Below are 144,179 nucleotides of genomic sequence, written 5' to 3'. Positions count from 1 at the left end.
TATATTGAACATCCTATACACAGTCATTTTCATTTTTGCTTCTTTGTCATTTTTTCCCAACAACATGGGACACCTGGCCAGTAACTAATAGAATTAAGGAATTTTTCCCCTGTTAAGAGCACCTCTGAAGCAGACTCTAGCAAAGGAAGAGCCAAGTACCAAGAATATCTAGAAGAAATGATATGTGCCTTTCCTGACACACATGTATTACTCATCCATGCCAGAAATCACAGCCCACCCACTCTGAAGAGTGTTTTCTGGTCGTATATGACCAAAAGGACTGGCAACAACCCATGGAAACTGTGTAGCACCACAGTACTTAAGCCAAGAAGCAGGTGGGCAGAGCTGATCATTCTTAGAGTAGAAAGCCATCACCAGGCACAGAACATTCCTGTGTTGTGCACATACAGGAGGGTTAACACTTAGCCAAGGCTGAGGGTAGCTCTTGGCCCCTCCCAACCAGACCCCCTGTTAGAGAAACACAGTAGCCTCCAGTGGCCTCATCTCATCCCATGCAAGCAAGGGAGCTGAGACATAGCCCCACCCACTATGGATACTGTCTTCCAACCCCACCTGACCACAAGGGCGGGAGACAACTCCTGGAAGCTGTAATCCAGTGGCACTCAAGCCAAAAGGCAGGCAGAGCCAATAGTTTGTGGAACAAAGCCAGTGGTCCTGTTTGGTCAGAGAATTTGGGGTGTGGGTCAGCTTGAGCTAAGATAATAAACAAGAAGCTTTAATGGCTTTAGAGCTCCTTTCTTTAAGCAGGGAATCTAATTTATAGCCCTAGTCATCCCTGAAGATGGCCTTTAGCCTGTCCTACTAGGGAACCTAACCAGAGAACACAGGAAGCTACAAAGCCCATTCAGCAGTCACATGTACAGTGGCATTTGAACAGAAAGCATGGGTCACGGCTTCCCCACCTGCAGAGCAAGACTAGTCACCTTACATGACCAGGGAATTCAGTGTACACTGGCCTAGTTCGGGTCCCCAAACTAGAGGCTATACCAGCCCTGGGCCCTGTCTTGCTGCCCTGTCAGAGGAAGAAAGCTAATTTCTAGCCTCATCTACTACTGAATATAGTACCTAGTCCTGACCATCTAGTAAATTTACCAGAGAATCCAGGTAATCATGGAGTCCATCCTACAGTTCAACTTGGGTAGAGAACAAAACCAACAGTCCTTTCAAACTGTTATAAGCCAGTGGCATACACTCTTATCCCCATCTTCAGAGCTCAAACAGTTGCTTCACCCCAAAATAGAGTATAAGAGCAAGCTCCACCTTCCCAAGGATATCGCCAGCAGACCACACCCAGAAACCCAAAATGAGCTGACTAGCAAATAACTGCCTTTGCCAAAGAAAAACTATGAAGTCTGAAAGAAGAGCCTGATTACTCAAAGCACAGATAACAACATATAAAAAGGAAGATCACAAAAAAATCAGGTAAATATGGTACCACCAAAGGAAACTAATAAAGCTCTAATAAAGGAAATAATCTATGAACTATGAACAAAGATTTCAGAACAATCTTCTTAAGGAAGTTTACCAAACTACAAAACAAACAAACAAAAAAACTCAGACAAATGAAATTCAGGAAACAATGAAAAAACAAAATAAGAAGCTCAACAAGGAAATAGCAACCATGAAAAAACAACAACAACAGGAATTCTTGCATTAAAAGATACAATAAACTGAACTGAAGAACTCAATAAAAGTTCAAAAGTAGACTGAAGAAGGAATGCTGGAGGATAAAATATTGGAAATTACTCAAAGTTGTAAAAAAAGAATAAGAAATGAAAAAGATGGAAGAAAGCATATGGGAATTATAGAACACAATGAAAAGAAACAATATGTACTTTATGGGGATTCCAGAAAAAGAGAAAGAGAAAGAGATAGAAAGTATATTTAAAGCAATAATGGCAGGGGTGCCTGGGTAGCTCAGTCATTAAGCATCTGCCTTTGGCCCAAGTCGTGATCCCAAGTCATGATCCCAAGGGATGAAAAAGGACATTTCAAGTCAGGGTCCTGGGATCGAGTCCTGCATCAGGCTCTCTGCTGGACAGGAAGTCTGCTTCTCCCTCTCCCCCTCACTCTGCTTGTGTTCCCTCTCTCACTATGTGTCTCTCTCTGTCAAATAAATAAATAAAATCCTAAAAAAAATAAATAAAGCAATAATGGCTGTAAATGTCCCAAACCTGCAGATCCAGATCCATAAAGCCCAAAGGAATCCAAATAGGTTGAATCTGAATACCACTATACTGACAGACATTATAATTAAATTAAATTGACCCAAAAGTCAAAGACAATTATATGAGCAGCAGAGAAAAAAGTAAGTTACATACACCTTAAGGGAACCTCCATAAGACTATCAGTACATTTCTCAACAGGAGAAACTTTTAAAGTCAGGAGAGAATGGGACAATATGTTCAAAACATTAAAAGAAAATAACAGTCAACTGAGAACACTATACCCAGTGAAGCTCTCCTTTGGAAATGAAGGAGGGATAAAGTCTTTCCTGAACAAATAAAAGACGAGGTAGTTCACTACCACCAGGCCTGTCTTACATAAAATGGTAAAGGGACTTCTTTGAGTGGAAGTAAAAGAATGCTAATTAACATCATAAAAACATAAAAGAGTGGTGTAAATCTTTACAGTAATGGTAAATATATACTTATAGGTAGACAGCAATATGGGAATAGTGGTACTTAATTCACTTACAATTCTAGTTTGAAAGTTAAAAAAAGTTGTAAAAAATAACCATAACTACAATAATCTGTTACTAGTTACACAATGAAAAAAACATTTAAATTGTAATAAAATGTGAGGGGGAGAAGTAAAAATGTCCAATTTACAAATTCTACTGAAGTTAAGCTGTTATCCGTTTAGAATAGGGTGTTATAAGTTTCAGACATTTTATGTTATCCTCATGGTAACCACAAGAGAAAGTCCTGTAGTAATTACACAGAAGAATACAATAAAGAAGTCAAAGCACTCTAACACCAAAAGACATCAAAGCATACACAAAAAAGAGCAGGATAAGAAACAAGGAACAACAGATCTATAGACCAGAAAATAAGCACAATTACTATAATAAGTCTTTACCTATCAATAATCATTTTAAATGTAAATAGATTAATTTTCCAATTAAAAGGCACAGAATGGCTGAAAGGATAAAAAACAAAACCCAACAATATGCTGCCTACTGGAGACTCACTTTGGCTTCAAAGACACACATAGATAGGACTGAGAGTGAAGGGATGAAAAAGGACATTTCAAGCAAAGGATAACAAAATAACAACAACAAGCAGGAGTAGTTCTATTTACATCAGATAAAACAGACTTTAGCAAAACATGGTAAAAGGAGACAAAAAGGGTAATTATATAATGAAAAAGGGTCAATACCTTAAAAAGATCAAAAAATTATAAATATTTATGGACCCAACACTGGAGCACCTAAATATTTAAAGCAAAAACTAATAAAGCTTTAAAAAAATAAATAGTAATACAATAGTTGAGAACTTTAATACCCAGCTCTCAACAATGAATGGATCATTGAGACACAGCATCAATAAGGACATAGAGGATATGGACAACACTATAGACCAAATGGACTTGACAGACATATACAGAACATTCTACCCAACAACAGCAGAATACACATTCTTCTCAAGTGCACATGGACCATTTTCTAGAAAAGATCGTATGTTAGGCCACAAAACAAGTCTTAGCAAATTCAAGAAGACTGACATCATACCAAGTATCTCCCCTGACGACAATGGCATGAAACTAGATATTAGTAACAAGAGGAAAACTGGAAAATTCCTGAACAAGTGAAAATTAGGCAACACTTTCCTGAACAACCAATGGATCAAAGAAAAATTTAAAGGGAAAATTTTAAAAAACAGAGTTTTTGGTGGCTCAGTGGGTTAAAGCCTCTGCCTTCGGCTCAGGTCATGGTCCCAGGGTTCTGGGATCGAGTCCCACATCGGGCTCTCTGTTTGGCGGGGAGCCTGCTTCCTCCCCTCTCTCTCTCTGCCTGCCTCTCTACCTACTTGTGATCTCTGTCTGTCAACTAAATAAATAAAATATTTAAAAAAAAAAAAAAAAAGACTTGTAGAAATAGAAACACATCACACCAGAACTTGTGGGATGCAGCAAAACCAGTTCCAATAGGAAACTTCATAACCATAAAAAACTACATTAAGAAGACAGAAAGATTCCAAATAGACAACCTAACTCTAGGCCTTAAGGAACTAGAAAAAGAACAAACTGAATCTTAAGTTAGCAGAAAAAAGGAAATAATAAAGGTTAGAGCAAAAATAAATTAGAAAACAGAGAAATAGAGAGGATGAACCAAACTAAGAGTTGATTCTTTGAAAAGACAAACAAAATTGACAAACGTTTAACTACAACAACCAAGGGGGACAAAGGACCCAAATCAAGAAAATTTATAAAGGAACAAAGGAGATATTACAACAGATACCACAGAAATTCAAGAGATCATTAAGAAGCTACTATAACCAACTATATACAACAAACTGCTCAATCTAGAAGGAATGGAAATATTCTTAGAAACATACAACTTAGCAAGACTAAGTAAAAAAAATAGAAAATATGAATAGACCAATTACTATTAAGGAGACTGATAGTAAACAAAAATTTCCTGGTAAAGAAAAACCCAGGACAAGAGAGCTTCATTGGTGAATTTTACCAAATATTTAGAGAAAAACTAACACCAATTCTTCTCAAACTCTTCCAAAAAATTGAAAAGGAGAAAATACCTCCAAACTCATTTTACAAAGCCACCATTTTCCAGATACCAAAACCATAAAAGGATATTACTAGAAAAAAAAGCTATAGGCCAATATCCCTGATTAATACAGATGCAAAAATTCTCAATAAAATACTATTTAAAATAAATAAATAAACAAAATAAAATACTATCAAACTAAATTTAGTATCACATTAAAAGGATCATTCGACATAAGCAACTGGGGTTTATCCCTGGGAGGCAAAGATGTCTCAATGTATGCAAATCAATTAATGTGATATACATTAATAGAATGAAAGAAAAGAATCATGATCATCTCAACAGATGTAGAAAAAACATTGTCCCTAACAAAAACTCTTAACAAATTAGGCATAGAAAAAACATATCTCAACATAATAAAGGCTATATATAATAAGCCCATAGTTAACATTACATTCAATGATGAAAGACTGAAAGCCTTTCCTCTAAGATTGGGAATAAGACAAGAGTGCCTATTTTCACCACTCATATTCAACAAAGGAATAGAATTCTTAACTAGAGCAATCAGGCAAGAAAAACAAAACAAACAAACAAACAAACAAACAAAAAACCCGACATCAGAATTGGAAAGGAAGAAGTAAAATTGTCTCTTTAGAGATGGTAAGGTTTTATATATAAAAAATCCTAAAGACTCATCCAAAAACTGTTCTAATTGATGTATTCGGTAAATTTGTAAGATACATATTAAGCATACAAAAAAATCTGTAGTATTTCTATATACTAATAATGCATTTTCCAAAAAAGAAATAAATTGATCCCATTTACAATAGCATCAAAAACAAGACTTAGAAATAAATATAACTAAGGAGGTTAAATACCTCTGCTATGAGAACTACAGACACAAATCACAATTTCACCTGCTATTGATGGGTCCCATAAGGACTTCTAGTCCTACAGGGGCCCACAGAATCCAGGGAGAAGGCAGAAACAATTTTTATTATTCTTTTATTTTTCTTATTATCCACAGTATTTTTTTCTTTTTTAGATTTACTGAACCTGAAATCTTAGGTTTACAGGCAGTCATGCCAGATAATCCACTTTATTTTTCCCCTAGTTTTGTTAAGAAATATTTGACATATATTACTCTATAAGTTTAAAATATTACAGCATAATGGTTTGATTTACATATATTATGAAATGATTACACAATAGGTTCAGCTAACATCCATCTTCTCATACAGATACAATAAAAAGAAAAGAGACAAGAAAAGAAAATAATTGTTCTCCTTGTGATGAGAACTCAGAGGGTTTATTGTCTTAACAACTTTCCTAGATTATGCAGCACCATTAACTTCAGTTATCATGTTGTATATTACATCCCTAGTACTTATTTATCTTATACCAGGAAATTTGCACCTTTTGACCACAATTTTCCCTCACCCCACTGCCACCTAACCACAAGTGTGATCTCTTTTCCTAGTTTATTGTTGTTTTATTTACTTTTTTAAAAGATTTTTTTTTATTTATTTGACAGCAGAGATCACAATTAGGCAGAGAGGCAGGCAGAGAGAGAAAGAGAGAGAAGGGGAAGCAGGCTCCCCGCTGAGTAGAGAGCCCAATGCGATGTGGGGCTCAATCCCAGGACCCTGGGATCATGACCTGAGCTGAAGGCAGAGGCTTTAACCCACTGAGCCACCCAGGCGCCCCTGTTTTTTTGTTGTTGTTGTTTTTTAATCATACATTATTTGTCTTTCTCTGTCAGATTTATTTCATTTAGCTCAATGCCTTCAAGGTCCATCCATGTTGTCACAAATGGTAGGATTGTCTCATTTTTTATGGCTTAATAACATTCGTGTGTGTGTGTGAGTGTGTGTGTGTGCATGTATGTGCATGCACACGTGCATATCACTTCTTTATTCATTCAGCCATCAGTGAACACTTAGGTTGTTTCCATGTCTTGGTTACTCTAAGTAATGTTGCTATGAATGTGGGGGATGCAGATATCTTTTTGAAGAGCTTTCACCTCCTTTGAATATATACCATAGAATATTACTCAGCCATAAAAAGGAATGAGCCCCAGGGGGTGCCTGGGTGGCTCAGGGGGTTAAAGCCTCTGCCTTCGGCTCAGGTCATGATCCCAGGGTTCTGGGATCAAGCCCCGCCTTGCACTCTCTGCTCAGCAGGGAGCCTCCTTCCCCCTCTCCCTCTCTCTGCCTCTCTGCCTACTTGTGATCTCTGTCTGCCAAATAAATAAATAAATAATCTTTTAAAAAAAAAAAAAAAAAAAGGAATGAGCCCTTGCCATTTGTAACAACACTGATGGACCTAGAGAGTATTATACTATGTGAAATAGGTCAGTCATAGGAAGATAAATACCAAAAATCTAAAAAGCAAAATAAAACAAACAAACAAAACACAAAAGAGACTCATAAATACAGAGAGCAAACTGATGGTTGCCAAAAGAGAGAATGTGAGACCATGGGCAAAACCAGTGAAGAAATTAAGAGGTACAAATTTCCATTATAAAATAAATAAGTGATGAAGATAAAAATTAAAGCAAAGGTGATATAGTCAATTATAACAACACTATGGTGATAGATGGTAACTATGCTTGTTGAGAGCATTGTATAATGTATAGAATGGTCCAATCACTATGCTGTGCATCTGAAACTAATACAATACTGTATATCAACAATACCTAAATAATAAAAACAATTTTTAAGTAATTAAACTGAAACAATAAAGAGAACAAATGATATACTTTTCTACTTTGCCTAATTGCCATCAGAGATGGCAATTATTAAGTTATCACTTCTCAACCAATTCTCTTCAAATTAAATAGAGCTATATCCTTATATAATTTTAATTTAATTTAAAAACAAATATATACTTTTAAAAATGTTTTCTTCTGGACTTATAAATCTCTTTATAGCCACCTTTTTTAATTTCTATAAAGTAAGACACATATAACTTGGAGTCTAATAGTTTCATAAGGCCTGTGGGCAGGGGGAGGGGGATTGTCTCTCCCCATTTCTTATCCCACATAAGCAGGTATTTTCAACTCTCTGTGATGATTCTACTTCTAAATATCAAGCATATTTTTATCTTTCTGTTTTAGATATTTTCCTATTGATTTATAAATAATTAATTGACAGTTGTACAATTCTGAAGAAAGGTTTTACCTAACATAGTAACTAGAATATAAGTTGTCTATTAGAAACTTTTCAAATATTCCCATTGTACAATTGAGTGGTATGGTATAATTCAATACTTTTCTCTCCATTGGATATTTATTTCCAACTGAGCAGAGGGATAGAACTATATAAGGTAGAAATTAAAATATAATCCTAATTTAGGAAGCCAGGCAGAAAGAGGACATTAACTTTCTCACAGAAGGATTTTTCAACCCTGGGGTGATATTTCTTTTTGGAGTCTTGCAAGATGGGCATTTGCTTCAAGAACAGGGTTCCACGGAGCTGTAAGATTTACTAATGTGTCCTTAAGAACTAACACCCAGAGTACCAGCTGCCTGGGAAATTTGACTCCTGGTGTCTTTCTGGAAAACAAAAGCAAAAATAACTAAAAATATGACCTATTGTTAAACAATACTTTGAATATATCTGATTCAAAATGCTTACCAAATTCAAGGTTGTGTGTCAGTAGGAAGACTGTAGAAGGTAATGAGTCATTTCAAAGACGGCAATTCCTCCTCATTGACAACAGAATGAAAGCCATCCAAAACTGCCAGGCAGCTGCCTTGCCTTGACATCCAAAACACAAGTGGCCTGCAGGCAGAAGAGATGAGTGATGTTGAAGATGAGAACCACTGACATCATAAGGCTTATTAAAAGTCAAAAAAGCCAGTCAAGAAGCTGTCACTTAAACACAGCCATCGGATGGCAGATTTTGAGTTCAATCATTTTTTAAAGTTTTTAAAAATTTTTTAGGTACAAGGACGTCTTGCCTCTTAAATTTTTAAGAAATAGTTAAAACTCCTATCACTATTGGAGTCAAACACATCCCTGAAAGTTTTCCCAGAGGACAAGGGAGCTGGGATATGTAGATACCAACTCTAGTCAGAAATTTACTTAAGGCTATGTGGGGAAGGGATGATGGTGTTATTATCATGGCACTCTAAGCCTTCCTCAGGAGACACAGAGATTGCAAGGTGGACTCTGAGGCAAGAGAGAAGGCCCTCGGGTGGTTGATTAGAGTCCTACTAAAGGTGTTACCCAGTAACTGAACAGGAGTCTCCTATATTCTAGCAGTGCCTCAAGTACACCAATTAAGTACTTTCAACTTCTTCATATCCGTTGATTTCTTTTATTTCATTTAACCTCCTTCTACATGGGATAACACTTCAGTCAGAGAGGAAGCTGAGTCTTAGACTCATGAATTTTTGAAGGAGTCAGAGGATCCTCTAGCAATAATTCAGACAAAAGGCAGTGATGGTCTGAACTACAGTAGTAATAAGTATAGTGACAAACAGATTTTAAAGATATTTAAGAAGTCGACTTTGTAGGCCCTGGTGATTATTTAGATGCCAGTAGAAAGGACAAGGAATAATTGGAACTTCTGGCTTGGGCAACTGAATGGGTGCTGTGCCACTTGCTGAAGACTGAAAACTGAGGAAAAAGATGCAGCTGTTACGTGTATCGGCCACTCCCTAGAAACTGGTATTTTCATAATAACTACTTATAATTGTTTTGAATTATCTCACGGTCCTTTACTTTGCCACCAATTACAATAATATACATTTTACAGGTGAAAAATTCAAGGCTTAAAGAAATTAAATGACTTTCCCATGATCTCATACATCATAAATGGTAACATCGGGACTGGTACAAGATCTTATGTTTCTAACCCCAATGCTTATTGCATTCTGCCTCTCCCTTCCCTGGAAGCTGCATTAACTCTTAAGAACCACAGGGATACTATCTTTAGCAGTATTATCAGTGATTACTAAATGATGTCCTGATGACCTGAAAGAGATGATATTGCCTTCCAAGCTATTCAACCCACTCATCCAGCAAGGCAATTTCAGTCTCCCAGAGCTTTATGTCTTTATGGGGATCTTATTTTTAAAAAGGACAACCTTGAAATAGTTTTCCTACCTTTCTCTTAAAAGTGTTCCACAATGACATTAGAAAGAGGTATTTATTTCAAAAGGAATAAACATTCAGAAGTAGGTCCTTATCAGATAATAAAATCATCATATTCTTATGATATTTACATGGCAAAATTATCATGGAGTCTATTTTCTGACTACAGGTATATTATTTACCATGGCTGTTTTAATGTATTATTTTGTTTTCTGTAACTATTTTCCCTGTATTACTGTCTTAGCTTCATAGAGATTTTCTGAGAAGAGTAACCCCTTTTAAAAAAATTACTACTAATAAGTAATGAAAAGAACACTCTCAATCTTTATTTTCTTCCATACATGTTTATTAAAATTTGGGACCTACTACAAATTATCTATACCAAAATCTAGCGTAAGAAGATTCTGGAAAGATGGGACAGCAACAAGCATGAATAAAAACAGACCGGAGAACCATACTAAATAAGCCATGAAAAACATTAGTTGACACACTTTCCTCATGAAGCTCAAAATATTAAGCAGAAGAAGACAAACTATAACCACAAGACTTGATGGCATTAACACTTGAGCAAGAAAAAGCAGAAGAAAGAGGCAGAGAATCTGATGGATCTAAGAATAAGAAAACCCCAAAAGAGCTAACAGCCTATCACTGGAAAGCATATGAAGCTGATTTGGAAACAAGAGTTAAAACCAGGAGAGGTTTTCCTCAATTCAATATTGGATGAATAAAAGGATTCCGTGAGGGGAACTAAAAGGATTGAGAGGTTTAGCTCCCAGAGCCTGGGTACTCTTGAAACCAACTTAATCATAGCTCTTTTTTAGGAGAGAGTCTACATTGAGGAGAAACTGCTGGAAGTAATATCAAAATCAAGCAGGGTATATGAAACACAGATGACGAAAACAGAAGGTCTAGGTAAAAGTGGGGAAGGGGAAGAGAGCCAGGACATCTCAAAAAGTAAGAGTCCATCCTTTGGAAAACTACGCAAAAATAAGAGATGAGAGAACACTGTGAAAGGAGAAAAGCTATTTGAGCAACGACCCCTTCAAAAATCACAGGGAGATAAATTTCACATTAAAATGTGAATGATGAGCCTGGAAAGCTTGTCCAACCATAGAGTGAAGAAGTTATCAAAAATTTGTAAGGTCATGACAAAAGGACTCAGGAGCCCACTTGATCATGGAGCATTGAGCACCTTCTAAGTCTAAAAAAAGACTAAAGTTGACATTACATGCCTTTTGAAGAAGGAACACACCAGGACCTAAAGTCTTGCCAAAGGGATTCAATCTGAGCTCAGTCAATGGATTGAACTCCAGGTACCAGTTACCATTTTACAAGGACAGAGGTATAGGATGATGTTGACCATGAAAAGGATATCAGCCAAATCCTGATAGCGGAAAATTTACTGTCAAATATCCTGAGTTTTTTTTTTTTACTACCTACGATGTAAGTGGGAGTTGGGAGGACACAAAATGAAAAAACTGCAAGTTAAAAGAGACTTTAAAGACATTTCAAATAAAATTTTAAAGAGGCAAGACTAAACTATACCTTTTAGGAATTCACACTTGGGTAAGAAAACTACAAAGAAAAGAAGGAAGTGGTCATTTTAGGAGTTGGGATAAATGTTTTCAAAGTCTTTTTTAATTTATAGTTTTTTCATTTTATTTCCCCCAAACTCCCACTTACACAGTATGTAGTAAAAGACTCAGGACATTTGACTAGTAAAGTTGCAATCACTTTTGAGGGACTGCATACATGAGGGAACTTCTGGGGAAGCTGACAAAGTTCCATTCCTTGACTTGCTACAGATTACACAGTGCTTGCCTTAAATACATCAATAAACTATCCATCTGTTTTTGAAGAGTTTCTATATCTGTGTTTTACTTTTAAACAAAATGGTCTTATAAATAACCAGTAGAACGTGTTACTGATGTAGGAGAAAATAACATATTTTGTTATTTTAAGGATTTAAATAACTTTCATAATGAAATGATGATTCATCTGCCCCACAGAGACCTCTGTGATTCGAGTTTTGAGATAATCATTATCTGACATTTGAGAAACACATTAATGAGCAAAAACTCCCCCCCACTGGTGATATCCTGCTTTGTGTTGACATTCCTAGAGCCTGGTATATAGTAAACAGTAATATTCACTGAAATAATCATGGCTGCTTTTCAAATTGCACATTTGGTTTTGAATTTTAAATCATCTTGAAATAGACGCTTGTTCATTTGCCAGCCTCCGTAAGACAACACAACTGTGGCATTAGAAATCTAGCTCATTCTTTGTAATCTCACCATTAATCTGGGGACAATTCTAACATTTGACAAAAATAAGTATGAATATTGTTTTCTTACATGAAAATTTTCATAGAAAACAACATTAATTTAAATATTTTAATCTTTTTAAAAGCATAAGTAAGTAAAGGAATGGTAGGTAGCATTATATAAATATAATGGGCATGATATTAGACATTTTAAAAATTTTTTTAGTTGGATAATTGGGTGTACAATAGGAGTAATCTTCCAATTATCACCAGAAAAATGCACATCAAGATTTTATAAAGTAGAAAAATGATAACCAATATGAAACTTGCAAGAAAAATAATGTCTACTTATGGCTAGTTTGTTGTTAAAACCTTAGACTCTGTTTCAGGTATAGATTTACTTTTAATTATGACCTGAGATCATCCTAGTAACTTTCATCATAGTTACTGAACTATTTTATATGCTTTTGTCTCTACTTTGTTCTTTCTCTTTAGAATTCTGATTTCATTTTTTAAAGTGCAAAATCCATCTCTACTTCCTGAATAGGAAAATTACATTTAGATCTTTTTTAAAGGAGAGCTATTCTGAGGTGTTGCATTTACTTTTCAAAATCATTACCTTTGTCATGGATAGAGTAACTTCAGAATAGTCAAAGTCTCTAAAAAGTAAGTGTCCTTGAGTTTTTTTCCTTAAGAATTCAAAGCCATTTTTATCCTATGTCCTAGATAATTCCTCCCTGATCAATTCTATTTTGCTCTTTCTGGCATTATTTGTTTCTGAGATTTGACAAATTTATACCATCCCTTCTAGAAACAGCTTGGCAAATTCCAAAAATTAAAAAAAAAATTGAAGTTTAACTTTATAATCACAGGCTTTTCTAGTCCTAAATGCTAATTTTGCCAGGCAAGAATTTTTTTCATACCCTTATATTTGTATGTACCACAGAGTATCATCCTAGCAGAACCCAGTAAATAGTGGTCAGTTCAGAATAGGCAATAAATTTACTAAATTTGTAATTATTAGTTTTAAAATTAAAGCTATTAATTTTACTCACTATTGAAAACTTTAGGTAAACCTGGAACTTAGGAACAGATAAATGGTATATGTAGATAATATATTTACTTTGTTTTATTACTTGGCATCATAAACACAGGTGATGGAAGGGAGATAATTCTATAGAGCATTAGAATATATTTCATGGAAAAATAATTCAGAAGGTCTAGTTTTCCCAATACAAATGGACATAATAGTCAGAGAGGCAGAGGCCTACAGCCAATATTCACTTAAGGAGAGCATTTAATACAATGGCATCCCTAACAATGACAGAGAAAGAACATTTTCAAGATGCTAAGACCCAGGGTTGCTTATTGGGGCCCTGCACAAATGTCTAAACAAAGAGGTAAAGAGGTTTGGGACTGTTTGCCCTAGTATGACTTCTGATAGATAAATCATGCCTCTAAGCAACAGCATCCTCGGGGTGGGGGAAGAAGGGGAGGGTGTCTTTCCCTACTGCCACAAAGGTAATGCACCTCCACCTAGGAACCACTAAGTTAAAATATATAGGAGTGGGTCCCCATCACAATTTTTTTAAATTTAAATTCAACTAGCCAATATATCATACATCTTTAGTTTCAGATGTAGAGTTCTGTAATTCATCAGTGTTGTATAACCCCAGTGCTCAACATATCACGTGTCCTCCTTAATGCCCATCACCCAGTTACCCCACCCCACCTCCACCTCCCCTCCAGCAACCCTTAGTTTTGTTCCTATAGTCAAGAGCCTCTCATGGTTTATCTCCCTCTCTGATTTCTTCAGTCCCTTCAATAGCTCAGCTGGTAGATCAGAAGACTATAGCTGACTCCCTCATCACTTTTTTTTTTAATCTCCTGAAGTTGGCACCTGTCTGTCTCAGTCAGTTAAGCAACTGACCCTTGATTTCAGCTCAGGTCATGATCTCAGGGTCGTGAGATTAAGCCCCACATCAGGCTCCAAACTCAGCATGGGGTCTGCTTTGAGTTTTTCTCCTTCTCCCTCTGCCCCTCCTCTCTCTCTCTCTCTTTCTCAAATAAATAAATTAATAAATAAATAGTATTTTCAAAAAAAATCTAATGATGCCTAAGGACATCCCACAGCTAAGAGAAATTTTAGAAACAATGCTACTTCTTATACCACATCCTTTCAATACTTTGGAGTTAGTGTAGGGTGGGTACGTAGAGGAATGAATGAGTATGTTCAGCTGAACCAGGAGTCTTATATTAAAGTGTTTTTTCTTCATAATACATGGGTTAAATCTAGGCAGCACAAAACTAACCCAATTACAGTATAAAAATTTAGTCAATCTACAGCATGCTAGATATACATATTATTTAACAGATAATTTGATTTTCCCTCCATGAATTACATAACAAATCGGTCATTCTGACATTGTATAGGAACAACTTGAATCACAATTTACAGAAATTATAACACTGAGAATAATATAATGTAAGAGAGAAGAAGGAAGACACATAAATTTGAATACTCTTAAGCAGAAGGTCTTGGGGGCACATTTTATTTATATAGTCTCAAAACAGATTGCTGGCGTGAGGAAGATAGACAAAAAGAGAAAAAAATTAAGGTTCAACTAATTTAATAAACTATGGCAAAATTAAGTAAGATTTATGTTCCAATGTCATTTAAGAGCAAGAATGGATCTCTCCTGGGAAGCATGTATAAATATCTCCTACAAAAGGTGGTAAAACAGGGTCCTGAACAAGGTAACAGCATGGAAAAATCAACAGTTTATAGTCAAACACTTTTTTTAAAATTCTAGCTCCATTACGTATACCTGTTTTACATTAATCCTGTTAATTTCCTTCTTCAAGCTTCAGTTTATTCACCTACATGTCCTAGGATTTTGTGTGAAAGACTCACAAAAACTGCCTAATAGTACAGAGTACAGAGCAAACACAAAATAAATACTAACACTAGGCCATTGTCTTACTAATTTGCAAATTGCTAGTCCATAACAGCTTCCGTCTCAGGAATACTGAGAGGGAAACCAATTTCCTCTATTCAGCAAAATCAGAGACAGAGAAGATGATGCGTGGAGGGTTCGGCATTGAAACTTTGGAATCAGACAGTCAGGAAAAGAGGGCAATGATTTTAATGTCAAAATTTCAGTTGTAAGCTTACAAACCTTAAAATATTCACTTGCTTCTCACTACTTTAAACTATAATTTCTGTTAGTGTATTTAAGAACTTTTTTTCATTCTCTCTCTTGAACCTACCTCCTCTCTCTTTAGTTTACTGCAGCATCCTTCACTCTACAAATTCATCCACCTTGTAAAAACCTTCTATCCACTGACTTTATTTACAACTGACTATAAACTCCTTTATGTTATCACTTCTCTCTTTATCCCACTGGGTATCAGGAATCCATCTCTGGTATCATTCTTTTATATGGGTCATTCATTTTCCTTGCTCCTTTCTCCCTTCATCCTTCTTTTTTGGAAAAATCTTAATTCTTTTTAATTCAACTCTTGCTTCCCTCTGCAGTGCTGAGCGTTTGTAAAGAGTTGAATACTGTTCTGTTCTGTGCAGTTGAACAGAGCAGGTTAAAGATACACAATTGTGGTCTCCCTTGAAGTCAGCACTACCCTGCAATCTAACTGCATTCTCCTAGTAAATTAACTTCCTTCTTCTCTTGGAAAACTAATTCACACCTTCTTTTCTATACTCAAATTTCCATTATCTCCTCCCTCCTTTCCCACTCTATCTTGATGACCTTGACATTTTATCATGCAGAAAATTAGAAGCAATAGCACAAAATCCTCTTCAGTGCCAAATAAGCTCAACTCCCTGCTTCTGGATCCATACACTCTGCCTTCTGTCCTGTTGCAATAGCATTCTTAACCTTGTGTGTGTGGGTACCTATGTGCGTGTGCACATGTATGTGCCATGAGACCCTTCGGCAGTCTGGTGATGCCGTGGATTCTTTTCAGAGTAATGTTATTAAATGCATAAAACACAATGTTTAGGAATACAAAGGAAACCAATTATATTAAAATTCAAATATTAAAATGTTAAAAAAAACCTATGGTACAATAACACATGTGTTTTCTTATTAATGCATTATACAAGATGACCTTATTAATGCATTATACAAGATGACCTAGTCTAATAACTACCATATCTTAATATAGTGAGGAGAAAAATATTTAAGGTATTTCCAACGGTTGTTTTGTGATTTGAAAATATCTATATTGGTAGTCAATTCTGAATTGCTAATTCAATATTGAAGGAAACATTAAATTTTAGTTAGAGGTCAATAAAAATAAAGATGTGGGGGGTTTTTTTGCCTATTTAAGCTCACAAATTTCCTGATTCTTATCTGTGGGCTTCTTGGAAATCAGTGGATACCAGATTTTAAATCCCAGACAAGCCAATTATTTCAACTATTTCACTTATACAAAAAAAAATGAGCATATATTGGGTAAAAAGCAATTTCAAGTGATTAAAATCGCTTAAGATTCCCTCACTAAATTTCAAGTGATTGAAATTTAGTGAAGCTAAACCATAGAAATCAATAATAAAAAGACAACTTGCAAATATCTCTATATTTGGAAATTTAAAAGTACTAAATAACTCATGTGTCAAATAATGAATTATAGTAAAAATTAGAGAAGTTTTAAATCTAAATTATAATAAAATTATAACAAAAAATGAAATATCCAAATTTTTGTGATGTACATAAAGAAACGTTAAAGGATATTTACAGCTTTTAATTTAAATGCAAAATCAGAAAGGAAGGGTTAAAAATTAATGAATCAAGTATACATCTCAAGAAGTAAGAAAAAGAAAAACAATATAAACTCAACGAAAGTAGAAGAATGGAAGAGCAGAAATTAATAAAATAAACAAATATACACTTAAAGCCACAACTGATTCTTTGAAAAGAGTAACCTGTTATGTAAAACTCTTGGAAGAATAATCGGGAAAAACTAGAGACAACACGTACCACCCAAGGAACATCACTATAGATCCTACAAACATTGAAAATATATATGAGCATGTTATAAGCAACTTTACACTGATAAAATATTGAAAATTTACGTGGTATGGACACAAATGTAATGAACGCTTACCAATAGTCTTGTGATTGTGAAGGAAATTAATCCATAATTAAAAACCTCCTAAAGAAAACTCCAGGCCAAGGTGACTTCCCTGGTGAATTTTTCCAAGAACTTAAGGAAGATTGTCCAACCCCGCCCATGCACATACACACAAAAATCCTAAAAAAGATATTAACTAATCATATTCAATAAACACAAAATAAATAAAATATAATAATTAAGGTCATAATAATCGGGGCTGTTTTAACACTTAAAAAATAGCATAATTCACCACATTAACAAAATGAAGAGAAAAAAATGTGATCTCAATGCAGGAAAAAAGTTTCATAAAATCGGACATCTGTTTTAATAATTTAAAAATAGCAAGTAGGAGCTTCTTTAATATGATTTTTTAAATGGGCAACAAAAATATCTAAAAAATATATAATTTGTCTAAGTTAATGAATATAAGATACTCATAAAAGAATTTTTTTCAGAATACTAGCAGCTACAATTTAAAAAATGACCTGTACAAAATAGCATCAACAAATATCAAATAGGCCCTTCTGGGTGAGGGGAAGCCTAAAGCTCCAGAGGAGAAATGAGTAGGAGCAGACAGGTGGAGCAGGGATGGCATTTAAGACAGCGGCGCAAGGGAAGCTGGAATTCTTTGATAAGAAAGTGCCACAGACTATCTAACCAAATGTGGGGAAGGGCTGCCGGTACTGCAAAGATGGTGGCAGCTCTGGTAGTGCTTCTACTGACGTTTTATGTTACATTTCAAACACTGGAAATAAAAATGAATTCAAGTTGAGGAAATCAATTTGCAGGATTAGAATTATACACAGCTGCATGTTCTACAAAATCTCCCAGATCAAAAGAAGCATTTTTTAAAATAAATGTCTGGTTTATTTAGCTACAACATAAATACAGTAAAATTGATTCCTTCCTTTATATATGAGCTTTGACAAACATATTCAGTCATGTAACCAAGACTACAGCCAAGATAGAGACTATGGTTATCACCCTCAAATTTCTCTTGTGCCACTTTGTGGTTGGTCTCTTCCTCTCCTCCCTAGCCTTTGGCGATGATTATTGATATGTTTCACAGTTTTGTCTTTTACAGAACAGTATGTCTTTACATGTCTCTTTGCTTCCAGAAATATCTTTTAAAAGAATACAGGTACTGAGGTGCCTAAGCGACACAGTTGGTTAAGCATCCAACTCTTTCAGCTCAGGTCATGATCTCAGGTTCATGAAATAAAGTCCAGAACCCATGCTGGGCTTGGAGTCTGCTTAAGATTCCCTCTCTTCCACACCCTCTGCCCCTCCTTCCACACTTCCAGCTCCCACAAGTGCACGCATGGGCTTTCTCAATATATTAAAAAAAATTTATTTAAGAATATAGCATTAAGGAGGTCACATGATGTGATGAGCACTGGCTGTTATAAGCAACTAATGAACACTACATCAAAAACTAATGATGTACTATATGTTGGCTAATCAAAATTTTTTAAAAAGAATATAAGTATTTATAAAACACTTGGAAATTTTCTCACTACGACAGCATTTTACTATAGAAATTTCTGATAACTTCATATTTGAAGCAAAATTTTAAGGAAAAATCCTGTGTACAGTATAGTCATATGTATTAAAACAGACAAAATATTAAATACGGATAAAAAAAAAAAGAAAATACAGTAGTCCCCTTTTATCTACAGAGAATATATTCCAAGACCCCAGCAGACATCTGAAACTGCAGATAGTACCAAACCCTATATATACTATATTTTTTTCCTATGCACACATACCTGTGATAAAGCTTGATTTATAAATTAGGTATAATGAGAGATGAACAGCAATAACTACTGACAAAAATAGAACAATTACAACAACACAGTATAATTAAAGTTATGTGACTAGGGTCTCTCTCTCTCTCAAAATATGTTAACTGTTCTGCACTCACCCTTCTTGTGATGATGTAAGCTATAAAATGCTGATGTGATGAGATAAAGAGAGGTGAATGATGCCGGCAGTGTGATGGAGCATTAGGTTACTACTGACCTTCTGATGATCTGATTCATCAGGAGGAACATATGCTTCCAGATCATTTTTGACTGCTGGTAACTGAAACTGCAGAAAACAAAACCACAGGTAAGTGGGGACCATTGTATATGAAAATAAGTGTAAGAGCATTTGTATAGTCTCTTCTGTGTGCCAGATACTTCACTAAATACTTGAGCATGTATTAAACCATTTCATCCCCAATTACTTTCTTAAAAGATTTATTTATTTATTTTAGAGAGAGAGAGCAAGGGGTGGGGGAGGAGCAGAGAAAGGAGAGAGAACCCCAAGCCGACTCCCCACTGAGTTCGAGGCAGAGCTCAACCTCAGGACTCTGAGATCATGACCTGAGCCGAGATCATGAGTCGAAATCAAAGGTAAGTTGCTTAACTGACTGAACCACCTATGTTCCTCCATCCCCAACTATTATAAGTATTTTTGCACATAAGAACTCATTTAATCCCACAACACTATAATCCATATAGTGTTATATAATCCATATTATATAATTATATATATTATTACATAATATATTATACATAAAGTATACATTTCATTTATATTTTATTATATAGTATATTTACTTTTATTTATATTTTATTATGTAATATATTATAAATAAAAGTATTATATATATTATATATACTTCTATAAATAAAAGTATATATATAATCCATATTATAACACCATAATCCAAATTATATGGATAAGGAAATTGGGGCTCAGACAGAGAAATTTACCAAGGCAAATTTATCAAATGACTGGTAAGTGGCAGAACTGCTTAGCAGACAAGTTGTTTCCATATCTAGTCTCTAAAAACAAAACAAAACAATACATCAACAACAACAAAAACTCAAAAACAGAAGAAAAGAGAATATAAAGTCCAAGCAAAATAGATTGGGTCCTAACACCCTGGAGACTGAGAATGATCTAGTCACGTGTCTATGTACACACACTAGCAAATTAAGATTAATCAAATCAAAGCACTGTATCTGGAAAGGATCTTGGCAGCTATCACATCAAATTCTCTTACTTTATCCCTGGAGAAATTGAGGTCCAGAGACAAGCAAAAAATTTGTCCAGTATAACTAGGCAAATTTATGGTTTACATGGCATTAAAATAAGGCATTCTCTTCTGCACTCTTTCAAAATATCCTTCATCACTTTCAAGTAGTTACTCCATGCTAGCTGCCTATCATGTACAGAGCACTCTTCTGAAAACCCTCATGTCTTCATGCTCACAGACCTCTTCTGAACAAAGCTGACGAGATGTGTCACACATAGGTGATTATGGCTTGTTCCACATGGCCTTGCTTGTAGTCCAGGATCTTTGCAGGACCAAAGTGGACTGTGAGGTGTTTATTATGAGAGCTGATCCCAGTGGGTTACTCTCTACTCAAGAGTGACTAGAATATCTCGGGGAGAATTTAAATGAGAGAAACAGACACAGCTGACAGGTATAAATGCAAAGGGAAACAGAAAAAGCAGAAGTGTGGAGGCACTAGATTCTCTTGCATAAGCCAAGGACTTAAGATCCAAATAAGAACTGGTATCAGAATAAAATGAATTAAGAATATAGGAAGCAAAGATGAAAGAACCAAGTCACTAGTCCTAGACTGCCCTGCGGTCAACACAATGACTTTTATGTTACAAGACCAGGGTGCTTAAAGTGCACACCTAGTCTAGCAGAATCAGAATCACTTGAGAACTGGTTAGAAGTACAAATTCTCAGGGCCCTCACAGATTTACTCAGTGGGGTCCAGCAAAATGTGTTTTTGGTTTTGTTTTTTTAAAGATTTTATTTATTTATTTATTTGAAACAGAGAGAGAGATCACAAGTAGGCAGAGAGGCAGGCAGAGAGGGAGAAGCAGGCTTCCCACTGAGTAGAGAGCCCGATGCGGGCCTCGATCCCAGGACCCTGAGATCATGACCTGAACTGAAAGCAGAGGCTTAACCCACTGAGCCACCCAGGTGCCCAGCAAACTGTGTTTTTAATAAGCACCCCAGATGATTCTGATGAACCATAAAGTTCAAGAACCATAGCACTAGGTCAGCGACTACACCCTAAATGCTGGTCTGAATGATGTTCCATTTCCTTACTTTCTTAATTTCCCTAAAACCTTTAAAATAAAGTCCCGTGTCCTGGAGTGACCCTGCAGTTTTTGTTCCTTGCAGCAATCTAATTAACACTCAGCTTCAAGTGTTGGAGGACTGTATATAATTAATTTTAATGAATTGTTTGAGCTTTAGTTATTCAAATTATGCTCTCTTCTGCATATTAATTTCTTCTTTCATTCATTAATTCAGTAAATATTTATCGATTGCTTGCCATGCGCTAGACAGTACACAGCAGTGAACATACAAAAATTCCTGCCTTTATAGAACTTAGACTATGAGGAGAAGAAACAAAATAAACAGATACATAAACCAAACAGATGAGATAAGTACGGAAAAAACGAAGCAGCAGGGAAGGTGATAAGGAGTGGAGAACAGGTTTTGTGATTTTAAAAGAGGTGGACAGGAGGGCATCTCTAAGGTGACATTTGAACAAACACCTGAGGGCTATACAGGAGTAAGCCTTGTGGATATTTGGGGGAGGGGAGATTTTAGAGGCTTGTAGGAAGAGCAAGGAGGCCAAGCATGGCTGGAGTTAAAGGAGTGATGAGAGATGTGGCAGACAAAGCCAGAGAGACTAACAGGAGACTAGATGATTTAAGAGTTTATAAGGGATTGTAAAGATCTGGGGTTCATTCACTAGTTTTGTAAGGCATGGGTATTCTATTTCTCCAGTCACACAAACTTTGGGGTTCTTTATTTGATAGGAATAAACCGCCTACCTTGTTAACCAATATGTGAAGTACGTTTGCACCATCTGGGAAGGCCAGAATGACTTAGCAGCTTCACGATCATAATTCCTGGCTGGCTCTGAAGAGAGTAATACCAACAAAGGAGTCTAAAAGGGAGAACCAAAAAATAACTCTCTGATGGTGTTCTGGAGATAGATGAATTCTGCACAGCATTTTGAATAAAGGGACCTTTCCTGAGGTGAAAATGACTCCACAGAAAAACAATTCCCTTTGGGATGGTTCATCTTCAGGCTGGGAGGATGCCTGTGGTACTTTCTGAAACCTTTTGTTGCCAAGCACACAGAAAGTTCTGTGAAAATGTTCAGCTTGACACATCTCTAAGACCTAAATCCATTTGACCAGATGTACCTAGAGACAGGAGTGATTCTAAATAGCACATTCCTCTGTTGTACATGTTCCGTTCATTAGGGGGTCAGCAATGAATACAACAAACAGCATTCCCAGCCACATGGAGCTCACACTACAGGATAGGAAAGCAGAAAATAACACATAAACCATAAGCAGGCAAATTTCAGCTAATCACAAGTGGTATGAAAAGGGAAGCCGGGCAAAGAGTGACCTGTAGAGGTTGTGGATTTCTACTTTGGATTAACTGGTCAGGGTAGCCCTTTCTGAAGAGATGACATCTAAGTTAAAAGCTAGCAAATGAGGAGCCAGCCTTGCAAAGATCTGAGAGCCAAGAATAATATTCGAATGGTTTATGATCCACAATAATCCTTAACATTTATATTTTGATCTGTGGCTTTCACTTCTGTTTCACCTACACTAATTTGATTTTTTTATCCTCACAATAATACTGTACACAATGTAGAGTTAATATTATTTGGCCTATTTTGCAGGTGAAGAAACTAGGTTTCAGAGAGGTCTAAGGGCTTGCCAAGGACAGGTCGGTAGATGGGCCTTGGCAGGCATTCCTTCCTGACCCAGTTTGTTGCTACTGTGATTCCAAAGAAAATGAATATTCTCACGTTGAATAACACCAATGTCACATAAAGGACAGAAAACAAGAACAAAATTACACTCAGGTTTCAGTCATTTGTACAAGATAAAAGATAAGTAATTCACCTGTAATTTTTTAGCTATATTTTTTAATTGCTCTTTATCTTTCACTTAAGAGTTTTAATTTTGGTCATCTAGGTTTGAGGGGTAATAGTGCTCTCTTAAACTGCCTTAATTTGGGGATCCCTGAGTGGCTCAGTCAATTAAGCATCTGCCTTCAGCTCAGGTTATGATCTCAGGGTCCTGGGATAGAGCCCCGCATCAGGATCCCTGCTCAGCAGGGAGACTGCTTCTCCCTCTCCTTCTCCCTCCATGTATGCTTTCTCACCCTCTCTCAAATGAATAAATCCTTAAGAAAAATTTTTTTAAACTTCTTTAATTTGCATTTCCTTCTAATTTAAACAATAGATACTTAAATATTGTGCACTGGATGCTGAAGGATTTAATAAGATTCAAAAAAAACAAAGCTATAACCTACACAAATTTCTGCTACATTTTGACCTTCCTTACATGCATGGATTTTCAGAATAAATCCATATACAGTTTCCAAATCTAGGGTTACCAGGGCAAGAATATATTTGACCAGAGGAGATCATTAAAGTTAAAAAGTTTTGAAAAGTATAAACTTTTATACTCTACTATTGATATTAGTATTAAGATCTGTACAATGGTAAGATTTTCTTCAATTCCTTGAGGTGTATATCACAGGAAGACTATATTTTTGTTCCCTGGCATTCTGACATCAACAGTATAAATAACAAGATTTTTTTTCTAGCTATTCTAGAAATGTATAGTTCTCTTTGTTATTTTACAATGATAAATTTCAGGAAATAAGTTTAAGAAATATTCTTGTCATCTTTTCATGAGAAGGGAAATTCTTTCTCTGTTTCATGGATTTCAGAGGACTACAATTGTAAGTTCAGCTACTATGTACCACAATTAAGTGAGAAATACTTCAAATTTACTGAAACATAGTATTTTGAAATTATAGGATAAAATGTTATCTCATTTAACATTAAAGCTGATTTTACCATAGTGCTCTGTATCAGTACATAACAATAGACTGTTTGAAAGTTGCAGCACATGGCAGGAAAACTCTAGAGGGGTAATGACAAACACTGGTACTGCTAAAGTCAAATAGTAGATGCAAGTTGTGATAGTAACAGTATTACTGTAAGAGAGAGTATGTGCCAGCAGTTGTAGTATACAAGGTACCAAGCTAAGCACTCTGTTTACTTTATCTTATTTAATCCTAACAACAATTCTATAACATAAGGATTTATAGAATTATTGTAGCAATTTTATATAGGAAGAAAATGACTAGCAAAAGATTAAGCAACTTGCCCGACATCACACAGCTTTGGGCCATAGAGCCAGATACTATGCAGGGGAACCTGGTACTGAAGCTGTCCTCTATTGTAATTGTATAGTAATTCTATTAACCATCTATGGCAGGTTTATATACTAGTGCAGCATTGATATTCTACAAAATACTAGTGAAGGTAAATGGTATTTCTTTATTATTATTATTATTTTATTTATTTGATAGAGAGAGCACAAGCAGAGGGAGTGGCAGGTGGAGGGAGAGGGAGAAGCAGGCTCCTGCTGATCAGGGAGCCCAATGCCAGACTCGATCCCAAGACCCTGGGATCATAACCTAAGCTAAATGCAGACACTTAACTGACTGACCCACTCAGACACTCAATGGTATTTTTTTTACTATTTTATTTATTTATTTGAAAGAGAGCAAGCATGAGGGGGGAAGGAAGCATGAGGGAGAAGCAGACCCCCCACTGAGCAGGGAGCCCGATGCAGGACTCCAGGATCATGACCTGAGTTGAACGCAGACGCTTAACCAACTGAGCCACCCAGGCGCCCCAATGGTATTTCTTATCTAAAAGATCCCATGGTCAAATGATCTGTAGAAACCCTGCATATTAAAATCTCTTCTTGAAGATATACTTGTACCTTATCATATGGAGGCCCAAAGAATTCCTGCAACAAACAATTCTGTTTAACCAGCATTTTCCAAATGTGTGTGAGTATGTGTGTGTGTGTGTGTGTGTGTGTGTATGCATTGTAACACTTCATGAATTTCTAGTGGAACATGTTTGGGAAACACAACACTCTTAGATTTTTTTTTTTTAACCAATATTCTAGTATGTCAGATAGACTCAGGATAGGTATTGAAATTCAATTCAAAACTTGCCATTAAAAAAAAAACTATGGAAAATTTCTAATAGCTTTTCACCTATAGCTATTGTCCCTATATGACCTCCTCACTTCCCATTTACCAACATGTCAGACATATGAACGTATAATACTCCATAGGATGTCTGCAAAATTGGAAAATGCAGGACAAACGTTGTTAAACAATGTTAGTTTGATTTTCAAATATCATGCTCAATATATTTTCAGATGGTGTACTTCTAAAATTAAAGATATGAGTCTAGTTGCTCATCTAGTATTCACAGACTTTGGATTCCCTATATAACTATTACGTATCAGATTACTCTAAACTGAGAATTACTGCTAATCAAGAAAACATGGAAAAACAAGTAGTTTTATCAAAGTAAAACTTCCCCCAGTTTATATTAAAAAGCTATCCATTGCAAGAAGTAGTCCAAAAAATGCTGATCTTCTTTGTTAGGCATGATTCAGAGCACATCTTTGTACCTCATTCTCTTTCTCGCCATTGCATCCACTCTGTATCTGCCAGGAGTGTCTTCATAGAATATCACTTCAGTTATATTCTTTCAGGTCCTGTGTAACCAAATCAACATCTCTCAAAGTGAACTGCACCGAGTTCAAGTCCTCAAAATGTACTTGCTATTTTAACAATGAAAAAGTTTCCACTCAAGAAAGTTAGAATTATCCTGGATTAAACAAAATTAAACTGGTTCCTTTACTGTAAGATCTGTGAATTATGAATCTATAAAAGGATATATTGTGCAGAGTTTCTGAAATTTGTCTGACTATGAAGATCAGTTATCAAAGAGTCTCTCGTAGTCCCAGAATTTTTTAGAAGTCATTTGAAGAATTGCTGATCCGAAATAAGAAAAGCAAGTTCTTGTGCCTAGCTTCAAGGTCATTATTATTTGGCTTCATCCTATTCTGTTCAACCTTATTTCCCAACACTCTCCTTAATAAATCCTTCATTAAACCTCTCTCTTTACTCTATCCCAAATGTGCTACACTTATTTCTACTTTATTTATTCACTAAATATTTATTGGGTATCTATTATATATTATGCAGTATGAAACACAATCCCTGCCTTCCAGGGAGAGAGACAGACAAACAGGTAGGATTTGCAGATAAAAATGAGCATAACAAATAACACGGAGGACATGGGGAGTTAGAGAGGAGAAGAGAGTTGAGGGAAATTGGAGGGGGAGATGAACCATGAGAGACTATGCACTCTGAAAAACAATCTGAGGATTTTGAAGAGGCGGGGGGTGGGAAGGTGGTGGAGCCTGGTAGTGAGTATTATGGAGAACACGTATTACATGGAGCACTGGGTGTGGTGCATAAACAATGAATTCTGTTACACTGAAGAGAAATTAAATTAAAAAAAAAAATGAGTGCTCTACCGTTGGTGGCAACTGCAAACTGTTGCAAACTCTGGAAAACAGTATGGAGGTTCCTCAAAAAGTTGAAAATAAAACTACCCTATGACCTGTACTACTAGGTATTTATCCAAATGACACAAAAGTGCTGATTTGGAGGGGCACATGCACCCCAATGTTTATAGCAGCATTATCAACAATAGCCAAATTATGGAAAGAACCCAAATATCTATTAACTGATGAATGGTAAAGAAGATGTGGTATATATGTATATACATACATACATACAGTGGAATATTACTCAGCAGCCATCAAAAAGAATGAAATCTTGCCAACTGCAACAACATGGATAGAACTAGAGTATATTAGGCTAAGCAAAATAAGTCAGTCAGAAAGATAAATATATAATTCCGCTCACATTTGGAATTTAAGAAACAAAACAGATGAACATGGAGGGAAGGGAAAATCAAATAAGATAAAATCAGAGAGGGAAGCAAAACATAAGAGACTCTATAGTTAAGAGAACAAACTGAGAGTTGCTGGAGAGGAGGGAAGAGGGGGATGGGCTAAATGGGTGGAAAAAGATGCCACTTGCTGGGATGAGCAATGGATGTTATATGTAAGTGATGAATCATTAAATTCTACTCCTGAAACCAATATTACACTATATGTTAACTAACTTGAAATTAAATTTTTAAAAAAAAGAATGTTCTGATGAAAGGAAATACTGGATTCAACAGCAAGCACAGACAAACATCTAGCCCAGCCTTGAGAAAGCTTCTCAGAAGACATGTCATCAGAAATGAAGAAAGATGAGTGAACGAGCAAGGTGGGGATAACAAGAAATACTGCAGGCAAAAAGCATATGCAGAGAAATGAGGTAGACCATGTAGGACTGGGGAAATCAGCTATCACTGGGCTGGAAAATTCTCTAAAAAGTATACCTGTAAGCCATGAGTACTCTTAGATGCAAGAAGGCTGGGTCAGGGGAACTGTATGATTCAGAACAAATTCTTCAGAAGTTTTGGCAGGGGAAATCAACTCTGAACAAGGGCATCGTCTTTGGATATTTCTTTAACTCTCAAAAGTCTAATCTTCAGAAATCAGAAATTTCTGATCTTCAGAAATATCCATTTTGATGGATATCAAAATTTTGTTTCATCATATCAAGAGAACTGTGTAATTCCAAATCAAGGTCTTAGAGTGTGGTTGTATTCACTAGAGGCATTTATGGAAATTGTTATAATCTTGTTATCATCAATCAGAGGTATCCAGAATTTCAGCATCATCTCATTTTCTCATGGTTGGTAAACAGGTGTTGGGGGCTAAGTTGACCCAGAAGACCTCATTCATAAAACCTTGGGTCTTTCAGGGCAACTGAGTGGCTCAGTGGGTTAGACCTCTGCCTTCGGCTTGGGTCATTATCTCAGGGTCTTGGGATCAAGCCCTGCATAGGGCTCTCTCCTTGCCGGGGAGCCTGCTTCCCCCCCACTCTCTGCCTGCCTCTCTGCCTACTTGTGATCTCTGTCTGTCAAATAAATAAATAAAATCTTTAAAACAAACAAACAAACAAAAAACTTGGGCCTCTCTACTTAAAAACAAACATGAACTTTTAGTTCTTCAGGAAGCCTCTATACTGGAATACTCAAGAATTAGGGCACTTACTAACTCCTTATCTCTAGACATGTAAGATTACCTGCTAAGGTAATTTACCAGAACCAAGGTTCTAGAGGCCAGGACTAGGGATGGAGTAGAATAATGCTGCTCCATGGGCTGTAGAACATAGAAACCAAGATGAAAAACTCAAAGAGAGATTATCCAAAGGTAAAACCAGAATCAGAACAACTCTCCTATCCAGTAAAAAAAAAAAAAAAAAATCTGGATAGTTACAGAAGAAGAGTTCTGGAACCATAGAGCAGAGCAAACATATGACTAAGGAAAAGTGGAAGGCACAGCCAGGAGTGATTCCCAGAGGTATGTAATATAACTACAAGACTTTATGGGGTGCCAGAAACCTTTCTTGTGGAAGAGAAGCTATTAAAAACACATAGCATTTTGGAACAATAGGAGTTTGGTCTAAGTTGAATATAGTTCATCTAGTAGAACTAGAAGATGGAGAAGAGGATAAATGTCACTGTATTTAATCCCATCGTATCCTCTACATAATGAATATCACAGTATTTTTTAAAACTTTTCATGAATCATCTTGGAAGATTTTGATTCATTAACTTTTAAAAGAAAACAGCTTTATAATCCCTTTTCTGGCCAACTAAGACCTTCCTCATGCTCATCTAGAATGAGGCCTGGCACATGGAGAAATCCCATCAGAATTGAGAACTGGCAGCCACAGTTCAATTTAATGACTAAATATTATCAGGTTTTCTTCAAAGAAATGCCATTAGGGAGGCATTAGAAAAGCAATGGTTTAGCATTTCAGAAACTGTCTATGAAGATGATATCATAAATTATAGTAATGGAATAAAAATTAACTTTGAGCACTTATAATATACTAAACCTCAGCACTCCATACAGATGATATCATTGTTTTCTCACAGAACCCTTTTAAGTGACAATGTACTCCCCATTTAGATGAGGAAACTGAGGTACCAAGTGGCAGGTTCACACAGAACCACTCTGACTCTCTGCTTTTAGCCAACACATAGAATGGCCCCCACCATGCTGTGTACTCAACAGCCTATAGAATCCTGTCTTCTTCTTTTTTTTTTAAAAGATTTTATTTATTTATTTGACAGAAATCACAAGTAAGCAGAGAGGCAGAGAGAGAGAGAGAGAGGAGGGAGCAGGCTCCCTGCTAAGCAGAGAGCCCGATGCAGGACTCGATCCCAGGACCCCGAGATCATGACCTGAGCCGAAGGCAGCAGCTTAACCCACTGAGCCACCCAGGCACCCAGAATCCTGTCTTCTTAAATGATCATTTGTTCAATATAAAAGAACATCATCAACAGTACAAAAGACTATTTGAGACATTCCCATTTTTTACTGAAATAAAATGCTTTTAGCTAAATTTACAAACTTTCCAAAAATCAGTGAGCATTTTCCTCACAAAATCACACTTAGTTCTGAAACTTACAAGTTGGTTTATTTTTGTGTTTATAATGCAGATAGGCCTAAATGTTTCTCTAAATATAACATTTCCATCAATTATCTTTAGATATCTTCCTGGAAAAAAGAAGCTAAAAGAGTCTAATAATACTGAATTTAATTAGCATGTAATGATTTACAGAACATTTCAGCATTTTAGCCCACAGTTTCTATGTGAATGTTTAAGACTGGAATATGACAAACCTCAATGAAAAATAAAAATGAATGTACTGAAAATATAGCAACTAACTGATATAGACATGGCAAATATTAACTAAAGAAGCTAATTTTGAACAAAATGAAAATCTTTTATTTGCTATATAAATCTACAGGGAAAATGGTTGAGAAAATATATTATTTATTAGAGAAAGTGATTATTTTTAATTAATTTAATTTTTTTAGATGGGGTGTGGGGTGGGCAGAGAAAAAGAGAATCACGGCAGCTCCATGCCCAACAGAGAGCCTGACACAGGTTCAAATCTCACAATCCTGAAATCATGATCAGAGCCAAAATCAAGAGTCTGAGGCTTACCCAACTTGAGCCACCCAGGGACCCCAGAAAGTGATCTTTTTTAGTAGTATACAAAAGTTTACTTAAGTTATCCTTAAGAAACATGGAAACTACAAAATTCTGTGTACCTATTCAGATTTACAGATCTTGCTTGGAATGAAAAAAAAAAGAAGGCCCTACTTAAGAACATCTCATTGTCTTATTCCTTTCAAATCACTCTCCTTAATTGTATAATACATCTTTTACAAACTGTTTTATTTCCATAAACTCTGGATATAATAGACAAATGAATTATTTAATAAAGATTTTATTATAAGTATGTTTACAAGGTTCTTGGAATATTCTGAGCTTTCAAAATGAATAAACTAATTTATTGAGTATAAATTATATCACTGACATTTGTTCTCTTACATAAATTATCCAAGAAACTATGTAATGCATATTGCTATCTCCATTTTATAGATGAGAAAGCCAAGCGATTTACTCGAGGTCACACAATTAGTAAATAAAACTCACTATTTGATTATTCTTCTTCATATCCCAAATATATCTGCATTCTTACTGACATCAAGAAGAAATCTTATATCAAATAGATCTACAAGAATCTAGAGTAAAATGAGAATGAAGTCAGAAGAAATGGTAATGATTATAATGATATTGATGTTAATTTAAAAGCTTAATTATGTCCCAGTCATCAGGTTAAGCATTTTATATGCACCTTCTCATTACCCAGAATTAGAATTGGAGCCTGGACAAAACCTTGATGATACCCTTCTGAGACATGAACAGAGAGCAGCTAAACTGTCCCCAGACCCAAAACTGTACAGTTTTCTTCATCTGTAAATGGGGTTTAAAATGGTGTCCAATGCGTAGTGTTGTAAGGATTAATTAATTAATTAATTAATGTGAATTGCTTGAAACAATGGGTTTGAATTACATATTGTTGCATAGCAAAATACACCCAAACTTAGTAGCTTAAAACAACAACTATCATCTCACAGTTTCCAGGTGAGGAATCCATATATAAAGTTATGAGGATCCTTTAGCTCAGATTCTATTCAAAGGCTGCAATCACTGTGTTGGCCGGCGCTGGAGTAAAGGTTGACTGGGGAAGAATTACTGGGGAAGTTCACTCGTGTGGTGGTTGGCAAGATTCACTTCCTCTCAGATTGTGGAACTGAAGAACTTAGTTCATTCTGCCTGTTGGCTGGAGGGTACCTATAGTTCCCTGTCACATGAGGCTTTCCACAGAGGAGCTCACAATATGGCAGCTTGCTTCCTCAGAGAGAAGCAACAGAGTATGAACACAATGGAAGTCACATTCTCTTTGTAACCTACTCTGAGAAGTGAGAACCAAACACATTTGTTGTATTCTATTCATTAAAGCATGTTAAGAAGTCCAACCCAGAGTTAATGGGGGGATTACACAAGGACATGGATGCCAGCAGGCCAGAAACATTAAAAGTCCTCTTAGAAAGCTGATGCCTGACATAGTAGTTCTCCGTAAATATTAACAATTTTGGTATCATTAAGTGCTTTTTAAGAATAAGCTAAACACAAAAATAATAATTATAAGGTGTTTATGAATATTTACTGAGTACTTATGATAGACACTACTTTTTTAAAGGTTTTATTTATTTGTTTGACAGACAGAGATCACAAGTAGGCAGGGAGGCAGGCAGAGAGAGAGGGGAAGGAAGCTCCCTGCTGGAGCAGAGAGCCCGATGTGGGGCTCAATCCCAGGTCCTTAAGATCATGACCTGAGCCGAAGGCAGTGGCTTTAACCCACTGAGCCACCCAGGCGCCCCTGTTAGACACTATTTTAAAAAGTAAGATACAAAGATGAAAGAAGCATAGACACCTATTTTTCAGGGAGTTCATAGTCTAATGGGGGAGAAAAACTTCCGTTTAATGTGATGGAAACAGGTATAAAATTCTGTGGGGTTACAATGTAAAGAGTAAACAGTCATCTTGATGCTTGACATAAGTCTTGAAAAATAGGTAGGTGTCGACAAAATTGGGAAAGAGCATTCTAAGCAAGACAAAGATATGGATAAAGACAAGAAGGGGCAAAAGAGTATGACACATTTGGGGAAATACTGGTTGCCAATATGACTGGAGAGTAACAATAAGTATGCCTACAAGGAAAACATAGATTTCCAGATGACATTTCCTTCCAGATGAAAGAATTATGGTTTAGCTTTGAATGTGAAATATGAAGACTTAGAGGTGGGATGTCTAAGCATAGAAGCCAAGGAGGCACTCATACAGGTTTTTAGCTGAAGGGGGTATATCTGACCTGGAGAGGTAGACTTCAGCATCATCAGAGAGCAGGCATTAATTGAAAACCTAGGAACAGATTAAGTCACTCGGAGAAAGTTTATAGCATGATTAAAGAGTAAGCCTGTACTAAGAACCTTAGGAAATCAATATTTAAGTTGGCTGATAAGAGCACAAGAAAGAAAAAGAGTAGTCAGGGGGGTAGAGAACAATCAGGAAAGCATGATATCTCAGAGGTTAACAAAGTAAATATATTCAAGAAATGGAAAGAGGTCGGGGCACCTGGGTGGCTCAGTCATTGAACATCTGTCTTTGGCTCAGGTCATAATCCCATGGTTCTGGGATCAAGCCCTGCATTGGGCTCTCTGCTCAGCTGGAAGCTTGCTTCTTCCTCTTCCACTCCCCCTGCTTGTGTTCCCTCGCTCACTATGTCGCTCTATGTCAAATAAATAAATAAAAACTTTTTTTTTAGGGGGCGGTGCCTGGGTGGTTCAATTGGTTAAGCAGCTGCCTATGGTTCAGGTCATGATCCCGGAGTCGCAGAATAGAGACCTGCATTAGGCTCCCTACTCAGCAGGGAGTCTGCTTCTCCCTCTGACCCTCCCCCTCCTCATGCTCTCTCTCTCATTCTCTCTAAATACAATCTTAAAAAAATAAATAAATAAAAAGTGGTCAATAATGTCAAATAACACAGAGGGGTCAAATAAGAGTGACCAAGTAAAATGTGGATGGTCAAAAGAAATCCACTCAATAAACAAGAAGAAAAAGGTCAATCCCATTTTCATTAATTTTACATCCATCAATCATCTATGCTAACTTTTTTAAAAGACTTATTTATTTTAGAGAGAGTGGAGGGAGTGGGGGAGGGAAAGAAAGAAGGAAAGAAGCAGACTTCCTGCTGAGCATGGGGCCCAACACAAGGCTCTATCTCACAACCCTGAGATCATGACCTGAGCCAAAATCAAAAGTCAGACGCTTAACCTACTGAGCTATCCAAACGCCCCTATGATCACTATTTTTAACCTTAGTTTCCAAATGTATGCACTAAACTAGTAACTTGTCAAATATCATACAGCTAGTGGGTGGTAGAGCCAACACTTAATTCCAGTTTACAGATCCCAAAGTCTGTTTTTGAACTATAGACATTAAGTTTGGGTAAAGTTATTACAGTGGTGATGATGGCTCCCAAAGGTCTACATCCTCATCATTGGGACCTGTGAATATCACCTTATTTGGAAAAAGCATTTTGCAGATGTACTTAAGAATCTCAAAATGAGAACATTCTGGATTATCTAGTAGGCCTCAAATCAAATGACAACCATTCTTAAAAGAAACACAGAGGAGAGAGACACAAGGTGTAAAGGCAGCCATGGGAAGACAGAGACAGAAACTGGAGTGATGCAGTGACAAGCCAAGGGATGTCTAGGGACACAAGCATCTGGGAAGAGACAAGGAAGGATTCTCTCCTGGAAACTTTAGCAGAGAGCACAGCCCAGCCTACATTTTGATTTCATATTTCTAGCCTCCAGAACTGTAAGAATAAATCTCTGTTGTTTTAAACTACCAAGTTTGTGGCAATTTGTTATCACAGCTTTAGGAAACTAATGTAGTTGGTATCTTAGCTTGGGCTGCTATAAAAAATACCAAGAACTAGGTGGCTTATCAACAAGAGAAACTTACTATCTCACAGTTCTGAAGGGTGAAAGTTTAAGATCATAATGCCATCAGTCAGATTCTGGTGACATCCCTTTCTGAGGAAGTAAACAGCCAATGTCACTTTGTATCCTCACAGAGCAGAAACAGTGAAGAGCTCATTGAGCACTGTTTTACAAGGGCACTAATTCCATTGATTGAGCCTCTAACCTCATGACCTTATCACTTCCCAAAGGCCCTCCCTCCTAATACTATCATACTTGGGGTGGTATTTCAACATACATACATTGTGGAGACATAAACATTCAGTTCAAAACAGCTGGTAATGGTGTTTTTCCTTTAGTTTTTGCTTGTGTTGCTTTGTTTCAGCCACATTTTAGAAGAATCATACCCAGGAAAAAAGAATTCCACTGATCAAACGAACCATTTTAAAAATAAAAACTTTTTGATTATTGTTATTTAAAAGACCATTACTATGCACATTCTTTAGAGAATCAAAGGTGCTTTTAACATCTGAACTTAATCTATCACTGGTGTAGCAAAACTTCATAATAAATCATCAAAACAATGGCTTTCAGTTAAACCTTTTGATTATAATAAATAACAAACGCTTCCAGAAAAGCAGAACATTTTAAAAAATGTTTTAGTACTTTACAGGAATTAATCAACTGTGTCTTCTTAAATCAGATGTAATCAAAATTTTTCCAGAAAAATTATTTTATTCAGCAATATTGGGATAGTCTAGCATCATGCAAAACTGACTTAGCTTGACTATTAGAAAATATGTTAGTGATCTAATTAAAGAAGTAGTAAGTGGGGACACCTGGGTGGCTCAGTGGGTTAAAGCCTCTGCCTTCAGCTCAGGTCATGATCTCAGGGTCCTGGGATCAAGCCCCATATCAGGCTCTCTGCTCAGCAGGGAGTCTTCTTCCTCCCCCACCCCTCTCTCTCTCCCTGCCTCTCTGCCTACTTGTGATCTCTGTCTGTCAAATAAATAAATAAAATCTTAAAAAAAAAAAAAAGTAGTAGTAAGTGGTGATCCCCAACCAAAATTTTCACAATGACTCAAATTTAAGATTTCTAGCTTTTAATTTTTCAAGTTTATCACAACTTCTTTTTTCTGTGTCAATATATTTTCATTGGTGGGGCAGCAAAGATACTACATTATCTTCTCCAAAGGTATTTTAAGAATATCTCATTAGTACTTGTTTCACCAGATTCATAAAAGATAAATGATTTGCATCATATATGTGGCTTCATTCCCTTTTGCTATTTGACATTATGACACATCTTGATATTAAATACCATAATGCACTCAACATAATTATGCCTTATTTTATCGTTTACTATACTATATTTAAAGAATACATTATTCATTGTAGTCTGAAACTTTCATGGGATAAATGTGAATGTGTAAATTTGGTTAACAATGCTTTAAGCAAAGTAAAGATAATATTAAAATTGATGTTTCCTCTGACTGCTAGAACACACATAATGGACAACATAAATGAAATTACTTATTCTGAAGTTATTATACTAATTTTATTAGTCATTATATTTATATACTATGGCATATTAGCATATAATATATTAATATACTATATTAGTATATACACTAATTTTATTTAGTCATATTATATTAATATCCAACAAATATGACATAAATGTCAGAAATTAGATTTTATTTTATTACAATATAAAGTAAAAAAAGAATAGAAGATGGGGTTAGTGCATGAATATAAGTACAATTCTACCTCTTAAGGCAATTTCAAGATAGTGTAGTGTTAATGGAAAGACTGTGAACCTTCTGTTCAGACAACTATGATTTTCAATTTCTGTTCCATCACTAACTAGCTGAGTAAGACAACATTCTTATCTGCATAATGGGAGATTCCCTACCTTCTGAGTCACTGTGAAAGTTAAATGCAGTAAATGAATAAGGTATTAATAGTGACTGACAGATAATAAATAATCACTACATGATTGATATTGTTATTGTTGTCGAATCTACCTTTAGGATTTGAAGTGTTAAAACGGGCAAATGCATGATTTGTGAATCTTCCTAGATATAAAACCACTTCTTTTCTTAACATCTCTACTCAGATTCTGCTACCATTTCTTTGTAAATTCACCTCATTGCTTATATGTTCTTTCAGAGAATTAATCACAACTTTGAGATGTTTTATATGACTGTATCATTACCATGTGGATTCTTAATGTTTTTAGGCAACCAAGCTTACTGATGAAACATGAAGTGCATAATGAATGAAGAATAACATACTTAGGAAAGGCTTCCACAGATGTTTTCCTTTTACTTGATATGAGGCAATAATAAGTCTTCTGTACTTCCTTTTGTAAAGTACACAAACACTGGAATACAATTCAAAGTCTCAGTAGCAGAACCAGATATAGCACCTCTCCTTTAAAACAGATAAGTAAGTCAAAAGTTTTCAGTTTGGGATATTTCCTTCTTTTTTCTGTAGTAAAAATTATTCTTGGAGTGCCTGGGTGGCTCAGTTGGTCAAGCATCCAACTCTTGGTTTGGCTCAGGTCATGATCTCAAGGTTGTGGAATGGAGTCTGGTGCTGGGCTCTGCACTCAATGCAGAGTCTGCTTCAAATCCTCTCACCCTCTCCTCCCACTCACTTTTTCTCTCTCTCAAATAAATAAATAAAATCTCAAATATATATATATTTTTTTCTTTTAAAAAAAATTACAGACTTTTGGTCCAAGGTAGTATCTTTCTTTTCTAAAAACAAAAACAAAAACAAAAAACTGGAAAGTCATATAATATCATCTTTCCAGGTGTACTATCTATTGTCACATTATAATGTTGACAAATATTCAAATTCCTCCAGAAGAATAGAGAGAACTGATGTCTACCTAGGCTGGGGTTCTGAGAAGCCAGCTTAAATGAGGAATGAGGTGGGGCCATGCACATCCTAGTAGCAAGGAGCCTAGGCAGAGATGGAGGCAAGCTTCCAGGGAGGAGGGAAGCTCAAGAGCCAAATAAAATACCCCCAGAGATAATCAATCCCCAAGGATCAAAGCAGAGAAATGGGAGAAAAAAAAAAAAAGAGGTTTTAGGGTACTAGATCTGTAGACAGGGATAAATATATAAAAAGGACAGATAAGATAAATAGACCCAGTAGGTAAAAATTGACTTTTTTTCCCCAATTATCTGTGGTCTTATCTGTCCATGTGAATGAAGCCATTAAACGTGTCAAATCAGTCCAAAGAATACAAATAGGAATAACCATCACTCCCTCAAAAGCTCACTTCCCAGGGCCCCTGGGTGGCTCAGTGGGTTAAGGCCTCTGCCTTCACCTCAGGTCATGATCCCAGGGTCGTGGGATCGAGCCCCACATTGGGCTCTCTGCAAAGCAGGGAGCCTGCTACCCCCTCTCCTCTCTGCCTGCCTCTCTACCTACTTGTGATCTCTGTCTGTCAAATAAATAAATAAAATCTTAAAAAAAAAAACTCACTTCCCAAATGTTGGTTGGTTTAAAAGGGACCTTCAGTTCTATCTTAACCAAATATTCTTAGAGAACTTGTATGGCAGGATCATCTATTAAGTGACTTTCATTAGTCAATTCAAGTTGACACTAAAACTTTCCCTTATTAAAAAAATAGTAATATTATTCATTACTATATCTGGAGCAGAAAACACAAGATAAGCCTAGAATATTACTTCTTATCCATATACCAATATGCTAGGAAACCATGAGAGACTACTAGAGTTGTGCAAAAAGGATTCAAGGGCCAACTTTAAAATAAGAGGCTCTCACTAGACAACAATGGGAAAATTTAAGTAACAATAAAGAAAATTATAACTGATAGAAAAAATTAAAAATTTTATATCCATGAGTTCATAATAATATTTCAAACATAATAACAACTGGTCATCTTTTGAGGATCTTAGGATATTAATTCATTATTTTGAAAATTGGTAAACAAAGGGAAAGAATCCAGAATTTTTTCTGCTGTTTTAAAACATACTATACACCAGGATAATACAATAATTGGTGAGGGAGTTTCTGTTTATAATTATCACAACTAATAAATAAAAATGAACTGACATATTTTCATAACCTCTAGTGAATTAATGAATCTGAGAAGTGAGTATCAATGGCTAATGGCATCACAAAAAAAGAGATATCCAGATACTATGCATCTCCTAGTGGAAATACACATTAGTTATGTAGTATTAAAAAAAAAAAAAAAAGGTGAAACTGAATCTTAACCAAACCTCTAAATCTAACTACCAATTCACAGAGGACAGAAAATCTTGTTATTTGACAGCATATGAAACAATCTGATAAAAAAATTCTAGACTATGAAGATCTACAAGACAAAAGATGCATTTCTTCATCTTTTGATGAAGACTTCAAGGACAAAAAAAAAAAAAAGATGGAAGGAGAATTTAAGGTTTAAGAGTTATTTAAGAGACATAGCAAGTAACCTAAATGCATAAATCTTATTTCAATCCGGATCAAACAATATGTTAAAAAGAAAGAAAAAGAGAAAGGAAGCAAGATAGCAGAGGAATAGGAGACTGAAATATCATCAGGTCCCAGGAGTTCAGCTAGTTTTGAGACCATTCTGAACACCTGCAAACTCAACAGGTGATAGAAGAGAAGAAGAGCAGCAATTCTAGGGACAAAAAATTGATCACTTTGCCAAAGGTAGGATGTGCAGGAAGATAGACTGTGGGGGGAGGGGCCAGCTTCCAGCAAGTGAGAGAGCAGCAGAGCACAAAATCAGAACTTTTAGAAGTCTGCTCCACTGAAGGACATCACTCCAGAGGCTTAGCAGGGGCTGGAGCCCCAGCAAGGACAGTGTGGTCTCAGGACCCCTCGGGGTGGCAGAACTTCCAGGTATAAGAGAGGGGAAGCAAGCTGCAGAGACGGAGCTGAGAAGTGCGCTCTCAGCTCGGCATTACCTTAAAGCGTGATGGGACACACAGTCTGACCACTGCTCTTCGAGCAGGGACCCCACAAGTGGCAGATCCAGAGAGACCTCCTCCTTCCTCTAATGGAAGGAACAGTGCAGGAATGTGTGGCGGGAACCTACCGGGTTTGAAGACTCCAAACAGGGCCCTGCACCAGAGATAGAAACACTCAGTCACAGTCTGGGTGAGCATGGAGTGAAGCCAGAGATCAGGCAAACAGAAGGGATTGACTGCCCTATGAGGGCGCACTGAGGAGTGGGGCCCTGAACTCTTGGCTCCTACTGGCTGGAGACTGGGAGGCTGCCATTTTCATTCCCGTCCTCCAAAGCTGTACAGAAAGCATTCAGGAAACAAAAGCCACCAAGAACGAACTGAAGCAGATTGCTTAACCTGGCCCCTGGCAAAGGAGGTACAATTGCACCTGGGGCAAAGACATTTGAGAATCACTGCAACAGGCCCCTCCCCCAGAAGATCAGCAAGAACATCCAACCAAGACCAAGTTTACCAATCAATGAGAACTGTAGAACTCCAGAGCTCAGGGAAAGCAACACATAGAATTCACGGCTTTTTTCCCATGATCCTTTAGTCTTTCAAAGTTAAATTTTTTGAAATTTTATTTTTTTCTTATTCTATTTTTTAATTTTTCCTCTTTCCTATTTTAAAGTGTAAAGATTTATTTATTTATTTGACAGACAGAAATCACAGGAGGCAGAGAGGCAGGCAGAGAGAGAGGAGGAAGCAGGGTCCCTGCTGAGCAGAGAGCCCGATGGGGGGCATGATCCCAGGACCCTGGGACCATGGCCCGAACTGAAGGCAGAGGCTTTAACCCACTGAGCCACCCAGGCACCCCTGTATTTTAAAGTTTTTTTAATGATTTCATCTCATCAATGCCTTTTTAAAAAAATCTTTTGAAATTTTCATTGTTATAGTCACATTTTATCCCTTCATTATATTTAACCTTATTTTTTGTTTATATATAGGGCTTCTTCTTTAAAATTTTGGGATACAATTTCTTCTAATACATCAAAATATACCCTAAATCCAGCACATGACTTTGTACTAGTCTCTAGCCTGTTCACATTCTCTCTTTTTTTTTCTAACCGACTTATCAATTCCTTTTTAAAAATCTTCTTAATTTTCATCTTTACAGTCATATTCCATCCCTTCATTGTGTTTACCTTTATATATATATATATATAAGTTTTTCTTTCTTTAAAATTTTGGGAGGTAGTTTCTTCTTCTTTTTTAAATATTTATTTACTTATTTATTTATTGGGTGGGGAGAGAGAGAGAGAGAAAGGGAGAGAGCATGAGAGGGGTAAGGGTCAGAGGGAGAGGTGAGAGGCAGACTCCCTGCTGAGCAGGGAGCCTGATGTGGGACTCAATCCCTGGACGCCAGGATCATGACCTGAGCCGAAGGCAGATGCTCAACCAACTGAGCCACCCAGATGCCCCGGGAAGTAGTTTCTTCTAAAAGACCTGAATACACCCCAAATTAAGTGAATGGCTTTGTTCTATTCACCAGTCTAATACATATGTATATTTTTATTTATTTTTTCCCCCTTACTTCTCCCCTAGTTTCTGGTCTCTTCTGATTTGGTTAGCATATATTTTTCTGGGATCTTGGCCACACTTTTAGTATTCTACTCTCTCATTCATCTCTTCTTATCTGGAGAAAATGACAAGGCGGAAAAACTCACCGCCAAAAAAAAAAAAAAAAAAAAAGAAGAAAGAAAGAACAAGAGGCAGTACTGACAGCTAGGGAACTAACCAATATAGACATTGGTAATATGTAAGAACTAGAGTTCAGAATGATGATTCTCAAGGTGCTAGCTGGGCTCAGAAAAGCAAGGAAGATATTAGAGAATCCCTTTCTGGAGAAATAAATTCTCTTTCTGGAGAACTAAAAGAACTAAAATCTAACCAAGTTGAAATTTAAAAAGAGCTATTAATGAAATGCAATAAAAAATGGAGGCTCTTACTACTAGGATAAATGAGGCAGCAGAGAGAATTAGTGATATAGAAGACCAAATGATGGATTTGGATTGGAAGAACAAATACTGTGAAAATGTCTATGCTACCTAAAGCAATCTACACATTTAATGCAATCCCTATCAAAATACCATCAATTTTTTTCAAAGAAATGGAACAAGTAATCTTAAAATTTATACGGAAACAAAAAAGACCCCCAATACTCAGGAATGTTGAAAAAGAAAGCCAAAGTTGGTGGCAGCACAATTCCAGACTTTAAGCTCTATTAAAAAGCTGTAATCATTAAGACAGTATAGTACTGGCACAAAAATAGACACATAGATCAATGGAACAGAATAGAGTCCAGAAATAGACCCGCAACTCCATGGTCAACTAATCTTCGACAAAGCAGGAAAGAATGTCCGATGGAAAAGACAGTCTCTTCAACAAATAGAGTTGGGAAAATTGAACAGCCACATTCAGAAAAATGAAACTGGACCATTTCCTTACAACACACACAAAATAGACTAAAAATGGATGAAAGACTCAATGTGAGACAGGAATCCATCAAAATACTTGGGGAGAATACAGGCAGCAACCTCTTCGACCTCAGCTGCAGCAAATTCTTCCTAGAAACATCAACAAAGGCAAGGGAAACAAGGGCAAAAATGAACTATTGGGACTTCATCAAGATCAAAAGCTTTTGCACACCAAAGGAAACAGTCAACAAAACCAAAGGCAACTGACAGAATGGGAGAAGATATTCACAAATGACATATCAGATAAAGGGCTAGTTCCCAAAATCTAGAAAGAACTTATCAAACTCAACACCCAAAGAACAAGTAATCCAATCAAGAAATGGGCAGAGGACATGAACAGACATTTCTGCAAAGAACACCTCCAGATGGCCAACAAACACATGAAAAAATGCTCAACATCACTCGGCATCAGAAAAATGCAAATCAAAACCCACGATGAGATATCACCTCACACCAGTCAGAATAGCTAAAATCAAAATTATTAAGTCAGGAAATGACAGATGTTGGAGAAGATGCAGAAAAGGGTTGATGGGAATGAAGGCTGGTGCAGCCACTTTGGAAAACAGCATGGAGGTTCCTCAGAAAATTGAAAACAGAGCTACCCTATGACCCAACAATTGCACTACTGGGTATTTACCCTAAAGATACAAATGCAGTGATCTGAAGGGGCATGTGCACCTGAATGTTTATAGCAGCAATGTCCACAATAGCCAAACTATGGAAAGAACCTAGATGTCCATCAACAGATGAATGGATAAAGAAGAGATGGTATATATATACAATGGAATACTATGCAGCCATCAAAAGAGGTGAAATCTTTGCAACAATGTGGATGGAACTAGAGGGTATGCTTAGCGAAATAAGTCAATCAGAGAAAGACAATTATCATATGATCTCTCTGATATGAGGAATTTGAGAGGCAGAGTACGGGGTTGTGTGGGGTAGGGAAGGAAAAAATTTAAACAAGATGGGATCGGGAAGGAGACAAACCATAAGAGACTCTTAATCTCACAAAACAAACTGAGGGTTGCTGGGGGCTGGGGTTTAGGCATAGGGTGGTTGGGTTATGGACACTGGGAAGTGTTTGGGCTATGGTTAGTGCTGTGAAATGTGTAAGCCTGATGATTCACAGACCATACCTGTAGGGCAAATAATACATTAAATGTTAATAAAAATAATTTTAAAAAATAAAAGTGCTTCAAACTAAACAAAAAACAAAAACCAAAAACCTAATGATGTACTGTATGGTGAGACTAACATAATATAATTTTAAAAATCCTTGATATACAATGATGAATAACATACAATACTTTCCCCAGTTATTACACAGTGAAGAAGGGAAGACTTCTGTCTAAATAATCACTGTATGACATATGAATACTATGACAGAGGTACAGATTCAACACTGTACAAGATAGAAAAGAGATGCTAAGTTTTTCCTGGGGGTCAGGAAAGAACCAAGAAAGTTGGCTAGAATATGGAATAACTGATAGAAATACAGTGGACTATAAAAGAGTCATTGGATTTCACATTTCGAACAATTCAAACCTGTGGAGTCATGGTCACATAATACACATGCTTTTAGAAAGATTATTCTGGCAGCAATGAGGAAATTAATTTGAATGGGTAAGATTGAAAACAGGAACCCAGGAAGAAAGCTATTTTAAGAGGGGAGAATTAGGCCAGAGACAATGAATGGAGAGGAAAGCTGGGTTATGTAGAAGGTAGAATTTAAAAGACTTTGTGGGTGATCGGAAAGGGAGTTATGGAGTAAGAGACATGGTTAGGCCAGTTGTTCTAAAAGCAGGGTACCTGGAATAGAAGCATAAGCATCTCCTAGGATCTTTGTAGAAACGTAAATTCTCTGACCTCACTTCAGACCTTCTAAAGGAGAAGCTCTGGATATGGGGCCCAGCAATCCATGTTTAATAAGCCCTCTAGGGGATTCCAATGCATGCTAAAGTTTGAAAAGCACTTGAAGCTATTGGTTCCCAAACATAGCTGCACATTGGAATTGCCTGGGAAACTTAGAAAAAGAAAATTCCCACCCCAGAGATTTTGGTTTAATTGGGCCAGACTCTGACCCACATACCAGGATTTTTTTAAAGTTTCCCACAGGTGACTTCAATGAGTCCCAATGTTAGACTGTTGGTTGTGGTTAGGGAGGCTGAGTGGATAGTGCTGATACTCACCAAGGAAAGGGGGAAAGTTTAAAGGAAAATCTGATGCCATTTTCCCAGGCTAACTGTTTTCTGTTGGATCTCAAAATAAGTACACCAGACCTTTACCTAACGAGCTTTTCTAGAGTTTACTGTAGGCAAACAGACCAGCACATCAATTCTTCAAAAGTTCTCATAGCATCCTTTTCATTTTATGAATCTTAAACTAATTTCCAGAAGCTCTCATGTCCTTCTGTTCTCCTCCCTTTTTTATTACAAAAAATGGAATTAGTCTACACCCTTAATGTGATGGTTAAGTACACAGACTACCTGGGTTCAAATCCTAATTTTACCATTTACTGGCTTTGTGGCTTTAGACAATTTACTTAACTTTTCTGTGCCTGTTTCCTCATCTTTAAGTGGGAATAACCATAGAACCTACCTCTTAGGGTTAACTGAAGATTGAATGAATTACCAATTGTAAAGTTATTGAAATAGCACCTGGCACATGGTGCTGTGCTTGTTAAATAAAAATTTTAAAAATTGGTACAGAATATTTGGTGTGAACCATGATGCATTCAAGGGCTCCCTGGTAGGAGAGAGGCAATTTTTTTAAAAAGATTTTATTTATTTATTTGACAAACAGAGATCACAAGTAGGCAGAGAGGCAGGCAGAGAGAGAGAGGAGGAAGCAGGCTCCCCACTTGAGCAGAGAGCCCAATGTGGGGCTCGATCCCCGGACCCTGGGATCATGACCTGAGCCAAAGACAGAGGCTTTAATCCACTGAGCCAACCAGGCACCCCGAGAGAGGTAATTTGCATCAGTTGAGCTTCACCTGGGCCTCCAGGAGACACATATAACATTATAACCCCTGTAACTAGACTGCCAAGTCCTTGAAGACATGTATCATGGATTATTCATTTCTGTATCCCCACTTCCTAGCACAATGTCTGGTCCACAGTGATTGCTCAATAAGTATTTGTTGAATAAGTAAACCAATGATAGATTATCCATTCCATCATTGATTTTTACTCCAAATAGAAAATAAGATGTCAAATGATATCTTCTAAGAACAATAAACAGTTCTGGGATGGAAGTTTAAGCCAAAGTGTCCCTAGCTGGAGGCAGAAGATCAATAGGACTGACTACATTATACATCTTAACTCATTCAGATCTAGCCAGAAAATCAGGTGGGTCTGGGCCTGCAGAAAAATCTATTAGAGATGTTTGGAGGAGTAGACGAAGGGAAATGAAGTTGGACAGACACTAGGAGTGGAAGAAAAAGAAAAAGAAAAAAAAGACTTAGAGCACCAGAAAGTCATTTCTGAAGTAGTTTCCACCAGCCTAGCAGAAGAACTAGGAGATTTCATAATCTTGAAAATGCTCTCAAAGAAATTAAAGCATTATTTAATTCTTGATGGACTTAGAATCAGGACCAGCTCTACCATTAGCTAGCTCCTGACCTTGGATGAGTCACTTGCCTCTCTGAGCCTCAGTTTCCAACTCTCCAAAATAAGGCATTGACTAATGATCCTAAAGGTCCTTTGCAGCTCTATAGTTCTTTATAACAGCAGATTGAGAATTTAAGCTCTTCCAAGGAAAAATAAAATACTTTCTTTTTAATTCATGAGGCTACTGCAGAGATCCTGCACCTCTTTTCTGGGTATAATACTGTTTACTCTTAAAATCCATTCATTCTGTGTTTTAGGCTTTTATTTATAATGATATGGACTGACACCCAGTTTAAGATAATTACCAAGAAATAGAGCTAATGCACTAGACCAAATTTATTTTTAACTTTGAGTCACCCACCACAACTCTGTAATAGCAAAATGCTATGAAAATCCTAACAGTCTCTAAAGAGTCTTTATAAAAACTAGCTTGAAAATATCATGATACCAATTTAGTTCTTGAACAATTTATTGGTAAAACCTAAAAGGCTGCACCCATCATCTGGGTTATAGTTGCTCTCTAGACTTAGAGAAAAACAATTCAACCACTAACTCTGGATAGGTAAGAAGAATGAGTCATAATTCTATGACTTTTATGCTTAGATGCTAATTGCACATAGCACATCTAGGGATTTGTGTCAAACTCAGGTTTAAATGGTAGACATTGATTTATCTGTTTACTTGGATTACAAAGTCTCAGTGCCTCTAGGCAATCAATCAAACTCTTTGCAGAAAGACATCAGTTATTTGAGATTTTTACCACAAAACCTACTATGTCCCCAATGTGCTACCTCTGATTATTCTTAAATGAAATCTTGGTTGCCAAAAAAGTTCACCATACTAGGAATCTTGATAGCTTCAGAGAAACACTTCATTAAATTCTAAAGCACTCAAGCCATATTTCCAAAGTACAGACAAACCTCCAGAGTCTCCTTCAAAATTACTCACAACCCAGCTACTACTGGGGCCATAAAATGCAGGGCCTTGGAACCACAGAGTTAAGGAAGAAACCCATTCTTTATTCTGCTAACTTCACAAGGAATATTTTCCACGTTATCAAGATCTCTAAAGCCCCATAAAATATCATGTTCCTGTCAACATCAACTTCAGATAACCACTCCAAACATGAAAGCAGTTTCCAGCAACTGAAAGTCAGTTCTTTCTTTGACACAGAGCTGGGCCATCTCATTCCCAACGCAACATTCATCATGTTGAGTACTTCTAAGCATCCAAAAGGTTCATGCCATGTATTAATTTATCAATAGTTTTGCCCAATTTATGCATGACAAGTCTTTTGTGTAAGAGTGAAACATTGAGCTATTGTGTAAATCTAGCTGAACACACAGCATCTCAAACTCTACAAATTTTGTTGAAATTGATTTGTAATCACAGAAACATTGTTCTTTATTTAAAATGTTCTCTGAAAATGAAATTTAGGATGGTGAATGACATGCAGAGAATCAAAAGGTTCCTCAAAAAGAGATTGTTCTTGACCAGAAAAAGAAAAAAAATCCATGAGAGAAATTATATGACATAGTAATTTCTTGTACACACTGAAAAGTTTGAAATGTAAAATGAAAAGTGTACACATGCAAAAGGCAAAAGATAATGATCGCTGGTAAATATTTGTTAAATCAGCTATACTGTAGTGGGAGTAAAGATGATCACAAGGTAGGTGAAATTGCTTAGTAAACTGTAAATCACTTTATAAGTAAAAAATACTAAAAGTAATATAAAGAAAAGTATTAAGATATATCATCATTTAAGGATGCTAGAGTATAATAAAAGATGAGTCCATTTCTGTAATCCTTCTGAGAAAACCAAAAATTTTAATCATACTTGGCCTTTATGCCATTTCTGTTCTACAAGTTCCTAAAAGGAAATTCTGTGATTGGAAGAATAACAGGAGAAACAAGAAGAGAGACAGAAAGAGACTGAGAGGAGGGAGGGAAAGAGAGAGGAAAAATCTAAAGAGCTAGATTTATTTATTGCATGTATTTAATTGTTGATAAGTGGAACTATAAAAAGAATATTTTATAGTCTCATAGCATGCTTGCTGTCTTTTCAATAAACTAACAGGAGTTGTATTTGGTTATTGGCTATGTTAAAAGTAGAGTAAAACTCTCTTCTAGGGCTATGTTTTAGAGACAAGTGTGTTTTACTAGTTTTATTCATCTAATACTAACTAGCCTGCAATTTACTATTTTACTGTGTCCCAAAATCTAAGAGAAGTTTGAATTTGCTGTAATTTCAACATTTTAATATAAAAAGTTTGTATTTTTATTTCTAAAAATGCATTACTTTCCTTAAAGAGATCCAAGAAATGGATCCTGGAATCACAGATTTTCAGAATTGGAATAGGCTTTCTATGTCACTCAGTCTAACCTTCAACTGGAATTGTGAATTATCTCTAAAATGTCCCAGGCCAGCAAGAGAACCGGTGTGCCCTTTGGACACTTCCCATGACACGGAATCTCACTACTTTGGGAGATCTTCATTTCAATTGCAAAGAGTTCTGGTGGGTTCCTTTTAAAAAGCATATATTCACTTTAAATCTGCCTCTCTCAAATTTCCATAGTATGGTCCTAATTGCTTCAGATGGAGAATTAAAGAATAAGTCTAATCTCACTTCCATACGAAAACCCTATAAAATGTGCAGTTATGGCTAACGTAAAGCATTTGGAAGAGACCCCAGCATGTAATATCCACTCAATAAATGCAAGATATTATCACTTTTACCATCAAAACTCTAAAAATGCTTCTTTCTCAGACTTTTCTGTACCCAATTTCTTTAAGAGCCTCTTATTTGGAATATTTTAAAGGCTCCTCTTAACGTTAAGTCATATTCAGGACACCCCAATTTTTTTTTAAAGATTTTATTTATTTATTTGACAGAGAGAGGTCACAGTAGACAGAGAGGCAGGCAGAGAGAGAGAGAGGGAAGCAGGCTCCCCGCTGAGCAGACAGCCCGATGCGGGACTCGATCCCAGGACCCTGAGATCATGACCTGAGCCGAAGGCAGCGGCCTAACCCACTGAGCCACCCAGGTGCCCCAGGACACCCAAATTTTTTTCAGAGGTTGAGAACCTGCTCTAAAATGATAGGGTGCTATGACTCTACCTTCATCTTGATTCTTCACCATTGTTTGTTTGTTTACAAAGGCCATTCAGTTCAACTCAATAAAACAAATACTCAGTGCTTGTTCTGTGTGTGACACAATACAATTTAAAGTCTTCCTAGAAGGTGATTTTGAAAGAAGAGAAAATCTTCATGCAGGGTTTTTTTTCCTCTCTCATTATTATTATTTATATAACTGTTTATCCATTACCAATATATATTAAAATCCATTTTTATTTATTTTTAAGATTTTATTTATTTGTCGGGGTGGGAGGAGAGAAAGTGCACAAGCAGGGGGAGCAGCTGGCACGCTCCCTGCTCATGAGCAAGGAGCCTGATCTGGGAGTTAATCCCAGGTCCTGGAGATAATGACCTGATCGGAAGACATGAGCCACTCAGGTGTCACTAAAATCCATTTTTATACTTAAGATGCATCAGTTCTCTTACCAATTGAGAATATTCATTGACTTTATTTAAGAAACTTGACTATAATATTAACATTATATTATAAATATTTTTAAAATGCAAATGTTGTTTTTTTAATTGGTCAAATCCCATTATAACCAAACTCTATAAAAATAAATAAATAAGACATCGGCTTCACTCTAACAATCCTCTAAGGAGATTCTAGGAATCAGAATCTACAATCATATAATTTTTAAAATGGTGATAATGAAAGTAATATGAATCCCTACATACTCCTTCATCTCCTTTCCTGTGTTGCTCATTCTATCTAAATCTGCTACCCATTCTATGAGGAGGCATTGAAGAAGACTCTAGTATTCACCACTGCCAGGGCAAAGCCCAAGGAAACAATCAAAACCCAAAACAGAAAGCTATTCATTTTCAAGCAGCAGATAAATCCTATTGTGATTAGTAGGGCTTTTCACTGAAATTAGAATAAGAGTTTAATTTGGTAGTCATTCAATGAAATAAACATATCCAGGAGGTTGGAAAAAAGAAACAAGATTTATTTGAGCTCAAAAGAGAAGATGCTACTTTACTCCAGAATTACTCTTCCATAGACAACAAAATATTCACAATTGGAAAATACCATCTGGTTCAAGTACATACAGACTAATACTTCTGTTCTCACTCCAAATCAGAAAATATGAGATTTAGCTATAACAAAGTATAGATTTTAAAAAATAACTTTACAAATGTATAACTTTCATTTAAAAAAATTTTTAAAGATTTTATTTATTTGTTTGACAAAGAGAGATCACAAGTAGGCAGAAGGCAGGCAGAGGGGGATGGGAAGTAGGCTCCCCGCTGAGCAGAGAGCCCAATGTAGGGCTCGATCCTAGGACCCTGAGATCATGACCTGACCTGAAGGCAGAGGCTTAACCCACTGAGCCACCCAGGCACCCCACAAATGTATAACGTAAGCATTCACATTGCTAAGCAAAAACAAATAGCATTAACTAATTATTCAATCCAAGAAGTTAAAAAATAAAAATAAAGTGATTTTTTAAAAATTTACTGATTAAAAGAAAACAATGAGTTAGTAAATAAATTCAGAAGCTGTTGGTTTAAATAAAGCAATAAAATAGATTACCTACTACAATCTAATCAAGAAAGTAAAGCGACAAAACAAAAAAATATTAAAAATGAAATTAAGGAGACAAATAGCCAAGATAGGGGAATATCATAAAAATCACTGGAGAATGATTTGCTCGACTCATGAAAATATATTTGAAAACCCAAATGAAATAAATTCTTTTTCTTTTTGTCTTTTATTTCTATACCCTAATCCCATTTCCCGTACTCCTTAGGGATGCAATGTGTTTATTATTTACAATACAGTACTGTTAGCCATTTCAAAGAGATATCTGCACTTCCATATTCATTGAAGCGACATTCACGGCAGCCAAGATGTAGAAACAACCTAAATGTGCCTTTGTAGATGAATAAACAACATGATCTAGGACACCTGGATGGTTCAGTCAGTTAAGCATCTGACTTTGGGTTAGGTCACGATGTCTGGGTCCTGGGATGAGCCCTGCAGCTGGCTCCTGGCTCAGGCAGGAGTCTGCTTCTCCCTCTGCCTCTCTCCCACCCCCTACCCCACCACTCCTGTTCTCTCTTTCTCTCTCTCTCACATAGGTAAATAAAATCTTTTTTTAAAAATGTGATCTATACATATAAGGGGATATTAATTCAGCCTTAAAAAAGAAGAAAACTGGGACGCCTGGGTGGCTCAGTTGGTTGGACGACTGCCTTCGGCTCAGGGCGTGATCCTGGAGTCCCGGGATCGAGTCCCGCATCAGGCTCCCAGCTCCATGGGGAGTCTGCTTCGCTCTCTGACCTTCTCCTCGCTCGTGCTCTCTCTCACTGCCTCTCTCTCTCAAATAAATAAATAAAATCTTTAAAAAAAAAAAAAGAAGAAAACTCACCAATATGTGACATTATCAATGAATCTTAAGGACATTATGCTACATGAAATTAGCCAGTTACACATAAAGCTACTACTTCTAATAGATATTAATAATCTTTTGTTTTTCTTTGGTTTTAGCAATTATAAAAATATTCTTTCCTTTTATAATTTCTCTACAAATCTTGTCCATGATATTTGTTTGTTTTTCTTTAGCAAAAACATTTAATTCTTAATTTTAATGTAAAAAGCTTCATCGAACTTTTCGCCTTTTGATTTGTATGTGTTCAATTTTAATTAGTAAGACCTTCATTGCTCTGGATTACAAACGATCTTAATAATTTGTCTTTTACATTTAACCCTTTCATTTATTCCAAATCACCTTTAAATGTGGTACATTGTCAGGATCCATTTTTTATTTTTCTCCATAAAGTAAGCCATCATCTACTCTGTAGGTCATCCTTCATGGGGACCTGTTTGTCATATATGTTGTCAGATATGCACAGACCCATCTCAACTCCCTGTTTTCCTGCATTGGTAGTTCATGTGTTCCTATCCTAACATCACACCACCTTTAGAGTAATGACTTCAATGTATAGGTTATCTCTCTTTTATAACACTGACTTGGCTATTTATGGACCTCTACTCTTCCCAATAAATTTTAAGCTGTTTATTGAGTTTGGGTTTTTTTTTTCTTAATTCCCTACAATTGTGACTGGAAATGCATTGTACAGATAAATTTAGAAAGAATTTTTATTGTTCTAATACTCTGTCACTTTTTCCAGAATCATGGAATATATCTCCATTTATTTAAATCATCTTTTTCAGACTTCTGTTAAAGTTTTAAAGTTTTTCCTAAGTAGGATTTGAGTTTTGTTGTTAAATTAATTGCTCAGATATTTCATGATTTTTAGTGCTTCAAGGGCTGAAATTATGAAAATAAGTATTTTATTACATTTTTTAGTTGGTAAGTGCTGCTACTGATTTTTAAAAATTAATCTTTTGCCCAACAGATGAATTTCCTTTTTAGTTGTGATAATTCATCAGTAAGTTCTTTTGCTTCCTAGGTTTATGATTGTATCATTTGCACATAATACTAATCTTAACTTCCATGTCTTCCAAACTCTTGTTTGTATTCCTTTCCTCATAACATTGGTTAGGACCCCCAGAAGTATGTTCAACAGTAATGGTAATAGTGGGTATATGGGTTCTGTTCTTATTGGGAAACAATTAACCATGCATATCTCATGTTTCTGCATGTCTTATAAGAAGAGAACTGACTGCCTTTCTATATTCTCTTTTCAATGACGTTTGTATCCAAAGTAAGAGGCAGGTTTGCTTACAGCCTTGGAAGAAAAAATAGTGTCTCCCTCCAGAGTAAAGGGCAGGGCATACTTACTGACCATGATAAACTATTTGTATTTCCTAAGCTAGTTCAGCATTTCTCCCTTGTAACACAATCTCTATTGTATGAACAGGTAGTCATTTGGCCTTCTGTGTGTTACTCTGTGGAAAGCTGGGCTTGGGAAGCTGACACAAGAAAATACTGATATTCTACTGCTCTTGCTGTAATAAAGTTATTTCTGATCCAGGAATCCCCTGTATTTTGTCACAAAACTGTAGCAAGCTAACTTACTAGCTTGCAAGTAGAGTAAAATCTACGAGTTTTTGTTCAATTTATTTTGAAAAAAAGGGGAGTACGACAATGTTGAACTTCATTTGAGCCCTTTGCTCCAAAAAAATAGTAATGGTTGAGAGATTCCCATCCTTTATGTTCTGGAAATGGCTAAATACAAAGGGCCACCATGTTCTGGCATTCTTCCAGAGAAGACCACCTCCACCTTTCTCAGTAGTTCCTTTGTTTACTTGCTGCCTTACAACCCAGGCCCTCTTCTTTTTCTTTGAGTTGTTTCTCTTTAATGAATGCTCTCCCAAGCTCATTAGCCTAAATAAAATAATCTTTTTAAAATATAAGAACTAATCATCAACAAGATCAAAATGTAATTGACAAATTCAGAACAAATATCTGAACATATAACCTTTTTATTTCCTTCACACACAACAGGCACTTGTAAATCCATATTTTTTTAACAGATGGACGAAAAAAATAAAAATTTTCATAATGCTCAGTACTGGTGAGAATGTGAGAAAAACAGGCAGCCTTAATAATATTTGGGTTTATGCTACCGTTATTGGTGTAACTTCTTGGGAGGAACAGAATCAAATCTGTCAAAATTTAAAGTGACTTTGGCCTAGAAAATTCCAATGTTAGGAATTTACCTTATATATGTACCTATAAAAAGATGCTTTGATATATGTACAAGGATGTTCATTCAATATTACTTTTAGAGCAAAACAATCAGAAAAAGAATCCACATGTTCTTCAATAAGGAACCAATTAATTATATCTCATATAATCAAATACAAAACAGTTATGTAATAAGAATGAAATGCTGATATGACATGATCTCCAAGGTGGTTTGATCCATGAAAAAAACAAAAGACGTAAGTATGATTACATGTGTGTATAGATTCCATATATGTGCACACATGAAACTGCTAATAAAAATTAACTCCTGAACAGTGAGAGCATAGTTTTCTTTTGTATTATTTGGGGTTTTTTCTGTCATCATTTTACAGTTATATCTAACCCATTTTCAAGCCTGATCTTGCTAGGCTGGTCAGATTCCTCCAACCCCAACACCTACCACCACCAGTACCAGAATGGATCGGTCTAGATATAATACCCACCCCACCCCCAACACACACTCCTTTTCTCTTTCTTCTTTTCATCACACATTTTAATTTGAGCATCAAATGGGGAATGGTAGAATGTGCACACTAACTTTGTGGTTCTGATTATGTATCGGGACTTAGAAGGAAAGGAGATAAATGCTTCATCACCACTGTTTTCCCTTCATTGTCATCTACCAGGGAACACAGAGCTGGTGATGTTTTGAAGATAGATTTCAGTTATGAAGATAAGCATACCAGAAACTCATCATTATTTATTCTAAGTTCTTACGATGCTTTTCACCTGAACTTTTAAAGTTCTTCAGGATAGGTATTATTATCATCTCTATGACGATAGAGGAGCTGAGGCACAGACAAGATTAAGTGGCTTGGTGAAGGATTCAAAGCAAGCCTGATGAGAGTTAGAAATCACATCCAGGTTTTTGGATTCCAGCTTCTCTACCACAGTGACCAGAGAATCAATATCACTTTTCATCTCTTTGGACTATTATTTCTAAGCCCATACCATGTCTCTCTTTCATTCAAGATTTTATATGTTCTTCATAAATAAATAAACTTTCCATTTCAAATACATCCAAAACATAGCTCTGTCCGTGTGAATAAATAACAAAAGAAAAAGAAGGAAGGTCAATTTTTACATTAGTCACCAAATTACAGTATCATCTAGAATACATGATTTTGCTTGCGTGCTCTAACTTCTCAGCTGTAGAGTTTGGATAAAACTTCACTACTCCTTAGGGAAGAAAGAGCTACTGAGATAATTTCTTTAAAACCCTTGGAGCTCGAGGATACTAAATGAAAAGAAACGACAGGCAGCCATCTGCATCATTCTATTACTGAGTTAGGACCTCAGAAAACTGTGTTGCCTCAGGACATTTTCTTCCCCAGCAATCCCTCTGATTTATTGAAGCTCTCAGGATCTTTGTACAGACAGGAAATCTAGAGAATAGGGCAGGAAAATAAAGCACATACAGTCCTGCCTCTATAAGTCAGGGTTCTGTCTCTGGATTTCCTGGGTTCAAAACCTAACGCCTTTGCTTACCAGCAGTGTGATTTTAGGTGGGTTATTTATTCTCAGTGCCTCAGTTCCATTGTCTGGAAAATAGGGCTAAAACTAATACATCAAAGAACTGTGAAATTAATTAATACATGTATATAAATTTGAAGAATGTCTTATAAGATCATAAGAATTAAATAAATGTTAGCCCTTGTTATTATTGCTATTGATATTATTACTAATTACATATAATTCACATATAAATACAATGTATAATTTATTATGTAATATATTATTATATATCTTAGAATACATAAGATATGGATGTGCTCTCACAATGACCCAAACATTTTACCAATTTGAGATTACTTTGCATCAAAATGCTCCTCTTCTAGGTAAACCATGAATCAACAAATTATTTTCTGTAAAGGGTCAGATAATACATCTTTTTGGCTTTGTGGATTGTATAATGTCTGTCACAACTACTTAGGGTTCAACTTTGTTGTTGTAGCTTAAAAGTAACCATTAAAAGACTTAAATGAATGGGTGTTGCTATGTTCCCTTAAAACTTTACTTATAAAGACAGATCATAGTCTGCCAACCACTAAAATAAACCAAGAAATTTTTTAAAGTCATTTTCTTTACTTATGAAGTAACCTACAAGCTCAAAAAGGAAAATACTTTTCCTGCCCAAAGATATGAGATAAAACATATTACCCATTTCCATGCCACAGTTAACATCTCAAGGCAAGACAATGACACTCCTATAGGGCAGAGTGTTCAGGTGAGAAAGTACAGCCACAACATGAGGTTCATAAGAGCCATTCCCTAGGGAAACGAGTGGTATTCCTTTCACAAAGGGCTAGAAAGATCAACCATCTTTGAGAACATGGCCAGTGAAGTTTAGGTATTTAAAGTAAACCTTGAGCATTTATAGAGGTAGAGACTGAAAAATTCATCTGAAAATACTAAAAAGGGCTTTACTTAGGGAAGCAAAGTCCCAGTACACACTGGTGTGGAACAGGAATAATGGTGGTAAGGAGAGTTAGGGGTGGTCACATAATAATTGAGGATCAGCCAGCGGGGAGCCTGCTTCCTCCTTTCTCTCTGCCTGCCTCTCTGCCTACTTGTGATCTCTGTCTAATAAATAAATAAATAAATCTTTTAAAAAATAATAATAATTAGGGGGGTAGGGTTATGGACATTGGGGAGGGTATGTGCTTTTGGGTAAATTGGAAGGGGAGGTGAACCATCAGAGACTATGGACTCTGAAAAACAATCTGAGGGGTTTGAAGTGGCGGGAGGGTGGGAGGTTGGGGTACCAGGTGGTGGGTATTATAGAGGGCACAGATTGCATGGAGCACTGGGTGTGGTGAAAAAATAATGAATACTGTTTTTCTGAAAATAAATAAATTGGAAAAAATAATAATAATAATAATTGAGGATCAGCATAACATTGACTAATTCAAGATGAAAAGAAATCTGAACTAGACCAGAACCAAGAACTAACCTCATAGTTACTTTTATGAGTTTTCATCAAGTCCCTAGTGAAAGAAATAAAAAATTAATATCAGATTCCTTTGTATATCACTTAAGTGATAGTACTTAGCTCAGGACATTATTCTATCCTGGAGATATTAAATGTTGAAATAATTTCCTTGAAACCTTGTAGTTCAAATGGACCTTGGGAAAATAAGGTACAAAAGTCCCCCTGTATTACCTCCTGCATTACCAATTTAATGCTTATTCACTTTGTTGTACCGGAGGACCTTATAATCCTAAGCATTAAATATTAATTGTATTGAATCACTTGGACTGAAAGGTTAATCAGAGGGGAATTTAAGGAAGAAAATAGTATGAAAAATGAGAGAGAGAGAGAGAGAGAGAGAACGAGCACAGAAGAAGCAGACTCCCCGCCGAGCAGGGAGCCCAATGTGGGGCTTGATCCCAGGATCCTGGGATCACCACCTGAGCCAAAGACAGATGCTTAATGACTGAGCCACCCAGGGGCCCCATGTCTGACCTTTAGATATCAAATAGATGTTGAACGAGTGGAAGTTTATAGTTGCCATTATGTTTAGGGTAGACAAATATTATTTGTATATATTTTTAAAGATTCATCTATTTATTAGAGAGAGACTGAGTGTGAATGAGTGGGGGAAGGGCAGAAGAAAGGAATTTCAAGAAAGTCTTCACTGAGTGCAGAGCCCAAGGCAGGGCTGGGACAGGATCCCAAACATCCCCACTCCTTCTCACGACCCATGAGATCATGACTTGAGGCAAAATCAAGACTCCAGTGCTTAACCAACCAAGGCACCCAGATGTCCCAGAATTTATACTTCTATTCTATAGAATGGGTTGTTATTCTCAATTCATTCAACAGCTTCACACAGTTTTAAAACTCTCCTCCAGGTATTATCTTTATTATATGGCTATTGGACCTTACATAACTATCATAGTCAAGGTCCTCATCCAAAATGAGTAAACACTGAGTAAGCATTAACCCTTAACAACAAACCTTGTTTCTTTCTGTAGCTAATCTACATTAAAATATTACATATAGTATCATTTGTCACTCATATACTAACACACATTAACAAATATACATACATACATACTATCAATTTTTTTTTTTAATCCAGGGAAAAAGTTTTAAAAAATCATGCAATTTTCCATTTGAGAGACCTTTGAAACAACCCTCACAAATATCAAGGGACATTTCTGGGTTGACAGTGTATTAAGCAGGTTTCTAAAGATTAGATTCATGAAGTTAGTGTCTAACTTATAGCCACATTAAATTATGCCCTTACTTATAAGTCTTAGATAATATTAAATATTGTAGGTTTCTGATGAGACATTGAAAGAGAAGAAAATAAATCACAGCATCCGGGTTCTCCTATGATGCCAAATTGCTACTTACTTTTCTGCAAAACCATCAGCTAAAGCAGAATATGCATTTTTAATAGAATTATATACATACACACACAGTAATAATATATTATAAATTTATATATTTATTATATTTATAAAATTTTGATTTTATTTAATATTATATATGTATATGCATATATATTGGATACATTATGAGATCTTTTGTTTATATTTTGATAAGTCAGTAAGAGCTTAAAGCTGGGCCAGTCCTCTAAAATGTTTTGTCTACATAACATTATATTTCTAGAAACAAAAATATACCTTCATGATTAACTTTATTTTTGATACTTCTTTAAAATTATCATGAAACAAAACTAAATGTTTCTATTTGGTCCTATGGTTACTTGTTTATTGCTAAAGCCCCATAGAATGAAGGATGTTACTCTGCCATATTCAATGAGAATTTGGTTTTTTTTTTCCATGTTTTTTTTTTTAATTTTTTTTAAAGATTTTATTTATTTATTTGACAGAGAGAGATCACAAGTAGACAGAGAGGCAGGCAGAGAGAGAGAGGGAAGCAGGCTCCCTGCTGAGCAGAGAGCCCAATGTGGGGCTCGATCCCAGGACCCTGAGATCATGACCTGGGCCGAAGGCAGCGGCTTAACCCACTGAGCCACCCAGGCGCCCTCAATGAGAATTTGTTATGTTGTTTTCTATTCTTTCAGGATTTTCAGATATAAATAATGTGGACATTTAGATAAATGAATTGTCTACAGTGCTTTGCAGAGGTATAATTACATCAAGGACTTCATAAACAAAAAGCCAATGAAACTATTGCCATCGATCTCTCTGTAGGCTGTTTTATAGATTGTAATGCTATATTCAGTATATGTTTTAAAGTAACCAAAACAGCAATGGGACTACAATAAGTCAGTCTTCACTTCAGCTATTATGGTATAATCATAATTTCCATGTAAATCAATATAAATTTATATTATTAAGTAATTTAGAAGTAGAATTTAATTACATTATTAAGTAATTTAAGTATATAAGGCTTTATTGTAAAGAGACAGAGGAAGGAGGCTCACTCACAGGAACTGAGCAAATTTTTTTAAGGTATAAAGGAACCTCTTAGAACTCTTTCTTCCTGGTCTACCAAAACTTATACTGGTTATTTGAAAGTATTGAGTGACTTTGAAATTTCTTTTAAACTCAAAAGAATATTGTAAAGAAAATGAGATTATGGCTAAGGGGAGGGCTTACAACTTCCAAGAAACTCATATATATAATATATATGTATTATATGTATAGGTGCATAACATATGCATGTATAATATATATGTATTATAAAATATAAAGCTTGGTAAGAGGTTGTTTATAAATTAACATTTTTTTTTGAAATTTGAATTATCTAGCTGTTTGTGGTATTGGGGCTTTTTTTTTTCCCAATTTATTTATTTTCAGAAAAACAGTATTCATTATTTTTTCACCAGTGCTCCATGCAAGCTGTGCCCTCTATAATACCCACCACCTGGTACCCCAACCTCCCACCCCCCCCACCACTTCTAACATTTTGAAAAATGAAACATTTCAAACGTTCCTTCTGAGGAACAACTCTATGATAATCAACATCCATTGGACATGTCCCCAAGCATGAGGTGCTAAGAGGGGATAATTAGAAAATGTATGTCTGTTGTGATTCAAAATGCAGAGTCAGATTATGATTTTTAAATCTGGGTAACAGTATACCTAACCATATTAGGATGATCTAGGTTACCACTCAGTAAAAATCAGCCCCCCAAATCAACTGACTTACACAATAACTTACCTCTAACTCATACAAAGGTTATATTCGCTCACTCAGATCTCCAGGGCAGCCATGATCCTTCAGTTGGCCCAACATCCCAGGCTACTTGAAGATTATACCATCTTCACACTGGTAAGGGCGTCCCTCCCATCATAGTGGGGCAGACTAAGCATGGTGAATCTAAGCATCAGGTTTTACAGGCTTCCCCCTTTCATTTTATGACAATATTGACTATTGTGAAGTAGGCAGAAAAGAAAATTAAGATAAAAATAACCTGATTTTGAAACTGTATCTAATTTTACAACTTGAAGGGGCCTAAAAATACTCCCATCAAGCCCCCTTATTTTATAGATGTGGAAACAGACACAGAAACAGAAGAGAAAGTATAATAATTTTTGCCTGAGATTACATAGCCAGCAATAGCAGGGTCTGAAGTTCCCATTCAGAAATCCTTCCTAACTCCCTACTAGCTGCCGTTCCACCACCAACCTTTGGAAATGTGCTAATATTCTTGCCTCTCCTGTCATACCCTAGAGACCAGGGCAACAAACTGGTTAGGTGTCTCTTTTCCAAATTTATATTGAATGGAGAACCCCAAACTGATGGTAATAATAGAGGAAATATCTCCAGGCCTCAAATGGTGTTTTAACAGCTACTATCAATTTCCATTCATTGTATTTTAAGAGTATCATATTTATTGTCCAATTCAACTGAAAATCCAGGATTAAATACCATATTGAAAAGAATTATTTTGCTTATAGGAGGAAAGGAAAGGTCTCAGAAAAGACACAGAAGAGCATACCACAGAACTTCGAAAATGATTTCAAAAAAAAGTCCTGTATATCATTTTGTGCTTTCTGAAGCAACTTTATTTTAACATGACTTTATCTCCAGACTCTTCTAACCCACATTCCATTGCAAGGTCTATTACTATCAGTAGGGAGAACTGGAGTGCTGAGCTAGCTGGAACAGGTAGGTTGGGTTTCCATTTGTTGAGCAAAGGGGAAATAAAACGTGTTAAGATAAGCAAAGTGCCTACTGTGTTTACTGATGGGTCTGGCTGGCAATGACTGACTAATATCATCACTTTCCACACGAGCAGAGTCAGGTTTAAAACGTAGCTTCCGTTACCTGTAAAATGAAAATAATGATCAGAGTTCTAGTACCCATTCCATTCACTTAGATACCTTATTGACTTCCTTCTTTACCTTCTTGTTTCCTTCGGACCCAGCACTGTATGGGAAAAGGCACCCTTCTGCTCCTGAGGCTGAGCTGAGGAGGAAGGCTACCCTAAAGCATCCTGGGAAATGTCTGACTAGAATGCAGACAGGGACCATGGGAACAAGCCCCAAGTGAAAAACATTATGCACTTCGGCGGCTTTCTGTTGGCTGTTATTGTTAGGCTGTTTCTTTTACGGAGCAAAACTGGGATGCGGCTCCATATACAAGCTGGCTTTAAAACCGAAGAGCCGGGCTCCTAAAAGCACGGAGGAGCTGCTTCCAGCCCATATCAACCAGTCAGGATGAGTCCCGTCCAACCAATCAGGAAGAGGCCCTTAGCTTTTGTTTTTGTTTTTGTTTCCTTTCCTTCATTAGTATATTGGTTGGGTGGGAACTTGAGAGGGAAATTTCTCTGAGCAGGGCCTCTCCTACACTGGGGAAACTAGACTTAATTATTCTCCGTTGGTGGTGTGTCATCCTTCAGCTGAAACCATGGCCCCAATTAAGCCTTGCCTCTGCCTTTGATTTTGGGGTGTGGCCTCGTTTCAGTTATCAGGCTCAAATACCTGACTCTGGTAACAGAACTACGGTTGTCTGTTATTTCTTTAAGTATCTCATCTTGCAAAACTGACAATTTTTAGTAAGTTCAGAGATTCAGTTATTGTATGCGCAGCACCCCAAATACTCTGGTTAAAAATGTTTTTGTGCGATAATCTCCCTTTTAGATCTTACATAATGTCATCTGACTTTAACAACTAGAAAACATTATTTATTCCAAAGGCAGCTTGCTTACTGGAGGACATTGGTAGGAAATAGTTATGTGCCTAAAGCTGGTATGGCTCTGCTTAAAGAGTCTGCAAAATTTTGTTTAGTGTAATGAAGACCATTATGACATACTTAGTAAGTACAATATATATTTAAAAAATAAATCTGGTACATCCTATTCTTTTAAAACTGGCACTGAGACTATTCTTCCTCTAAAGCATTATGAATCAGAGAGGTCTAGATAAGAATAAAAGCAATCTCTTAGTCGAGTAGCTTAGACCTCTCAAAGATGATATTTATCATTCACATCAAGTCTGAGCAAGTATCTGGGCTAGTTTTATATGTCAAAACCACAAAGGAAGGCTTACAAGGAAATTGTTTCTTGCTTTGCATGAGGCTGGCTGAGAAGATGTACATCATTTCGCTCATACACTGAACTCCCCTCCCTTTTGTTCCTGCTTCTCTCCTGCTTGGAGTTGACTCCTCCTTCCTGCAGCTCCGAGGATCACAGGCTGATTGAAGAACACAGCGGTTCGACGGGGAGCTGTGCTCAGTCTCTCTCTCTCTCTCTCTTTCTCTCTCTGTGTGTGTCTCTCTCTCCTTTTTGCCTGTGTGTCTCTCTCTCTGAACCCGCAAAGCTGAAACCTACCCGATAATCTCTCTGCCTTTGAATCCAGCTTTGGAACCAAATGCATCGCTTTACTGCTCTTAAAAAGTGAATAGAGTTTGATTACCTCAAGCTACAAGCTGCTTTGCTCCATAAGAAGGACATAAAAGGAGCCAGACATCATTGTTTTTCAATCTACCTGAGGAGCTTTTTGCTTTTATGCCAGAAACTTAATGGTTTCAGGAGGAAGTTTTGGTTTGTTTTTAACTTGGAATGTTGAAAAGTTTCTTATTGATGCTGTAAATGGAACCCAATTTTTAAATATGGGTTGAGTCAGATCTAAAGGAGACATGCCTGATCATTTTCTGCTGGACTGACGTGGGAACATCTAGAGGGAAACTTGGTGGGAGAGAATGAGATCTGACTTGCAACTAACAATCATGCTTTATTTTGAGAATATTTACAGACTCATTGAAAGGGAAATTAAATATTAACCAAAGACAATGTCTGGATTTTCCAGTAACTTATCAACAAATGACTCTAGCCTGTGGACAGAAAAAAATTCGACGAACCTTTTAAATCCGCCAAGAACTTCGAATATCTATCTTTTTTGCCTGACATGCTTAATGACTCTTGCAGCCCTGGCAGGCAGCGTTTATTCACTAGTTTCCCTGCTGAAAATGCAGAACAGAACCGTTGTGTCCATGCTTGTGGCTTCCTGGTCTGGGGATGATCTCATGAGCGTCCTGTCGGTGACCATCTTCATGTTTTTGCAGTGGCCAAACGAGGACCCTGATTACTTTCAGTCTCTGTGTACCACCTCTGCCTTACTGTATCTGTGCCAGGGGCTCTCAAGCAACTTGAAGGCGACTCTCCTAGTCTCCTACAACTTTTACTCGATGCACAGGGCTGTGGGGAGCCAGGCAGCCTCCAGAAAATCCGGCCAGGTATTCGGCGTGGTGCTGACCGTGTGGGCGGCCAGTCTCCTGCTCTCCGCGCTCCCGCTCTGCGGCTGGGGCGCCTTCGTGCGCACGCCGTGGGGCTGTCTGGCGGACTGCTCCAGCTCCTACGTGCTGCTCCTCTTCGTTGTGTACACTTCGGCCCTGGGACTCCTCGCCGGCCTCTCGGTCCCTCTCACTTACCAGTTATTGTGTTCAGAGGAGCCGCCGAGACTCCACGCCAACTACCAGGAAATTTCCCGCGGAGCTTCCACTCCTGGGACCCCTCCAAGCGGGGGGAAAGTGCTTTCCTTGTCCCCAGATGATGCTCCCGGCCCTGCGCTTCGGTGTTCTGGGGGACGCTCTCCGAGCTCCGACACCGTGTTTGGACCGGGTCCATCAGCGAGGGCACGGCCCGGGCAGGGGCCGGGACACGAAGCTGTCGCCGTGGTTGGAGCCTGCAGGCGTGAGAACCGGGGGACTCTCTATGGCACCAGAAGCTTCACTGTGAGCGTAGCGCAGAAGCGCTTCTCTTTGATCCTAGCGCTGACAAAAGTCATCCTTTGGCTGCCCATGATGGTAAAAGTGCAGTTGCTCAAGCGTGCGGGTGTGTGTACCAGGCAGTGTGAATGCGTGTGTTGGGACTAGCGTCCCTGGTTGGGAGAGTCCCCAAGAGACGCGCAGTTAAGTCCTCTTCCAACTGTGTCTCGCTCGGTTTTAGAGAGCTACTTGGAGCAAGGCAGCTCACCGGTAAAGCTGGTTGGCTGCGAAGCCTTTGCTCCTAAGTGCTTCTTGTTTCAAAATTGGGGGGGGGGGGCAGGGAGCGCTTTTGGGCGCAGGAGACAGTTTTCCTAGATCTATCATGGCCAAAGGGTGTTCTCGTCTCTTGTAGCAGTATCTGGGAATATTCAGAAAAGAAAGGAGGTAGTAAGGGGGTTTCCTCCCGCCCCCCCAAACGTCTGTCATCCCTTTCTCTCCACTCCATTTCTGCCGAGTAAGGACACCGCCCATCCTCAGCAGGGAGAGTGATTGGAGAGGCTTGATCTGAAGTAGAAAGATAAGAGTGGAGGGGAAACAGGATTTTTGTTCAAGCTTTCAGGAGGGAGGAGGGAGACCAGTTTTGACTTGGAAGGTGGTGCCCTGCTGTGACAAGCAAGGGGGGCCGGCGGTGGTCCAGAGATGTGACAAAGGCCATCTGGAGTACCAGGCACAGGTTTCCAGTTTGCCTGCCTGTATTCCTGATAGAGTCCCCAGCATTGTAATTGTTCTTCCTGAAAGAGACCTGACATGGCAGGGGGCACAGACCACAGAAATCACCCTGTGGTCTAAATCATCAGACCTCATCCCAAGGGATCCCAGTGGTCCAGCACCAAACAGAGGTTTTGGCTCTCAGGCAGGCAGGGAGTCTGGAGAAGGAGGGTGGGGCAGCATGCTTGGTGGAAAGGCTTAGCAAAGTGGAAAATTTTATCCTGGGATAGGTCTGAAGCTCTTTGCCTTTGCAGATCCACATGATGGTTCAGCACGTGGTGGGGTTTCAGAGTCCTCCCTTCGGGACACTCAGCTTTCTACTAACCCTCCTGGCCACCACTGTAACCCCAGTGTTTGTCTTGTCCAAACGCTGGACCCACTTGCCCTGTGGCTGCATTATCAACTGTAAGCAGAACGCATATACAGTGGCATCTGATGGGGAAAAACGTAAGTTCTTGACGGTGCAGAGATTGGGGGCAATAAGCATATAGTCAAACACAGAAAAGTGGTCTATTGAGAAGTTGTCTGAGTAGAGAATGTTGAATCCAAGGACAAATACAAATGGTAAATAAAGGGAAGAAATTATAATGTGCAACAATTCTTAGCACAGTGTTGGGTTAAGTTTTAAAGGAGGCAGGTTTAAAACAACTCTGTGAAGTGCTTGTACATTGTATAATTATTTTAGGGAAGAAAGGAATAGACAGAGTTTATTCAACACAGCATGAAGTCAAAAGGGCCCTTAGATGCTTAGATATCTGCCTTAGTTCTTAGCCCAAAGTAGAACATAAATTCCCTTCCCAAGTCTACATATAAGAAGCCTGAAAAGAGATGAACACTTAGAAGAGTCAAAAACACATTACATTATAGCCCATTATTATTTAATGGAACAGAATTTTTATTATTGTCCTTTTTGTATTCTTCCAGGGCTTTGGAACATTTTCAAAGTAGAGTGCCTGAAAATAGTTCAAAAACAAATTTTAAGGGGTGCCTGGGTGGCTCAGTTGGTAAAGCATGTGACTGTTGATCTCAGGGTTTTGAATTTGAATGCCACATGGTGTTTGAGATTACCTAAAAATAAAATCTTTAAAACAAAAAAAGGAAAACAAATTTTAAGTGTATGCCTCTACTTTCAGAAAACACACAAAAAAACTCTCAATTTCAGGAAGGGGAAAGGTGGCAGAATTTGTCCATCTATGTTCATGTTTGAATATAGCCATCCTAGTTACATTAAACAATCACCAATAAAAACAAAAAACTGTATTCTAAAGTGAATACCTAGAATGGGAGTGGGGTCAATTATCACTTTCTACAGTGTGACTGTTCCCATACCTAGACGGGAAAAGTTGAAGAATGACCTTTGTATTTTGATTCTGCCAGGAAGAAAAAGGATATTAGTTTGTCATTCCAGACAAAAGACAGGATGTTCTACCATTTAATATCTAAAAATGCTTAGTGTATGCTGAATTAACTATTTCATCAATTGTCCTTTGCTCAGAATAAGCAAGTATATTACTCTTTAACAGAGGAAAAAAGGTAAACAAAAACAGTTTCTCTCGGACTATTTCAGAGGTACAGAAACTGGAGAATATGAAAGTATATATTCTGCAATCAATTCTACAACAGGGTTATTTTATAAACATCAATTAATCATGAACTGGTCAGACACTTAAAATTTAATATGGCTAGATATTTTTCAAATGACCAGGACATTTCCTTAGTTTAAAGGATGCCATAAACTTTTATTGTTAATAGAGACTAAATTCATCTGTCTTTAAAATAAAATGACCAGGGAAATTATATAACAATTATCTGCTTCTAGAGATTAATGTCTAAAGCAACAGTGACACAGAAAATTAATAATAAATCCTTTTGAGCCACATAGAACATATATAAAAATCATTTACAAGCCTGCAAGTTCTAACATTCTATCAAATGTTAACATTTTGCCAGTGAATTAGTGAGCCAGAATTATTTTATAGTATTTAAGATTGAGAGAAAGGCAATGAAAGACCAATGTCAGAGAAAATAAAAAGTTTTACTGAAGTAGTGTAGGACAGTCATTTTTAAGAAGTAAAGGACACCTATATCAGAACAGAAAACAAAGCAATGCAACAGACCTATCACTGCAAATGGTCTAGGAAGTATTCTACCTATACTGCACAAGATAAAAGGGCCTACAACAGGCTGGCAGAATCAATAATTACATTAATATCTCATGTTTGAAATTAAAATCATGGCTTTCAAGATAAAAATAATATTTTTCCTCTAAAATCATCATCACTCTTATTTGTATTTAAAATTTCAGCAAGAAATTCCCTGAAATATGTAGGTTTATAAAGAGTCATGGCTAAATGGCTCCATTCACTTTTATGATCCCAGGTTCTGCTGTAGGGAAATTCTGAGAACAAGAATGATGTATTTTCACTGTCTGAGAACCCATCATATATTTTCCTATTACTAGGACAACATGAGAACAGGATTTCAAAATCCCAAAAATGGTCATCCTCAAGTAGGCAAGCGCCTGACCAAGTGCCTTGATTCTTTGGGAATATGGCTTCAGTTCTCATTAAGGCTTTTTCTCCTTAACAAACCAAGATTCCCCCTTTTACATTCTTTGTCAGGGAACTCCAAAAACAAGGAAGCTTCCTAACTCATATTTGCTATGGGTTCAGTTTGCAGATATAAGTATAATTCTACACCTCAGCCTTAGTGAATGGAAATGGGGAGACCTGCAATCTAAAAATGCATGTTAGTAATGGGAAATAATTTGCAGATTAATAATTCTCTCCTGTTTCCAACATTAGCCTGTATTACTAGAGTCTCAAAACAAAAGTGTTCAAAAAATGATTTTAACACAGAGGTCTCAGGTGGAAGACATATGGGATGGATATGGCTTTCACACTCACTTTGTTTGCATAAGATGACTTTTTCTTTTTAAACAATTAAATATTTTCTATAAAATCAGATACTGTTTTTATTTTAAATAAAATCAAAATATCTGCTAAGTGACATATTACTCTGAAGAACTATTTATTTTTATAAACTGGTATAATTACTTGTGTTTAAAATTGCAATTACGAGATGTGGTTAAAAGCAAAAGACTAAAGTTAATTCATGTTTTGTCCAGGGTTTAATTTTTCAGAACAAATACATAACATTTATTTTTTTTGTAAGAATAGTAATAGACTTCAAAATAACCTGACTGTATTCTGACGGTCTTTAGGCTTCTGGTAAGTTATTAGTCAAACATTGTCAATCTATTATCTCCATTAGTTACCTCAGTCAGAATTTACTTTTAGTTCTCTCATGGGTCTAATTATCAGTAAAGCAATTTCACATATAGGTTAGTAACTTGAATTCTGGAATCAGTTAACTTTTAATTCAAATCTCTTTACCAGTTAAGTAATCTTAAGTATTGGTTTCTTCTACCAGCCTCAGTTTTCTCAACTTTAAAATAGAATCAATAAGTCCTTTATTATTAGAGTTGCTGCTGTGTTAGGGTTGCTGCACATGACCTATGTGCATAACTGAGCCCTGGAGTTCTCCGGTTCTCCTTGGTGTCCAACGTAGTTGCACTTCCTTCTCAGAGGCTACATCAGCCCACCTCTTGCACTTCATGACATGGAGGCAGATTCTGCATTGACAGCTGTTCAAAAACATTACTGACTTTTGCTTTACATATTTCATAATTATAAAACACAGCTAATAAGATAGTCACAGACATCAATTTTATTGTCTTATATGATAAAATTTTATGAGTTTTTGTTTGCTTACTGTCTTTGAATTGACAATTTGCCACTTTGTATCTTTTTTTAGAGAAAAGGGAAACCCATCAATAATTAAAACATCCTTTTAGTTCCTTCAGCTTTCACACTATTGAAGTTAAAAACCCCAATTTAATTTTACTGGACCATATTACTAGAAAAAGCAAATAGAACTTTACCTAAGAGTATATAAATATTAACATATGTTTCTACTTTTCCATTTTCTTTGGACAGAAATTCTTGTTTGTGTTTTGGCTCAAACAATGAAACTTTTGGCTCAAATAATGAATGATATCTATAAATTCTATTTTCAGTCAGCAGAATTGCTTTGTAAATCTTCAGTTCTGGGAAAATTTCAGTAATAGAATCAGTATGTGAATGGCACTAGAGTATATTGTAAAATGAATCAAATTCTATCTGTTGTTCCCATAGAAATTTTATAACTTTCCACAAATTTTTCCACCAAGGATAGCTAAATGTCTGGTATACAACACACAGCTATCCAAGGAGAAAAATACTTTGAAATGAGCCATGTTTTCAAAGAAGAAAACCAAAACATTAAATTGCATTTTGTCTATCACCTTGCTGTAACTTCATTCTTAATACACAAAATGATCCAGTATTTAATGACATTCACACATAAGAATTGTATCATTTTCTTTCATTCTCACTTGTAATTCTACTAAGACTTTGTACCATATCTACCACCTAGTAGTACTACATTAGTATTACAGTAGCATTACATTTCGCTTGGCTTAAATCATCAAAAGTTTATGCATTCCTGCTAAATTCATCTTGTAATTAATCAGGTTTAGAGACACGCTGTAAAGTGCTTTAGATCATAGAAGTATAAATATATTCACAATTTTTTACAATTCATTCCAAATTTATTTGTATCAAAATGAATATGTTATTTTAAAAAGTTTAACAACTGCATTGCAATACTTTCTAATTTTTAATGTATGCATTTATAAACATAGAAATGTCAGGAGTGGCGTACATCAAAATATTTAATAGTCATATCTATTGGTGATATTATCAGCTGAATAACTTATATAATACAACCTTCTTAATAATTTCTAACAAAATAAAATTTATAAACAGTATCTTTTATACACAAATAAAGAAATGCACAGATAATTGATAGACTGAAAAAGCTAAAACTAAAATGAATATGCGTGAGAATTTTCAAATTTATGGTTAAATTTTTGTTCATCAAACTGCTTTAAAGATTGCAGTTTTCTTGGAATTGTACGTATTTTAAGTTCATTGTACAAGTGAGAAAAGTTAGGTCCAGAGTGATAAGACAACTTGAATTGATAAGGTATAATTGTTTTTGCATAATTGACAGGAAATTAAGGTAGCTTTTAAATTCTTAGTAATCAGTTTGCATTTTCCTATTTTTATTCACAATGTATATCCAATTGTTGTTTATATCTATTTTCCTAACCATGGAAATTTGTTTTTGCTTTTACTTAGCCAAGAGAAGACGCTTTGAATTCAATCTATCATTCCAACGGAGTTATGGGATTTATAAAATAGCACGTGAAGATTACTATGATGATGATGAAAATTCTACATCCTGTCACAATCTCATGAATTCTGAATGCAAAATGACAAAAGACTCTCAGAGAGATACTCATAATATCTTTAATGCCATAAAAGTGGAAATCAGCACCGCACCCTCTCAGGACAGTTCCATACTGAAAGGGATCAACAAATGCACGAATACTGATATTACAGAGGTTAAGCAGGATTGCCACAGTGAAAAGGGCGTTAATCCACAGCTTTCTGAAAAAACAGGAGATCCTATTAACTATGAAGAAACCACCTTTTTGGAAGAGCCAGAAAGAAGACTTTCTCATGAGGAGAGTCATAAACCAGACCTTTCAGACTGGGAATGGTGTAGGAGTAAATCAGAAAGAACCCCTCGTCAGGTACAGTAAAGGTTGTTCTTTCTGTGAAATTAAAAGTAAGATCAAGTATAGTAGAAATGAAAAAAATGATCAGTTATTTCATTCAATCAAGTCCAAGGTCAATTTCACTTGCTTTATTTCCATAATATTAAATTTCATTTCAAGTTGTTCTTTTGAGGGACTTTTAAATTTTTTTAATTATACATTTCACTCAAAATCTGTATGTTTGGGATTGGCAGAGCTAAACAGATTCTTCGAGAAGGCTAGAGCTTTCTAATTAAACCTTAAGTAATGTCTAAATTCAGACTAGACTCTCGGAACTTGTTTCAAATTAATTAATTCGTTTTATTCTTCCCTCTCCCACCCAAAAAGTATTATTCCACAAGTGCACAAGGGAAGTTTTCTTTTTTACCTAAAGGCAAATATTTATACAGCTTGTGGTGAGGAAGGTAGTCCAGTTGCAACTATACTAGACAGCTTGCCTATTAGTCTTGCTATAACTAGTCCCTCTAGTACTCAGGGCTGGGGGGGGGTTCTATTCCAGAATAGACCCAAGGGAGCCTCTGCAAGCTCTGCTAAATGTTCTATCCCTTTGAGGACAGAAGAATGGCTTTATGTTTTATAAAACTGAAAGAATTTGCACCTTAATTTCATCCCGTTTTCTCCTAGGTTCCAGCCTGCCTAGAATAATGAGGGATACTTCTTATTTTATTAAAACTGTAGTGTAATATTGGTATGAGATTGTTCTTTACTCCAAACTCTCATATCTGGTAATTAAAATTGCCCTTGCTTCCCACACTACTGATTTACTAGGGAGAGGAGGCTTTTTTTTTTTATAAGATTCAATGGAAATAAAAGCCCACTGTCAAAACAAAAACATAATTCCAGAAATATGTGCAAGGAATAATGCATTCATTGATCAAAATAAGACCACATAACACCAAATATGAATATAGGCAGAATACTCTGAGACTTCCTTTATTCTCTGTGATAATTAAAGCTACTAGTCTTATTCTAATATCACCATTTAAAAAGTAAGTTGGATAGGGGTGCTTGGGTGGATCAGTCAGTTAACTATCTGCCTTTGGCTCAGGTCATGATCCTAGGGTCCTAGGATCAAGTTCCGTCCAAAATGGTGCCCTAGTATAGAGGACAATCCCTAGAGTTTCATCATCAATTTGTTCCTGAATAATCCAAGCCTCCTCGTTTTCTTGCACTTAAAAATTGTTAAGTAATATTCATGACAAAATGTCTTGTGTGTGTATGTGTGTGTGTATCCCAATAATTTGCAGCTATCTTGTCTGTCTTATCCCCATGCTTACCCCTTAGGAATTGCGGCTATCTTTAATCTTGCTCATACTTTTTGTTTTATTGTTTTATCACAAGTAAGTACATTTCTAACACAAAATATTATTTAGTTTTGCTTATTTTGAACTATCTAAAGATGCTGTCATACTGTACCTAAGCTTCTGGTACTTGTTTTTTTCCCCACTCAAAATTACTTTAAATAACTTCATTTTTTTAATGTATTTTGTCAAAATATTGGAAATTATCATCTAAAATATCACAATTTATAGTCCTGGTTTGAAAGTCTTGATTATAGTTTGGAGTTTGATTAACTATCCTAGAAATTTATGAAAAGATCAGACACTTTATACATAATATACTGTACTATGAGCACAATGAAACACAAGCTACCCATAAGCCTCTAAAAATTAAGAAAATGATATATAGAAAGCACAAAATTTTGATCAATCCAGACCAAATACCAATCAATACCTTTCAACAACAAGGATTTGCGTAAGTAAGAATATTTTAATATCTGTGAAGAACAAGTAGTTTGGAAAATTGACCTAAAATGGTGGTTGTGAAAAAAGTGATTAGTGATAAAATAGAGAACATGCAGGAAAGATAAAATTTATATTTTCAGAGACTAACTGAAATTAAATGAAATACTATTATAAATTTTCAAACAGTAGTACGAAATCCTTAAATTATAGGCTGCTGTTATTGATATGACCTGCCTTTAGCAAGACTTCCTCTGACTTGAAAGTTAACACGTAACCCAAATACATTTAGGGTGGAAAAGATTACGAAAACTTCTCCATGACCAATAGGTTTTAACCCGCAACCTATTCTTCATCACCAGATATTTCATGGGAGTAGATGGTGACTTAGAAAGCACTTTCATTTCATCCTTTTCTCCCAAATACCTTCTTCGCTCTGAAACCAATGTTAACTTATGTATCCTAAAGTGATACATTAAACTGCAGTGGACACTGTAGTAAGTTTAGAAAAATACTATCTATTCTGATTGTTACAGTTGTACTTTCAAATATTTAGGCTCCATCTATCAGTTCATATTTAATTGCTCTACAATATGTAGTGTGTATTCTTTGTTCTTGGGATAAAAAAAAGCAGGCTTGATTTAAAATATATTTAGTGAGTCTTATTTTGACAATACATGTTGTTTAGAGTTTATGTTAGTAGACAAATTCTCAGTGTATTTTGTTGGAAATCCTAGAAGAAGTGAAAGCATCAGATCAAGGTTAAGGTGTAAAGAAGATGATAAAAGAATGGCTTCAGTAGGTTTAAATGTGATCTAGTAAAATTTATCAGAGTTGCAAATGCTTGTAAGACTGAAATTTAGTGTTAAACTTAACCACTCAATTACTTCTTTTTGGATTCCTAGTAGGTAGGATTCTAAGAAGTTCACTGTTAAAATATTCATAAAAAATAGAAATGTCAGAGCTCTTCAGTTACAAAGTTTTAATTTGGTAGCTGTGGTGTGACTGTTCCTCAAATGAAATAATGATTTTCCAGAACCTAAAAATTTTGTCATCTATGAATAAAGAAAATTGGACTTATAAAATAATTTGGCGGCTTGTGGGTGACCACTCTAATTTCTCTTCTAATGCAAAGCCCATCAATGCATTCCATTTTCTTTTCTTTTAATGTGTTATCTTAAAGCTCTAGAAACTCATTTAATATGATAAATCAGAAACAAAGATATGCTGTAACCATGCCTCTTAATCCCCTTTCTAATCCCATCAAAATATCTGAAAAGTGAAAGGTCCTCCATTGTGCCAGTAAAATATAGAAAAACAGAGTCTGAAACAATCCTCAAAGGAGAGACCAAACCAGGGGGAAGTGATTACATTTCATCAGCTATACAAATCATTTAGCGAAAGGATGAATAAACAAACAAGAACTAATTTTAAAGTCACCTGAGTGGGGTGCCTGGGTGGCTCAGTGGGTTAAAGCCTCTGCCTTCGGTTCAGGTCATGGTCCCAGGGTCCTGGGATTGAGCCCCACATCGGGCTCTCTGCTCAGCGGGGAGCCTGCTTCCTCCTCTCTCTCTGCCTGCCTCTCTGCCTACTTGTGATCTCTCTCTGTCAAAAAAATAAAATTCTTAAAAAAAAAATAAAAATAAAGTCACCTGAGCATCAAAGAAATTTTATTCTCATTTTAAGGAAAATATTATAACTATCTAAAAATAGTTTTACAAAGCAAAGTTGGGTTTGCTAACAGAGTGAAACAGCAGCATTGGCTTCTATAACTTTTAAATATTATTTCTTTAAATAATTTTCATTTAAAAAACTGCAGAAACCAAGTCAAACTAGATTATTTGGGTTCTTTGAACTAGCGCTTCCCAAATTTTACTGTACAAATAAGTCAAATGGAGAGCTTGTTAAAAGGCAGACTGTGACTGAGTAATTCTGAGGTGGGCTCCAGGATTCTGAATTTCTGACAAACCCCTAGTTGTCTCTAATGAAAATAACAAGTCCCATCCCAGACCTATAGAGTCAAAATCCCTAGCTGGTTCAAATGCACATTAAAATTTAAGAAGTACTGCATTAGCATCTCATTCCTGGAAGATAAATACTAGTTTAAAGGGCAGGGCAAAGTTAATTCCTTCCATTTAATATATGCCTCATAAAGTAAAATAAAACTAGAAGAAAATACTCCAATATAGTAGTCTTCCCTTACCTGTGGGGGATATATTCCAAGACCCCTAGTGGATGCCTGAAACTGCAGATAGCACAGAAACCCTACATATACCGTTTTTCCCCCCATACAAACATATTTAGATACGGTCTAATTTATAAATTATGCACAGTAAGAGTAATAATAACTACAACTACAATAATATACTGTAACAAAAGTTACGTGAAAGTGGTCACTCTCTCAATTTTTAAAATATCTTACTGTACTGTCCTCCCCCTGCTTGTGATGATGTGAGATGATAAAATGTTATATGATGAGAGGAAGTGAGGTGAGTGATTTGGCAGTGTGATGCAGCATTAGGCTACCACTGACCTTCTGATAATATCTCAGGAGGATTACCTGCTTCTGGACCATGATTGACTGTGGGTAACTGATACCACAGAAAGTGATACCTGGATGAGTGAGGGGGCTACCTGTACACATATCTCTTATCTGACCTAAAAACAGTGCTTCTTTTCATTAAAAAATATAGACTATTAAAAGTAAAGTCAGGCATAAAATATTAGTGGTTTTCTGTGATGCTGTTAACTTAGTAACTGCAAATGCTTAAACCTGTTCTCTTTTTGACATTTTTAACTGAAGTGATCATAGGGGAAAAATTCACTTACTACCTTCTATTTGTAGCCTGAGGGCAGTCATTCTAACACTAATGACTGTCAGAGTATACATATCTTATATTTAGCTACATCCAGTGTTATAGCAGTCAGTTCATTACTCACTGTTACACTGTTTTCTTTTTTTTTTTAATTTTATTTATTTATTTGACAGACTGAGATCACAAGTGGGCAGAGAAGCAGGCAGAGAGAGAGGGGGAGAAAGCAGGCTCCCCACCAAGCAGGGAGCCCAATGCAGGACTCGATACCAGGACCCTGGAATCATGACCTGAGCTGAAGGCAGGCCTTTAACCCACTGAGCCACCCAGGCGCCCCACTTTTTTTTATAAACACTTATAACTTTTATTGTCTTGTGATTATAAAATAATATAATTATTGTAGAAAATTTAGGAATTGCTATTAAACAAAGAGAGAACACCCAATTCAAACTACCAAAAGTTAACCACTATTTACGCTTATTATATAAAACTTCAGGCTCTTTCCCATGCATATATTCTTATTTTTGACAAAAACAGGATCACATTGCATATACTCTCTTGGAATCCCTTTTCTTTGTATAACAGTATAATTCCCATCTGCTTTAAATTGTTCAAGCACTTTTTGAGATTATCTGGTACAGTTTAGAATGGCTGTTTGGAGTATAGCTGAAAACTCATCTGTGAATGTAAATTCGTTCTCAAGTACTTAAAGTCTTGATAGTTGAAGGTAGGGTTTTCATTGTAAACTACTTCAAATATTTCATAACCTCCCAGCATATATCATTTGCTGAAATGAAGTAAAACTGAGCTGTTTAATTGCTGACTTTCTACAAATTCAAGGGGATTACCACCGGATCAAAGTTTGTGTGGAATTTTATAATTCATCCTTGAAGCTAAGAATTTTGTTAATATTCTCAAAAACACCTCCTGGTTTAAGGAGACCTTAGAAGGCTATGTACTGGAACTTCCCATATATGGGCTTGAATCTCTTCTATGACCTCCTATTAAGTGATTATCCCTTACTTGAACTCAAATGCCTGGAAATTCACTACACTTTTCAAACTTTTTATTGTGAACTAATTTTAGACTTACAAAACAGTTTCAAAAATGGTATAGAGAGTTCTAATATAGACTTCATTCAGCTTCTACTAATGTCATATGACAATAATGTAATTATCAGGAAATTAACAAATGATTTATAAACCTTATTTCAATTTTGCCAGTTGTCCTACTTATGTCCTCTTTTTGGTCCAGAATCTAAACCCAGATCCCATGTTGCATCTGTTGGTATTACTCCTCAGTCTCTTCCAATCTATAGCAGTTCTTCAGTCATGTCTTCTATGGCTTAGGCAACTTTTGAACTGGCTAGTTTTGTTTCTGGAATATCCTTCAATTGTGTTATGCTTTCTATTGCAACTGAAGTAACACATTTTTGGCAAGAATAACACAGAAGTGATGTTTGCCCTTCCCATATCATAAGATCAAGAGGTATATGATGTTGATAATGTCCTATGATGGTGATTTTCTAAAGGTGATGTATTCCAGATTTCTCCATGTAAAGTTACTATTTTTCCCCTTGTAATTTATAAGTATCTTATGGTAAGACACTATGAAACTATTCAAATATTCTGTTTCATGTCATACTTTTCCTCACTAATTTCAGCTTTAATTGATGAATCTTGCTTAAAATGATTATATGAAGGTAATTTTCTATTTCTATCATTTCTTTTCTATTTATTATTGGAATTCACCTGTAAGAAAAAGCTATCTCTCTTCTTCCACTTGCTTATTTATTTATATCAGTATGGGCTCAAAGATCTTGTTTTAATCTATAATTTATAAGTCACATTATTATTCTTATTTTGTTACTCCAGTTGTCGTAGATTGGCCACTGGAAGCTCTTTCAGGGTGTTTCTAGCAGCACAAGATATTCCAGCCTCATCTTATATTATTCCTGACCCATCCTTAGAATCAACCATTTTCCCAAGGAGTTCTGTTTCTTTTATTGGAAAATGGTATTTAGAAACCAACATTGGGTGCTAGGTATGCCCATTGCTACTGGGGTGTATTGCTTTTAGACCTTATCATTGGACAGATCTAGGAGACGGATGCATGTATAATCATGTACACATCTATATTTCTATAAAAGTTCCTCTGTATAAATAATTTAATACCATGGGTTTGCACTAATACCTCTAAGTCTGATCAAATACCAATGGATTCATTCATGCCTTTCCCTTTTCTTATTTGTTACTTCTTTTTCTGGCAGTGAGACAACTGGCTCTCTCACTCTCCATAAATATATTTACTTATTTGCTCAATCCTGGTGTACATATAAAGTAGATTTAGAATAGTGAACCTACACTCCTGTGAGAAAAAAAAGTACTAACTGAAGTATAGTAATTGTGTATAGTTCTCTTCATCTTTAACCTTATAGTTTACAGTCAAAATATGATCTTCCCAACTTAGTTAGGTTAGTTATTTTCATTTTCATTCCCTTCATTTTATATTACATTTTGAGTTCCTCCCACTTTCTTTTTGATTTTGATTATTTATGTTTGGGTATATGAAACATTACCATGATTCTAAGAGTCAAAACCACATAAGATATATGCTTTCCTCTCATTCCTTCTTCCCTTCCCATTTTCCCATTCTTTCCATCCTGTACCTACCTATCCTCTGTGCATAATAAATCTCATAGTTTCTGGTTTAACAAACCTGTATTTTTTTTTTGCAAGATGAGCAGATATATGCATACCTTCTTATATCTCCTTCTTCCTTGCAAATACTCTTTTGCACTTCACTTTTTCCACTAAACAGTGCATCATAGGGATGCCTGGGTGGCACAGTTGGTTAAGCAGGCTCAGGTCATGATCCCAGGATCCTGGGATTGAGACCCACATCAGACTCCTTACTCAAAGGGGAGACTTCTCTCCCTCTGCCTGCTGTTCCTCCTGCTTACGTGCATGCTCTCTCTCTCTCTTTCTCTCTCTCTCTGACAAACAAATAAAAATCTTTAAAAAAGCAAACAAACCAAAAAAAAAAAAAAACCCCAGCATATCATAGAAGTCACTCCCTATCAGTTCATAGAGATATTTCATTTTTATAGCCACATAATTATCCATAGTGTGGATATGCCATAGTTAGTTCAATCACTCTCTTATATGGGCTTTATGGTGTTTCTAATATTTTACAATCAAAAAATACTGCAGTAAACATCATGCATATGTATTTGCATGTTGCTGGAGGTGTATCTTCAAAATAAATTCTCAAAATTAGGATTTTTGTATCAAAAATAAGTGTAGTTTTGTTAGGAATTGCCAAATTTGCTCCCAGAAGGGTCATATCAATTTGCACTCCCATTAGCAATATGTAACAGAGGACTCCTTTCCTCACAACCTCAGTAACTATATTATGGTGTTTTTAAACTTTTGTCAGCCTGAGAGACAATCTCAGAATTGTTTTAAGTTATAGTTATGTAATTATAAATGGGTCTGAATAGTTTTCATATGTTTAAGAGCCCCTTTTTGTCTTTTTATTTTTTATAAATTGTTCTTATCTTTTCCTTATTTTTCTATCAGGTTTTTGTCCCTTTATCCTTTGATTTTTTTTTCTAAGATTTTATTTATTTATTTGACAGAGAGAGAGAGAGCGAGCACAAGTAGGCAGAGGGACCGGCAGAGGAAGAGGGAGAAGCAGGCTCCCCGCCGAGCAGAGAGCCTGATGCGGGGTTTGATTCCAGGACCCTGGGATCATGACCTGAGCCGAAGACAGAGGCTTTAACCCACTGAACCACCCAGGTGCCCCAAAAAGTTTAATTTCTTTAAAATGCCATCATTACTCACAGTATTTTGAGATATCATTTTTATCTTATACTACATTTCCAAACCTAGTTGGGTCTATTTCTGTGCCTTCTATTCTGTTCCACTACCTATTCATCTATTATCTCACTGTTTTAATTGGAGAGGCTATTATAGTGAGTTTTAATATCTGGTAGGGTTGGTTTCTACCCCCCCATCCCCAGTATTTTTTTCTTTTTCAGTATTTTTCATGCTATTCTTGAACTTCTGCTTCCTATCTAATTCACTTTCAACTTGTCCAATACCACAAAAAAGCTTTATCAAGGTGTGTTAAATTTATAAATTAGTTCAGAGAGAGCTGACATTCTAATAATGTTTTGTTGTCCTCTCCAAGAATATGGGATGTCTTTCCATTTCTTCTAGTCTACTCTTGTTATCTTTCTCCTGGAAGATTTTAAAACTTTCTTTCTACAAGTTTTATAACTTTTCATTCAGCTTATTCCAAAATACTCAATCTTCTTTGTTTTCATTGTAAATGAGGTTCTTCTACCATTATGTTCCCTAACTGGTTATTGCTTGTGTATATTAAGGATATTGATTTCTGCCTGTTACTTCTGCTACACTACCAAATTATTTTATTGTTTAAATAAAATTATTGATTATCTAGGGTTTTCTAAGTATACTATTATATCGTCATCAAATAGAGATAGTTTTTTGGTTTTATTTTTTTTTATCAATTCTTACACCTATTTTTAATTTCTCTTGTCTGGTTGCCTTGGCTAATACCTCCAGAACAATTTTGAATAGTGGAAGAGACAGGGCATCCTTGCTTTATTCTTGATCTTGGTGAAAGGTTTCTGATACTTTCTCATTAAAGAAGATATTGGCTCTCACTACTTTGCAAAGCAGGTAATTTAATATTTTGATCATGATAATGATAGTAATAATGATAATAATATGATGATAACTAATACTCACTGGGCACTTGCTCAGAACTGTGTAACACATACAGTTCTAAGCACTTTACATATATAATTACATATATAATTGCTCATTTAGTATTCACAAAGACTATCTGGTAGATATTATTATCCAATTTTACAGATGGAAAAACTGTAGCACAGAAACGTCTATCAGAGCCTAGGAGCAAACTCAGGCTATTTGATTCCAGAGCTAGTCTACATATGCACATCATAACTGCTTCAGAGAGATAATTTTCATAGTTAGCAGTCATTTCTTACACTAACTTCTATCCATTCTCCTCACACAGGCAGATTAGTATCACCTAGGGAACCTTTAAAAATGTCCCACCAACAGAAATTCTTATTTAATTGGTCTACAGCAAGATTTGAATAGTGTTTTTAAAAACTCTCTATGTGTAGATATTTGCAAAATATATCATCAACAAAGGACTTGCATTTAGAATATATATTTTAAAAAGAACACCAGTAAATGACTATGAAAATGACAGACAACCCAATAGTATATGACCAGAGATTTAAAGTCATACTTCAAATAAGAGGAAATAAAAATAACCATACACATATATAAAGGTATACCACATCATTAACAATCTGGAAATCTCAATTAAAATAGCAAAAGACACCATTGCACACCCACAAGAATAGCCAAAACTAAACCATCTAACAATGCCAAGAGTTGATGAGAAACAGTCTGGGAACATCTACAAAAGTTAAATATATACATGCCTCACATCCTAGCAATTCCACTCTTGGCCACACACCTTAGAATTGCACTGTTCAATATAGTTGCCACTTCTCACATGGATCTATTTAAATGTAAATTAATTAGGGGCACCTGGGTGGCTCAATCAGTCAGGTGTCCTACTTATATTTCAGCTCAGGTAATGATCGCATGGGTCATGAGATAGAGCCCTGCAGAGGGCTCCACACTCAGCAGGGAATCTGTTTGGGATTATCTCTCTCCCTCTCCCACTGCCCTTTTTCTAACCCTAAAATAAATAAATAAATCTTTTAAAAATTTAATTTATTTTTTATTTAAAATTCAGTTCCTCAGTTGCACTACTCACAGTTCCAGAGCTTAATATCCAAATATGACTAGTGGCTTCTACTGTGCTGGACAACAAAAATATAAAACCTTTCCATCAATGCAGTTCTATTGGACAGTGCCACCCTAGAACCTGATCTCTTCCAAGGCTGGGAGGGGCTTTAGCAATGTGTTCATATGGACATAGGTTTTTGTAAAATTAACAAAAACAATATTTGTTTTTGTATTTGAATATTTATGTATTCAAGCTACCAATGTAACATCACTGAATGCAGTTAGGAAGAAATGTGCAGCAGCACATTATTTTAGTATTTCCAATATATACATATAATAGGTGCAAATAATTTCAAGAGCATATATAATAACAAAATGTAATAAAGCAGAAAAAGGTGAATTTTGAATATTCATTATCATTCTAATGTAATTTAGTTTAAGTTTATATAATATACTTTTTATATTGGCTCTCAAGATTGCTGAAATTTTTATGGGTCAGTATAAGCCAGTTTCAGTATACCACTGGCACACTTCATTCAACATAAAACATGTGCAACAACAACCAGTGTCTGATCACATGAGCCATAGTGTCCAAGCTGTTCTGCACTCTTCCCTCCCTGCCTTTTTTTTTTTTTGCTATGTTTCACTCTATCTCTTCTTAGAATCTCATTCTTTCTCCATTTTACCATTTATGAGTCTGTCCTTTACCAACCGACAACTGATTTAGGCATTTGGTCTTCTTAGCTTGGCTTGACTCCCAATTTTTCCCAAACAGTAGGGATTGAATTTGCATCCATTTCAAATGCAGGGTCTAAAGTAGAAATACTTCCCCCCCCCCACCATTCTCAATAGACAACAAAACACTGGGAAATATGCAAACACCCACGTTATGTGGCTAGTGTTGTAAGCTTAAAACTCAAGGCTGTATCTTCTGGTTCAATAATTAATGATCTTTTTAAAAATTATATTCTTTGAGGGGTGCCTGGATGGCTTAGTCGTTAAGCGTCTGCCTTTGGCTCAGGTCATGATCCCAGGGTCCTGGGATCAAGCCCCATGTCAGGTTCCCTGCTCTGCGGGGAGCCTGCTTCTCCTTCTCCTTCTGCCTGCTGCTTCCCCTGCTTGTGTGTGCACCCAATCTCTCTGTCAAATAAATAAATGAAAATCTTTTTAAAAAATTATATTCTTTGAAATAAGAAGGACCTGACTAAAGAAATCATTCTCTCTCTCCCTCTCTCTCTTTTTTTAAACCTGTCTCCTTCCCTACCACAGACTGTTGGAAATGACTGATGAAGACTTAAAGGGTTAAAAAGACAAAGAGAAGAGAGAAAGAATCTCTATCCCCTACAAAGTCCTTACATATATAATAAAAATCTGATCTTAATATTTATATTCCTAAAAATATTTTATTAGTGTTAAGCTTTCTTTGAAATTATGTTTATAGAATCATGATATTTTATCCACCTTCAGACATAATTTAGATTTTAAACCATCTGAATATGACATCTTGTCAAATTACATAATGTTCATTTTAGATGGATAGTTCATATACTGAGTTGTAACAAGTTTTAGGTTTAGGGAGCCTTTCAAGCAAAAGAATAATAACATCAACTCATTATAGATAGAAACTTAAAAAAAAAAAAAAGAAACTTTAAAGCCTCCCATTACAATTAAGTTAAAAGTCACACATATACACACACAATATACACATATATATTGTATACATATATATATTTATATATTAAACATAATGTGTATATATACATATATATATTTTGTGTGTGCATTAGACATATAGTAGTGTGCATATAGTAGAGTATATATAATTAAGAATACTGTTTCTTTAACTATATCTTGTATCTTGAAAATATAAATTCCTAAATATAGAAACCAGTAATGTGGTATTCCTTGACAATTAATTAATTGCTTGACTTTATCCCTGTGTCTCAGTTATAAAATGGCAATAGTTATATTGATCCCATACTAAACAAAGATTCCCAAATAAGAGATGGAAGTTAATACGAAGGAAAAATTTAATTAATTTAATTTATAAGTTGAAGCTCATCTGGGCAACATTAAACATTTAAAAAAACAAAAACAAACAAACAAACAAACAAACAAACAAAAAACCTTGCCTGGAATTAAGTGTTCCAGTGAGACCCTTAGAAAATCCTAACCACTTCAGTACTACTTAGATTTAGGTTCAAAGCTAGACACACATCAGCACATTTATAATTCCCTACCTGAGCCTAAGGCATCAGGGAAAGTATAAACAGTCAAGAAACATACCACTTTCAAATATTAAATAAATATTCTGAATCCTCTAGCTGTGTTTTCCTATCAAGAAATTACTTTTACAGGATTTTCTAACTTCCCACATCTGGGTTTTTTGGCTGTACACATTAAGGTTTAGAAAACATCACCTTTTGGGGTGCCTGGGTGGCTCACTGGGATAAACCTCTGCCTTCGGCTCAGGTCATGATCTCAGGGTCCTGGGATCAAGTCCCGCATTGGGCTCTCTGCTTAGCAGGGAGCCTGCTTCCTCCTCTCTCTATCTCTCTCTCTGCTTGCCTCTCTGCCTACTTGTGATCTCTGTCTGTCAAATAAATAAATAAAATCTTAAAAAAAAAAAAGAAAACATCACCTTTTGGCAGAGTATATGATTTTTTTAGGCTTTGATGGTTTTAGTCTTGGTCTAGAAATTATTGAACAATCTGATTTAAAAGATATTTTCCAAATCTACCTCCTTACCTTTCTGTTCACATCCAAAGAATAAAAATACCTCTTAAGGGTATTATTTACATGCTTTTTTAGGTCATATCTCCAGGCCTATTTTAGCTTCCTATCAGGTGAGTATCCCTGCACTCACTTTTCCTTCTAAAACATTCCAATTTAAAAAAATTTCTTCCTCACTATAGTTTTGCATATACAAGAATTACAGACTTGCTGGATCTAAGACAATATATTTCAGACCTGTGGCCTATAAGAAAGCAATTACTTTTCTTATAAAGCAAGAAGGGAGGACTCAGCTTGAGTGATAACTGGTAGACAGAAACTAATCATTGGGGAGTTGTAATGCTAGTTAGAAAACAATTATCATGAGGCTTCTGACAACTGACTGGCTAATGCTAGTCAATGAACTTCTGCATATCTATATAATTGGAACGTTTAAAACACTTAGATTTGGGCTAAGTTTTATAGTATCCAAAACTTTCTCCCCATTGTATTTTAAAATAACTCATACTTGTTAATTCAGTTATTCTCAATTGGCTGCTCCATCTCGGTTTTCTGGGATCAGGTCTTCAGTGCTGTAAAGAGGCACTGGCCAGTAATGTAGCCACTACCCACATATGTCTAGACTTAAATTTATTTTATTTTATTTTTAAAGATTTCATTTATTTATTTGACAAAGAGAGACACAGAGAGAGAGGGAACACAAGCAGAAGGAGTGGGAGAGGGAGAAGCAGGCTTCCCACTGAGCAGGGAGAACAATGCAGTGTTCGATCCCAGAACCCTGGGATCATGCATCTGAGCCGAAAGCAGACGCTTAATGACCGAGCCACTCGGGTGCCCCTAGACTTAAATTTGAATTAAAATTAAATAAAATTTAAAAATTATTTCCTCAGTTTCTTTCCTCAGTATCTTTCCTCAGTATTACTGACCACATTTCAACTTGCTTGAAATATGACTAGTGGCATGTGTTTAGTGGCTACTTCATTGGAGTGTGAAATCATAGAACATTTCCATCATTGCAGGAAGTTGTTGGATGGAGCTGCTCTACAGCATCTATGTTCTAAAGCTTCTTTAAATAGCTGAAGTGCATTTTTTCCTTTGCATCCATTACTGCCAAAATCAGGTTATTATAAAGAAGAAATCAGAGACACTCAGGACTCAAATTCCATCCTCCTCAGTCCCAATTCAAGATTAGTGCCAACCAAACCCAGTAGGCTTTAGTCTGCCTAAAACATCTACAAAACATTTGCTTTCCTATATGATGATCCCAGCAGACCCACTGTTACCCCTGTGAGAAGGGAAGACTCATAGGAGATAAGGGCATTTCCAAAAATGATCTGGACCATTTCCCAGGTGACTTTAGTAAGTTTGGTTGGATGCACTCTACCCCTCCTATAAGGGATTGTTTTTTTCTTCTGTGCCTTTTTTTTTTTTTTTAAGATCTTATTTATTTAATAGGGTCTCGATCCCAGGACCCTGAGATCATGACCTGAGCCCAAGGCAGAGGCTTAACCCACTGAGCCACCCAGGCACCCTCCTCTGTGCCTTTTTAAATGCATTTCTCTCTTTCTACCCTGTCTTTAAGTATACGTTTTTGTAATTATGCATTTGCCATCTTTACAATTGAATCTTTGTGTCTCCCAGAGTCCTGTATGGTGCCTTCTGGGAACTTAGTGCTCCATAATGATGAATAAAAGAATACATGATCTGGGGCTGAACCACTCTCTCTCAGATATTCCTAGAGGCCTTTCTGGGGAAAGGGGCCATGGCTATGTTTTCTGAATATCACTTCCAAGGTAACAGAAAGTCATCCCTAAGTGAGTCCTCAGGTAAAAGCACAGTTGCAGACCCAAGTATTTAGAAACCCAGAGAACTGAGAAATAAAAGCTTGTAGTGTGGTGGAAAACTAAGGAGAGACAGAGCAGAAATAAGTTATTTGAATTCTCCTGATACACTCAGGAAAAACAAAAGGAAAATTGGGTTCCAAATTGATTCTTGCTCCACAAATTATAATTCAGAAGAATACATATATTTTGGAACATTGTTCTTTACACAGCAATTCACAATTATTTTGTGCCACAGTTCATTTTCATAGATGAGAAAAACTAAATGTAAATGTGTTTTCAGTGTAAGGTAACAGAGAATCATTGATATTTTCCAAATAATTTATTAACTGAAGCATGATTTTTCAAAACCATCTGAAAAACCAATGGTATTTTTTAATGCACTTTATTAGAAACTGTGTACAGTTCACATATCAGCATCCTTTCCTCCAACTCAAAGTGGGCCAAAAATTATTATTTCTTTATTTTAAATACTTCTGTACACGTTGAAGCAAGTTACAACAAACCAGTGGTCTTCCACAAAAATAATACTTGGGCTTATTTTTTTCCACATTTATCTTATCCTTTGCTTCATTCTTCTAGAATCATACCATAGGGGTTCACAGGATGTGTACTGTTTAATAATAGAAGACATCACTGGTAGAATGAAAATGTTTCCAGGTTGTTTTTTTCTTCTCAGAATAGATTTTTCAGCACTCTGGAGAGCTTGCTTGATGTGATAATAATAATGTACTCTCTAATAAGAAACCCTGGTTCTTTAGATGTGGTCTTATTTATTTTCCACCATTCCCATGAGGCAGGAGAAGGTACAGCTTTTTGCAGTTTAACAAGATGTCCAGAGATGGCAAATGACTGAACTAGGAAAATTATTTAGGCTCACTGACTCCTACTCTACCAAAATTAAAGGAGACATGAGATCTGACCTATGCTTTCATCCAGTCAGGTTTGAGTCACTGCATCTTGACCTTCGGTAGTGTGAGGAGAGTATAAGGGTACTGACTGTGCCTATATCATTCACTCAATAACTATTCATTGAGCCCAGGGCTTAGGTACTAATGTAAGATTCAAAGGCAATAAGATAACTTGCTCTCAAGTTATTCAGAGACCAAGAAGGGCGGAAGGGTACAGATAATGACAGTATTTCAAGAAAACTGATGACTGCAGTTTGTGAAAAGGTGCTACAGACACAGGTAATTCTGCCAAAGGGAGAGCAGAAATTATCACAACTTTCATTATGAGCCGTGAAAGGAGTAACAGTCCACCCTCCAGAAAGGGGTGGGATGACGAGAACACATTACAATACACAAAGGCATGAAAAGTCCAGGAACTTTCAACATTACATTTTGGTATAAAATTTTGGTTCAAAAATTGCAGTGATAAGTCTTGTTTATATATTTATTTAGTTACACGTTTTAAAATTTAACATGTGGTTAGCATAATCCTGAGATTCTCCTGGATATTTCCATGAGAAAAAGGAACAAAGAGAAAAATACACTTCAACTCCTTCTGAAAGAGAAAAGTTGAATTGATCCCAGGTGATTAGGAAGAAAATACATAGATTATTATACCATTTTAAAAACACTGAGTCTCTTATTCAGACATCTCCAACTTTATTAATTAGAAATGCCCTTGCAAGAAAAACTGTAAATTAATGCTTTTTTAAATAACCAAATCTTAGTGTCAGCTCCATGAGGATTAAGTTGGCAGTCGCCATATTTCTTTTTTGTCCCTAGTCCTGTATTTTCTTCAGCAACATCTTTCACAGGGATATCTTGCCCAGATAGAATGCACAGTCTCTCTGAGGCAAGCCCCAGTGGGCATCAAAGAATGAGAAGTGTTCTCTCCTGAGGAATGATGCACATTGTCTTAAGGAATTGGTGTACATTACAGAAGGTTTCTTAGGTAGTCAGAGAGGTGAGTACAGGCCCCACCAGAACTCTAACATCTTAAAACATCAATCAAGTAGCACTTTCCTATGATCATGGAGCTGCACCATGAGACAGCACCATCCTTCTCCCACAGCAGAGTAGATGAGGTCAGATGTGAATCATTTGGGTGGGAATTTGTCATGCTGAGGGTATACTTTTACAAACAAAGATGAACCGGTATTCTTGGGTCTTCAGAAATGACATCTAGCTCTTTGTAATTGTGTGGGTTGAACTGTGGATCTCTGGAGTCAGAGTCATGTGCTTCAAAGCTGGCAGTTTCTAGTTCTGATCCGTAACTATTGTTCAACCTTTTTGTGACCCTCAATACCCTCAACTGAAAGGGGAGATAAAAATACTCACTTCACAAGGTATTATGAAACAAGCTAAAAGTATGAAACATTAGGTGTTTGTTGTTAATTAAATATGCATGTATTCATGAATTCATTCAACTAATATTTGTTATGAGTCATTAGGCATTCTGCTTATCTGCACCAGGGTCAGAAAGTTACAGAAGTTTGTGACAGTTATTGCCTTGGATATGCACTGGAGGTCTTCAGATTTATGCCTGTCTCTCAACCAGTTCCTACAGGGAGAATCTATGTGTAGACTTTATGGTAAATAGACAAAGCAGGAGTTCCCCCCAAATCACACAGCTATAAAGAGCCTAGTCAAGACTCTACCCAGAGTGTCAGATTCTAGGACTCACTTTTATCTCCCCTCTTGCCTACTCACTACCCCCCCTCTCTGTGAGAAGACCAGGCAGTAATTCACAAAGAGGACACTGTTTCGTTCATTGAAATATTTACAAATAACTTCCTGCCTATGTAAGAGTTCCTCTTCTGAGTTTTAAGCTTCCTAGTACTCAGCACCATTATAAAAATGTGGATGCCTACTCTGGATTTTCCATCTCCAAAGGGTCCCCAAGGTTAGGGTACAAAAACCAAGTGAAATAACCTTCAAATTCATCATTCTTTCCCCGTTATATAGCAGACATACTACAAGTTTGTTTCCAGCGAATAACTTCTCAACTAACAACATCTAAACACCAAGTCCCCAGACACAGAATGACCCATATATAACCCATAGCTTAGATATGTACTACATGCTCATATCCCTTAAGAAATAGTATTTCTCTGGCACCCGGGTGGCTCGGTCAGTTAGGCGGTTGCCTTCGGATCAGGTCATGGTCCCAGGGTCCTGGGATTGGGTCCCACGTCAGGCTGTCTGCTCAGCAGAGAGCCTATTTCTCCCTCTCTATGCCTACTTGTGCTCTCTATCTCTCTCTCTGTCAAATAAATAAAAATCTTTATATTAAAAAAAAGAAATAGAATTTCTCAAAACACAAGCATGCACACAACCACACTCACAAAACAAGTAACATGCATTCAAAACTGTAGTCTATTTATTATGCCCATTTGGGGAGGTTCATAGAAGAAAGTTGGTAGGAGAGAAGGTGAAAAAGAGTCAATAATGGCTCATATATCACCCTTTCCTGCTTATGAGAAGCACTAAAAACTTTTCCATAGTTATTCTATTGCCAAAAATAGCCAACATTCTGATGATGGAGTTCCAATCGTGGATCCTACATGGCACGGAGTAATCATACATAAAGGCACATAAACCCAGAACCTTGGATATGTTTCTTGTTGCTGGGCAGAATTTGGACTCTAGCTCTGGTTCTATGACATTGGGAAGGTTCTTTGCCTTTGTTTTCTCACTTGAAGAATGAGAAATTTGAGGAAGAACTCAAGGTTGGAACTAGGTAACCTCAGGTCTTTTCCAGCCCTAAAATGCTGTGGCCTTTAATTCTTTCATATACTGCCCAGTCCCCAGATTTCACTTTAAAAAGTTTCTCTCTCCAAAATACTCAGGTTTTCCTTATTCCAGGTTTGTAAGCCCAACTTTTGGACTTCCATGGAAACTATATAATTGCCTCAGTTGTTATTTCTTTCTTTCTTTTTTTTTCTTTTTAAAAATATTTTAATTATTTATTTGAGAGAGAGAAAGAAAGCGAGAGACAGCACGAGTGGATGGGGAGAATCAGAGGGAAAGGAGAAAGGGCATAGGGAGATGGAAGGGCTGAGGAAGAGGGAGAAGCAGAAAAGGTGGGACTCCATTCCAGGACCCAAGGCAGATGCTTAACCCACTGAGCGCCATAGAGGCGCTCCCTGGGTTGTTATTTCTTATTGAAGTTGTTTATATCTACTATAAAGCTATGCACCTTGAGGCAGTATTGATAAGGCAAACAGATTTTGGTTTGAATAGTTTTTTTTTTTTTAAATGTTTGAGGTGTTCCTATAATTAGAGCCTGAAAATGTTTCTACATAAGAAAATGTCTATGCCTTTGCTTTACTGGTAAGAGTTATTTATAACTTTACTTCTTTCAAGTTTAGTTTATTAGAAATAACAACACACCTGAGGCTTTAGGGAAGTGCCTGGAGCTTTTTAATCTTCAAGAATTTCTGGGGTGCCTGGGTGGCTCAGTGGGTTAAGCCTCTGCTTTCGGCTCAGGTCATGATCTCTTGGTCCTGGGACTGAGCCACATATGGGGCTCTCTGCTCAGCAGGGAGCCTGCTTCCCTCTCTCTCTGCCTGCCTCTCTGCCTACTTGTAATCTCTGTCTGTCAAATAAATTGAAAAAAAAAAAAGAATTTCTAAACTTCCTTTGAAATTTCAGCACTCTGATGTAGAGGACATGTTTTCAATCAAGTATCTTGCAATTTAACTTTATTTCCTCCTCAAAGGTCAAAGTCTGACTGTACTATCTCTGTTTCTCAAGCATCTGCCTATGGAATATGGGATTCTGAGTACTGGGGAATTTGCCATACAAAGCATAAATCAGAACTTTACCATGGTAAAGCCTCAAATGATTGGAAAGAGTTTTCAAGAGTCCACATATTATATCAACAAGCATTTTTTTGAAACTACTTCAGTGTGCCCAGTACTGTGCCCCATATTCACTGCCAGGGACTGAAACAAAGTAACTGCAAATACTGGTTTCTTTCAAGGAAAGAAATCTATATAGAAGCAGGTGCTTGCAGCTTCAGCCAAATCGCATTGTCGCCTATCTTGGGATAACCCATGAGTTAGAAAAAGCAGAAATGATAGTGTGCAGTCTGAAATGGTTTAAATGTGGCCAGCTCAGTGGAATTTCTCAGCCCCATGCCTGTTTTCTGAGCTTCCACCTTCCCCAGTTCTCTCACAGCTGGGTCAACTCATTTCATCTTCAGCAAATCCAGCCTTGCTATTTATTTTCAGAGCAATTTGGGTTTTAGTAGGCTATAAATGCCTCCATTCATTCAGGCTTATTATAGTATCCCTTTTCCTGCAGGCTGGCCCCAGACATAGGGCCTGCGCACTGAGTCCTGAGATACCCTCACTACATTCTAAACTAGAGCCATTTTCTACTTTTTCCAGATCTTGACACTCCATTTCAGCCCTCATCCTATCTCCCAATTCCAGCTCACACAGAAGACAGAGCAAATTGCCAAAAGCCAATTCCCCGAAGGAGTTACTTTCTGAATGACTAATTTACTAAAATCAATAAATTTATCAATATATCAATAATTTAAGCTACATTCTTTTTGAATGCAGTAAATGAATTTGGAGATATTTTATTGAGAATATGTTCAAGAATATGTCTTACTTAAATATGATCAAGAATATATTCTTGAATATATTAAATTCTACCTACAAAAATATTCTTCAAGAATATACTCATAAGAAAACTTAAAGACCCATATGACCCTCAGCATTTAATGAATTGAATGTTATTTAAAATACAGCTAGAATAAAATTTCTTAATTGAATACATTCAAGAGGACTATTTCTCAGGATCAGCACTTGGTAATTGCTACTTTTGACAAATTGATCTTTTTTTTTTTTTTAAGATTTTATTTATCCATTTGACAGACAGAGATCACAAGTAGGCAGAGAGGCAGGCAGAGAGAGAGAGAGAGGGGAGGAAGCAGGCTCCCTGCAGAGCCGAGAGCCCGACGCGGGGCTCAATCCCAGGACCCCAGGATCATGACCTGAGCCGAAGGCAGAGGCCCTAACCCATTGAGCCACCCAGGCGCCCCGACAAATTGATCTTTTAATTGGCTTTCTGCAAAATGATTTTGGCAAAGGGATATGGAGCGTCCTGGTGCTATGTTGGTGTTTCCATAGGCAGATCTCCTGTTCCAATCATCAGCCTTCCTGGATTTCAGAGTATTTTCTACACCACCCACTCCTGGCTAAGCTCTGCTACATCTGGCTAAGCTCCCTAGAATTGCCCGGAGAATGTCGCTTATTGAAGTAGCTGGGCCTTACTCATGACTGAAAGGCCATTGTAACCATATCTTACCCAAATGAAGCTATATAGTAGAGACTCAATTATTCCTACTCTTGTTCAACCTTATTGACAAATCTCAAAGCATAAAGGGGCCAGAGGCCTGTCTTCCTTTTCTAATACCCAGTTTTTAAATATTTCCTTATCTCTCATAATACCATAGTTATAAGAAACCTTGAAAACCTGAAGGGAAATAGATTATCTCCTTATGTTGAAAAAATCTTACTAGCTTTTAGCAGAATAACTTTTATTGGAAGATTTCTTATTGTTTAGAGTATAATAGAAGTAGTTGGGCAGCAAAATGGGCAATGTTAACATCAATTTGATTCATTTAGGTTGAGAATAATATTTCCCCTTACTCTCTAGTAAAGACAAATGCATATTCTTAAAAAGTTCATGAAAAGAAGTAATCAAATCTTTTAAAAAAAGTATAATTAACTGGAATTCAAATAAAAACTTTAAAAAATAAATAAAAATGGTCATTCTCTTATCAAAATAAAACAGTGCATATCATCAAATTCAATTTTCAATGCTATGATTTAACATATGACTTCACTGCTTTTACATAAATGGACTTCAAATCATCACCTTTATTTCTCCAATCAGATCTTACTAAGTTGTTAGGTTAGTTCCACACCATATATCTTAAAGTCTGTTTTATTTTGCAGCTCCCTACTCCCACCACCACCAAATATAATGACTTTATATTTAATATCTTAAAGTAGTAGACACTTCTGGTATGGTAGGGGGCATTTCAAAATAATAATGGGTTATAAGAAAAATTAAACCCTAAGTATTTGGAGACCAACAGAACTGAATGAACTTGAAAATATAGCAATGTAAACAGTAAAACCTTATTTTGTTGGCACTCAAGAATAATGTTAGCTGGAAAAGCTCAGTTTCTCAAGTCTAAACGATATAGTGACTCCTGATCTGAAAGTCACGTGAAAAGCAAGTATGTGATGAGCAACATGAACACATCAATTTTTCAGATTTTTTTCTGTTAGGTCATGGCAGTGTGAATGAAAGAGATAAACTCACATGAATAGCCACAGGTATCAAAGTTCAGTAACTGCACCTTGATTCTGCAGTAACCTTCTCCCAATGGCTTCCATGTTGTACTGAATATATATTAACCCAACAAAAAAAAATCTCACTTATGTCAGTCATGATATCACACTCAGCTGCATTTTTGAGGTTTTATTTAGAGCAATGGTCCTTAAACTTGACTATACATTAGAATCACCTAGGGATGCCTGGGTGGCTCAGTTGGTTGAGTGGCTGCCTTCAGCTCTGGTCATGATCCCAGTGTCCTGGAATGGAGTCCCATATCGGGCTCCTTGCTTGGTGGGGAGCCTGCTTCTCCCTCTGCCTCTGCCTGCTGATCTACCTGTGCTTGCTCATTCTCTCTCTCTCTCTCTCTCTGACAAATAAATAAATAAAATCTTTAAAAAAAAATCACCTAATGATGCTCAGTCCCCAGCTAGACTAATTAAATCAAAATTTCTGAGTGTGGAATCCTGCTATTTATACTTTAAAAGTCTTCCTGAAGAGATTCTGGTGAATACCTAGACTTGAAAACTACTGGTTTAGGGCTAGTATCTGCTGGACCCCAAAAATACAACAACTGTAGAAATTTTCTTCCAAATTTTCCTGCTCCAGAGCTTAGACATTGACTTTAATGTTCCTACTTTAAAATCCTGTATCTGATATTGACCTAGCTCAGATGTTGGATTTGGGTTTGCTTGAGACTTATTTGGACATACAGTCTAATAGCAAGGTGGTTAAGCTAATGGACTTAAAAAATAAAACTCTATATGAATAATTTAACCCATAAATGCTTTTATAGACTTAGATATTGGCAGCCTGGACTTAATTTACTTAGGCACAGCAAATTTGAGCTTGAAATAATGAATTTATGTTAACTATTAGGAATATTAAATTTGAAACATGTTAATTTTTTTTTTTTACAATTTTATTTATTTATTTGACAGAGACACAGCGAGAGAGAGAACACAAGCAGGGGGAGTAGGAGAGGGAGAAGCAGGCTTCCCACTGAGCAGGAGTGCAATGCAAGACTTGATCCCAGAACTCTGGGATCATGACCTGAGCTAAAGGCAGAACGCTTAATGAATGAGCCACCCAGGTGCCCCAAAAACATGTTAATTTCTAAAAGAAGGATGGAAAAAGAGAAATTGATCTGGGGAGGCATTAAAAGGATATTTGCAGAATAAAAGAGCCTATTTACTGAAGAACATGATGAAAGAGTGACCTCTATTTTTCTCAGCCATAGTAGGATTCTCATCAGTATAAATGTTTATTTCTATTTTTAATCTTTAATGAGCTATTATTTCAACATTTTAGTTAAATTAAAGTTCAAAGAGAATCACAAAGTGCCTCAAGAAGATTCAGCAAATAGATTTGTCTTGGTTCTTTGAACAAACCTAATAATAATGAAGATAGTCTTCTAGATAATAAAATCACTTCATTTATGAGTTAACCGATTATTTGTACCTTAGTATTTCCATATTGTGAGAGAAGCACTGTGTTTTCATATTTGACCTCTTACCAGTAAACTGAACATGGCATATTGTATCTACATACTGGGGTGAGAATAGAGGAGAGCACAATAATTATGACAAAGAATGTATCATAATAATCTCTTAATGTTTTTTTCATGTAAAAGGGAATTTTAATGGAGCCTTAGATGAAATAATATTGGTTTTGTTTTTATTAATATACAGTGTTACATTAGTTTTAGGAGTACAGCACTATTAAACAATTCTATATATTTCTCAATGCTCATCAATCTACTTTATGTTTCATCCATCCTCCCACCCACCGTCCCCTCTGGTAACCACCAGTTTGTTCTCTGTGTTTAAGAGTATATTTTCTCATTTTTCTTTTTCTTGGTTTGTTCATTTGTTTCTTAAATTCCACCAATGAGTGAAATCATATGGTATCTGCTTTCTCTGACTTATTTCACTTAGCATTACACTCCCTAGGTCCATCCATGTTGTTGCAAATGGGAAGATTTCACTCATTTTTATGGCTGAGTAATATTCTATTGTGTGTGTTTGTGCATGTGTGTGTGTGTGTGTGTGTATATCTACTTTATCTTTTCATCTATGGATGATCAATTGGGTTGCTTCCATATTTTGGCTAATCTAAATAATGCTCCAAAAACATAGAGGTACAAATACCTTTTCGATATATGGTTTTATTAATATCAATATTAATTAATGTTTTTTACTTCAATAAATCACATAAATAATTTAATGTAATCACATAAATATATGAAGAATATAAAAGCAGTTCCCTTGAAAAAAGGACAACTTTCCTTTTTATTTAATTTAATTTTGATTTGTTCCCTATTTACATTAAATGACTATAACAACAGAGGGGTTTGGGGGGAAATGGGCATCAGTTCAAATAGTAGAAAAAATCTTCCCACCAAACAATAATTTAGCAATTAATTACTTGGGTTTCTTCAGTACAATTAAATGCATGCAGTTAACTCTCTGGAAGTAGACTGCTTGAATAAAAGTTCAATTCCCTAGGAACTACACACCACTGATGATTACACGTTTCACCAATAATAAAACATATACACTTTACCAGAGGTCTTAGTAAAAAAAAAAAAACCTAAACTAAACTAAATAGGGACACCTGGGTGGCTCACTCGGTTAAGTGGTTAAGGTTAAGGGTCTGCATTGGGCTCAGGTCATGATCTTTGGGTCCTGGAATCTAGCTCTGCGTTGGGCTTCCTGCTCAGCAGAGAGTCTGACTCTCTCTCTGTCTCTGTCTCTCCCTCCCCTTCTGCCCCTCCCCACCACTTGTTCTCTCTCTCTCTCAAATAAATAAATAGAATCTTTTCTTTTTTAAAAAAAAGAACTAACTAGTGTAAACTATATACCCAAACAAAAACATTTATATTCACTTGCCACTTGTGCCTAATCTTTATTTATTTGCCTTTTTTTTTAAATTTTATTTATTTATTTGGATAGAGAGAGACAGTGAGAAAGGGAATGTAAGTAGGGGGAGTGACAGAGGGAAATGCAGGCTTCCCAGCAGAGGAGGGAGCCCAATGTGGGGCTCGATCCCAGGACCCTGGGATCATGACCTGAGCCGAAGGCAGACGCTTAATGACTGAGCGACCCAGGCACCTTAATCTTTATTTTCTAAAAAATGTTAGAGGGTTAAAGAATGTTTTTCTTTTTGTCATTTTGTTGTTATTGTTGATTTTGTTGTTGGTAGATGGGGGTAGTAAATTGTGGTAGTAAACAGAAAACACACACACACACACACACACACACACACCCCAGGATTGATTTTGTGTTTAAATCTTGTACTTTTTAAATGTAAACAGTGCTAAAAATAGCAGCACAAAAGGGAGAACAAGTTGGAGGTCTTGCATGTTCTGATTTCAAAACTTCCTATAAAAAAAAAAAAAAAAAACTTCCTATAAAGACACAGTATTCAAGATAGCTTGGTACTGACATAATGACAGACGTACAGATAAATGAAACAGAATTAAGAGTCTAGGGGAAAAATTACATTAATGGGCAACTGATTTTTGATGAGAAGGTCAAATAAATCAATAGGTAAAGGATATAGACTATTCAAACAATGGTGCTCATAATTAGATATCCATATGCAAAAAATAAACTACACCTTACTTGAGATCATACATAAAAGTTAACTCAAAATAGATCAAAGGTATAAATATAAGAATTAAAGCCACAAAACTTGTAGAAAACACAAGATATAAATATTTATGACCTTGAGTTAATCAAAGAGTTCTTAGATATGACACCAAAACAGAATTCATAAAAGGATAGATTGATAAAACTGAACATCAAAGTAAATAAATAAATAACTTTAATTTATAAAAGTAGGTAAGTAAATAACTTTCATGCTTCAAAGGATACCATTAAGAAAATTAATAGATAGGCCACAGACTGGGAAAAAATATTTGCAAATCATACATCTGATAAAGGATTTGAATCCATAATATGTAAAGAATACTTACAATTATGAGAAGAAAAAAACTACCCAATTTTTATAAAGAAGATATAGAATGGTTAATAAGCCCATGAAAAGATCCTCAACATCATTAGAGAAATACAAGTCAAAACCATAACTAGCTATCACAACACCCCCAATAGAAAAACTACAATCAAAAAGATACACAGTAGTAAGTGCTGACAAGGATATAAAGAAACCTCCACATTCATACACTGCTAGTGGGAATGTAAAATTTTATGCACACTTTGGAAAAAAATTTGGTGGTCTCCAAAAAAGTTAAACATGAACTTATATAGCACAGCAATTCTGCTGCTAGGATGAAAACACATGTTCATACAAAGCCATGTACATGAATGTTTACAGCAGCACTATTCATAATAGCCAAAAGCTACAAGCAATCCAAATGTCCACTGAGCAAAGAACAGATAAAAGACGTGGTATACCCATACAGTGGGATTCTATTCAGCAATAAAAAGGAGTGAATTATCAATACATACTACCACATGGAAAAACTTCAGAAACACTACACAAAGGAAGAGAAGCCAGACTCAAAAGACTACATATTGTAAAATTCCACATGGAATGTCCATAAGATTTAAATCTATAGCAACACAAAGCAGAGTAATGGTTTCCAGGGGCTAGAAGCTGGAACAGGGATTAACTAACTATAAATGGACAAGAGGATATTTTTTCCAGGGGGATAGTTGGAAATGTTCTAAAACTGGATTGTGGCGATTGTTGTGCAACAATATAAATTGACTAGAAATCATTGTGCTGTATGTTTACAGTGAGTGAGTTAAGCAGTATGTACATTATATTTTAACAAAGCTGTAAAAATAAGAAAAACAATTGCAGAGCACAGCATGAACATACTCTAGCCCAAACCATACTGCTCATACTGGCCTACAGAAATGCTTTATAAGCATATGTTCCATTGCCAATTCACATCTTTACTTTTTTTTCAAAGGAGAGAGGACTAGAGAGAGAGAGGGAGCACAAGCAGGGGAAGTGGCAGACAGAAGCAGGCTCCCCACTGAGCAGAGAGTCTCTGGGGCTCAATCCCAGGACCCTGGGATCATGACCTGAGCAGAAGGCAGAAGCTTAACTGACTGAGCCACCCAGGCACCCCAGATCTTTTTACTTTCAAGATACCTGTCACAATTTACTACCCCTATCTATCCTATGTATTTTACTGTTATCTTCGATGTCTTTTTTTTTTTTTAATTTGGACTATCAATGTTTAGAGCTTACAATAATGTTTCTTGAAACATACATTCTTCTAAATACTTGTGTTTATTTCTGGCTTTATTTCATGTAATTCTCAAAAATCCCTATAAAACAGGCTTTTTTGTTATCCTTATATTAAAGGAAACTGAAGCAAGGAGAAATTGCCCAAGGTCCCCTATGTCTAAGGTGGTAGAGCCAAGTTATGATTTCTAAGCCCAACCTTCTAATCATTGAGTAGAACAGCTTCTCTGAAGCACTGCAAGAGAGTTTTGCATATTATCTTCCATTTTTTATTACAATAGCCTTGTTGCCTTGTGCATTTTTAGATACAGTTCCTTAAAACAGGAATGCCCTGTTCAATATACTGCTCTTTCCCTCCAGCTTTCCTAAGACAAACCATGAAATATGTGGACACATTATATGAATTTGCTCTCCATTTCTCCTAGATAACATTTTTTTGGTGTTAGTAATTGGGAAAAGTTATTAAAAACACATACAAACAATCTCAATGAACACATACATACACACATAGACATACACATACTTAAACACTGTTAGTTTTACTTCCTAATAGAACTTTGCATTTTTATCCCAATAACTAATCTCTATACACATGGCTTCCTCCTGACCTGTATAATATATATAAGGAGGAGCAATCTGAGGAGAAAGAATTGATTTATAAAAGCACAAAGCTACTATCAAAGCACTTTTAGAAACTTTGTAACAGAGGAAATGAGTCTCTAAGAAAACTGAAGCTTTAACTACACAACTTCTTTATAAACAATGAAAATACCATTATGGGTTTTGTGAACAAAGCCTCTTCTAGCAACTAAAGGTTGAATTAAAGAGTAAACAATAAAAAAAGAAAGGTTTTTACACTTTCCATAATCAGAGATATGAATATATACAAAATTCATAACTCATCTTTTACAATTTTTGTTTTGACTACCTGCCACTACAAGAGCAAATACAATTTGATTCATATTAACTTGCAGATTAAGATCTGTTCAGCATTTTAAAAATTAACATTCTGGCACATCTATTCCTCTGGTGAAAATAATGTCCTAGTTTCAAGTTGACAAAATAGCCTAAAGGTATTTTGTACAGGAATTTATACAGATTTAATACTGACAAAGATGTCCTGGGATGCGCTTTGATGATGGCATTAAGTAGAGTTCAATGAGGAGAAAAAAACTTTGAAAAAGATGAAAGTCATTTGAAAAAATACAATATTTACACAATGTCATATTTTGGCATGGGACTATTGAAGACAAATGTTCTCAAAATACTTAAGGTTTTTTGAGGTAATGTTTCCTACTTAACACAAGTAAAATTGCATATTAACACAGATAGTGTGCCCTTACTAGGGAAAGGAAAGGAAGCAAGCAATATTAAAAAGCGACTCTTGGGTGAACATTTGGATTAAAATTTCATATTCAATATTTCCTAAGGAGCACAGGATATTGGAATTTCTAGAAACAAACCTCTATCAGAAGCTGCTCTGCAGCTAGTTCTAACTATTTATCTTTAGACTGTATCACAACATGTAGACTTGGAAGGCTAGCCAGAGAAAACAAGGCTATTAAGTGGCTCTGCAAGAACATTCTGTTAGAAAGGATGGGCGGGTTGTTGGAAGTGCCAGTAAGTTTGCTCAGCCCATTCCAAGAGCGTGATGACTAAAACCTGCATCCCCAATGATGGTATCACAAAAGCAAGAGACCAGACCAACAGTCAGCCGCTTTTCAATCTTTTCCTACTTCCTAAGATTTGCCAAGAATAGTTTCACTTATTAAATCGTGCCCCTGAGGTATATAAACTAATTCAAACAAATTTGACATGTCTGTGTTCCTCTCCTTTGGTATTTGAACAGATCTGGTTTGAGTCAAAACAACTCTTCTATTTCTGAGTATTGTGAAGGCCTATAGTCCTTGCCCCAAACACTTGCCATCTGGGGACTCCTGGAGAACATTAAGACTTGTGTGAGCCACTTTAGATATGTGGTCAAGCTCTCAAAGAGCTCCTCTCATACTGTTTTTGCAGGGGGAAGCATAATTTTTTTTTCAATTTATTTATTTTCAGAAAAACAGTATTCATTATTTTTTTCACCACACCCAGTGCTCCATGCAATCCGTGCCCTCTACAATACCCACCACCTGGTACCCCCAACCTCCCACCCCCCCGCCACTTCAAACCTCTCAGATTGTTTTTCAGAGTCCATAGTCTCTCGTGGTTCACCTCCCCTTCCAATTTACCCCAACTCCCTTCTCCTAATACACCTTGTCCTCTATGCTATTTGTTATGCTCCACAAATAAGTGAAACCATATGATAATTGACTCTCTTTGCTTGACTTATTTCACTCAGCATAATCTCTTCCAGTCCCATCCATGTTGCTACAAAAGTTGGGTATTCATCCTTTCTGATGGAGGCATAATACTCCATAGTGTATATGGACCACATCTTCCTTATCCATTCATCCGTTGAAGGGCATCTTGATTCGTTCCATAGTTTGGCGACCGTAGCCATTGCTGCTATAAACATTGGGGTACAGATGGCCCTTCTTTTCACGACATCTGTATCTTTGGGGTAAATACCCAGGAGTGCAATTGCAGGGTTATAGGGAAGCTCTATTTTTAATTTCTTGAGGAATCTCCACACTGTTCTCCAAAGAGGCTGCACCAACATGCATTCCCACCAACAGTGTAAGAGGGTTCCCCTTTCTCCACATCCTCTCCAACACATATTGTTTCCTGTTTTGTTAATTTTGGTCATTCTAACTGGTGTAAGGTGATATATCAATGTGGTTTTAATTTGAATCTCCCTGAGGGCTAATGATGATGAACATTTTTTCTTGTGTCTGATAGCCATTTGTATGTCTTGATTGGAGAAGTGTCTGTTCATATCTTCTGCCCATTTTTTGATATGTTTGCCTGTTTCATGTGTGTTGAGTTTGAGGAGTTCATTATAGATCCTGGATATCAACCTTTTGTCTGTACTGTCATTTGCAAATATCTTCTCCCATTCCGTGGGTTGCCTCTTTGTTTTTTTGACTGTTTCCTTTGCTGTGCAGAAGCTTTTGATTTTGATGAAGTCCCAAAAGTTTATTTTCGCTTTTGTTTCCTTTGCCTTTGGAGACATATCTTGAAAGAAGTTGCTGTGGCTGATATCGAAGAGATTACTGCCTATGTTCTCCTCTAGGATTCTGATGGATTCCTGTCTCACGTTGAGGTCTTTTATCCATTTTGAGATTATCTTTGTGTACGGTGTAAGAGAATGGTCGAGTTTCATTCTTCTACATATAGCTGTCCAGTTTTCCCAGCACCATTTATTGAAGAAACTGTCTTTTTTCCACTGTATATTTTTTCCTGTTTTGTCGAAGATTAATTGACCATAGAGTTGGGGGTCCATATCTGGGCTCTCTACTCTGTTCCACTGGTCTATGTGTCTGTTTTTATGCCAGTACCAAGCTGTCTTGGTGATCACAGCTTTGTAATAAAGCTTGAAATCAGGTAAGGTGATGCCGCCAGCTTTATTTTTGTTTTTCAACATTTCCTTAGCGATTCGGGGTCTTTTCTGATTCCATACAAATTTTAGGATTATTTGCTCCAGCTCTTTGAAGAATGCCGGTGGAATTTTGATCAGAATGGCATTAAAAGTATAGATTGCTCTAGGCAGTATAGACATTTTAATGTTTATTCTTCCGATCCAAGAGCATGGAATGGTCTTCCATCTATTTGTGTCTTCTTCAGTTTCTTTCATGAGTGTTCTGTAGTTCCTCGAGTACAGATCCTTTACCTCTTTGGTTAGGTTTATTCCCAGGTATCTTATGGTTCTTGGTGCTATAGTAAATGGAATCGATTCTCCAATTTCCCTTTCTGTATTTTCATTGTTAGTGTATAAGAAAGCCACTGATTTCTGTACATTGGCTTTGTATCCTGCCACGGTGCTGAATTGCTGTATGAGTTCTAGTAGTTTGGGGGTGGAGTCTTTTGGGTTTTCCATATAAAGAATCATGTCATCTGTGAAGAGAGAGAGTTTGACTTCTTCATTACTAATTTGGATACCTTTTATTTCTCTTTGTTGTCTGATTGCTGTTGCTAGGACTTCTAATACTATGTTGAACAAGAGTGGTGAAAGTGGGCATCCTTGTCTTGTTCCTGATCTCAACGGGAAGGCTGCAAGCATTTTCCCATTTAGGATGATATTTGCTGTGGGTCTTTCATAGATAGATTTGATGAGGTTTAGGAATGTTCCCTCTATCCCTATACTTTGAAGCATTTTAATCAGGAATGGATGCTGGATTTTGTCAAATGCTTTTTCTGCATCAATTCAGAGGACCATGTGGTTCTTCTCTCTTCTCATATTAATTTGTTGTATCACATTGATTGATTTGCAAATGTTGAACCATCCTTGTAGCCCAGGGATGAATCCCACCTGATCATGGTGGATAATCTTTTTAATGTGCTGTTGGATCCTGTTGGCTAGGATCTTGTTGAGAATCTTAGCATCCATATTCATCAGTGATATTGGTCTGAAATTCTCCTTTTTGGTAGGGTCTTTGCCTGGTTTGGGGATCAGGGTAATGCTGGCTTCATAGAAAGAGTCTGGAAGTTTTCCTTCTGCTTCAATTTTTTGAAACAGCTTCAGGAGAATAGGTGTTATTTCTTCTTTGAAGGTTTGGTAGAATTCCCCAGGGAATCCGTCAGGTCCTGGGCTCTTGTTTTTTGGGAGGTTTTTGATCACTGCTTCAATCTCATTATTAGAAATCGGTCTATTCAGGTTGTCGATTTCTTCCTGGTTCAATGTTGGTAGTTTATATTTTTCCAGGAATGCATCCATTTCATCTAGGTTGCTAAGCGTATTGGCATATAACTGTTGATAATAACTTCTGATGATTGTTTCTACTTCCTTGGTGTTAGTTGTGATCTCTTCCTTTTCATTCATAATTTTATGAATTTGGGCTTTCTCTCTTTTCTTTTGGATTAGTGTGGCCAATGGTTTATCGATCTTATTGATTCTTTCAAAAAACCAGCTTCTAGTTTCATTGATACGTTCTACTGTATCTCTGGTTTCTACTTCATTGATCTCAGGTCTAATCTTGATGATTTCCCTTCTTATGTGTGGAGTTGGTTTGATTTGTTGTTGATTCTCCAGTTCTTTAAGGTGTAGAGACAGCTGTTGTGTTCTAGATTTTTCAATTTTTTTGAGGGAGGCTTGGATGGCTATGTATTTTCCCCTTAGGACCGCCTTTGCTGTATCCCATAGGTTTTGGACCGAAGTGTCTTCATTCTCATTGGTTTCCATGAATTGTTTCAGTTCTTCTTTGATCTCCTGGTTGATCCAAGCATTCTGAAGCAAGGTGGTCTTTAGCTTCCAGGTGTTTGAGTTCCTTCTGAACTTTTCCTTGTGATTGAGCTCCAGTTTCAAAGCACTGTGATCTGAGAATATGCAGGGAATAATCTCGGTCTTTTGGTATCGGTTGAGTCCTGATTTGTGACCCAGTATGTGGTCTATTCTGGAGAAGGTTCCGTGTGCACTTGAGAAGAATGAGTATTCTGTTGTTTTAGGGTGGAATGTTCTGTATATATCTATGAGGTCCATCTGGTCCAATGTGTCATTCAGTGCTCTTGTTTCTTTATTGATTTTCTGCTTTGATGATCTAATTCTGAAAGAGGCGTGTTAAGATCTCCTACAATTAGTGTATTCATATCAATATGACTCTTTATCTTGATTAACAGTTTTCTCAAGTAATTGGCTGCTCCCATATTGGGAGCATAGATATTTACAATTGTTAGATCATCTTGGTGGATAGTCCCTTTAAGGATTATGTAGTGTCCTTCTGTATCTCTGACTACAGTCTTTAGTTTGAAGTCTAATTTATCTGATATGAGAATCGCTACCCCAGCCTTCTTTTGAGGCCCATTGGCATGAAAGATGCTTCTCCATCCCTTCACTTTCAGTCTGCGTGTAACTTTAGGTTCAAAATGGGTCTCTTGTAGACAACATATGCATAGGTCCTGTCATTTTATCCAATCTGCAACCCTGTGCCATTTTATGGGTGCATTTAGGCCATTCACATTGAGAGTGATTATTGATACGTTTTTATTGACATTGAGTTACCTTTGAAGTCTTTCTTTCTGTAGACTGTCTCTATATTTCTGTTCAATGCTATTCTTGAGATTTTTCCTCTTTTATAGAACCCCCCTTAATATTTCCTACAGTGTTGGCTTGGTGGTTGCATAGTCTTTTAAGCCTTGCCGGTCTTGAAAACTCTTTATCTCTCCATCCATTTTGAATGTCAGTCTTGCTGGATAAAGTATTCTTGGCTGCATGTTCTTCTCATGTAGTGCCCTGAATATATCTTGCCAGCCTCTTCTGGCTTGCCAGGTCTCTGTGGACAGGTCTGACGTTATTCTGATGGGCTTCCCTCTGTAAGTAAGGAGCCTCTTTGCCCTGGCGGCTTTCAAGAGATTATACCTACAATTATAATTCCTCAATTTGACTATCAGGTGTCGTGATGTTTTTTTGGAATGTATAGTCTTGGGTGGAGACCGTTCAGCCTCTAGTACATGAACGCTGGTTCTATTCGCGAGATTGGGAAAATTTTCATGAAGGACTTGTTCCACTATATCTTCTAGACTTCTTTCTTTCTCCTCCCCTTCAGAGATTCCAATAATTCTGATGTTGGAATGCTTCATGGTATCATTTATTTCCCTGATTCTATTTTCGTGGTTTCTAAGCTGTTTGTTCCAGGCTTCCTCCTGATCCTTTCTCTCTATCTGTTTGTCTTCCAGATCACTAGTTCTATCTTCTGTCTCAGTTACCCTAGTTTTGAGAGAGTTTAGATTAGATTGGAACTCATTGAGAGCATTGTGAACCTCCTCCCTGGTAGCTTTAAGCTCCGCCCTAACATTGTGAACATCCTGTCTGGTCGCTTTCAGTTCGGCCCTAATCAATTCTGTTTGGTCATCCATGGCTTTCTCCAACCTAGCTATTGCCTGGATAATTGTTAGCCTGAATTATCTTTCTGACATATTGTCTATGTTGATAGCCGTTAACTCTGTTGCAGAAGGTCCATCCTCTGTATTTTTCTTCTGTTGGGCATTCCTCCTCCTAGTCATTTTGGTGGGAGATGACTGAACAGATGTAGCTGGATGTATCAACTCTGGTGCAGTCAAGGTGCACCCTGGAACACTTCTGCCCACTGGCATCTTCTGCCTCTGTAGAGATCCAGACGTGTATAATTCTGATCTCAGGCTGATTTCATGGGTGATCGGAGTTCTTTGGTAGGTAATCAGCTCACTTTGGGGTACCAGCTGAAAAGGCGCCTCCTCCTACCCCCCCGCCATCTTGCCCCCCCCCAGAAGCACAATTTTTTAAAACTGATCAGGTAAAAACTCTAATTAGGAGATTTTCTGTAGCAGCCCCCCCCCCGCACTCTTATATTAAACATAAATACTGAAACTGCTCCTTCCCTTTTCATTCATTCATTTTATAAATATTTGTTTAGGGCCAAATGCTAGACATTGTCTTAGGCACTGAGAATGCAGCAATGAATAGCATCTACCTCTTTTCATGGCATATTATTGTTACTTAAAGTCCACACATCATACTGGCACAGAAGAGTTAAAGTAGATGCCTGAAAAAAGGAGTCCCGAGGGAAGCAGGAAAGAATATGGAATTGTGGAACCAAGCTATGTATATTCTCTTTAGGCCTTTGGAATACAAGAAAGTAGAAGGCAGGATGAATTTTATCTCTTGTTCTCATCATATCTATTCCTAAAACATAAAGTAATCATATTTCCTTGAACAGCAACAACAACAACAAAAATCTGATTACCACTTCTGACAAAGAGACATTCATGGCAAGAAAGGCTTCTTCAAACTAAAGCTGTCAGATAAAACCCAGCTATTTGATCAAAGCATTTGGCAATCAGTGTTGAAAGCTCATGGGTTTCTTTTAAAATGTTCCAGGGGCTTTTCACTGTGGCTTTCATCCACCACTGTCCTTGTATTGGGCCCTGAGAGGAGAGAGCATATATGTTCATCTTTGCATTGAGCCATTTGTGATGGCTTGATTCTCCACCTTGTATTCCCCACCTCTCCAGGCATCAACAAATTTTTCAGTCCTTAGCCTGCCTGACATCTTAGTAACATGTGACACTGTTGTACCTCTCTTCTACTCTTTCCTTGATTTCCATTACATTTTACATTTCTGATTATTCTCCTACCACTTTGGCTTACTCCCTGGACTCCTTTATGATCTCCCCTAACTCTGTCCATTCCTTAAATGTTTGTGTTCCTCAGGATCCTCTTCTCATTTCACACACTCTCCTGATTCAATTTCATCTCCAATATATACCCAAATATATACTCAAATATATATTCCAGGTCAAATCTTTCCTAAGCCTATGCCCCAATATCCAAACTCCTGCTGAATTTCTCTAGTTGGACACACCACAGGCACCTCAATTTTATCTTTCTTAACATTAAACTCCTGATCTTCTCCCGATCCCCCTATCCCATTCCTCTAAACTTGCTTCTCCTTTGTGTTCCCTCTCTCTGGAAATAACACCATCACTCAGATACTTGGTCAACATTCCTGTCTCCTTTTTTCTGTCACAGTTCATATCAAATGAGTCACCCAATCCTATGTTCTAAATATGTCTTGCTATTCCCATGTCTCACCATTGCCACTGTCTTTCCCAATTTTAATCACCATTCTCTCTCAATGTCCTCTTTACTAGTTTTCCTGCCTCTGGGCTTGAACACTTCCAATCTACTTTACTCACTATAGTTTAGAAAAAATTTGCAAAAATGTAATTTTCATCATATGGGAACCTATTTAGAACACTTTGGTGGCTCCTTTTTTCATTCAAATCAGGGTTGAAAATCCTTAATGTGGCCTAAGTGGTTGGTTCCTGTGGCTTCATTTCCTCTCAACCTCCTCTTGAAATCTTTGCTCCAGTCTTCCAGGTATTAATAATTTTACTTCCTTAATGATGCCATGCTTTTTTGCCCCCATCAGACCTTTGCACTCTCTATTCAAGTCCCTCTTAGAGGATTTTTCAAAGATTCTCTAGTACTGTGTATTATTAAGTGGTCTCATGTCAACGCTTCTCCAGTGGAATGTCTCTAAATAAGGCTGTATTCCTGCTGTGATTTCTTAATACTGACTGACCCCTGAGACAAGCATTCATACAGGTTATGTGGAACTTGAATATTGTATCTTTTGGAGAACACATCTTTTTTTTTAGTATACAAATTATGAATATAAATTAGGTATAAAAATGAATTTATATTTAGAACAAGAAAAGAAATTACAATAAATGTACTAGTGCCTTGGAGATTGAGGTATCTGTCTTTCTTCTGAGATCTCTTTAGGCCACTTCCCAGATACACTTACCTAGAAACGCCTTCTGATGGCAGCTTGACTTACTCACCTCTCCAGAAGACTACAGCTTCCAACAATAATCAGCACTTAAATTAGTGCATGCTTGTGAGTGGCTCTGGAATTTTTAGCTTCATGATAAATTTGTGTCTTCCTGTCTCCTGTTTTAATATTTTTTTAAAAAGATTTTATTTATTTATTTGTCAGAGAGAGAGGGAGAGAGAGCAAGCACAGGCAGACAGAGAGGCAGGCAGAGGCAGAGGGAGAAGCAGGCTCCCTGCCGAGCAAGGAGCCTGATGTGGGACTCGATCCCAGGACGCTGGGATCATGACCTGAGCCAAAGGCAGCTGCTTAACCAACTGAGCCACCCAGGCATCCCTCCTGTTTTAATATTTTTAAGTGGTCTTTAGGTATTCCACTTAGTACAAATTTCCATTTGATTTTTTAGTTATAATTGGGAAATCAGAGAATATATGCATGTAGCAAGATATTTCTTAATGTCCTTTTCTGTTCTTTAAATTTTATTTATTTGTCAGAGAGAGAGAAGAGCAAGCAGGGGGAGTGGCGGCTGAGAGAGATATGTAAGCTCTCTCCTGAGCAAAGAGTCCAATGTGGGACTCAATTCCAGAACCCTGGGATCACGACCTGAGCCAAAGGCAGCCACTTAACCAACTGAGCCACCTAGGAATCCCCTTAATGTCCTTTTCTTAATATCTGTAAATTAACCAGGAAATTATTTATTCTGCATGACACCACAGCTTCTAGTATCTTCCTAAGTCAATGGTTCCTAAATCTGGTTATATAAAACCATCATCTGGAGAATCCTTTACAAATATAAATTCTTGGTTCCAGTTCTAAACTTACTGAATTAGAATCTCCCACGGAGAGGCCAAAAATCTGTATTTTTAACAAGCTCTTCTGGTGATTCTTATGTGATCAGTTCAGCACCAATCTCTGAGCGGCATTTGAGAACAGCTGGTCCAAAGAACTGAGCAAGCTAGGTTGTAGGACTGATTCATTTAAGTGCAAATAGTCTCAATCCATGGACTTAATTTTCTTCAAATATTTTTATAATATAAAGAATCACTGGATCTAAGAACCTGGATGGCCTATTGCAGATTCCTAGAACTGCCACATTAGGATAGGAACTTGTTCTGAAATGTTCGTAATTACTGACAGACTGATAGGAAAGAGGAAGTAAAACACTATTCACTGCCCCAAATTAAAACAAAACAAAACAAAACAAAAAAACGACTGGAGCATCAACAGTTTTCATCCTGTGAGGTTAAAACATCCATTTGTGTATGTTGCTGTCCCACCCACTACACAAATAACTAACGTGAATTAAAACCAGGGGCCCCCGGGTGGCTCAGTTAGTTGGATGTCTGCCCTCGGCTCAGGTCATGATCCCAGGGTCCAGGGATCGAGTCCCTCATCAGGGCTCTCTGCTCAGCAGGGAGTCTGCTTCTCCCTCTGTCTCTGCTGTTCCCCCTGCTTGTGTTCTCTAGTGCTCGCTCTCTCTCCCTTTCTCACATAAATAAAGTCTTTAAAAAAATTAAAATGAAAATCCAGAAAAAATTAAATGTAAACATCTTAGTAATTCCATCAATTAAAAACCACTATCTTGCATGTTACAAACATGTCATTCTTATTAGGACACGGACTTCTACCTATTCCTGATATTGTTTTACATATGTATATTACCCTCTCCCCAGAAACAAGAAAGACTAGCCAGATATGCTATTTTTACCTGCACTGGACTTACCTCCTCTGAAGGCAGGGGGTTAATTTCCAGAGTGTGCATATGGGTGATGTTCCATGCATAAATGCATCATTAACGTTTTCCTTTTTGGAGATCCAATGATATCACTAAGGTTTTTAGTTGATCTTTTCTAAAGAACCTTTGTAATAATGTTTTTAAAAAGAATTGCTTTAGTATTTGCTGTGTGGGATGGGAAGATTTTGGAGACCTTGCCTTCTAAATCAGTCTTAGAAAACAATTTCCACATGTCATGTTCTATTGCTTTGTAAGTAGTGAGAAGAAAGAAAATTTAAGTGTGAGAAGAAAGAATAGAGCAGTCTTTTTATACTCCTTTGAGTTTAAGGTTTGAAATTTTACTTTGCATTTCTTCAAAAGAGCAATGAGTTGCATTAGGTTTTGTCTTAAGAATAATGACTTTATTGTTTTTATAAAAATAACATGCTCACTATTTTTCAAATTCAAGCAAGTACAGAAAAGAAGAGAGAAGCAATTAACTTATAATCATACTACCCAGAAAGAACCACAGCTCTCTAGGCACATACACGGAGAGAAGTATAATGGATGGATACATGGATGGAAGGAAGGTTGGTCATTTTATATCCCCAGTCCCTGGAATAGTGTCTGGCTCGTATCAGGTACTCAATAAAAAATATAGTGAATAAATGGATTATATAATTTTTATTAGAGCCACACTGGCCAGATGAGAATCTCATATCTACTATTTAGTAACTGTTTGACCTTTAAAAAAGTACTGAGGGGCATCTGGGTGACTCAGTTGGTTGAGCGTCCGACTCAGGTCATGATTTCACGGTCATCTGACTCCTGATTTTGGCTCAGGTCATGATTTCACGGTCATGAGATCAAACCCCAAGTTGAGCTTCACTATGTGTGGAAACTGCTTGAGATCCCCTCTCTTCCGCTCCCTCTGCCCCTCCCCCATATGCATAGGCATGAGCTCTCACCCTCTAACATAAATCAATATTTTTAAAAAGATAAAGGTACTGAAGACTTCAGTCAACTCATCTATAAAGTCAGGATGATAATAATACTAACCTCCACCAAGAACATTAAATAAAACTGGACTGTATGTTTGTTTGTATACACACATATGCAATGAGACAACATACATGTCTAGTAGAATTTGATGTCACTGCCTTGATTCATGTTAAAGTGCCACCAGTTTTACCCATAATGCTTTTGCAACATCAGTGAACATGTCAAAACAGTGAAAATATCAAAGCTTTAGTATTAGTATTACAATGAAAAATATTTTGACTATATAGAATTCCTCATTTTGAGAACTTCTGCTTCAAACCACCTCTTGGCAAAATGGAGTCTACAGCTAGAATTCTCAGGATATTTTCAAGTCCTTTTCTTCCTTTACAGCTGCTTATAGAAGTGTGTCATCATTTGTTTCTGTTTGTGATCACTATCTTCAGAAGCTTACACATGAGGCTGAGTCTTTTATTTGGCTGCTGCTTCAATCTGTGGCTATTCTATGATATGAAGATTTTATTATTAAATGAGATTCCGTGATTGGACTACATGCATTCTACTACCTTTATCCATAAGTACATTTGGGTTTTTATAATTAATTAAAAACCACTGCTGTTTGTTGTTGTTGTTGTTTTTTACTATTAAGCTTGAGATTTCTCTTCCAGTGAATAGACTTTACCTCAATTGGGATTTAGTCAGGGGAGCAGAACCACTATGAGTGTTATGGAGTAAGAGACTTATTTAGAGTTGTGGGAAAGGTGGGTAAGTAAAGGTCTAGAAGAGAAGTTGGAGAGTCAGAGATGGGAGTTACCAATCAGTCATAGTTTGAGAAGCCAAGTATGTCTAGCCACCAATGTAGGAATAGGAAGGGGGAATCTGTGTAGAGGCCTATGAAAAACTGTTACCTATAAATAAACCACGACTTCAGTGAGTCCACAGCCAAGCACCTGGGGGTGAATGTGTGGCTCCTATTGGTCAACAGTGCCAGTAGTCAGGAAGAAAAGCTAGATGTGGAGCAGGGTGTGTATCTGCCTGTGAAAATAGCTCCAGGTGGTTATGTCCACTGCCTTGTTTCTACCTTACAAATACTGAGCAAGTTCCTATCTTGGCCAGTTCTAACCTGAAAGCATATAACGAAGGGGATTTTTGAAAAAGTAATTCTCAGCTTACTACACTCACAGAGCAAAAACCACCAGGGTCTAATGGCATGTATTGTCTTTTTTTAAAGGTATAAATATTAGCCTGACCAAATGATCTTCCACCTAAGATATATAAAAACTTTCCACAGAATTTTGCCCCTATTTTGCAAAAAAAAAAAAAAAAAAGTTGCAAAAATTAGAAGAAAATCCTTTTAATTTAGATAACTCATAATATTCATATAGGCTATATAGAGTCAAATGATTCTTTTTCAAAAGGATTAGAATTCTTAAAATTATAGGCATATGGAAGTCATCTTTTAGTTAATTTGCTATAACTTAGGGACTATTTGGTGCATATTCTTCAGATATCATTTCAATTTCAAAAATAAGCTCTAATGTATTATTTTATCATCAGAGAAAACTGTAAGTTACTATACATACACATGTAATACACACATACACAAACCCATATATTTATGTATATATAAACACACACACTCACACATACAAAATTCTATGTGGTCTTTTACCTGTCTATAAACATTCAATAATTGTTTCCCATGATTGGATATTTAAATCAGAATTATATAAGCATTGTTAAACCCTCCTTACAGGTTTCTTTCTAAACATTGGTAAATAAACATCTTCATTTTCTTTCTTGTTATTTTATCTTCCTATAACAGACATTTTTTTTCTTTTTTTTTTTTTTTACGTTGGAAACTTCTACCCCAAGTTCACGTTATTTTTTTTCCAATTTATTTATTTTCAGAAAAAGAGTATTCATTATTTTTTCACCACACCCAGTGCTCCATGCAAGCTGTGCCCCCTATAATACCCACCACCTGGTACCCCAACCTCCCACCCCCCCGCCACTTCAAACCCCTCAGATTGTTTTTCAGAGTCCATAGTTTCTCATGGTTCACCTCCCCTTCCAATTTACCCAAAAGCACATACCCTCCCCAATGTCCATAACCCTACCCCCTTCTCCCAACCCTCCTCCCCCCAGCAACCCTCAGTTTGTTTCGTGAGATTAAGAGTCACTTATGGTTTGTCTCCCTCCCTATCCCATCTTGTTTCATGGATTCTTCTCCTACCCACTTAAGCCCCCATGTTGCATCACTACTTCCTCATATCAGGGAGATCATATGATAGTTGTCTTTCTCCGCTTGACTTATTTCGCTAAGCATGATACGCTCTAGTTCCATCCATGTTGTCGCAAATGGCAAGATTTCGTTTCTTTTGATGACTGCATAGTATTCCATTGTGTATATATACCACATCTTCTTGATCCATTCATCTGTTGATGGACATCTAGGTTCTTTCCATAGTTTGGCTATTGTGGACATTGCTGCTATAAACATTCGGGTGCACGTGCCCCTTTGGATCACTACGTTTGTATCTTTAGGGTAAATTCCCAGTAGTGCAATTGCTGGGTCATAGGGCAGTTCTATTTTCAACATTTTGAGGAACCTCCATGCTGTTTTCCAGAGTGGTTGCACCAGCTTGCATTCCCACCAACAGTGTAGGAGGGTTCACCTTTCTCTGCATCCTCGCCAGCATCTGTCATTTCCTGACTTGTTGATTTTAGCCATTCTGACTGGTGTGAGGTGATATCTCATTGTGGTTTTGATTTGTATTTCCCTGATGCCGAGTGATATGGAGCACTTTTTCATGTGTCTGTTGGCCATCTGGATGTCTTCTTTGCAGAAACGTCTGTTCATGTCCTCTGCCCATTTTTTGATTGGATTATTTGTTCTTTGGGTATTGAGTTTGTTAAGTTCTTTATAGATTTTGGACACTAGTCCTTTATCTGATATGTCGTTTGCAAATATCTTCTCCCATTCTGTCAGTTGTCTTTTGATTTTGTTAACTGTTTCCTTTGCTGTGCAAAAGCTTTTGATCTTGATGAAATCCCAAAAGTTCATTTTTGCCTTTGCTTCCCTTGCCTTTGGCGATGTTCCTAGGAAGATGTTGCTGTGGCTAAGGTCGAAGAGGTTGCTGCCTGTGTTCTCCTCAAGGATTTTGATGGATTCCTTTCTCACATTGAGGTCCTTCATCCATTTTGAGTCTATTTTTGTGTGTGGTGTAAGGAAATGGTCCAATTTCATTTTTCTGCACGTGGCTGTCCAATTTTCCCAACACCATTTATTAAAGAGGCTGTCTTTTCCATTGGACATTCTTTCCTGATTTGTCAAAGAGTAGTTGACCATAGAGTTGAGGGTCTATTTCTGGGCTCTCTATTCTGTTCCATTGATCTATGTGTCTGTTTTTGTGCCAGTACCATGCTGTCTTGATGATGACAGCTTTGTAATAAAGCTTGAAGTCCGGAATTGTGATGCCACCAACTTTGGCTTTCTTTGTCAATATCCCTTTGGCTATTCGAGGTCTTTTCTGGTTCCATATAAATTTTAGAATTATTTGTTCCATTTCTTTGAAAAAGATGGATGGTACTTTGATAGGAATTGCATTAAATGTGTAGATTGCTTTAGGTAGCATAGACATGTTCACAATATTTATTCTTCCAATCCAGGAGCATGGAACATTTTTCCATTTCTTTGTGTCTTCCTCAATTTCTTTCATGAGTACTTTATAGTTTTCTGAGTATAGATTCTTAGCCTCTTTGGTTAGGTTTATTCCTAGGTATCTTATGGTTTGGGGTGCAATTGTAAATGGGATTGACTCCTTAATTTCTCTTTCTTCTGTCTTGTTGTTGGTGTAGAGAAATGCAACTGATTTCTGTGCATTGATCTTATATCCTGACACTTTACTGAATTCCTGTACAAGTTCTAGCAGTTTTGGAGTGGAGTCTTTTGGGTTTTCCACATAGAGTATCATATAATCTGCGAAGAGTGATAATTTGACTTCTTCTTTGCCGATTTGGATGCCTTTAATTTCCTTTTGTTGTCTGATTGCTGAGGCTAGGACTTCTAGTAGTATGTTGAATAGCAGTGGTGATAATGGACATCCCTGCCGTGTTCTTGACCTTAGTGGAAAAGCTTTCAGTTTTTCTCCATTGAGAATGATATTTGCGGTGGGTTTTTCATAGATGGCTTTGATGATATTGAGGTATGTGCCCTCTATCCCTACACTTTGAAGAGTTTTGATCAGGAAGGGATGCTGTACTTTGTCAAATGCTTTTTCAGCATCTATTGAGAGGATCATATGGTTCTTGTTCTTTCTTTTATTGATGTGTTGTATCACATTGACTGATTTGCGGATGTTGAACCAACCTTGCAGCCCTGGGATAAATCCCACTTGGTCGTGGTGAATAATCCTTTTAATGTAATGTTGAATCCTATTGGCTAGTATTTTGGTGAGAATTTTTGCATCTGTGTTCATCAAGGATATTGGTCTATAGCTCTCTTTTTTGATGGGATCCTTGTCTGGTTTTGGGATCAAGGTGATGCTGGCCTCATAAAATGAGTTTGGGAGTTTTCCTTCCATTTCTATTTTTTGGAACAGTTTCAGGAGAATAGGAATTAGTTCTTCTTTAAATGTTTGGTAGAATTCCCCCGGGAAGCCGTCTGGCCCTGGGATTTTGTTTGTTTGGAGATTTTTAATGACTGTTTCAATCTCCTTACTGGTTATGGGTCTGTTCAGGCTTTCTATTTCATCCTGGTTCAATTTTGGTAGTTTATATGTTTCTAGGAATGCATCCATTTCTTCCAGATAGTCAAATTTGTTGGCGTAGAGTTGCTCATAGTATGTTCTTATAATAGTTTGTATTTCTTTGGTGTTAGTTGTGATCTCTCCTCTTTCATTCATGATTTTATTTATTTGGGTCCTTTCTCTTTTCTTTTTGATAAGTCTGGCCAGGGGTTTATCAATTTTATTAATTCTTTCAAAGAACCAGCTCCTAGTTTCGTTGATTTGTTCTATTGTTTTTTTGGTTTCTATTTCATTGATTTCTGCTCTGATCTTTATGATTTCTCTTCTCCTGCTGGGCTTAGGGTTTCTTTCTTGTTCTTTCTCCAGCTCCTTTAGGTGTAGGGTTAGGTTGTGTACCTGAGACCTTTCTTGTTTCTTGAGAAAGGCTTGCACCACTATAAATTTTCCTCTCAGGACTGCCTTTGTTGTGTCCCACAGATTTTGAACCGTTGTGTTTTCATTATCGTTTGTTTCCATGATTTTTTTCAATTCTTCTTTAATTTCCCGGTTGACCCATTCATTCTTTAGAAGGATGCTGTTTAGTCTCCATGTATTTGGGTTCTTTCCAAGCTTCCTCTTGTGGTTGAGTTCTAGCTTCAGAGCATTGTGGTCTGAAAATATGCAGGGAATGATCCCAATCTTTTGATACCGGTTGAGTCCTGATTTAGGACCGAGGATGTGATCTATTCTGGAGAATGTTCCATGTGCACTAGAGAAGAATGTGTATTCTATTGCTTTGGGATGAAATGTTCTGAATATATCTGTGATGTCCATCTCATCCAGTGTATCATTTAAGGCCTTTATTTCCCTGTTGATCTTTTGCTTGGATGATCTGTCCATTTCAGTGAGGGGAGTGTTAAAGTCCCCTACTATTATTGTATTATTGTTGATGTGTTTCTTTGATTTTGTTATTAATTGGTTTATATAGTTGGCTGCTCCCACGTTCGGGGCATAGATATTTAAAATTGTTAGATCTTCTTGTTGGACAGACCCTTTAAGTATGATATAGTGTCCTTCCTCATCTCTTATTATAGTCTTTGGCTTAAAATCTAATTGATCTGATATAAGGATTGCCACTCCTGCTTTTATAACAGACATTTTTATTGTACAGAGTGCATTGTGGCTTAAATTTCATACATTCTGAAAGCAAAGAACATGTTCCATCAGCAATGGTGCTTGATTGTTTTTTTAAAAAGAAGGTCTTTTAAAGGGCCTGGATCTATAGTTTCTTTTGGCAAGTTTTTAAAGTAAATTTTGTGATCTTAATTTCTTTCAGAAGAGCATCTCTACTTCCATAATTTTCAAGGAACAGAAGTGCTTTCTTTGAGGCTAACTGCCAAAACAGAGTCACAGAATATTGAAATGTAAAGAGACAAGAGATATTTTGGTGTTCATCTGCCCAACTACCCCTTTATATAATGAACTAAAAGCCTATAGTGAGTACACTATTTGTCTAGGGTCACACAGTATTTATTAAGTGGCAGAACAAGTGCTGTATTTCAGGGTGTCCTGATGAGTCAGATGCTCTTTTAAAAAACACATTTATTGAGGGATATTTTACATATCATATCATTCTTCCATTTCAGTATACAATTGAAAGATCTCTAGTAAATTTACAAAGTTGTGCAATCACCATAAATCGTTTTAGAATATTTTCATCACATCAGTTAGATCTCACATGCCTATTTACCCACAGTCTATCACCACTCCCTGTCCCAGGATACCTTTAATCTCTATCTACACATATTTGTTTTTTGTTTGTTTGATTTTTACTATATTATGCTGTCTGATAAAAATATTATTGTTTTCTATAGTTTTATGAATACCATCAACATGGATTCTAACACCTTTTGCAGAGTATAGCAATCTTACCAAAAACGCTGTATTTTTCCTTTGAAACGGTCTTAAAAATGAAAACAGGTTTCTCTTTCCCGATTTAATTCTGGTCAATGAAATGTAAAAAAAAATTTTCATGCAACCATTTTTAGTAGGATATTTCTAATTGGCACCACGTCCATTTGAACAAATGCATATTAAGATAAGAAAAACTTCTATTTCTTAGGATTCATTTATTCCTGGTAAAATTTCATTTTTTTCTAAATAAAATCAATGTGTGCTTCCTTTCAAGCTTTAGTTTATTCTTTTTGTTAGAAAAAACAAGAGAATTGGAAACACATGGAAATAAATTTGGACATATCACATCTGAGTTTAAATGTCATCATTAGAGAGAAGAGATTTTAGATTCTATTAGACCAGAGAATAGAAAAACCTATCCACTAATCCCAAGAGCAACAACATATTTAAATTCAAAATTCTAACAGGATTTCTTGTAGGCTGTGATGGTTGTGCTCATGGGTTCAGATAAAGCCAAGAAGTATGAACTGAAAATATGAGAATACCAATTTCCATAAATAAAAAACAATGATACATTCATTTCAGAACCTTACATTATGTCCATAAGATTAATGGAAAATGAAGACTGATACTGAAACTTAATCATTTTTCATCAGAATGTTTTACCAATTGAAATAAGTGCCATTCGAATAAGGCTTTAGAATATATTAAAGATACTGAAAAAGATGAAACTTTGTTTTTCATTCTGTTCATCTATAAAGTTGGCTTTTGGGGGGTTTCTGTCATTCCTTTAACTGAAATTGAATTCTCTCTTCTACTTCTGTAAATTGCTAACATGATAAAATCTATTTACTCATGAAATCATGTAGTTTTAGAATTATAAGGAGCTATAGACATATATTTTTTAATTTATTTTTATTCAAATTCAATTAATTAACATATAATGTATTATTGGTTTCAGAGGCAGAGGCCAGTGATTCATCAGTCTCATATAATACTCAGTGCTCCTCACATCATATGCCCTCCATCATCCAGTTACCCCATCCCTTCCACCCTTCCACCCTTCCCCTCCAGCAACCCTCAGTTTGTTTCCTATGACTAACAGTCTCTTATGGTTTGTCTCGGTCTCTGATTTTGTCTTGTTTTATTGTAAGGAGCCTTACAGATTTTTTTGTTTTGTTTTGTTTTTAATTTTTTATTTCTTTTCATTGTAACAGTACTCATTGTTTTTTTTATTTTTCAATTTATTTTCAGAAAAACAGTATTCATTATTTTTTCACCACACCCAGTGCTCCATGCAAGCTGTGCCCTCTATAATACCCACCACCTGGTACCCCAACCTCCCACCCCCCCCGCCACTGCAAACCCCTCAGATTGTTTTTCAGAGTCCATAGTCTCTCATGGTTCATCTCCCCTTCCAATTTACCCAAAAGCACATACCCTCCCCAATGTCCATAACCCTACCCCCCTTCTCCCAACCCCCCTCCCCCCAGCAACCCACAGTTTGTTTCGTGAGATTAAGAGTCACTTATGGTTTGTCTCCCTCCCTATCCCATCTTGTTTCATGGATTCTTCTCCTACCCACTTAAGCCCCCATGTTGCATCACCACTTCCTCATCAACAGATGAATGGATCAAGAAGATGTGGTATATATACACAATGGAATACTATGCAGCCATCAAAAGAAACGAAATCTTGCCATTTGCGACAACATGGATGGAACTAGAGCGTATCATGCTTAGTGAAATAAGTCAAGCGGAGAAAGACAACTATCATATGATCTCCCTGATATGAGCCTTACAGATTTTATGTCCTTTGCTCCTCAAAAAGCGTAATCTATGGACCAGCAGTCTCAGCATCATCTGAGAGCTTTTATTAAATGCAGAATCTCAGACCACCACATACCTACTGAATCTGCATCTGCATTTGCACACAAATTTTTAACTTCAATGAGATTTATTTTATCAATTTTCCTCTTACAGATCATACTTTTGGTATCAAGTCTAAGAACTCTTTGCTTAGCCTTAGATCTCAAGGATTTTTTTCTTATGTTCTTAATAAAACTTTTACAGTTTTACATTGAAGACTGTGATTTATTTTGAGGTAATTTTTGAATAAAATATGAAACTTAGTTCTAGGGTTTTTGTTTGCCTATGGATATCCAATTGCTCCAACACCATTTGATTAAAAAGGCTATCCTTCCTCTATTGAATTGTTTTTGCACATTTGTCTAAAAGCAGTTGGGCATATTTGTGTGGGTGTTCTATTCTGGGTTCTGTTATTTATCTCTCCACCAACAGCATAGTCTTGATTATCATAGCTTTACTGAAGTTAGGTCGACTGAATACTCCCACTATATTAATTCTTCCAAAATAAGTTTACCATTCTAGTTCATTAGCCCTTTCATACAGATTTTTGAGTAATCATGTCTATATCTGCAAAAAAAACTTGATGGGATTTTAAAGGTATTACATTTCAATGTAGAAAGAATGGACATCTTTACTATGTTGAGTCCTCTAGTCCATGTACATATGTCTCTCCATTTCCTTCAGGTAGATTCTAGCTTATACGTCCTACACAGATCTTGTTAGACTTATACCCAAGTATTTCACTTTTCTGAGCAATTGTAAATGGTACTGTATCTTTTATTTAATGTCCATATGTTCATTGCTACTATAGAGAAATACAGTGTTTAACTTGCAGGTAATTATGATTAGTTTATTTGTTAGTTCTAGGAATTTTTGTATTCTTTGAAAATATCTAAATAGACCAATCATGTCATCTGCAGTTTTAGTTCTTCCTTTCTGATCTACCTTTGATTTCCTTTTCTTGACTATTGCACTGGTTAGAAGTTCCAGCAATATGTTGAATAGGAGCGGTAAGAACTGACATCTACCTTTGTTCTTGATCTTTAGGGAAAGCAGACTCTCACCATTAAATATGTTAGTTGGAAGGTTTTTATAGATGTTCTTTATCAAAGTGAGAAATTTACTCTCTATTGTTACTTTTATCATGAGTGGATGTTGAATTTTGTCAAGTCCTTTTTCTATATCAATTGATATAATCATGTGATTTTTCTTCTTTAGCCTATTAATAATATGGTGGATCACATCAGCTTATTTTTGAATATTGAAATTAGCTTTGCAGTTCTGGAATAAACCCGACTGAAGCATGGAATACAGCTCTTCTAATTGACTGCTGAATTTCAGTTGCTAATATTTATTAAGGATATTTGCATCTTAATTAACAAGTAATATAGATTTGTAGTTTTTTGGTTTTGTCTTTGTTTTTGTTTTTGTTCGTACTGTCTAGTTTTACTAACAAGGCAAAACTACCTTTGTAAAGTGAATTGAGAAGTGTTCCTTCTTTTATTTTCAGGAAGAGATTGTGTAGAATTTATCTTAATTCTTTAAATGTTGGGCAGATTTCTCCAGTGAAACCATCTGGGCCTGGTGATTTCTTTTTGAGAGCTTTAAAATTATGAGTTCAATTACCTAATAGTTATAGGGCTTTTCAAATGATCTATTTCATAGCTGATATATTGTTAGAGTTTGTGTTTTATAAGGAATTGGTCCATTTCTTCTTCTAAGTTGTCAAATTTAAATGTGCACAGTTGTTTGTAGTAATCCTTTATCTTCAGCACAGACTGTGGTGATGTCCAGTTTCATTCCCAGTATTGGTAATTTGTGTCTTCTTTTTTTCACTGTTGCTAAAGGTTTGCCAATTTTATTAATCTGTTAAAAAAAAAACACACAGTTCTTTGCTTCACTGATTTTTCTCTATTGCTTTGTTTTCAATTTCACTGATATCTGCTCTCATCCTGAGGATTTCTTCCCGTATTCTAGCTTGAATTTTATTTTGCTCTTTTTTTCTAGATTATTGAAGCAGGAACTTACATTATTGACTTGAGACCGTTCCTCTTTTCTAATGTATGCATTTAGTGCCTTAAATTTCCCTTTCAACATTGCTTTAGATGTATCTCACAAATTCTGATAGGTTGTATTTTAATTTTCATTCAATGTGTTTTTTAACTTCCTTAAAGACTTTCTTTCTGACTCATGGTTTATTTAAAAGCGTCTTTACTTTCTGGGCTTGGAGATTTTCCTGTTATCTCTCTATTATTTATTTCTACCTTGAATCCACTGTGGCTAGAGGATACATTCTGTATAATTTTCATTGTTTTAAATTTATTGAGATTTATTTTATGTCCCAGATATGATCCATCGTGGTATATTTTCCATGGAAATAATCTGTATTCTGTTCTTGCTGTATAGTTTTCTACAAATAAAAGCATTTCTTTCTAAAAAATTTTCTATAAATGTTGATTAGATCATGTTAGTTGATGGTATTTTTCTATATCCTTGCTGAATTTCTGTTACCTAGCTGTAATTGTGAACTTGACTATCTCTCCTTTCAGTTTTATCAGTTTGCTTTATGGATTTTTCAACTTTGTTGTTCGGTGTATACACACCTTCTTCTTGGTAGACTGATCTATTACTAAAATAATCCTTCCTGTCTCTTGTAATATTCTTTGCTTGGAAGTCTATTTTATCTGATAATAATATGCCAGTTCTTCTTCCCTTTGATTGATATTTGCATGCTATATCTTTTTTCATCTTTCAACTTTCAGCCTGCTTATAGCATTATATTTGGAGTGAATTTCTTGTAGACAGTATGTAGTTGTCATGTTTGGGTTTTTTTAAGATTTTATTTATTTATTTGATAGGGAGAGAGAGAGAGATCACAAGTAGGCAAAAAGGCAGATGGAGAGAGAGGGGGAAGCAGGCTCCCCACTGAGCAGAAAGGCAGATGTGGGGCTCGATCCCAGGACCCTGAGATCATGTCCTGAGCCGAAGGCCAAAGCTTACCCCACTGAGCCACCCAGGTGCCCCTAGTTGTCATGTTTTTAACCCCTTCTGCTAATCTTTGGCTTTTATTTAGCATATTTAGGCCATTAGGGTAAAATACTGCAGAGGAATATGTTGCCTGATTAGGAGATGAAGTTTGCAAAAGTAGAATTACATTATGTACATTCTCCTAAGCTCTTTATGTCAATTACTGATACTAGATACTAACACTGGAAATCTCAAAGACATCATGGATTTCTCTCTATTACTCACCTCCTAATCATACCTAACAGCTAATACTTATGGAGCACTTGTGTGAAACACTCAGCTAATCATTTTACATCTATTAACTCACTTATTCTTTATATTTTAGAAATGAGAAACCGAAACTTAGAGGTAAGGATTATAGCAATAGTGACTGAACTGAGTTCTATGGCAGGTGTATGTGATTCAACAGCAATATTTTACCATGACCCTCCCCACTCTCAAATTTTGCCTCTGCAACTACCTCAGAGTCCATCCCACATTTGCCATTTCTACTATCAGTACTGAAACTCAGATTCCCTTTCCTTTTGCACACAATGATTGTAAAAACCTGCTAATGGGTCTCCCTGACACCATGGTCCGCTTCCTCTGATCCATCTTTCACAGGGCTCCCCATTATCTTCTTAGACTTTAAATGGGATAGTAGAAAACATGTGGAATCTGAGCTGAATTTAAATCACAGTTAAAAACTTAACTTTTTTATAACCTAAGCAAGTTGGTTAAGCTTTCCAGACCTCAATTTGCTTACTATAAAAGGGAAATAATTTTACCTCCCTTATAGATTATTGTATTAAATTAGATTTCACATGTAAAGTGCCAAGTGTACTACCTATATGGAAGAGGACTTCCATATATCTTAATTTCTTTCCTTTCCATAAATGTAAAGACAAAAACCACATTTACCTCTTGCCGATGGAATATAATCAAAACTCATTATACTGGTGTACAGGATTCTTGGCCCTCGGCCCAACCTCTATTTCTAGTCTCATTTACTTGTATTATGTCATTCCCTCCAAATTCCATTTGCCTTTGCTCTTACTATTCCCTCATCCTGGAATACATTTTCCTTACTTTCTGCCTACTGAAATCATCTTCTAAAACCCTATTTAGAAACTATTTTCTCAAGTATCTTCTTTAAATATTCCTTTCAGGGGCGCCTGGGTGGCTCAGTTGGTCTGTGTCTGCCTTTGGCTCAGGTCATGATCCCAGGGTCCTGGGATCAAGCCCTGCATCAGGCTCCCTGCCCAGTGGGAAGCCTGCTTCTCCTTCTCCTACTCCCCCTGCTTATGTTCCTTCTCTCACTGTGTCTCTCTCTGTCAAATAAATAAATAATATTTAAAAATAAATACATACTCACATACATACATACTCCTTTCACTTCCTAGTGTGAATAATTAATCCCACTTCTCCTTTGTTTCCACAGGACATAGTGGGTTCTAGCTGAATTAGGAGAATGATTATTCATATTTTATCACAAACATTATGCCTTGAAGTAGGAGAATGGCTAAGAGCAGGGGGTTTGAGACAGATAATCCTGGATTTGGATTGGACTATTGCATTACCTACTTAAATCCTCATGACTCAATTATGTTATCTATAAAATTGGGATAATGACTGTCTCTATTTTATTTTTTTAAAATTTTTTAGAGTTTTTTTTTAATATTATTTATTTATTTGACAGAGAGAGAGACAGTGAGAGAGAGAACACAAGTAGGGGAGTCAGAGAGGGGAAGCAGGCTCCCCACTGAACAGAGAGCCCGAAGCAGGGCTTGATCCCAGGACCCTGGGATCATGACCTGAGCCGAAGGTAGGTGCTTAATGACTGAGCCACCCAGGCGTCCCTTTGTTTTATTTTCTTTTTAAGATTTTATTTATTTATTTGACAGAGAGCGAGAGATCACAAGTAGGCAGAAAGGCAGGTGGGGGGCGGGAAGGGAGCAGGCTCCCTGCTGAGCAGAGGCTTAACCCACTGAGCCATCCAGGTGCCCCAACTGTCTCTATTTTATAAGGTTGATATGAAAATCAAGTAAGAAAATATATATACAGTGCTTAGTAAGAAGTCTGACATATGGCTTGTGTTTAGCAGAATCAGTAATTATTTATGATGAATATCAATCTTAAATTTGTTACTCAGTTGTGAAACTTTTCATCAATTAAAAAAAGCTTAATTTACGGTTTGAAGATCTGTGAAGATTAAATGGGATATGTGTTAAAACACCTAGCACTTTCTATGATACATGGTGCCCTTTATAAAGGCCATCATTTTCTTGCCCTTATTCTCTTCTAATTGAGTAATTCATGTGTCCTCCTTATTCTAGTGTACTAAACATTTAAATAAAGGTGGCAAGATGACACAAGGAATATTTTAGATGTTGAATATATGAAAATATTGCAGTCATAGTTTTAAGTAATATTCCAAAAATATTATTAAAACCAGTTTATTGTTTTTCTCATAAAGTTCTCATTCTCCCTGCTATTTTTGTTTATTTTTAGTGTCTTTATCTCTTTTCCCCTAACCATCTTAGATGGTCTGTTTGACTTAATTTCTCGATGTATGTACTTTAAGAAGCCTAAAAGTCACCTAAATAACCTAAAGATCATCTATATGATTTTAATTTATATTAAAATTGTCAGTCACTTAGATTATTCATGAGTTAGTGATAGAATTCTGGCTTCCAGGGCAAAAAAACCTTTGATCTACTCTTGACTAAAGCAGATTTATTTTAAAGTGACAAAATGGTACATTGGAAAAGAGCACTTAACTGGGCATGAAGATACCTGTCCTACTACTCTTACTTGCATAACCCTGGGAAGTGGCTTCACCTCTCTGGTGTCAATTCTCCCTTTATAAAATGAGAAATCAGAACTCTGTAGTTTCTGGTAAGTGCTATGATTTTATGTGTTACAATATGTCTTTCTTAAGTTGAGTGATTCAGATAACACAATACCTCACCTTGTTAGGAGAGAAATTTGGAGCAACTCTTTTATATTATAATTTCACCCTGAATTCACCTAGAGGCTTATAGTGAGGAAATAAAAAGTTCAATATGCCCAAGTTCATTAAGTCTGAATCAATTATCAGAGTGGATTATTTGTGCTAATGTATTTACAGGGCATGCTCTCTCCTTCTGAAGCATTTGTGAGGTTTAGAGACTGCTTTTCATTTCCAAATAAAAAAGCTCCCAGCCACCTACACTCAGGAGTACAGCAATAATGGATTATCATTATTCCTGACAGCATATGCTAATTCATAGACTTTTAAATGGGAAGAAAGCAGAGACTATGAAATGACTAGTTTTATGCTCTCTGAATCTTATCATTTTTTTATCATGAAGTAAATGTTCACACACAATTGGGTCCCATAATATTCTATTTTATTTTTATAAAAAGGATATGTTCTAATATCACCTTCTTCTGATGTATTTGTAATTATCATTTATTATATAGGGCTGTTAAAATATAAAAAAAATAAATTTTAAACAGCAATACTTTTGAAAGATGATCTTATTTTTTCTGCTTTAGGAAGTTAAAGTACGGAATCTAAAAAAATCTACAAGGTCAATGTTGCAGATTCATTCATTCATGCACATATTTATTCATTCAACATGTATTTTTTGAGAGCCCATCATGTGTCAGGCACTGGTATAGATGGTAGAGAAAATAAAGACCCACAAAAAAATGTTCCTTTCCCTGGAGGAGATTACATTCTATGTGGACTAGACAAAAATGCCATGCAATTCTGGTCTCCAGAAGAAAACTGGCAGTTGCAGAACTTTGCAAATGTTTCATTATGTGTTTGCACAAAACTCTATTAATTTCCTAGGGCTGCTGTAACAAATTACTGCAAACAAGATAGTTTAAACAACAGACATCTATGTCTCATATTTCTGAAGGCCAGAAGTTCAAAGTCAAGGTGTCAGTGGGTCATTCTTTCTTGGTTTACAATAGAAGAACTCTTAAGTGCTGTCTCCTCCTTCACATAGCTATCTTCCCTCTATGTGAGTTTGTGTCCAAATTTCTCTTTTCTTAAAAGTACACTTGTTGGGGCGCCTGGGTGGCTCAGTGGATTAAGCCTCTGCCTTCAGCTCAGGTCATGATCTCAGGGTCCTGGAATAGAGCCCCACATCGGGCTTCTGCTCAGCAGAAGGCCTGCTCCCCACCACCCCCCACCTACTCATGATATTTCTCTCTCTGTCAAATAAATAAATAAAATTTTAAAAAAAAAAGGACACTGGTCACTGGATTAGGGCCCACCCATATCCACTATGACCTCATTTTAAAAGTTTATGTGTGAAAAGACCCTATTTCCAAATAACATCATAGTCACAAGATACAAGTAGACTTAATAAGTTTTGGAGGGGACACGCTAGTCAACTCAGTACAAAGATGAAGATAAATTAAATAAAAAATAACAGGGCTTTTTTGTTTTATCTCCTCACAATTAATATTAATTTTCATTTAAGATTTAGTGTCTTTTACTTTTAGTCTCATTTTGAAATGATTTTTCAACTTTTTGAATGGCTTTCAAATCTGTGGACTATACTGTGGTTTGTAACTCAAATTATATAGTATTTTTTTCTGAAGTGGAATTCTTTATTGGAACTTAATGTTTACATTGACAGATTGCTGGACCCAAATGTTTATAATAGTTTTTGCAGCAAAATTAGTGAGGAGCAAAATTAGTAACTCATTACTGACCCTTGTCACTTTATTTTGTCTGCTTAGGACAAGATGATCCTTTCCCTTTCTGAAAATTTAAAATATTTCTTTTTCTTGTCAAAAGTGCTGTTTGCTACTCTTTAAAAAATTCAAACAGAAAATAAACTGTATCCCAATTGGGACTCTTATTCTAAACAATCAAACTATCAGGGCAAAATTTTGAGACAGTACCCTGCACATACTTTGTCTCCTCACTTCTAACCTAAAAACAGCACAAACACCAAATGCAGCACAAACTCCAAACTGACTACCAAATTGAACTTTGAGCAATCATCATAGGCAACACACACTCAGTACCCTACCCCACACCCTGGATGCCCTTCTAGTAATATTTTGCACTCTCTGCCCTCTCTATTACCTAATACACTTCCATAAGCAAAATCATCAACATCATCAAAAAATTTAGATATATAAACCATTAAAGATGAAGTTCTCCCCCCATCTACTTTCAGTGGAAATAATTGTTTGGAATGTAGCCTTTCAAATCTTTTCTGTGCCTAGAATACATATGTGTGCTGTGTGTCTATGTATCTTTTATTCCTACACATGTATAATTTGCTGAGTCATTTTATGGTAGATGTTTTTCTACAAGAAAATTGGATCATACTTTACATAGTGTTTTGCAACTTGCTATTATCACTCAAAATGTATTGAAATTATTTTACCCAGGCAGAATTTATAGCTTTACTTCATTCTTTCAAGAAAGTTTTCGAGTACACTTAGGTTATTTCTATCTGGGGACTTACCACAGTGCTGAAATAAACAAATAATATATGTGTTGATATTTGGTGGTAGAACTGACTCACAGAAATAGGATTGCTGGTAAGTATATGTAGTTTTATTTTATAATCAAATACAATCAAGCTGTACTCTAAAGATGGCATCTATCATTTTATTAATTTCGCTCTCTCACTTTTTCTTTTTTTTTGGTGGAGGGTAATCTGAGATGCTAAAAATGACCCATTGTTTCTACTTATATTTTTTTGATTATTGGTGAAATCGAGTATGTTTTTGTATGTTTATTCTCCACTTGTAGTTCTTCCTTTAATTGCTTTGCCCACTTCTTTTTTTCTCCTGGGATGTTTATCTCACTAATTTGGAGAAACTCTCTATGTAACTATTAAACTTTGTCCTATGTATGCTGCAAATATTTTCTCCTGGGATGCCATTTGTTTTTTATCTTTGCTTTCAGCATACATTTTTATATAGATATTTTCAGTTTTTCTGCAATCAAATCTGTCCCTCTTTTGTCACTTCTGCTTTTCATTCCAGATTTGTAAAGGTCTCCTTCACACAGCATTTTAAAAGAATTATTAAGACTCAAGAAATTATTTTTGCTTATAACATGAAAAGGAATTCAGTTGAATTTTGTAATGGAAAGCCATTTGATTCCTTTCTTATTTTGAAATGCCATCTTTGTGAAAAACTTTGTGATAGACTATATTTTGTTTCTTGACTGCTTAACTTATTATATCTTGCAATTAACAATCTGTATTAATTACTGTACCTTCATATCATGTTTGTAAATCTGCCTTATTAGTCTACTTCCAAAATTTCTTGGTTATACATTTACTCTTGGTTATAAATCTGCAGATAAATCTTAGGAGGAACTTTTCATGTTCTAAAGTAAAATTTCATTGGTATTCTATTAAGTTTTTTATTTAAATTGTATTAAATCAATATAATAAAATAAATTCCCATATTTACAATAGAATTTTTCCATGTGGAAATATTATTTCTTTTGTCTCCTATTTATTCAGGATATCTAATTATAGTGGGCTTTTTTTCATATATTCTTACATATTTCTATAATTTTGTTACTATTTTGAATGGGATATTTTTAAAATATATTTTTTAATTGGTAACTGCTGTTATTTTAACATTTACGTACAAATTAGCTACCTTACAAAACTCCCAAATTAGTTCTTTTTTAGAATCCCTTCTCTAGAATTTCAAAGCATACAATATTTTCACATGAAAATTATGATTTTTTTTTTATTTGACAGACAGAGATCACAAATAGGCAGAGAGGCAGGCAGAGGAGGGGGGAAGCAGGCTCCCTGCTGAGCAGAGATCCCAATTTGGGGCTCCATCCCAGGACCCTGAGATCACGACCCGAGATGAAGGCAGAGATCTAACCCACTGAGCCACCCAGGTGCCCCGAAGATTATGATAATTTTATTTTTCCTGCTCACTATTTCTTGACTGTTATCTAGCTAGGACCTCTAGAACAATGCTAAATAACTGCACTGATATCAAATATTTCTTTTCATCTATAAAAATTGAGCCCTGCCCAGGTCTCCTTTTCCCTCACTCCACCTAGGGTAAGTACACTTATGCCATATTCTTATAATTCTCCAGCCTGGATATATTGTAGTATGAGTCACATGGAAATGAAATTGTTTATGAGCTTGGTATTTGTGTATTCTGTGAATCCAGGATATGACAACTTCTTCATTCCGTTGCTATAGCCCTACCAGCTAACCCAGTCCTAATACTAGAGGTTCAGTTAGTCTGTTTTGCTTCCCATCTCTCTTCATTTTAGTCTGCCCTCCATATCCTTCCTAAAAGAGGTGGAAACTCTGTTCATTTTACACAAATTGTTAGATATCTCCCTGAATCTTTATCCCTTTACTTCTCCCTTCATTCAAGCTCTCATTTTCCCTCATCTGGAGGAATGTTTAACTTAAACAATAGATCTCTCTGAAAGAAAAAAAAATCTACGAATCTAACTGTCAAATCAAATTCTTATGTTTTTGCTTTAAAATATACGAACAATATTTAGTAAAAATCCTTACATATATCGTTCTTACACAAATCTAAAACCAAAAAACTTATACATAAAATATTTTCATAACCAGTAACATTAAAACTGCTAAATTGGCTTAAAGTGACAGTACCATTTTGCTGAAATTAACCTGTCAATTTTGGATTAATAGTGTGAAGATGTATGCTCAGACCTGCTTCTTTTTTTTTAATAATTTATTTTTTATTATTTTATAAAAATATAATGTATTATTAGCCCCAGGAGTACAGGTCTGTGAATCACCAGGTTTACATACTTCACAGCACTCACCATAGCACATATCTTCCCCAATGTCCATAACCCCACCACCTTCTCCCTCTGCCCCCCAAACTCTCAGTTTGTTTTGTGAGATTGAGTCTCTTATGGTTTGTCTCCCTCCCAATCCCATCTTGTTTCATTTATTCTTTTCCTACCCTCCAAACCCCCCACATTGCATCACCACTTCTGCATAGCAGGGAAATCATATGATAGTTGTCTTTCCTTAATTGACTTATTTCGCTAAGCATAATACCCTCTAGTTCCATCCACGTCGTAGCAAATGGCAGGATTTCATTTATTCTGATGGCTGCATAGTATTCCATTGTGTGTGTGTGTGTGTGTGTGTGTGTGTATGTTTGTTTGTATCTTTAGGGTAAATACCCAGTAGTGCAATTCCTGGGTCATAGGGTCGCTCTATTTTCAACTTTTTGAGGAACCTTCATGCTGTTCTCCAGAGTGGTTGCACCAGCTTGCATTCCCACCAACAGTGTAGGTTTTCTTTCTTTCTTTCTCCGCATCCTCGCCAGCATCAGATCTGCTTCTTTATAATCTGTCTCTGTGTTTTTACTTCTGTGACTGTCAAATGGAGACTATCCCTTTGAATAAGAATGTTATGCAGTGTAATTTTTTTAAAAAGGTTTATTTATTTGCGAGAGAGAGCCCAGACCCAGGTGCATGCAAGTGGAGGAGAACAGAGGGAGGGACTCTTTAAGCACACACCCTGCAGAGCATGGAGCCCAACATGGGGCTCTGGGGCTTGATCTCACAACCCATGAGATCATGACCTGAGTCAAAACTGAGTCTGACATTTAACCAACTAAGCCACCCATGTATCCCTCACAGTTTAATTTTGAGAACTCAAGACTTTGTGCACTATTTCAGAATAACAGACTTCATACTTAGCTAAACTCTGGTTCTATGCAATTCTCAAATGCCACTTTTAATGAGATGTCATTTGATAACTCAGTAAAGGTTTTTGCTCATTTAAGTTAGCATGAGAGCTACTGAAATCTGCATTATGTGGATGTATAAAATCAGATGCAAAAAAATTCACATTTGCTTTTATATTAACTCTTCATCAGTGATGCAAGTTTGTACAGATAAAGATATGGTCATACTATTGATGCTCTAGTGAAGGTTCTTTTAAAATAGACATGCCAGTACTGCTGAGCACACTGTCTGATAACTCAGTTTTCTCATCCAATTTTCTTTTTTAAACTAGTATATTCCATAGGACTTTGTTTACACAGTATACCGTGTCAAAGAGAAAATAACTTTTTAAGCAATGAGTTGGGGTTGTTTTTTCTTCCTGCAGTAAAGTATGATTTAAGGAAGTCCAGCTTTCATATTACTAGCTCTCAGAATGAAGGACGCTATTTTTATAATTCACATTATTAAATGACAAATTTTCTAAGTAATAACTCAGTCTGTTTTTATTTTAAAAAACTGAAATTTCTGCCTTTGATAAAACTTTCTCTCAAGATGGAAAGTCTTTAATTTGGCTCTTCCACTCATGACTTATTATTCACAAAGCAAAGCTTTTAAAACTGCAAATCTTTTCTTAAGATCAATTTCAAATGCCAACCTGTATGAAATCTCTTTACTAAAATATGAATATATGAAATCTCTTTACCAAAAGTGGTCATTCCTGGACTCCATAGAGCTTGGTTCCTATCTCTACTACAATAGTTGGAACTAATTTTTTTTTCTTTCTTACATGCTTTTGTCACCCAACTATATCTGTGAGGTCTTTGAATGAAGAAATAGCATATTTATCTGTATACCCAATGCAAGTTCAGAATCTTGTACAAACACTACTTACTCCTTATGCATGGGGAATACATTCCAAGACTCCCAATGGATGTCTGAAACCACTGTTAGTACCAAACCCAATACATCCTATGTGTTTTTTTCTATACAGACATACCTATGATAAAGTTTAATTCATAAATTAGGCACAGTAAGAGATGAACAGAAATAACTAATAATGAAATGGAACAATTATAACAGTATATAAGGTTTGTGAATGTGTATGTCTCTCTCAAAACAAATACTATATTCATTCCCTTCTTCTTGTGATGATATGAGATGATAAAATACTGACATGATGAGATGAAGTGAGGTGAATGACATAAGCACTATGACACAGTGTTAGGCTACTACTGACCTTCTGATCATAGGGCAGAAGGAGGATCATCAGCCTTCAGATCACAATTGATTATGGGTAACTGAAACTGTGAAAAGTCAAACTTTTGATAGGAAGTACTACTGCAATACTCAGCAAATGTTAAATAAAAGCATAAGTTTAAAAAAAAAAATGAAGGCCATTTCCCCTTTGCCAAAAAGCTGTTACCACTCAAACAATGCTTTGGTACAGTAATGAACCTAAGTATTGCTCCTGTCTTTTCTGCTTCAGTCGCACATACGAAGTTGGTGAAGTTCTTTGTCTCAGCAGAAGGGTAAACTGAAATTTACAGTGTAAGTTTTGAAAGTTTTCAGCCCTTTAGGGTACAAGGCCCTAAACTTAGGTTCTTAGGACCCTTTATGGATAAAGAGGATTCAAGACTTCTCCATAGAGAATAACTAAAAAAGACTAGTAACATGTCTTGTACACCCTAGACTATATTTTTCACTGTCCCTAAACTCAAAGAATTGGGCATGAAGGCACCCAAATGAATCTTATGATAAATCCTCCCTTGAAATTTTCTCTTAGTAGAAGAGAATCCAAATTGTAGTCCTGGGCTTCCTAAAGCCACACTTAGGTCCAGATACAAAATGCTCAAGGCAAATAGGGTGACCAGCTATCCTGCTTTTTCTGGAACTGGGAAGTTTCCTGAGATGCAAGAATTTCAGTGCTAAAGCTGGCATATTTACAGGCAAAAAGAAAGGTCGGTCATCCAAAATTGGCAAAATACCATGAACCCTCATGCCAATTTCTCTATAAAGACACATTTAAGGCAATCCAGTTGGTAAGTCAGCTTCTTAGATTATCGGCGCATGTATGAAAAGTGTTAACCATCTTCCTTCCCCTTCTTTTTCTGGACTACAACATTTCTTTAATTAGGGATTGCAAACCTTACAATACAACAGAATCACTTGTTTAAAATAGACTGCTAGGGGCACCTGGGTGGCTCAGTGGGTTAAGCCGCTGCCTTCGGCTCAGATCATGATCTCAGGGTCCTGGGATCGAGTCCCGCATCGGGTTTTCTGCTCAGCAGGGAGCCTGCTTCCCTCTATCTCTCTCTCTGCCTGCCTCTCTGTCTACTTGTGATCTCTCTCTGTCAAATAAATAAATAAAATCTTTAAAAATAAATAAATAAATAAAATAGACTGCTAGAACCCACCCCCAAAGTTTCTAATTTAGTAGGTCTGGATAGGGCTCAAAAAAATCTGCATTTCTTACAAGTTACCAGGTAATGCTGATGATGTTAGTCTGGGGATCTAGCTTTGAGAGCACTGCTCAAGAAGTTTGGTACCTTCTGAGACTCACATGTAATCAAAAAAGAAAACAAGTCAACTGGAAGTATGAAGATATGAATCAATAGTATAAAACACAGGCTATTGTAAGAGTCTGTTTTCTTTCATTTCTTAAACACTTATCAGTGGCAAGTACAGATTTTAAAAAATCTTAACATACAAAGTTTTAAATAAAATATAGAAGTTTCTAACCTTCAAGAAAGTTTTTGCAGAGATGTGGGAGAGTTCTCTATTATTAGATTTACTTTAATGACTGTGATTTCTCCATGGAAAAGTGAGCACAGTGTAGCACTGTTCTGGGGACATTTGGTTCCTCTTCTGAATGCTCAAACCTAACAGCTGAATAATACTTTATACTTAATTTGAATCACAGTTTCACAATTATCATTCTCTGTGACATACTAAATAGGAAAAAAAGAGCATTTTTATAACACAGTCTGCATTTCTTTCAACCTATGCAAACTTTTTAATGTAACAAAAATATAAAAGCAATTTCAGATTATATATATGCATTCAATTTTATGTCCATATTCTGCCTTTGGAAGCACTGACTGCTGCCCCCAACAATAAACAAATTTTGCCATAAGCTACAGGAATATGTCCTTTATCTTCAAAGAAAGGTTCCTGACTGTCCTCATTTAGATATTATATTTGACCTAGGAGAAACTGAGCTATGGTGTTTTCATGGTAGAATTTAAATATCACCAAAAAGGTTTCTAGGGAAATTGGTCTGAAATAGAAAAAAATTCTACCATATTGATGAATAAAATAAATTTCTAAATGTCCTAATTCCAGAAACTAGTTTTCAGTAGTAACAATTTTGTTTTTGTCCCCAGCGTTCTGGTGGTGCCCTTGCCATTCCCTTGTGTGCATTCCAAGGGACTGTGTCTCTTCAAGCACCTACGGGGAAAACCCTCTCTCTTTCTACCTATGAGGTAAGTGCAGAAGGACAAAAAATAACCCCAGCCTCTAAGAAAATAGAAGTCTATCGATCCAAAAGTGTTGGCCATGAACCAAACTCAGAAGATTCTCCCTCCACATTTGCGGACACCAGTGTGAAAATACACTTGGAAGTTCTTGAAATTTGTGATAATGAGGAAGCCTTGGACACTGTGTCAATCATTAGCAACATCAGCCAGTCCTCTACACAGGTCAGATCTCCATCCCTACGCTACTCACGGAAAGAAAACAGATTTGTTTCTTGTGATTTAGGGGAAACAGCCTCATACTCTCTCTTTTTACCCACGAGTAATCCCGATGCTGATATCAACATCTCCATTCCGGACACTGTTGAAGCACATAGGCAGAACAGTAAAAGACAGCATCAAGAGAAGGATGGCTACCAGGAGGAAATCCAGTTGTTAAATAAAGCTTACAGAAAAAGAGAGGAAGAAAGCAAGGGTAACTAGTGATCATTTGGTCTAATAAAGGCAAAAACGGGTCTGCAAGTTCAAACTGCTGACCTAACACTTTTGTTCCGAGGCTATTTGATTTCCTTTATTACTTGTTGGTTTATATAAGATTCACAGATTTAGTAGTTAACTGTTTTTAGGGTAAGCAGCTGGAACTAGTATAAACACTTAAGTGCTTTTGATGTATTACCTGTAGATCACACACTGTGGTAATTAAAAATTTGTATCTTATCTGATTCCTAAAGCTGTTTTCTAGATTAAATATCAGCCTCATTTACTAATGTTTTTGCCTGTTTGTCATCCTCAGAATAAACAGAAAATTGCATAAATTCAATGAATATATTGTTCACATGCTCATGTTTCAACACGTAAGGCTGGCCTTTATTGCAAGGGGTAAGAAGATATTTTGGGAATGGAAAAATGTAGCAAAACTCTGTGTTGTATTTAAAGAGAATTGTCTACATGTGTCTAGCAAATCAAGCTTATTACAGTTACTGCTTTAGCTTTATACCCATGTTTAAGAAATATATTTTCATGTAAAATGGCAAACTAGCTAGCTTCCAACTTTGAAACATGCATGCCCATAGTCTGTAAATAATAGTTTTCTTCATAAAGTAAAAATTGCTTACTAAATATTTTTCTTCCTTTCTCTCTTAAATCTAAGTATTTTACTTTCATCTTTCCATTATGTCAAGATTCCCTTGAAACAAAATGTTGTATGTTACAAGTGGAATTAGTAGTCCATAACTCAAACATTATTGGAAAAGGTTATAAATGTGCACATTATCATTTCTAGAATTGTTTTATCTGAATGGATATTGGGGAAAAACTCTGCCAGATTAAGTTTTGTTAGGTATGCTCAATTAGATTAACAAAGTTCTGGGTAAAGCCAAGGAAATCCACTAAGTAAAAAAATAAAGGTGTGTTTCTAAAGCTGCAGATGTGGCAAACGTTTTTTGGCCATTCTTGAAGTATAGAAAATTTTCATACAAATATTATTCTAATTTTAGGTGCTTTTCAGTTTTTTTCCTCAAAGGCATGTATATCTCAAGCAAATTCAATACATTTTATTACATGAGTGTAATAAAGGTATACATTTCGGCACTAATTTTAAAATGTGTTACATTGGGAAAATGCAAGAATCACCTTATCAGATTATTAGTAATATATATTTCAAAAATTATGAAGTGATTTTACTTCAAAATGCTTTATTCTGATCTTTCTTTAAACATACATTAAATGTATTACTTAAATGTTTATTTTCCAAAGTTATTGAGTTGACATTTTACATGGTATTTGACTTTGTGCACACCACACCTCACTCACATATCTTATTTACTATTTACAGACTGAGTGAATTATATTTTTAAATGATTAATTTGGATTTATATTTCATTATACTGAATCAGAATTCTAAATTATTTTATATGGACTTTCAGATTGTTTCAACTTCAGAAGATTATTTTTTTTTGCCATCAAGAACTCATTTTCGAAGTAATTATTTCACTGGACTTTATGTCTCTTTTACTCTCTCAATATCTCCTCTTCTAAACTTGGGAAGCAAAAGTAATGCCATTAGTAGAGTTTGTAAAGCAAACCTCAAGTAATGTCTAATGTATAAATTCAAAATCAAATATGTTATTACAAATATATTTTATTTAAAATGCCTTTTTATATCCCTAAAATTGAGGGCTATTTTATTTCTTTAAAAGATTTATTAATTTTAGAGAGAGAGTGTGGGAGAGGGGGAGAGGGAGAGAGAGAGAATCCTGAAGGAGACTCCCCACTGAGCCCAGAGCCCAACTCTGCGGTGAACTGGGCTCAATCCTAGGACCCTAAGATCATGACCTGAGCTGAAATCAAGAGCCAGCTGCTTAACCAACTGAACCACCCAGGTGCCCTTTAATGGAGGGCTATTTTAACATAATGACAAATGACCAGATCAATCAAATATTATAAATTAATGGCACTGGATGCCTGTTATAAAAACAGAAGTTGAATATTCTAATAATGTTTTGTAAAAGATAAGCTTTGATATATTAAATTTAGATGTATAATTTTATGAAAGAGAAAGGCGATATTGTTCTCTTACAGTATGGTTTTTGGCAGCAAGGAAATCAGAAACAGAATCATAATAAAACTGAAGAAAATAATAAAGATTTAAGTAGAAATAAATCCTTTATAACTGGTATAGCTCTTTAATACAGAGAAGAAGATGATGGAAGTCAAGATTTAAAGAGCACAAGAACTAGACTGGAAGACAGTAATACTCCTTCCCTCCTGTGTACTATTTTCTTTTCATTGAACTTGGGCCTATGCTGGGAGAACTGGAAAAACAAAAAACAAAACAAAACAAAAACCCCAAACTAGGATATTCCCATTTAATTGCCCTTGGCTATTGAATTAACTATACACTGGATATACTTTAAAGTTCTGGTGTATTAGGGGTGGCTCAGTCACTTGCACATCTGCCTTCAGCTCAGGTCAGGGTCCTGTGATGGGGCCGCACATTGCCATTGTTGTTGTTGTCCAAGACAACTGTAGTTGAAGCTAAAGAAAAATCTATAGGGGCTATGAATATGCATTAATGGCTCCTCCCAATCCTTGTTTAGAAACAGTAAGCGTAGGTAAGCTACATCAGTATAAAGTCTACTTACTCTTCAAAGTAAAAATGTAAAAATGTGTTTCTGTAAGAAATACCCTTGTAGATATCTTGTACTTTTTAAATAGCTTACCCTGTTATATTTTATTAGTAGTAAGTACTATATTGCATATAGCTGATTTCTTTTCTCCATAAACTGATGAATCTGAAGACTAAAATTACTTATTATCTAATAAAAATATCACCATCTGGTGGTGACTTCTACAAACTGAAAAGACATATCTAAGACTCCCAGTTAATATAAACACATGTATAATCTCAAAGAGTTGTGACTGACAGAGGCAACCATTTTGACCAAAGCATTATTTTTAATATAATAAAAATCATTTGGATATACATTATTTGGAAGCTTTTCTCAACATGGTTCTTTAGTATTGAATTTCATTAGATTTTGTCTAGGTTTCTTACTTATTCTATCTAGCCACTTTCATTAATTTATTCACTATAACATTTAACGAATACCTACTCTATGCTAGAAATTGTACTAGCTACTTAAGATTATGACTATGAACAAAAACAAAATGCACACTGCCCACACACACACACACAAAATGAGTTTGAGCCAACTGCAAATTTAGAGAACACAGTCCACGCATATTTAGAGAACTCACTCCTGATACCCGGTGCAAGTTTAGGATATCCCCAAAACTACTATCAGTTTCCATAATTTCCTCGAAGGATCCACAAAACTCACAAGAAATCTGTATTCTCGCAGTTATAGTACATTACACGATATAGACTAAAATCAGCTAAGAGAAGAAGAATATACAACAGAATCCAGAAAAAGTCTGAATGTGGACCTTCTGTTGTCTGCTCTCCATGGAGTCAAGGACAGCATCACTTTCCCAGATATCAATGTAAGACAACATACAAGGATCACTGCCAAGAAGGAAAGCTCATTTGAATCTTGGTGTTCAAGTTCTTTGTTGGGACTCCATCATGGTAAGAGTAGGGGTAAGCATTCACTGCTCACATGACTGATTTCCAGCTCCTAAAGAAGTCAAGTTGATAAAGAATGACACAAAGCTTCTACCTTAAATCACACTGTTATTATTTGGCTGATCCACGGCCCCAGACAAAGTCACTCTTATAAAGCGACATGCTTCAGGGTCTTAAAGGCAACCTCCCCAAGAGGGGGGAGAGCTCTTTTTGGATGGGTTAAGGTCCACACTATACATTTATATACCATACATGTATAAATGTATGTATCTCAAGTAATGTTAAATGTATTGACAGAAAGTAGGTACCAGGGATAATAAAAATGATAAGAAAAAAATGAAAATAAGAGGACAATGATGGAAGGAGTAATTTTTCAAATATTTTGGTTAGGAAAGACTTCAGTGATAAGGTAATATTTTATCAATCAAATAAAGTGATAAATATATCTAGGGAAATCATAGTTCTAGCAAAGGGAACATCATATTCCCAGAACTGGGAGTATGCCTTTTGTATTTTGTGAGAAGGTCAAAGCAAATGCAGATAAGTGAGAAAGAGGAAAAAGCAATTGGAAATAAAGATAGATAAGGGCAGGGAGAGACATATCATTACTGCCTTGAAGACCAGGTATGGACTGTGAATCTAATTTTAAATTTGATTTAAAGGAAGTCATTGAGGGTTCTAAGCAAAGGAATGACATGTTTGAATATAAAATCACTGTCTATTGTTGTCAAGGGAAATGACCATGAAAGTACAATATGATTCCAGAAGAAACAGGAGGATATTTTAGTAGTCTGAGTTAGAGGTGATATTTGCTAGGATTAGGGTGATAGCAGTGGAGATGGTGATGGTATTGTATTCTAATTCAATAAATAGGAAGAATTTCCTTGGTTACTAAATAAATTACTCATTTCTTAAATGTTTTTTTATGGAGCCTGTAAATTGAGGAAAAAAATTACCTATGGCAATCTATTTTCTGTTAACACCTTGGAAAATCCCAGTGTTTCTAGTGTCTTTCATATATCACAGAGACTAGAAGCCTGAAAAGTTTATTTTCCATTCTTTCTTGCCGGTGAGTTTCAGGTTTAGCATCTGCCAGAGAAAGGTATTTGTGCAAGATTTGGAGGACAAAGTTGAAGAAAAGCAGCAGCAGTTAAATGAATGTTCCTAACCAGTTGAGGCTTTCTCCTCTAAGACACGGTTTAGGAGTCTTTCTATCCTGCAGTTCCACCTTTTCAATTTTTATGATCATTATGTTCATCTGTATTAAGCTGGTAGGAGGAGAAAGGGCCAGGAGGATCCTGCAAGGACTGTTTCAGGGATGGCCTGGAAGAACAGAAGCTCAGCCACTGCAGATTCTGCTCTATTGGAGACATCTCAGTATACAGTCATCCTCAACTTCAAAAGAGACAGATACATATATTTATCCGTGCGCACAGGAAGAACACACCTAAATTTGGTGAAGAGCTAGCAACCAGTCTCTGCCACATGCTATGACCCTAACTAGACAATAATATACCATACTATAATAGAACATAAATAGTGTCCCCTCCCTGGTATCATGAGATGCAGAGTTACTGCACACCATAATCCAAGAATGGTACACTTTCCCAAGTTTGAGTTATTTGGCCTTGAGTCTAGACCAGACTGTACTGCTCCAAACCTAGGTCAATTTGTTTATATGATCGCTTCTTCAGCACAATACAAAGAAAATCATATTCATATGTCTTTCCTACAGTCTTGAAATCTCAACTTCAAAATACATAAGAACACACGTGCAAACATTCACATATACAAAAACACATGTTTTGTGGGGTTTTTTGAGAATAAGCAGGGACTTGGCATTGGACAGTCAAAATCCCAATACAAAATGACTACAATGACGATATTTTGCAATATTATGTAGAACAGTTTAGATTCCTGGATTCATTTCATCTTGAAACACTTTATTAGAGGAAAATCTTTACCTTCACATATGTATAGTCTCACTGAGTAACTTGTCCAGAAAAAAAGAAAAAAAAATCAATCTCTGAAGCAAATTTTATTTCTGCCACTCAGCAGAAATACAATTCCCAGAAGCTTTAAAATGTGAGGATCAAAAAATACTAGGGTTTAGATAAATCCATGGTCCCCTGGTTACAGGAGTAAAGATCCATATCTACTTGCTTCATAGAAGACTTAAGACTTTGTATTTTCATTATTTAAATGAAAATTCATTGTTAAATTTTTTTTTCCCTCGGGATTCATTCATAATATTTTTCCCCTGAACTCCCAGATTATCTGTTTACAGTAGACAGAGAAAAATCCACTAATTTAATGAGATTATGTAGTTTTCAAGGGAAAGTATGTTATGCAAGATGCTCAAGAAGATCTTTAACATGGATCCTGGCATCCATTTTTTTTTCCTTCTTTTTCCTTTCATGAGAAACAGATGGAATTAGCAGACAGTGACAATAATTCATAGTTAACGATGACAAAATGTCTGGTTTGCCTGAGCTGGTCCCAATTTACAATTGTTTTCCTGGCATAAAAATTAATAGCATTCTCTTTAACTTTTACAGAATTGGACAATAAGATACACAATCACTCTTTAGTTGTCTAGCAAGTTGTACCTAATCTGTATGTTTTTCCCCCCAAAACAAAGGATGCCTATAGTAAGTAAAAAGGAAACTAGGTAATGCCTATACATTTCCTGCTAAAAGTCCTTCATTTGCTTTTCATATTTCTATTAGAGAACTTTAAAAATACTCTCTTTCTGTATTTTGCGTGAAATAAGAAAATTATGCTTCGATGTCATCAAGACTTACCCTGAAAGAAGGTAATAAAAGGGGGACAAGTATGTCATGCCTTCAGAAGCTTAGCTTAAAGGTGAGGACACCCCACTCCTACTGCTAACTGTAAAGTACCAAATCACAAAGAAAGCAGTACCTCTGGAGCCACTGAATGCTTGGACAATTAAATTCAAAGAGGACGCTGAAAACAGATATCTGCATTTGAAAAAGAATAAAGGGACAGAAAAATTCTCTGATTGATCTTTGCCTTTTATTGAAATATTTACAGTTCACTGTAACTAAAAGCATCAGAGTATGCTCTGAACCAGAGCACTGGTTATGTTAACTTTTCTCCTGCAAATTTCTCTACTCATCTCCATCCTACTTTTGCACCAAGAGATTGACTTGCACCAACCATGTAAACAGACAGAAGCAAATGCTCTCTGGGTTTGGACAATGCAGACTTCCAGCAAGAGATCAGAGACAAGGAAGAGAATGAGGTGAGGAAATTTATTCCTCTTCACCGTGGAATGGATCTTACCTTTTATCAGCAGTCACTGCTTCTTACAGAAAGCTGACCCTATGACATTTTCTTCCAGGATGCCGGTACTCATTCCCTTTCTTCATTCACCTTGGGCCTAGAAATAATAATATCTCTGTTGCTTCTAATTCCAGCTTAATGAAATCTTTTATAGTTCCTTTAAAAGATCTTTTGTACTTGTATACATACTTTTAACATGTATATATACAAATGTTCTCTGAAATACCTTATTTTAAGGTTGTTACCTGTTTTTTTTTTAAGATTTTATTTATTTATTTGACAGAGAGAGAAAGAGAAAGAGAAGTAGGCAGAGGGGGAGAGGGAAAGCAGGCTCCCCGCTGAGCAGAGAGCCTAATGCAGGGCTCCATCCCAGGACCCTGAGATCATGACCTGAGTCGAAGGCAGAGACTTAACCCACTGAGCCACCCAGGTGGCTGTTTTCTTTTTTTTAATATACATTTTTCAAAGATTTTACTTATTTATTTGACAGAGATCGCAAGAGAGAGAACACAAGCATTGGGGAGCTGGAGAGGGAGAAGCAGGCTCCCCACTGAACAGGGAGCCCAGTGTGATGCCAAACTCAATCCCAGGGCACTGGGATCATGACCTGAGCTGAAGGCAGACACCCATCTATTTTCTATAGAGACTGTAACTGACATATCCACAATCTATAACCTTTCAAGTGTGTAACTATCTTGGCTGTAAAGCGGAAAGAGCCTTGGGCTAGGAATCAGAAGGCTTAGTTTCAACCTCTGATCCTGATTCTAACTCTACCACTGTTTGACCTACACTTGAACTCTCCAGAGCTCTGTTGTTCTTGAGTGGAAGTTAGAAAGATTAGGGATGAAGAGAGCCCAAGCAGATAAGATTATCTGTACAAACTTTTAGTCATATCATTATTTATAAAATTTTTAAATACTAAATGAAGGTTAAGAATCTGCAACTTCTAGATACGTTCGTTAGATTACTCCTTTCTGCCCGTGGACGCCGCCGAGTAAGCATCGTTAAAGTCTCCCCTCCCACCGCCGTCATGTCTAAGTCAGAGTCTCCCAAAGAGCCTGAACAGCTGCGGAAGCTCTTCATCGGAGGTCTGAGCTTTGAAACAACCGATGAGAGTCTGAGGAGCCATTTTGAGCAATGGGGAACACTTACGGACTGTGTGGTAATGAGAGATGCGAACACCAAGCGCTCCAGAGGCTTTGGGTTTGTCACATATGCCACTGTGGAGGAGGTGGATGCAGCCATGAATGCAAGGCCACACAAGGTGGATGGAAGAGTTGTGGAACCAAAGAGGGCTGTCTCAAGAGAAGATTCTCAAAGACCTGGTGCCCACTTAACTGTGAAAAAGATTTTTGTTGGTGGCATTAAAGAAGACACTGAAGAACATCATCTAAGAGATTATTTCGAACAGTATGGGAAAATCGAAGTGGATTGAGATCATGACTGACCGAGGCAGTGGCAAAAAGAGGGGTTTTGCTTTTGTAACATTTCATGACCATGATTCTGTAGACAAGATTGTCATTCAAAAATACCACTGTGAATGGCCACAACTGTGAAGTAAGGAAAGCGCTCTCTAAGCAAGAGATGGCTAGTGCTTCATCCAGCCAAAGAGGTCGAAGTAGTTCTGGAAACTTTGGTGGTGGTCGTGGAGGTGGTTTTGGTGGGAATGACAACTTTGGTCACGGAGGAAACTTCAGTGGTCGAGGTGGCTTTGGTGGCAGTCGAGGTGGTGGTGGATATGGTGGCAGTGGGGATGGCTATAACGGATTTGGTAATGATGGAAGCAACTTTGGAGGTGGCGGAAGCTATAATGATTTTGGCAATTACAACAATCAATCCTCAAATTTTGGACCCATGAAAGGAGGCAATTTTGGAGGCAGAAGCTCTGGCCCTTATGGTGGTGGAGGCCAATACTTCGCCAAACCACGAAACCAAGGTGGCTATGGTGGTTCCAGCAGCAGCAGCAGCTATGGCAGTGGCAGAAGGTTTTAATTACTGCCAGGAAACAAAGCTTAGCAGGAGAGGAGAGCCAGAGAAGTGACAGGGAAGCTACAGGTTACAACAGATTTGTGAACTCAGCCAAGCACAGTGGTGGCAGGGCCTAGCTGCTACAAAGAAGACATGTTTTAGACAATACTCATGTGTATGGGCAAAAAAACTCGAGGACTGTATTTGTGACTAATTGTATAACAGGTTATTTTAGTTTCTGTTCTGTGGAAAGTGTAAAGCATTCCAACAAAGGGTTTTAATGTAGATTTTTTTTTTGCACCCATGCTGTTGATTGCTAAATGTAATAGTCTGATCATGACGCTGAATAAATGTGTCTTTTTTTAAAAAAAAAAAAAAATCTGCAATTTCTCTGAAACCCTACTTCTATGAAAACCCTACTATGATGAAGATACGATTCTCTTCTTTGTTCAAGAAGAATACTTGATGGATCTAGGTAGAACACAGGTTTGGTGTTCTTAGATCAAAACACTTCAGTTTTTACCAATTTTATTTAATAATGTTTTTGTTTTCTTATAAACATATAATGTATTATTAGCCCCAGAGAGTGTTTACCAATTTTAGAATGAAGACCAGGACAAAATCCTGACTCATCTAAAAGTAAAGTAAAAAGGTAAATTCCGTAGAAGTCAGAGAAGCAAGGAAACTGGTGATAGGAGCTGACAAAATTGGCATAAAGGAGGACAGATCAATTTGAGATAATGAAAAAGTAAAAAATCTTGGGACACCTAGGTGGCTCAGTGGGTTAAGCTGCTGCTTTCAGCTCAGGTCATGATCCCAGGGTCCTGGGATCGAGTCCCGCATCGGGCTCCTTGCTTGGCAGGAAGCCTGCTTCTCTCTCTGCCTCTGCCTGTTTGTATGCTAGCTCGCTAGCTCTCTCTCTCTCTGAGACAAATAAATAAAATCTTAAAAAAAAAAAAAGAAAAGAAAAGAAAAAGTAAAATCTCCTAGAATTCCAGGGGAATACAGGGATTTAATAATTAATTTTCTCTTTAGCACACTGGATACACTAAAAACTATAACCAGAGATTTAAAAAATATTCAAAATATGGTGTGCTTTCAAAGTGGTAAGCAGAAAATATGTTGAAAGCTGAGATGAAGGAGGGAAGTCAAAATTTAAACACATCTTCCCCTCCCTTCCACCTTCACCCATATTCTCTTATAATGTAAGACTTCCTTCTTTTTTTTTACTTCCTAGGTATCAGGGGTTTTCATTACTTTATGTCATCTTTCTTAAGGCAGATTTCACAGTCTCCCCTCTGTGGAGTTATAATTGTGAAATGTCTACTAGGGAACATGACTTATAGGGGCAAGGACTAAAAATATGCTGATTTAGTATTACAAAAGTGTCTCTGATAAATAGATAAATGAGGTTTCAGGGACTGAAAATGGAAATTTTTAAAGCAAGGAGGAATAAATACTGCTGCAGACACTTAGTTTTTTCTAACTTTCATAAGACTACATTATTCCTCATAAAATATATCAGTGACAGTGGGATCCTTGCCTTGGGTAGGTCTCATTCTTTTTAGTCCTTCCATCCCTTGACTTTCTTACCCTAACCATAATAAAATAGGGGGAAAATATGCCTATTCATAGTACCTGACATATAATAAGCACTCAATAAATATCACTTGCAGTATTAGCATCCTTTTTCCTACTTCTAGTTGTCCTATGAATAGCAGATGTGTCTGTGAT

The 144,179-nt window shown here is 36.4% G+C and overlaps 1 protein-coding gene and 1 pseudogene across 1 annotated transcript; both read left to right on the top strand.

The window, feature by feature from the left end:
• Positions 1-61,757: 61,757 nt before the first annotated feature.
• GPR149 (G protein-coupled receptor 149) lies at positions 61,758-133,983 on the top strand. The gene is made up of 4 exons (XM_044255088.1): positions 61,758-63,358; positions 64,282-64,474; positions 69,271-69,728; positions 132,992-133,983. The coding sequence occupies exons 1-4, from the start codon at positions 62,345-62,347 to the stop codon at positions 133,562-133,564; spliced, it is 2,238 nt and encodes a 745-aa protein (XP_044111023.1). The 5' UTR covers positions 61,758-62,344; the 3' UTR covers positions 133,565-133,983.
• A 7,448-nt stretch (positions 133,984-141,431) lies between these two features.
• Positions 141,432-142,483, top strand: LOC122910455 (annotated as a pseudogene).
• Positions 142,484-144,179: the final 1,696 nt, after the last annotated feature.

This window comes from Neovison vison, chromosome 6 (assembly GCF_020171115.1).
Source record: "Neovison vison isolate M4711 chromosome 6, ASM_NN_V1, whole genome shotgun sequence".
NCBI lineage: Eukaryota > Metazoa > Chordata > Mammalia > Carnivora > Mustelidae > Neogale > Neogale vison.
Note: the sequence above shows the minus strand (reverse complement) of the source record. Positions and strands in the feature narration are given on the sequence as shown.

Bases quoted from the DNA above. Each gene is read 5' to 3' on its own strand.
- GPR149 (XM_044255088.1), top strand. From the start codon at position 62,345: ATGTCTGGATTTTCCAGTAACTTATCAACAAATGACTCTAGCCTGTGG. The intron at 63,359-64,281 runs GTAAAAGTGCAG...TTGCCTTTGCAG, and splicing joins TCCTTTGGCTGCCCATGATG to ATCCACATGATGGTTCAGCA. The intron at 64,475-69,270 runs GTAAGTTCTTGA...GCTTTTACTTAG, and splicing joins GGCATCTGATGGGGAAAAAC to CCAAGAGAAGACGCTTTGAA.